The following is a 124,746-nucleotide window of genomic DNA, read 5'->3' on the forward strand; positions in this document are numbered from 1 at the left end:
GCCTAGGAAGATTCCACATGCCTCAGGGCAACTAAGCCCACGCACCACAACTACTGAGCCTGTATGCCATAATTTCTGAAACCCGAGTATCCTAGAGCCCATGCTCTGCAATGAGGGAAGCCACTGCAGTGAGAAACCGGTGCATCACAACTAGAGAATAGCCCCTGCTCTCTGTAGCTTGAGAAAGCCTGTGCACAGCAACCAAAACTCAGAGCCGCGATGAATAAATAAATACTTTAAAAAGTAGGCATTTGAAAAAATAGCCACCTCTCTCAGTCTATGAAGATTGGCTCTGTGTCATGGCAGTCCTTCACTGATTAGCTGGTTGTGCTCTGAGCCTAGGGTCTTCACAGCTTGCCCCTCTCAGCATGGAATCCCCACTCTCATGCTTACCAAGATTAAATAGATTTTTCTTAAATGAATGTTTCTCCATTTGTTGTGTACCCTGAGGACAATTTCTAGAAACTTTAAATAATTGGTTTTTCAAATAATTTTCTCCAATTAAACTGTGTTGTTGTTGGGGTGAGAGTGCTGAACTCTTTAGTCCACTTTGCCATAATTTTGTGCCCATACTTTTAATTTAACTTTTCTGTATCCTTAAAGTCTAGATATGTCTTTTTGTAAATAGCATTTTTTCCCTAGAGTAACAACCTTAGCTTTTAAACTTGAGCATCTAGTCTATCTGCATTCATTGTAGTTACTGGTGCATTGCTTTTATTATTTTTTCCATCTTGTTTTGTGCTTTCTATTTGTCTGCCTTTTAAATTTAACTGTGTTTGGCTTCTCTTCTTTCTTTATTTTGATTATTTTCTCTCACTGTATTTTTTCATTTTACTAGTTTAGAGGTTATCCTCTCTATTTCTATTTTCTTATCAGTTGCAATGTACTTCTTTAAATCTTTTTTTAAAATTTTTCATTTTTAAAAATTTATGTATTTTTTAGTTGAAGGATAATGGCATTACAGAATTTTGTTGTTTTCTGTCAAACCTCAACATGAATCAACCATAGTTGTACATACATCCCCTCCCTCTTAAACCTCCCTCCCATCTCCCTTCCCATCCCACCCCATAATAGCAAATCAAACAACCAACAAAGGATTAATTTCCAAAATACACATGCAATGCACTTTTAACATGTGTATTTAACTTATCAGGCTTCCCTGGTGGCTCAGACAGTAAAGAACCCGAACTTAACTTATCACAGTCTAAAGTTAATCAATATTGTTACTCTCTCGAGATAATATAAAAACTCTAGACAACAATAACTTTGATAAGCCCCAAACAACTTGGAAACTACTTTTGTTATAGATTTTGGTTCTGCTTCATGCTAATTTTTAACTCTACAAAAACTGTTATTATGTTTCATAGTGTCAGTGTTTATTTAGATTCCTTCCCCTAAATTTAATTTTCTTTAATCACCATTAGTTCTTTCACCTCTTTCTACTTTTTTCTGCCTGAAGTACATCCGTTAAGATTTCCTTTGTTGAAGATACATGGTGGAAGAATATGTGTTTTTATATACAGATGTCTTTATTTTCCTTCTATTTTAAAAAATGTTTGTATTGGGAACACTGTGTGTGTGTGTGTGTGTGTGTGTGTGCCGCTTCAGTTGTTTCTGACTCTTCAGTCGTGTCTGACTCCACGGACTGTAGTCCACCAGGCTCCTCTGTCCATGGGATTCTCCAGGCAAGAATACTGGAGTGGGTTGCTATTTCCTCCTCCAGGTAACACCATTATGGGTCAGCAGTTATTATTTCTTAGCACATATTTCCCAAAAGATATCCCCCTGTCTTTTGTTTTCTGGCTGCTATTGAGAAAACAGCTTCATTTCTTTGAAGATGTTTTCTCTGTCTTCTTTGGTTGCTTTTAATATGCCTTTGCCTTTCTATATGCAGAGAATAGATATTAAAATGAGTATGGTATGCATTTCTTTTTGTTTATATTACTTAGAACTTATTGCATAACCTGAACCTCAACATTTTGTCTTACTTCAATTCTTGAAATTTTTGGCTATTATCTTTTCCAATATTGTTCCTACTCTAGTCTCTCTCTCCTCTCCTGAAACTCCAATTGGATGTATAACCATAATGGATAACATTTGCATGATACTTACAGCTAATGGTTTCATTACTAAGTGCCGGGCATTATGGTAAAGCGTTACATTAAATCATTTAGTCCTCATGACAACCTCCTTAAGTAGATACTGTTATTTTACCCACCTGATGGATAATGACTATGAGGCAGAAAAGAGTTTATCACTTGTCAAAAATCACGGAAATACTAAGTGACAGAACTAAGACATGAACAGAAGTCATCTAACTCCAGAATCTCAGGCACAGTGTTCTGAAAGTGCTTTGTATTTTGCTACTCCTCTGAGTTCATTACTCTTCCTTTGATGTTTAAGGATTTCTTTGTTTTTGTTAAATTTTTTTGCTTTTTAGGGTTTTTTTTTTTTCCACACAGCTCTGGTTGTCAACTGAATTTGGCACCTTAGCAATCAGTTTGCAGTAGTTACAACAAAGTTTAAGAGAGCAGTTTTGATGTCGTTACCCAGGTGCTGCAACACACTCAGTAATCATTTTGTCAATGAGGATATAATCCTAATAAATTATAGACATTCGTTTCTCCAGTCCAGACCTTGGGCAGCTGAGGTCAAGATATTTGTGGACTATGATTCCTGTTTCAGGAATTCGTGTCCTGTTTTGTTTCTTTAAATAATGGATTTGTTGACCTTCAGAAGTGGTACACATGCTATATTTAATTTACTTATTTGACTTTCATGTTTTAAGTATTGTTTAAGAGGCTAGTCTTCAGACTAAAAAACCTCAGTTGTGATGTTTATTGAAATTAACTCAAACTTAAGTGGGAAACTCACGAATTTTTTTGTTTTGTTTTGTCTTTTAGTTTATCACTCTTTGTCTTATCTTAAAATTATTACATGCTTACTGGAGAAAATTGTAAAGAAAAATCATCCTGTTATATTACCTATAGTTCAGTTCAGTCGCTCAGTCGTGTCCGACTCTTTACGACCCCATGAATTGCAGCATGCCAGGCCTCTCTGTCCATCACCAACTCCCGGATTCTACCCAAACCCGTGTCCATCGAGTCAGTGATGCCATCCAACCATCTCATCCTCTGTCATCCCCATCTCCTCCCGCCCCCAATCCTACCCAGCATTAGGGTCTTTTCCAATGAGTCAACACTTCGCGTGAGGTGGCCAAAGTGTTGGAGTTTCAGCTTCAACATCAGACCTTCCAATGAACACCCAGGATTGATCTCTTTTAGGATGGATTGATTGGATCTCCTTGCAATCCAAGGGACTCTCAAGAGTCTTCTCCAACACCACAGTTCAAAAGCATCAATTCTTCGGCACTCAGCTTTCTTCACCGTCCAACTCTCACAATCATACATGACCACTGGAAAAACCATAGCCTTGACTAGACGGCCTTGACTAGACGGACTTTTGTTGGCAAAGTAATGTCTCTGCTTTTAAATATGCTATCTAGGTTGGCCATAACCTTCCTTCCAAGGAGTAAGTGTCTTTTAATTTCATGGCTGCAGTCACCATCAGCAGTGATTCTGGAGCCCAAAAAAATAAAGTCTGACACTGTTTCCACTGTTTCCCCATCTATTTCCCATGAAGTATAGAGGTAACCACTATTAACATCTTAAACTCTTACAATACTTTTTGAAATATTTATATTTAAGTATATATTGTATTCCATAACATTAACATTTTCTAATGTCACCATGTTTGTTTCTATAACATTTTAATGTTGCCTTATATTCATTTACTGGATATATTATAATTTATTAACTGTCTCTTTTCATTGACTTTCTTTCCAAACTTTCATAATGATAAAACAGCACCCTGATAAACAACCTTATAGCTGTACTTCTGTATTAATACATATTCATGAGTGTTTCCTTAGGATATATTTTTAAAAAGAGGAATAACTCAGATCAAAGAGTACGAATGTCTGAGATTTTAAAATCCATATTCGTAAATTGTCTTCCAAGAGATAGTAACAAATTGTACCTCCATTGACACAGTATAAGACTTTCCCTACCCTCACTCTTGTTATTAATACTGGACATAATTATTTTTAAAAGCATGCCAATTTGATGGATATAGCATTTTTTTGTTTCAATTTTCTTCCTTCCTTTTTTTGAGCACACCACACAGTATGAGGGATTTTAAGTCTAACCAGGGATCAAACCTTTGCCCCCTGCAGTGTAAATGTGGAGTCTTAACCACTGGACCACCAAGGAAGTCCTGAAACTATCATCTTAATGATTTCAATTAAATTATGATACTTCAGAGTGATCAAAAAGTAGAATCTAAAGAGTGGGTCGAAGAGACACTTTAGATGTGAATGGAAAGGAATGTTTTCTAGTTTGAATTAATACTAGTGAGAGAAGAATGTAATACAACAAACTGTAGCATAAAGGCAAATAAATCTAAAGTGAAAGTGAAGTGAAGTGAAGTCGCTCAGTCGTGTCTGACTCCTTGCGACCCCATGGACTGTAGCCTACCAGGATCCTCCGTCCATTGGATTTTCCAGGCAAGAGTACTAGAGTGGGTTGCTATTTCCTTCTCCAGGGGATCCTCCCGACCCAGGGATCGAACTTGGGTTTCCCGCATTGTAGGCAGACACTACCATCTGAGCCACAAGACTTCAGTCAATTGTCATTATATTTATAACCAAGAAAGCATGTGTTTATCCACTTAAATGGACAATAACTCCAGATAAAATGAATTGAAAGTTTTCAAGATTTATTTAAGCATATTTGGAGTCAGTACGTACCACTGCTAACTCATTTTTATCTTGGTAAATGACACCTTCATTCACAGAAGCCGGAAACTTGAATGTCATTATTGACTTCTCCCTTTCACTCACCCCTCAGGTCCTATCCGGTCTTGCTTGTTCTACATCTCAAATAGAGCTTGGAAGAAATTCTATTCATCTTCACTACTGCCACTCTTACTCAAGTTACTGTTATCTCTCACATGGAAATCTGTGAACACGTCTTAACCGGTTTTACAATGCAGCAGCTAAAGTGATCTTTTAAAACAAGAACACCATCATGCATCTCTCAATGTAGAACCTTTTCATGGATTCCCACTATATTTAGGATAAAATCCAAACTCTTTTACCTTCTCCTGCTTAACTCACTAGCCTCATCTCTTGAACTCTCCCACTTGCAGTCAATCACCCTGGACTTTTTTCAATTCTCCATGCTTGCTTTTCTCTATCTGGAAAGTTTGTCCTTGGCATTTTCAGGGCTGGTTCCATCCATTCTTGAGAACTCAGCTTAAATATCACCTTCCTAGATTCCTTGACTGCCATATTAGTCTCAATGATAGTACCCTGGCTATTTCTAGAACTTATCACAAATATGTCATTATGCTATTTATCTGCTCATTTATTTTAAATAGCTTATTTAGCTGTGTCTGGTCTTTGTTGTGGCATATAAACTCTTAGTTGTGGCTTGTGGGATCTTGTTCCCTGCCCAGGGATTGAACTCAGGCCCTCTGCATTGGGAGAACAAAGTCTTAGCCACTGGACCACCACCAGGGAGGTCCCTGTTCATTTATTTTTTTAAAGGGCAAATAAATGAAAGTGTAAATGAATGCAAAAACCAATTTAGAAACCACTTTTCACCCATAGGATGGCTATAACAAAAAAGACAATAGCAAGCGTTGACAAAGATGTAGAGGAATTAGAACCATCATAACACCACTCTCATTATTTAAAGGAAAATAGTGCCACTACTTTGGAAAACAGTCTGTCGATTTCTCAAATGGTTAAACATAGATGTACTATATGATTTAGCAGTTTTACTCCTAGGTATATAACCAAGAGAAATGGAAACTTATGTCCACACAAAAACTTGTTCACAAACATTTATAGCATCATTTTGCATAATAGCCAAAAGTGGAAATAGTCGAAATGTTTATCAGTTGATGAATGGATAAGTAAAGTTGGTATATCCATACAATGGAATATTATTTGGTAATAAAAAGAAATGAGTTAATGCTACAACATAGATGAATCTTGAAAATACTAAGAGAAAGAAACCAGTCACAAAAGAGTGCATATTATGATTCCATTTATGTGAAATATCCAGAATAGGGAAGTTTCTAGAGACAGGAAGTAGACTAGTGATTGCCTAGGGCTAGAGGGTGTAGGAGTTAGGGATGACAGCTAAAGAGTACAAGTTTTCCTTTTAGTGTAATGTTAATGTTCTAAAATTGAGCCAGACATCCTGGAATGTGAAGTCAAGTGGGCCTTAGGAAGCATCACTACGAACAAACCTAGTGGAGGTGATGAAATTCCAGTTGAGCTATTTCAAATCCTGAAAGATGATGCTGTGAAAGTGCCGCACTCAATATGCCAGCAAATTTGGAAAATTCAGCAGTGGCCACGGGACTGGGAAAGGTCCGTTTTGATCCCAATCCCAAAGAAAGGCAATACCAAAGAATGCTCAAACTACCGCACAATTGCACTCATCTCACAGGCTAGTAGAGTAATGCTCAAAGTTCTCCAAGCTAGACTTCAGCAATACGTGAACCATGAACTTCCAGATGTTCAAGCTAGTTTTAGAAAAGGCAGAGGAACCAGAGATCAAATTGCCAACATCCTCTGGATCATCGAAAAAGCAAGAGAGTTTCAGAAATCATCTATTTCTGCTTTATTGACTATGCCAAAGTCTTTGACTGTGTGGATCACAATAAACTGTGGAAAATTCTGAAAGAGATGGGAATACCAGACCACCTGACCTGTCTCTTGAGAAACCTGTATGCAGGTCAGGAAGCAACAGTTAGAACTGGACATGAAACAACATACTGGTTCCAAATAGGAAAAGGTGTACATCAAGGCTGTATATTGTCACCCTGCTTATTTAATTTATATGCAGAGTACATCATGAGAAATGCTGGGCTGGAGGAAGCACAAGCTGGAATCAAGATTGCTGCGAGAAATATCAATAACCTCAGATATGCAGATGACACCACCCTTATGGCAGAAAGTGAAGAAGAACTAAAAAGTGAGAGAGGAGAGTGAAAAAGTTGATTTAAAGCTCAACATTCAGAAAACTAAGATCATGGCATCTGGTCCCATCACTTCATGGCAAATCGATGGGGAAACAGTGGAAACAGTGTCAGACTTTATTTTGGCGGGCTCCAAAATCACTGCGGACGGTGACTGCAGCTATGAAATTAAAAGACGCTTACTCCTTGGAAGGAAAGTTATGACCAACCTAGACAGCATATTAAAGAGCAGAGATATTACTTTGCCAACAAAGCTCCGTCTAGTCAAGGCTATAGTTTTTCCGGTAGTCATGTATGGATGTGAGAATTGGACGGTGAAAAAGCTGAGCACCGAAGAATTGATGCTTTAGAACTGTGGTGTTGGAGAAGACTCTTGAGAGTCCCTTGGACTGCAAGGAGATCCAAGCAGTCCATCCTAAAGGAGATCAGTCCTGGGTGTTCACTGGAAGGACTGATGTTGAAGCTGAAACTCCAATACTTTGGCCACCTGATGTGAAGAGCTGACTCATTGGAAAAGACCCTGATGCTGGGAAGTACTGGGGGCAGGAGGAGAAGGGGACGACAGAGGATGAGATGGCTGGATGGCATCATCGCCTCGATGGACATGAGTTTGGGTAAACTCCGGGAGTTGGTGATGGACAGGGAGGCCTGGCGTGCTGCAGTCCATGGGGTTGCAAAGAGTCGGACACGACTGAGCGACTGAACTAAACTGACTGATGTTCCATAAATGGATACACAACATTAAGAATATACTAAAAGCTACTGAATTGTACACTTTAAATAAGCAAAGTGGAAAGTATTTGAATTATATCTCAATAAAAGCAGTTTAAAAAGGTAAGTGAATGACCTCGTGCAGAAAGTGAATAATATCCAATCTGTAGTTTATTTGTGTGTGTGTGTTAGTTGCTCAGTCATGTTCAACTCTTTTGCAACCACATAGACCCTAGTCTGCCAGGCTCCTCTGTCCGTGGAATTCTGCAGGCAAGAATACTAGAGTGGGTTGCCATTCCCTTCTCTAAGGTATTTTTCTGACCAGGAATTGAACCCAGGTCTCCTGCATTGTGGGCGGATTCTTTACCGTCTGAACCACCAGGGAAGCCCAGTTTATTTTAGCAGTTACTAAAAGATTGAACTTCAGTGTTAACATATTTCTGTTTAAATCTTATTCTGCCACTTATTGGTTCTATGACACTGGGGAGGTTACTCCTCTGTAAATTGAGGATGATAAGCATGTTGTAGGTGAGGGTTAAATGACGTAACCTGTATAAAACAATTAGCAGAGTGGCTGGCACTTAGTAAACATCAATATGTGTCATGATAAAAAATATTCAGCGAACTAGGAACAAAAGAGTAGCTCCTCATTCCGACAAAGGACATATGCGGTAGGCAGAATAATGCCCCCCCGAAGAAAGAGTCAGACATGACTTAGCGACCAAACAAGTAGCAACAACAAAGATGTCCACATTCTAATACCCAGAACCTGTGAACACATTATGTTATGTGGCCAAGGAAAGTTAAGACTGCAGATGGAATCTTTGCCATCTTGTGGTAACAAACTTAAATGTGACGGAAAAACACAAAGCATGAAAGAAACAAATGGTGAATTGAACTTCATAAAAATTAAAAATGGTTGAAGATTTTGTTACGTCAATGAAAAAACACACCACAAACTGGGAGAAAATATTCACAATCCACATATCTGACGAATGATTTGCCTCTAGAATAATTAAAAAATCGTTATAGCTTGTCCTTAAAAACATGGACAAAAGATTTGAACAGATGTTTTACCAAAGAAGATATTCTTTTGATCAATAAGCATATTAAAAGTACCCAACATTGTTAGTCACAATGGAAATGTAAACTATAACCGCAATGAGATGCTACTGCAGGCTCATTGAACAGCTACATTGAAAAAGACTGATATGGGACTTCCCTGGTGGTCCAGTGGTTAAGAATCTGCCTTCCAATGCAGGAGACACAGGTTCAATCCCTGGTTGGGGAACTATTGACAAAATCCCACATGCTGCAAGACAACAGAGCCCTCATGCCCAGGGATCGTGCATCGAAATTAGAGAAGCCTGCGTGCTGCTGTGAAGATTCTGTGTGCCACAACTAATAACACACAGCCAAATAAAAATAAATATTTTTTTAAAAAGAAAAAGACTGATAATACTAAGCACTGGAGAGGAGGTGTATGTGGAACTCTCATACACAAAAACAAACTTCAGTAGTTACTTATAAAGTTGAAAACATATAGTTAACATGGGATCCATGAATTCTAAGTACTTACCTTAAGAAAACCTATGTCTATGCAAAGATTTGTATGGAATGTTCATAGCAGATTTTTTAAATTAATTTTTTTGAAGGATGATTGCTTTACAGAATTTGTTGTTTTCTGTCAAACATCAACATGAATCAGCCATGGGTATACATATGTCCCCTCCTTCTTGAGCCTCCCTTCCATCTCCCTCCCCATCCCACCCCTCTATGTTAATCCAAAGCCCCTGTTTGAGTTCCCTGAGTCATACAGCAAATTCCCATTGGCATCTATTTTACATATGGTAATATAAGTTTCCATGTTGCCCTCTCCATACATCTCACCCTCTCCTCCCTGCCCCGCCTCCCGTGTCCATAAGTCTGTTCTCTATGTCCATTTCTCCATTGCTGCCCTGCAAATAAATTCATTGGTACCATCTTTCTAGATTCCATATATATATGTGTACGTGTATGATATTTATCTTTCTTTTTCTGACTTACTTCACTGTATAATAGGCTCTAGGTTCATTCACCTCATTAGAACTGACTCAAATGCTTTCCTTTTTATGGCTCATTAACATTTCATTGTATTTCATAGCACATTTATTTATAACAACCTAAAACTGGAAGCAACCCAAATGTCCACCAGTAGATTAGTAGATAAATGGATAAATTGTGATATAGCCATACAATGGGATAGTACTCAGCATTAGAAGGAATGATCTACTGATACACATAAGGATGTGGATGAATACCAAAACCTTATGCTGAGTGATAGAAAACAGACACAAAAATGTACGTACTTTATGATTCCATTCATATGAAATTCTAAATGAGAGAAATTATGATCTATAGTGACAAAATGCAGATTGGTGGTTGTCTGGGACCAAAGCTACAAAGAGGCTTGAGGGAAATTTTAGAGTGATAAAAAGGTTCTCGGTTATATTTGTGGTGGTCTTTATCAAAACTCATCAGCTGAAAAACTTTAAATGGGTACAATTTCATGTATGTAAACTGTAAACCAATAAAGTTGATTTGTAAAGAAGAGGCTATATCACACAGGGAACTCTATTCAACATCTCATAATAACCCTATAGTGAAAAATAATTATATACATATATGTATAAATAAGTCATTTTGCTGTACACCTAAAACCAATGCTGCTGCTGCTGCTGCTAAGTCACTTCAGTCGTGTCCAACTCTGTGCGACCCCATAGACGGCAGCCCACCAGGCTTCCCTGTCCATGGGACCAATACAATGCTGTAAATCAACTGTACTTCAATAAAAAACATAAAGAAAGAGGCAAAGGACTTGAACAGACAATTCATAAAATAAGGACTCAGAATTGTCAGCAAAGATGAAAAGAACTCAACTTGACTAATAATCTAAAGAAAAGCATAATCAAGCAATAGTGAGGTACCATTTTATACTAATCAGATTAGCAAAGATTAAGTGAATGATAATGCAATGCCCAATGTTATGGGTTATGAATGGTTCATCTCTCAATAGTTACATAGATACATCTTTTCTAAAAAACAATTTGACAAATTGTATATCATACATTCATATGTGTGAATGTATAATGTATCATTCGTATTTATTCATATAATATATCATACATATCATACATTCATATCATAAGAATGACTTTATTGCACCCAGACTCTTGCATCTCCCCATACATAGTGAAGTGCTGAAACTCATTAATTTGAGCTGTCTGATTTTTCTCTTGACAAATTTTATTTTAAAATCTTTAAAAAGTGTATTTTCTTTGACACCAAATTTCTGTTTTTTAGAATTTGTTCTGGGAATTCCCTGGAGGATCAGTGATTAGGACTTGGCACTTTCATTGCTAGAGTCTGGGTTCAATCGCTGGTTGGGGAACTAAGATCCCACAAGCCATGCAGTGCATCCAAAAAAGAAAAAAGAATTTATTTTTAAAAATGTGCACATTGAGGACATTTATTAAAGATTAAAAACTGGACACAATTTAAATATCCAGGAGAATGGGTAAGGAAATTGTGGGACATCCATTTAATAAAATGATACACTGAATCATCTTCATGAGTTATTTCATGATATGGAGGAAAATCTCAAAATTCTTTATGAAGTGAAAGAAATCTGTAAAACAATCTACCATGATCCCAATTTGCATATGGTCCTAATACTATATAGATACAGAGACATAAGAAAATATAACCGAAAGGATAACATCTCAAAGTGTCAAGTGATTATTATTGTGAGTGACGTCTGCATTTTTCTATATTAAGCTTTTCTGTGTTTTCCAAATTTTCTGAAATTAATATGTATTACTTTTTTAATTTAAAAATATTTTATAAGGATAAAAGCAGTTTACTTTCAAACAGTAAAAAATATATCTCATTCAGTTCAGTGCTTGCTGTATTTTCTTCATTGAACCAAAGGTAATCATCTTATTAATTACATACAAAAATGCATTTGCAGAATCAATTTTTTAAAAACACAAAAAAGTATGTTCACTTTTCAAACATAAAGAGCCTAATCTAGGACCACCCTCAATAAGATCTGATGGATGGATTATTTTAGATACTAGCCAGTTATGCCTGCTCATTTTTTCCTCTCAAGAACTTTCTCAGCGGTCCTGAGTCCGGTTGACCCAGAAATCTAGAGCATCCGTGGTTGGGAGGGGGAAGCCCCTCCCATCCAGCTCTGGAGGCTTTCCTACAGCATGCGGGAAGTCTGAAGTTCCCGGCCTTCTATGAGGAGGTGGGAGAAGCAGAGAGAAAGCCAGTGTATCAGGCAGGAGTGGAAAACATGCATTCAAAGGCTGAGATGTAAACTGCTGACTTGGAGCAATGGGAGGAAGGAACCACACTTTAGCAGTCTCCTGGCATCAGGCAACCAAATAGAAAGCACATCAGGAAATGAAACTGAAACACCCAGGAGCCCAGCACCGTGCTCCATCAGAGGAACCAAGTGGAGAAGAGGATTCTGATCCTCCTCACTGCTGTTAGAGGCAGAACTTAGAATCCCTCCCAGGAAGGAGAGAGAGAGGAAGAAATATCAACAGGAGCTTCAGGTTGGAATATGACTGAATTATGGATCTGGATAGATTGAGGGTTCATTGAACTGGAGAGGCTTACCTCAAATGAATAGAAGTCTGCCATCAACTGAAATGCAGGCTGTATCAGAGCAGCAGCTTGATTTATACAGAAACAAAGTTTGCATATGTTCACACCTGAATTTGTTAACTGTGAGATTCATCACTAAATCAAACAAAGGAAGTCATCATAGACTCGTTTCAAAATATTTCCATTGTAAACAAAGACTGAGTGGTCAGGGCTGTGCTTCACCTAAAGGAATTATTATAAGGGTGGACTACCAGTTAAGCCTTGGCCCAACTGTCTTCTGTACACTCTTGCTTCAATTTTTTAAGTCACCTGTCATGGAAAAGTAATTGCAAATTGTTTATGGGACACTGATCAAATGTATTTACCCAGATGTCCTGCTTCCTGTACCCTTACCACTCTAACACACAGAATCATAAATTAGATAGAGATCAGAACTAACTCAACTTCCCACATAAAGCAAATGCTAACCTCCTAGAGAATTGATGCCAATTAATTGCTAAGACAGTACTTTACATGACAAGTACAACAGAACCCACTTCAGCGAGTTTAAGTAGAAAAGGAATTTACTGAAGATATCAGATAGCTAATAGAATCTTTAGGAGGGTGCAGAGAACCAGGACTGGAAGGCTGTGTAGGCAAGAACAGGTAGTTTCAGGGCTGGGTCACTTGGAAATTCTGTGTCTACCTTTGGACTCAGGCTCTGCAGGACAGAGCTGGAGCAACTGTGCCACTGCTTTCACAAGATGGATGTCTCTCTGCTGTTTCACCAGGATGGCTTTCAGACTGTAACCCCTTGGTGCTCCAACTGTAGTCTTTTTTTTTTTTTTAATAAATTTATTTATTTTAGTTGGGGGCTTATTACTTTACAATATTGTAGTGGCTTTTGCCATACATTGACATGAATCAGCCATGGGTTTACATGTGCTCCCCATCCTGAACCCCCCTCCCACCTCCCTCCCCATCCCATCCCTCTGGGTCATCCCATTGCCCCAGCCCTGAGCATTTGTCTCATGCATGGAAACTGGAATTGTGTTCTGTTTCACATATGATAATATACATATTTCAATGCTATTCTCTCAGAACATCCCACCCTCACCTTCTCCCTCAGAGTCCATAAGACTGTTCTATGCATCTGTGTCTCTTATTCTGTCTCGCATATAGGGTTATCGTTACCATCTTTCAAATTCCATATATATGCATTAGTATACTGTATTGGTGTTTTTCTTTCTGGCTTACTTCACTCTGTATAATGGGCTCTAGTTTCATCCATCTCAATAGAACTGATTCAAATGTATTTTTTTAACGGTTGAGTAATATTCCATTGTGTCCACAGCTTCCTTATCCATTCGTCTGCTGATGGACATCTAGGTTGCTTCCAAAAATATGGAACGCTTCACGAATTTGCGTATCATCCTTGTGCAGGGGCCATGTTAATCTTCTCTGTATCGTTCCAATTTTAGTATATGTGCTGCCAAAGCGAGCACTCCAACTGTAGTCTTATGTTGGCTTCCAATCAGCAGAACCCTGAGGGTAGGTATGTACTCACTAACTTCAAGGAACGCTGTGAACAAGGATTTCTGCAAACATTGTGACACAGTGTGGGAAGGTGAGGGTGGGATGATTTGAGAGGATAGCATTGAAACATATACATTATCATATGTAAAAGAGATAGCCAGTGGGAGTTTGATGTATGACTCAAGGAACCCAAAGCCGGTGCTCTGCAACAACCTAGAGGGGTGGGAAGGCAAGGGAGGTGGGAAGGGGGTTCAAGAGGGAGGGGACATATGTACACCTAGTATCAATTCATATTGATGTATGGCAAAAACCATCACAATATTGAAGAGTAATTATCCTCTAATTGAAATAGATAAATAAATTTTTAAGGACGTCCCTGGTGGTCCAGTGTTTGGGAGTCTGCCTGCCAATGCAGGAGACATGAGTTCAACCCCTGGTCCGGGAAAATCCCACATGCCACAGAGCAACTAACCCTGAGTGCCACAACTACTGAGCTCGTGTTCTAGAGCCCATGTTCCACAACAAGAGAAGCCACTGCAATGAGAAGCCCCCGCTCACTGCAACTAGAGAAGACCTGCATGGAGCAGCGAAGACCCAGTACGGCCATAAATAAATAAATACATAAAATAAGTAGAATATTCAAAAAAAGAAAAAACTATTTAATAAATATTTTTGTTTGTTTGTTTAAGAAAAAAGGGTTTCTGGCTTCTGCTTTGTGAAAGTGAATGTCACTCAGATGTGTCTGACTCTTTGTGGCCCCATATACAGTCCATGGAATTCTCCAGGTGAGAACACTGGGATGGGTAGTCTTTCCCTCCTCCATGGGATCTTCCCAACTCAGGGATCGAACCTAGGTCTCCTGCATTGCAGGCAGATTCTTTACCAGCTGAGCCACCAGGGAAGGATTTAGGAATATGGATTTCATAATTTGGGAAACTCTCCAATTATTGGAAGGGTATTTTAAAATTCAAGGAGAGTAAAAGGTAATCACCAATTACCCTAAAGAAGTACACTACCCTAAAGAAGTATCTTTGGGCTTCTTGGCATTTTGAATGAGATTCTGATTCCTTGTAAACAGCATTTATTTGTCATAAACATCTGAGACCTGCTCTCTCTTCTCTAGGCCATGCCCCTGCAGGCATCTGAACACAGCTATCATACCTCCTTAAGGTGTTTTTTTCTTCTTGCCAAATATCTCTAGCTATTTCAAATGTTAATTATAGGAGAGGATTTCAGTTGTGTTGAAAATCAACAATCTGTCCTCCCACATTTAGTTTCTCTCACTAAAGCCTCTCTTATATTAGTGTATCTGAATTATTAGGCCAATTGTAAGGAGTAAGGATGGGGAATTATAGATTTTTTAAAAATATTTAATGTATATATAAAACAGAGAATAATAGACACAATATGCCCCTACTTCCTAAAGGAGTTAGTCAAGAAGTTTCGACTCTTGATTAAGGCATACTAGGAAGTTACCAAACATGAGTTGGCCCAGTAACTTCCCCTGCCACTGACTTTCTGGGAAAGAAGACTAGCAAAATTCTAGAACAATTAGAATTATGAGTTACAGGCCCCCAGGGAGAAAAGTACTGTGACTTTTCCTCTTCTTTTCCATTATATTGAGAGTAAAAGGCATGAGAATCTATAAATGTTTAAAGTCACAGAATAGCATGCAGGTGGTATTTTCAGATACAGTAGCTCAGATGATGTTCAAAAAATCCTGGAGCAAGCTGGCTAGCCACCATTTTACTGCTAAGAAGCTTAACTGACCTGTTTTAGAAGCAAAATGAAACCCACACTTAAATTTAAGTCTTAGCTCCAGATCCCTGGGCATTTCCATTTTGCCATACTCCCTGGAAGGCTTCCCTGGTGGCTCAGGTGGTAAAGCATCTGCCTACAATGTGGGAGACCCGGGTTTGATCCCTGGGTGGGGAAGATCCTCTGGAGAAGGCAATGGCAACCCAGCCCAGTACTCTTGCCTGGAAAATCCCATGGATGGACGAGCCTGGTAGGCTACAGTCTATGGGGTCGCAAAGAGTCGGACACGACTGAGTGATTTCACTTTCTTTCTTTCTGGAAGAGTAAAGGTTGGGAAGAGACTGGGAAGAAAAGTAAAAGGGCAAGGGACATAGCTCTTGGAACTTATTCAGGATGTCAAAATTTCTAGTGTATTATCCATTCTACAGCTGAGCTTCCCAGGTGGCACAATGGCAAAGAATTTACCTGCCAGTGTAGGAGATGCAAGAGATGTGGGTTTGATCTATGGGCTGGGAAGATCCCCTGGAATAGGAAATAGCAACCCACTCCAGTACTCTTGCCTGAAAAATTCCAAGGACAGAGGAGGCTGGCAGGCTACAGTCCATGGGGTCACAAAGAGTCGAACACAGCTGAGTGAGCACAGCAGGGCATCCATTCTAAATGTATTGAAAAGACCTGACTGCAAATCTGTTTGCAAAGGAAAGTTATGAGGCCATATGGAGGATGTGCTTGAATGCAGGTGGATATCATTGTGCTCATTTTACAGCATTAGTCTCCTGCAGCTGCTGTAACAAAATACCACATGCTGGGTGGCTCAAAACAACAGAAATTTACTCTCTCACACTCTGGAGGCCAGATGTCCCAAATCAGCATCACTGGGCTGATACCAAGTTGTCAGCAGGACCACACTCCCTCCAGAGGCTCGGGAGGAAAATTCATTTTTTTGCCTCTTCTAGCTTCAGGTGGCTGCCAGCATTCCTCGACTCACAGCCGGTCCAATCGCTGTCTCCATGGTCACATTGTCTTTTCCTTTCCTGTTTTGAATCTCCTTCTGCCTCTCTTTTATGTGGACACTTTTTTTTTATTGCATTTAGTGCTTACCCAGATAATCCAGGGTTATCCCCCCATCTCAAGAGCCTTAACCATATCTACAAAGATACAACATTTACAGATTCCAGGGACTAAGACTTGATACATTAATATTTGGATGGCCCACTACAATCACATTTCCACATTCCCTTTTTCTATCCTGTTTTACATCATTTGTTATTATAAAAGTAATAGGTGTTTGTTAAAGAAAATCAGAAAATATGGATAAACAAAAGAAGAAAATTTAAAATTATCCCCAAGAGATGAGTACTGTTAATATTTTTGGTGCCTATCTTTATAGTATTTCTCTGTGAACATACATTTACATATAGATTTCATTAAAAGTTCAAAAATCCAGGCTGATAGCACAGTCCCTGGTCTTACTTCAGAGAAACCCTTCTCACAAGTTGGGAAACACTGTTGTTAATCCCATAGAAAACCAAGAATGTTGAATTTATTTAGGGTAAAACTTCAATATCCCTCTATATCAGATAAGTTAATGTCAGAAAGCTCTTTTTGAAATAAGTTTTGTAACATAAAAAGTTCCTGATTGTGCCAAGGTAGGGGAAAAAGTATTCAAGAACGGCATTCAAAAACAAGTGCTGGGGGAAATGTCTCCATCCCTGAAGCCTGGTGTAAACCTGCTTCCTGGAGCTTGTGGTTACAAGCTCTTAATGTGTGTGTACAAGTGGGAGCCAGTGGCTCTTCAAAGTCAGGAGGATGCCCTGGATACCATCATGGGATGGATCAACAGTGGTGGTCCATTTGCTCTGTGTTAATCTTGCTCAGGACTCTGGTGACTAAGAGTATGCACTTGCTACAGTCTCCTGGAATCCAAGGGCTTCTCAGGTGGTGCTGGTGGTAAAGAAGCCACCTGCCAATGCAGGAGACATAAGAGACACGGGTTCGATCCCTGGGTCAGGAAGATCCCCTGGACGGGGGCACAGCAACCCATTCCAGTGTTCTTGCCTGGAGAATCCTATGGATAGAGGAGCCTGGCAGGCTGCTGTCCATGGGATCACACAGAGTTGGACACAACTGAAGCGACTTAGCACACACGCACTCTGGGACCCAAGGTATAGATGATAAGTATGACTTTGGCTGTGGTAGCAGTAAACTTTAACTAACCAGCTCATTTCATTTCTCTTGCTTTCTGTCTCGGTTAATAATAAAAATTAATATACATTAAATGTTCAAAACACATTGTTTTTTATTTTAAGCTATAGAATAATAAACTAACAGCAACAGGACTCACATTTTGTAAATAAACAAGGAAAAAATGAGTAATTCCTTTCCTGATGTGAATTTCCAGCTTTGCATCTTTTAAGCTCATTTCACTTGTACTTACACTCATCTTCTCTTTTTGAACTGGAAGTTCATACTGTGTCCAAACCATTCTTACTATGCTTTGAAGAAAAAGAGGAACTTGTCAGTGTTTGCCCTTCTCTTACAATCCCTTGCCAGAAATAGAGAGACTTCAGACCTACAAGAACACCGGATTTTGCTGTGAAACAGAAAGCAAACAAAAAGAAATTTTATTTTCATTTTTAGCCACAGGATGAGAAACTTTTATTTTTAAAGTGTCTTTTGATCCATCAAGAAGAGGGCAATGGGATTGCTCAGCCAGGTACTGTGGGGACAGAGAATGGGGTATTAAGTGGGTTTTGGAACAAAATATTGACATTTGGATTTACATTCATTTAAAGTTTGTTTCTGGTGGGTATGAAGCCTTAACTCTAAAGAGGGCAGTGTTGCATGACTGGTTGGATTTGCCAGCAGGGAGACTTTAGGAGTCATGAGTCTGGTCTGCTGGGGTTTCATCCAGTTTTTCAAAACTGAGGTTTAAACTAACATTAAGTCAGAGGGGTGCATTTGTGTTTACTGTGAGACAAAGTGAGGGGAAGGACTTTGAAAATACTTTGGAGCTTTATAGATATGAAACCTACTCTCATTCATGAGACTTCTGTTAGAGTTGCAAAAGTTCAGAGCTGCAAAGCTGTGGGGGCACTGCTCCGCCCATCCACTCCCCTGCATTAGGAGAAAGCTGCTATCTAGACAGAGAAGTGAAGGATGCTTAGAGGACCCCTGTTATTGATAGGATCTTCACAGACTTTGGGCTTCCCTGGTAGCTCAGATGGTAAAGCGTCTGCCTATGACGCAGGAGACTTGGGTTCAATCTCTGGGTGGGGAAGATCCCCTGGAGAAGGAAATGGCAACCCACTCCAGTATTCTTGCCTGGAAAATCCCATGCACTGAGGATCCTAGTAGCCTACAATCCATGGGGTCGCAAAGAGTCGGACACAACTGAGCGACTTCACTTCACTCACAGACTTTATCTCAGTTAATCCTTACGACCCTGAGGGGAGAGGTGGAAAATGCAGAGAGACATCAAGTGACTTGCTGCGGATTATGCAGTAATTGTCTAAAGAATTGTCTAAAGATGGGATAGAACCCCATCTTCTGTCACTGTTCTCTTAACAGTTCAGCAACCTTCTATAATACTAATTGTGTTAGCCTGCTCCGGCTGCCATAACAAAATACCACAGACTGGGTGTCTTAAACAACAGAAAGTTATTTTCTCACAATCCTGGAGGCCAGAAGTCCAAGGTAGACAGAATGTTGGCAGGTCTGGCTTCTAAGGCTGCTCTCTTAACTTGTAGATGGCTGCCTTCTCCCTGTGTCCTCCCACGATCTCTCCTTGGGGCAAGCATCTCTCAGGTCTCTCTTTGTGTGTCCACATCTACTCTTATAAGGACACCAAGAAGATTAGAGCTTCAACATATGGATTTCAGGGGGGTGGGGCGAACACAATTAAGCCCATAACATTAACAGTAACAATAATCTGTGAGATTGCTGGAGTCTATTGGAGATCTAAGTACATTCTAGACTAGAGCCTTTTTACTGGAAAGGGAGACAGATAATACCCACTGATCATCTCTGTCCCAACTGCTTTCCTGTTTAATTTTATTTATTTATGACTGTGCTGGGTCTTCGTTGCTGTGTGGGCTTTTCTCTATTTGTGGGGAGTGGGGGCTGCTCTCTAGTTGTGGTACACTGGCTTCTCATTGCTATGGCTTCTCCTGTTGTAGAGCACAGGCTTCAGTAGTTGCAGCCCTTGGGCTCAGTAGTTGTGGGTCCCGGGCTCTGGAGCACAGGCTCAATAGTTGTAGCTTAGTTGCTCTACGGCATGTGGAATCTTCCTGGGTCAGGGATCAAACCCATGTCTCCTGTATTAGCAGGCAGATTTCAATTCACTGTACCACCAGGGAAGTCCTAACAGCTTTTTTCTAATTTTGTCCATAAACTGTAGAATGCTCCATAGACATGAGTTTTATGGGTCCTGGGGAAATTCATTTCTCTAAGGAACTCATGTAACCATTCTAAAGAAAATACCTATTTTTAGAATTAGTCTAAATATTATTTTCCAAAGCACAAATATAGGAAAAGGACTTCTTCTGTGTAATTCAATTATTCTCTGGACATTTTGCTTCAGGGTGAGGGCTGGGGGTGTTCATAGCCATAGCCAGGGTCTAGGGGAGCAAGATGGTCACAGTCTTATTCTTTATGCCAGTGGGTAACAGAGTGGATGACCTGAGCTTTGGACTACAGGCAGAGTTTATTCTTGAGAGAAATAAGTAACAGGTCAACAGTCTCTGACTACGTTTTCTGATCTAGTCACAGACTTCTCTGTGGGTAGGAAGACTCTCCAGTATCCAAACTGAATATGAATTTTTAACATCTTCAAAATCAGCTGAGATTCCTGCCTGATGATCCATGTAAAGTTTTAATCACTTTTGCAGACAAGGTGACTGGATGGCTAACTTTGAATCTAGTTTATTCTGTTTATATGTGAATATAAAAAACTTCTTGGCTCCTTCCTCTATCTTCTTCCTCTTTTTTCTGTTCTCACTTAAACTCTGACCCATTCAACGGAGGGCTTGTTATAGCCATGCGTTCCGGGAAACAAGCTCACTCAGAAGGACGATGCAGATAGTGAAGTGCAGTTTATTACACCGGCGGGCCCGAGGCAGAGTATCCTCTTAGCCAAGGACCCCGACCAGCATTTGTGAAAATCTTTTATACCCCATGTGAACGTGTCTGAACCCACCACCCAACTTCCTTGTGACTTACATAAACAAAGGAAAGGTAAATACAATCACAATAACTCCATCATTCATGTGTTATGTGTTCAAACAGTCAATAATCAATAAGCCTGAGGTTACAGATAAGAATTTATGACCTGTCCAGAGGGGGTCTTATCTTTCTATTGTCGTTTCCACAGGCACTAAGCACAGAGTTCAGAGTCCATTAGAGAGGTGGCCGAGCATAATCAGCACGAACAGGCCTAAGATGGAGTCCAGGCCCTATGAATTCCTTCTTCAGGCTGACCCACACTTTCTTCCAAGGGGCGTGTAGGAAAGGAAGGAAGAAACTATAGCAGTTGTTATCCTTTCTGTGTGCCAGTCACTATCCCTTGACTGAGGATTCCCAGCCTGTCAGTGCTAGAGCTTGAATTTATCTCAATTCAGGCATCAAAATGCAAAATAGGCCCTTGCTCACACTCAGGAGTTGTCCCAATCCTTGTTTCCAGGCTCTTTCCCCTATAGCTCTTAACCTGTGCAGTTTCCTCTGCCTAGAAATGGCCTTTCCCCTTTACAGCCTGGTAACTTTGGTTTCCTTTAAGAACAATTCAAAACTTACCCCCTCAAGGCAGAAATAAATATCCCTCCATGGAAGCCCTACTGACCTTCAAACTTTTATTGACTTCAATTCACAATAAGTAAGACATCACTACCCAGTGCCAGGATATAACTGAAACAAAATAACTGAAACAAAACTTTCAGGAAAAAATACAGAATAGTTACAGCATTCTGATAGTTTTAATTTTATTTCACTTTTTAAATTATATTAATCGTAGGACACTTCAGTTGATATCAGTTCAGCACAGTCACTCAGTCATGTTCTACTCTTTGCGACCCCATGATCCGCAGCCTGCCAGGCTTCCCTGTCCATCACCAACTCCTGGAATTTACTCAAACTCATGGCCACTGAGTCGGTGATGCCATGCAACCATCTCATCCTCTGTCTTCCCCTTCTCCTCCCCGCTTCAATATTTCCCAGCATCAGAGTCTTTTCAAAAGAGTCAGCTCTTCCCATTAGGTGGCCAAAATGTTGGAGTTTCAGCTTCAACATCAGTCCTTCCAATGAATATTCAGGACTGATTTTCTTTAGGAAGGACTGGTTGGATCTCCTTGCAGTGCAAGGGTTTCTCAAGAGTCTTCTCCAACACTACAGTTCAAAACCATCAATTCTTCGGCGCTCAGCTTTCTTTATAGTCCAATTCTCACATCCATACATGACTACTGGAAAAACCATAGCCTTGACTAGACAGATCTTTGTGGCAAAGTAATGTCTCTGCTTTTTAATATTCTGTCTAGGTTGGTCAAAACTTTCCTTCCAAGGAGCAAGCGTCTTTTAATTTCATGGCTGCAATCACCATCTGCAGTGATTTTGGAGCCGAAGAAAATAAAGTTTGCCACTGTTTCCACTGTTTGCCTATTTATTTGCCATGAAGCGATAGGATCAGATGCCATGATCTTAGTTTTCTGAATGTTGAGCTTTAAGCCAACTTTTTCACTCTCCTCTTTCACTTTCATCAAGAGGCTCTTTAGTTCTTCACTTTCTGCCATAAAGGTGATGTCATTTGCATATCTGTGATTATTGATATTTCTCCCAGAAACCTTGATTCCAGCTTGTGCTTCCTCCAGCCTAGTGTTTCTCATGATGTACTCTACATATAAGTTAAATAAGCACAGTGACAATATACAGCCTTGACGTACTCCTTTTCCTATTTGAAACCAGTCTGTTGTTCCATGTCCAGTTCTAACTGTTGCTTCCTGACCTGCATACAGATTTCTCAAGAGTCAGGTCAGGTAGTCTGGTATTCCCATCTCTTTCAGAATTTTCCACAGTTTATTGTGATCCACACAGTCAAAGGCTTTGACATAGTCCATAAAGCAGAAGTAGATGTTTTTCTGGAACTCTCTTGCTTTTTCGATGATCCAATGAATGTTGGCAGTTTGATCTCTGGCTCCTCTGCCTTTTCTAAAACTAGCTTGAACATCTGAAGTTCACGGTTCATGTATTGTTGAAGCCTGGCTTGGAGAATTTTAAGCATTACTTTACTAGCATGTGAGATGAGTGCAATTGTGTGGTAGTTTGAGCATAATTTGGCATTGCCTTTCTTTGGGATTGGAATGAAAACTGACCTTTTCCAGTCCTGTGGCCACTGCTGAGTTTTGCAAATTTGCTGGCATATTGAGTGCAGCACTTTCACAGCATCATCTTTCAGGATTTGAAATACCTCAGCTGGAATTCCATCACCTCCACTAGCTTTGCTCCTAGTCATGCTTCCTAAGGCCCACTTGACTTTGCATTCCAGGATGTCTGGCTCTAGGTGAGTGATCACACCATCGTGGTTATCTGGGTTGTGAAGATCTTTTTTGTATAATTCTTCTGTGTATTCTTGCCACCTCTTCTTAATATCTTCTGCTTCTGCTAGTTCCATACCATTTCTGTCATTTATTGAGCCCATCTTTGCATGAAATATTCCCGTGATATCTCTAATTTTCATGAAGAGCTCTCTAGTCTTTCCCATTCTATTGTTTTCCTCTATTTCTTTGCATTGATCACTGAGGAAGGCTTTCTTATCTCTCCTTGCTATTCTTTGGAACTCTCCATTCAAATAGGTGTGTCTTTCCTTTTCTCCTTTGCTTTTCGCTTCTCTTCTTTTCACAGCTATTTGTAAGGCCTTCTCAGACAGCCATTTTGCTTTTTTGCATTTCTTTTTCTTGGGGATGATCTTGATCCCTGTGTCCTGTACAATGTCATGAACCTCTGTCCATAGTTCATCAGGCACTCTGTCTATCAGATCTAGTCCCTTATATCTGTTTCTCACTTCCACCATATAATCGTAAGGGATTTGATTGAGGTCATACCTGAATGGTCTAGTGGTTTTCCTTACTTTCTTCAATTTAAATCTGAATTTGGCAATAAGGAGTTCATGATTTGAGCCACAGTCAGCTCCTGGTCTTGTTTTTGCTGACTGTATGGAGCTTCTCCACCTTTGGCAGCAAAGAATATAATCAATCTGATTTCAGTGTCGACCATCTGGTGATGCCCATGTGTAGAGTCTTCTCTTGTGTTGTTAGAAGAGGGTGTTTGCTCTGATCAGTGCATTCTCTTGGCAGAACTCTATTAGCCTTTGCCCTGTTTCATTCTGTACTCCAAGGCCAAATCTGCCTGTTACTCCAGGTGTTTCTTGACTTCCTACTTTTGCATTCCAGTCCTCTATAAGGAAAAGGACATTTTTTGGGGGTGTTAGTTCTAGAAGGTCTTGTAGGTCTTCATAGAACTGTTCAACTTCAGCTTCTTCAGCATTACTGGTCAGGGCATAGACTTGGATTACCGTGATATTGAGAGGTTTGCCTTGGGAACGAACAGAGATCATTCTGTCATTTTTGAGACTGCATCCAAGTACTGCATTTCAGACTCTTTTGTTAACTATGATGGCCACTCCATTTCTTCTAAGGAATTCTTCCACAGTAGTAGATATAATGGTCATCTGAGTTAAATTCACCCATTCCAGTCCATTTTAATTTGCTGATTCCTAAAATGTCGACTTTCACTCTTGCCATCTCCTGTTTGAACACTTCCAATTTGCCTTGATTCATGGATCTAACATTCCAGGTTCCTATGCAATATTGCTCTTTCCAGCATCAGACCTTGCTTCCATCACCAGTCACATCCACAACTGGGTGTTGTTTTTGCTTTGGCTCCATCTCTTCATTCTTTCTGGAGTTAGTTCTCCACTGATCTCCAGTAGCATATTGGGCACCTACCGACCTGGGGAGTTCATCTTTCTGTGTCCTATATTTTTGCCTTTTCATACTGTTCATGGGGTTCTCATGGCAAGAGTAATGAAGTGGCTTGCCATTCCCTTCTCCAGTGGTACCATTATTTGTCAGAACTCTCCACCATGACCCGTCCATCTTGGGTGGCCCTACACAGCATGGCTCATAGTTTCATAGAGTTAGATAAGGCTGTGGTCCATGTGATTATATTGGTTAGTTTTCTGTGATTGTGGTTTTCAATCTGTCTGCCTGCCCTCAGTTGATATCATGACCTGCTAATGAGTTCAGCAGTTTGGACAATTGTCCTCAAGGACACTCTTTCATCCTTTGACAGCTTTTCTTGCTTCTCTCATCTCTGAAAGCCTCAGATGCTTGGCACCTCACACAGATGCACTGGGGTCCAGTTCTTTGGTGTCCTATACATTAGTCACCTAAGAAGTTCCATTTTAATCTCATTTATTTGTCCAGTGATGAAAAGTTTGGCCCTAAGAGCATGACTATTTGTATCTTAGATGGGTGTTCCTCACATATTTGACATTTAAACAAATCATTTCAGACACCTCCCTCCTTTACATAATTTAATTTTTAATAATAGTCATATGACAGGATTAATGATAGTAATGGCAAAAAGGAAACTCAGTGAGAATTTTCTTTTTCTTCAGTTTAATGTGGCAAAATACACGTAACATGATATTTACCATCTTAATCATTTTTTAAAAATAGACATTGGATTTTATTTTATTTGTTTATTTTTTGGCCACGCCACATGGATTGTAGGGTCTTAGTTCTTGGAACCAATGCCCCTGCAGTGGAAGCAGAGTCTTGACCACTGGACCACCAGGGAACTCCCCTATCTTAACCATTTTTAAGTGTACAGTTCAGTAGCAGTTATGTATATTCACACTGTGGTAGAATCTCCAGAACTTCTGCATATTGCAAAATTAAAATTGACATTAAGCAAGAATGCCCCATTTCCACCCTAGCAACAGCTCCTGGCAACCACCATTCTACTTCCTGTTTCTATGAATGTTTTGGCTACTCTAGACATTTCATGTAAGTTAAAGCACACAGTTTTCATCTTTTTATGACTAGTTTATTTCAGTTAGCATCATGTCCTCAAATCTCAGCAATATTGTAGGTTATAACAGCAGCTTGTTTTCTTTCCTTGGGACAGGATAATCTCTAAGTCCATCCATGTTGCTGCAAATGGCATAATTTCATTCTTTTTATGTCTGAGTAATATTCCATTGTATATATGTATTACAACTTCTCCATCCATTCCTCTGTTGATGGACATTTAGTTTGCTTAAACCTAGGAATATTATTCAGCCATAAAGAAGAATGAAATGATGCTATTTGAAGCAATGTGAATGGATCTAGAGATTATCAGAGTAAGTGAAATAAGTCAGACAGAGAAAGACAAATATCATAAGATCCCACTCATATGTGGAATCTAATTTTTTAAAAAGAGATACAAATGAACTTATTTACAAAACAGAAACAGACTTACAGATAATGACAACAAACTTATGGCTACCAAAAGGGAAATGTCGGGGTAGCATGGAGGGGTAATCAGGAGCTTGAGATGAACATACACACCAGAGGATCTTCCTAACGTAGGGGTCAAACCCAGGTCTCCCACATTACAGGCCAATTCTTCACTGTCTGAACCACCAGGGAAGTCCCAAACATTCACACATTACTCTATGTAAGATAGATAACCAACAAGGACCTACTGCATAGTGCAGGAGATTCTACTCGATATTCTATGATAACCTGTATGAGAAAAGAATCTAAAAAAGAATGACTATGTGTATATGTATAACTGAATCACTTATCTGTAGACATGAAATTAACACAACATTGAAAATGAACTATACTCCAATAAAATTATAATATTTAAGAATAAATAAATAAAATATGATTCCAGGTTTCGGGCATCAGTCCCAGTGTTCTGTGTCTTGCATAGCCCCTTCTGCCTTGAGAAACAGAAATTATATAATTTGTTTTCTACTATGCAGACTAGGAAGGATTCACAAGTCTGGTCTGGTGAGCTTCCAGGAAATAAATTTTAAGTGTTTATTATATAAAGTTTATTCACACTTTCTTGATCTAGAAGTTACACAGGAAACAGCAGAGAACTGAAATAAACCAGGTTCTGAAGAGAGGGAACTCTAAGTGTAGGCAGAAGGGTTGAACTGTGACACCCCGTAGCATCCACAACTTGGAAAACAGGAAGTTTGACTCTAGGACTTAGGTGATTTAGAAGCTGCATCACTATTAATGTTTGCCATCATTTCCTGTTTCTCTGTTCTGATTGCTTTTGCTATGTAATAAACTGCCCTAACTTGTCACAGTAAAAATGAAATAAAACAAAATAAAATAAATATTGGAATGCAAACAATTCTCAAAAAGAAAAAAATTGAAGAATTTACACTATCTGATTTCAAGACTTACTCTAAGGATACAATAATCAAGACAGAGTAACATTGGCATAAGGACAGACATAAATCAGTGGAACAGAATAGAGTCCAGAAATAGATTCACAAGTTCAATGGATAAAAGATATTCTTCTTAACCAATCATGATGGAAACATTGTATATCCCTATGGAAAAAAAGTGAAACTCAACTCCTTATCTCACATCATAACCAAAGAAATTATCTCAAAATGGATCAATGGGGATTTCCCTGGTGGTCTAGCAGTTAAGAGTCTGTCTGCCAGGGATTGAACCTGTGGTCCAGGAAATAAAATCACACATGCTGCGGAGCAATGAAGCCCATGTACCACAACTACTGAGCCCACAAGCTCTGTAGCCCATGTGCCGCAGTAAGAGAAGCCACTGCACCAAGAAGCCCACAGATCACAACTGGAGAGCAGCCTCCACTTGTTAAAACAAGGGAAAGCCCAGGTGCAGCAACGAAGACCCAATGCAGCCAAAAATAAGCAGACAAATAAATAAATGGGACCTAAATAAAATCTAAACTTACAAAACCTCTAGAAGAAAATAGATGAAAATCTTTGTAGCTCAAGATGAGAATGATTTTGTTGATAGGACACAAAAAGCATGAATCAAAGAAGAAAAAATTCGTAAGTTGAGCTTCATAAAAATAAAAATGTTTTTGCTCTTCAAAAGATGCAGAAGAATAAAAGGCAAACCGTTGTACTAATTGTATTTTTTATTTTCCAAATTTTATGGAAATAGAAACATATATCTATAATGATACTTGTCCATGAATGTTCATAGAAGCTTCATTCATGACAGCCAAAAACTGGAAACAAACCAAATGTCTATCAACAGAACTAATAGGTAAATGGATCTTTTCCAACAGTGAAATACCGCTCAGCCATTTAAAAGGACTGAACTATCAACACCTGCAAACAATAAGGCAAATTTTAACAGCACAATAATAAGTGAAACGAGCCAGACACAAGAGTAACACTACATTTGTCCATTTACACGAACTTCTAGAACAGGAGGTGGCTCAGTGGTAAAATAATCTGCCTGCCAATGCAGGAGACTCAGGAGACGTGGGTTCCAACCTTGGGTCAGGAAGATCCCCTGGAGGAGGAAATGGCCACCCATTCTAGTATTCTTGGCTGGAAATTCCTACAGACAGAGGATATCGGTGGGCTACAGTCCATAGGGTCGCAAAGAGTTGGACACAACTGAGCACGCATGTTGCCCTAATGGTCTGGTAGCGAGTGATGAGAATGAAGACAGAACATGAAATCTGGTGCAATGGGTCAAGGGACCTGCAGCCTCTGTTGGACTGAGGTGCAGAGTCCCTCTGAGTCCAGGTTTTATTCCTAATTGCAGACTACAAGACTTTCTTTGATCTTATCTTTCTCAAGACACTACACTGGCCTAGTCCAGATCTCCTTGTTTTTACCCCAGGCCTTTCCCTTCTGGGATAGTCTTGGGAACAATTAGCAAGTGTGTAGGCAGCGCTCATGCCTGACGCTGACCCGGTGTTCCAAGGTCCATGCTTTCATAATCCCAGTCATACTCCATTCTGGGTCTGGTCTTGGGGTTTGTAACAAGGTGATTACTCTAAGAAAAACATGAAAGATAATCATTAACACAGTTTCTTAATATATGCTGTTTTTCCAGGTGCAATTTCTGTGAAATTGCTCAAGGCTGTGAAAGTACATTATTAGGAATTCCCACTACACACACACACACACACACACATGCTAGAACAGGCAGAAGTAATTTATAGTTAAAGAAATCAGATCAGCGGTTGCTTTGATGGGGACTATAAAGAGGCACGGAGAAGGCAATGGCACCCCACTCCAGTACTCTTGGCTGGAGAATCCCATGGACAGAGGAGCCTGGTAGGCTGCAGTCCATGGGGTCGCTAGGAGTCGGACACGACTGAGCGACTTCACTTTCCCTTTTCACTTTTGAGCATTGGAGAAGGAAATGGCAACCCACTCCAGTGTTCTTGCCTGGAGAATCCCAGGGACGGGGGAGCCTGGTGGGCTGCCGTCTGTGGGGTCGCACAGAGTTGGACGTGACTGAAGCGACTTAGCAGCAGCAGCAGCAGCAGCATAAAGAGGCACAAGGGAACTTTCTGCACTGATGGGAATTTTCTAAAACTTGACTGGGGTAAAATTAACTTCAGTGTGTACATTTGTGAAAGTTCCTTGTATTTTATTCTGTGTGAAGTATAAGTCAATGAGATTGATTTTTAAAAGGAGGCAGTTTTGGGACTCCCCTGGTGATCCAGTGGTTAAGATTTTGCCTTCCAGTGCAGGGAGTGTGGGTTCAATCCCTGGTCAGGGAGCTAAGATCCCATATGCCTCATGGCCAAAGAACCAAACTGTGGCGGATTCATGTCAATGTATGGCAAAACTAATACAATATTGTAAAGTAAAAAATAGATAAATAAATAAATTTAAAAAAAAATGAACCAAAACATAAAACAGAAACAATGTTGTAACAAATTCAGTAAAGACTATAAAAATGGTCCACATCAAAAAATCTTTAAACAAAAAATAAAATGAAGCAATTTAATACTTAACTGGTACAGAAAGGTCTCAAAAACTTCAGTAAATGAAAAAAACAGATGTCAAACATTATGTAATCTGTGTTCTTCTTGGTGTGGAAAAAAAGAAAAGGAAAGTGACAATGGTTGCTTCCTGATAGTTTCTGTCTTGTTAGTTTTACAGAATGAGAAGTATCTTACAGAAAGAAGAGAAAAATATTGGAGTCATATTTGATTTCTCCATTTGGAAATAATATTGTCTTTTGAGATACAGAAAGCTGGGAAGTTTTTATTCAGAAAAAGTAAGTATACTAGAAATCAAATCTGCCTGATTACATAGTGTGCTTTCAAATATGGGTGGTATTGAATAGAAAAATCAATTTATGCCTTCCTTTGATCAGTTATATATGGAATTCCCATCATATATTCTTCTGTGATTTGGAGAATTCACTTATAAATATGGTGGCCCATGATAAATGGCAGAACCACAGATAAGCCACAAAGAGTGATGGTTTTAAAATATTGGTCCCCTGCCATCACCTGCTCGGGCTTACCCTCCTGGTCAGACAGCACAGAGACCTGTCAAGATTATTGTGAAGAAACATGGTATAGATCTAAGTGGCAACCAAAATGTAACTCTTTCCACCTTTATGACCAGGTCTAGAGTATGCTATCCAATGTAGTTAGTAGCAAGCAGCCATATGTGTCTATTTAAAATGTGAATTTAAATAAACAAAAATTAAGTAAAATTTAAAATTCAGTCACACAGTCACTTGAGCCACATGTGACTAACGGCTCCACTACTGGACAGAACAAATATAGAACATGTGTACCATCTCAGAAAATGTGGTGACATCCCAGCTGAGGTTAGCAGTAGGGATGAGCGACAGAAACAAGGGGGACCTGGGATGGGACTCTGGAGGTCTGAGCAGTTCAGATCAGAGAGGCCTCGGGGTCTTTGGGAGCAGATATCCACTTGGATTTGTCAAGAAAGATTTGAAAAGCAGGAGTAGCCTAGCCCGGGAGAAAAGTAATGCAGACAATGTCTGAGAGTATGACACCAGAGAGACATTTCTCAGAGCTGGCAGGGACTGCTTGGGAGAGTTAGATCTTGGCAAGTCAGACGTGAGACAGCTTTTCCAGGGAACCTCACCACGAGAGATGAGAGTTTTGCAGTGATACTCTTCAGAAAATACCAAACTTCACCACAGATAAAATGTGCTACTCCTTTGAGTGGTGGCAGCAGAATAATGGCTAACAATAGTAGCTAACATTTATTGAGCTATTACTTTCTATGAAATACTAGACATGAATTCTCATTACAACTTCATAAATAACTTCTCAACTCCATTGTACAGATGAGGAACCAATGGTATACTGGAGCTGGTTCTTACTGTTTTATGAGACCTGATTGCTGAATGTTTATGCTTTATGCTAGCCAGCTGACATACACTGTTAGCTTGAAATTGGTCACAGTGGAAATATTTATAATGTGCACATCGGTATGTGCTATGAATTTGGGCCTTTACCCTCAGAGAGGCAGTGTTTTCAACAGTTAGCAGCACAACACTGAAACAGGCTCAGAGAGGCTTAGCAACTTGCCAAGGCTTCCCTGTTGGCTCAGATGGTAAAGAATCTGTCTGCCAATCCAGGAAACCTGGGTTTGATCCCTGGGTTGGGAAGATTCCCTGGAGAAGGAAATGACTACCCACTCCATTATTCTTGCCTGGAGAATTCCATGGACAGAGGAGCCTGGCGGGCTACAGTCCATGGGGTCACAAAAAATCAGACTGACTGAGCAACTAACACCTTCATGTTTTCAAGGTTACACAGATGGTAGCAACTGGCAGATTGTATGCCAGTCTCCTTGTTTGAAAGCCCAACATCTTACCCTTCTGACTTTATTCTTGTACAGTGAGGACAAGATTACTCACTTTACTTTGTTATCAGAGAATAAAACATCTGTTCATCAAGGATTCTGATGTTAGGAATGAGGGGCTTTACAGAGCTCTTCTTGAAGGCCTGGAATTCAAGCATTTGGCATTCCCATAATTCCAAAGAGGTCCAAAGGAGGTGGTGGTGGGGGAACGAATGACTCTAATGCTCTGGCAACATGATGCTAGTACACATATTTTGTATAAATGAATAAATGTGTATATTTCCCCTCACTTCCTCAGTGAATTTCATAAAGGAGAACAGTCAAGTTCTCATTCAAAGGATGGGAATGACTGTGATAAAGCAAATTTTGGATGAGCTATTTGTATGGAATGTTATGAATCACGAAGAAATAAATGTCATTTGCTGTGAGAAGTTTGAGCAGGACGCTGCAAGAGGGGTCATTCACATGATTTTGAAGAAGGGTTCAGAAGCCTGTAACCTCTTTCTTAAATCCCTTGAAAAGTGGAACTATCCTCTGTTTCAGGAATTGCATGGACTAAGTAAGTATCAGTTTGCTTTTATATGTTCTACAAACAGAATAAACCACGAAGAAGATCCATAGTCCCCATGACAGAGCCTCTGCTCTCCTCCCTTTTCATATTCCTGGGCTGTGAGCTTTGGTCACATTCAGGAAAAGCTCAGACACTCTCAGGAAAAATAAAAACACTCCCACTAGATTACTTGATGGTGAAGCCAAATAAGAAACTCCAAGGTCAGGGAATAAATGATTTAGCATAGTCTGACTTCAGAATCAAACTGGACAATGAAGGTACTTAAGTAGTCAATGCAGGGACTCACCTGGCAGTTCAGTGGTTAAGACTCCACACTTCCACTGCAGGGGGCACAGGTTCAATCCCTGGTCAGGGAACTAAGATCCATCATGCCAAGTGCCCCCATCCCTAAAAAGAGATGTCAATGCAGTAGTAGTTTTCAACATTCCTCAATCTGATGAGAACCATCTTTGGACAAGTGGCCCCATGACTACCTACTCTGATCCAAGCACCCTGCTAAAGAGAGCCTGACTGACTAAAGAAGCATGATTCTGCTTTTCATGAAATAGTAATCAAGGTTAACTTTTGATTTGCCGAGCGTCACCCCAGACCATCATTCTCAGCCATTTCCCCACTAGTCTCATGTACTTTCCTTATCCCAAACGCTGGCTCCTCTCCTTTCCAATCAGCTGCTACAAAGTTTGGTGGTGGAAAGGAAGAAACAGAAGGGGAACGAGGGTAAAGGGTAACAGGGAAAAGCGGGAGTAAATATCTGGAACCCTTTCTGCCAGTTCAGAAATGGGGAAGGAAATTAAAGTCAGATTCTCAGCACCACTGCTCCATCCTCCTCCTGAACACTAGGTTCTGGGGAGACACAGAACTGGGTCCTTTTTAAGCTCTGCTCTTCTCCAACAGGTCTTTTTCATCAGATGTCAGAAGAAGACTTAGATGATTTGGCTCAGGAATTAAAGTACTTCTATCAGAGCCCATCTTTTCTCAACTTCTATCCCCTGGGTGAAGATATTGACATCATGTTTAATTTGAAAATCACCTTCACAGAACCGGTGCTATGGAAGAAGGACCAACACCATCACCGCCTGGAGCAGCTGACCCTGAGTGGCCTGCTGGACACTCTTCAGAGCCCCTGCATCATCGAAGGGGAATCAGGCAAAGGGAAGTCCACTCTGCTGCAGCGAATCGCCATGCTCTGGGCGTCCGGAGAGTGCCAGGCTCTCACCAAGTTCAAATTAGTCTTCTTTCTTCGTCTGAGCAGGGCCCAGGGTGGACTCTTTGAAACCCTGTGTGACCAACTCCTGGATATACCTGATGTGATCAGTAAGCAGACTTTCATGGCCAGGCTGCTGAAGTTACGGCAGAGGGTTCTTTTTCTTCTTGATGGCTACAATGAATTCAAGGCCCAGAACTGCCCAGAAATTGAAGCCCTGATAAAGGAAAACCACCGCTTCAAGAATATGGTTATCGTCACCACCACCACGGAGAGCCTGAGGCACATCCGGCAGTTTGGGGCACTGATTGCCGAGGTGGGAGACATGACTGAGAGTGGTGCCCAGGCTCTCGTCCAGGAAGTGCTGAGAAAGGAGTTCGCTGACGGCTTGTTGCTCCAAATTCAGAAATCCAGGTGCCTGAGGAATCTGATGAAGACCCCTCTCTTTGTGGTCATCACTTGTGCAATTCAGATGGGGAAAAGTGAGTTCCACTCTCACACACAAACCACGCTGTTCTGTGCCTTCTATGATCTGCTAATAAGTAAAAACAGGCACAAACGTAAAGGGGTGGCTCCAAGCGAAGTCACTCGGAGCTTGGAGCACTGTGGAGACCTAGCTCTGGAGGGTGTGTTCTCCTGCAGGTTTGATTTCGAACCAGATGACTTGTCCAATGTGAATGAGGATGTCCTGCTGACAACAGGACTCCTCTGTAAATACACAGCTCAACGGTTCAAGCCAAAGTATAAATTCTTTCATCAATCATTCCAGGAATACACAGCAGGACGCAGACTCAGCAGTTTACTGACATCTGGAGAACCAGCAGAGGTGACCAAGGGGAATGGTCACCTGCAGAAAATGGTTTCCATTTCAGACATTACATCCAAGTACAGCAACCTGCTGCTGTACACGTGCGGCTCATCTGCTGAAGCCACCCGGACTGTTCTGAAACACTTGTCATCAGTGTATCAACATGGCAGTCTCCTTGGACTTTCTGTCACCAAGAGGCCTCTCTGGAGGCAGGAATCTATACAAAATATGAAAAGCACCACTGTGCAAGAAATTCTGAAAGCCATAAACATCAATTCCTTTACAGAGTGTGGAATCAACTTATTCCGTGAGAGTATATCCACATCTAGCCTGAGCAAAGAATTTGAAGATTTCTTTCATGGTAAAAGCTTATATATCAATTCAGAGAATATCCCTGACTACTTATTTGACTTCTTTGAAGACTTGCCTAACTGTGCAAGTGCTCTGGACTTCGTTAAACTGGACTTCTATGGGGGAGGCTGTGGCTTCATGGGACAAGACATAAGCAGGACCCAGGATCAAGAGTTCTCAGGAACCTACATTCCCAGCAGGGCTGTGTCTTTGTTCTTCAACTGGAAGCAGGAGTTCAAGACCTTGGAAGTCACACTCCGGGATTTCTGCAAGTTGAGTAAGAAAGATATCAAATATCTGGAGAAAATATTCAGCTCAGCTACAAGCCTCAGGTTGCACATTAAGAGATGTGTCGGAATGGCTGGAAGCCTCAGTTCAGTGCTTAACATCTGTAAGAACATTCACTCCCTCATAGTGGAAGCCAGTCCCCTTACCCTAGAAGATGAGCAGCATATCACATCTGCGACAAACCTGCAGATCTTGAGTGTCCATGACCTACAGATTCAACGGCTGCCAGGTATTGTGAACACCAGCAGTTTAAGCTATAATCCAACCTGGTTATTTACTGCAGAAATATTAGCTATCATTTGTTTTGCTTGAAATTTTCCAATAGTTTCTATCAGGAGTCAGGACTTAGAAGGGAAGTGGGAGGGCTTGGGAGAGCGTTCCTTGCCAGGGGAAGGCTGTCAGATTGGGAGGCCCTAGGGTGGATTCCCAGAACTGAAGCCCTGTAGTCTGACTGCATAGCCATGTGGTAGTGTGTATGGTGGTGGTGGTGTGTGTGTGTGTGTGTGTATGTAGGTGTGTGTGTGCATGTGTATGTATACAGTAAGTTAAGCTTGTTTTCTGTGACCCCTCCATCTTTTCAGCATCTCTGTCTCAACCCAACACTCACTGCGTTCCTACCAAGTATCACCTGTCCTTCTTTGAAGTCTGGGAGGAAAACCACCCATTAAATGATCCCCTGCAGAAGCAGGTGGCCAGTCGTGTCACTAGACTCCTAACTAGGACACTGCAGCGCATACCCAGTCCCACGTTCACCCCAAGTATCATTCATTTTGAAAGAAAATTTGGCGAACAGGTTTTGTCTAACATGAAGAAATGCGAGACATCAGACACAATACATATGGGGTAAATCTTTCTGGGTAAAGGGCAGTTTTATGCTCACAATATGAAAATAACACTAAAGGTGAGGGTTACCTGTGTAGACCCTTACCTGTGTAGACCAGCCACACCTGTGTAGATCCCTCCTGTTGACCAGAGCAGGGACTGCTGAGTTCTGTGTAGTTATGAGGCGACAGGAGCCTTGCTTTATGTGACTGTAATCTGAGATTGGTTTTTATCCACAGATGATTTCCCTTTTGGCTTTGTCTCACTTGTCACCATGTAGGGGATATTTTCTATCATTTTGAGAACCTAGAATCTTTTGTACAGATAAGCTTTGCAACCTTCTACTCAATGCAAGAATCCCTTCTATGAGGTTCTGGATAGTTTCTCAGACTATTAGACTACCTTCTGTGTTAGAAGGCTTACCATCTCCTCTTGATGGCAATTCCTTCATGCCAATTTGGCAAACTGGTCACTTACAGGCTGAATTTGATCTACATATAATTAAAAATTTCCTTTTTAATGTTGGCCAATATTTTGTTCTTAATATTTTAAATTTATTTTTTGAGTAAGGTATTCACATGGTCCAAATTATAAAATAATCTATAATGAAAAGTCTCTGTCCTTTCCCTCTTCCCTCACAATGATTCTTTTCCTTGAAAGAGCTGTCACCATTTTGAAGTTGGGAGATGTCATATGGAAATACAGGATTCTCATTTCTCTTGAAAATTACAAAACTTCACAACTGCACTTGGTAACAACTGGCTAGAGCTTCATGATCTGATCCTATGCTCTTTGGACAAGACACATAATCTCCAGTAGGACACAGAGGTCACCTGTTCTACTTCTTGTGATAACATCATCTCCCTCACCCTCCCTGACATTTGAGTTTGTAATCAGCACTTATTTTTTCTTACAGCTAGGATCTAGTCACTACTGAAGGGCATGTAGGTTATTTTCAGCTTGGACAATTATAAGTAAAGCTACTATAAACATTATTATGCAAGCTTTTATGTGAAAATAAGTTTCCAATTCAGTTGGGTAAATAGCTAGTGCTGGATCTGCTGAGCCATATGACAAGTGCTTGTTTAACTTTGAAACTTCCCAGCTATTTTCCACTGTGTACCTTTTACATTTTCAGTAGCAATACATGAGAATTTTAGTTGCTCTGCATTCTCACTAGCACTTAGTATTCTTCCTATTTTTCTCTTTTTTTCATTTTATAATAATAAAAAAAAAAGGAAACAACAATACCAAGTGCTGCTGAGGATATGAAGAAACTGGAACTCTATGCATACTATTATCTCATCAGAGTTGGCTGGTAAAAGTTGAAAATTTTTCGTGCGCTTATTTGCCAACTTAGTGAAATGTCTGTTCACATTTTTACCCATTCTTAATTGGGTTAATTTGTTTTCTTAGTGTTGAGTTTAAAGTGTGTTTTTTAAATACACTCTGGATACAAGTCCTTTGTCAGATAAGTGAGTTGAAAATATTTTCTCCCAATCTGTAGTCTTTTCATTCTTTAGCAGTGTCTTTCATAGGACAAAAGTTTTATTGCAGTCCACTTTTTCTCCTTGTGAATCACACTTTAGGTGTCATATCTAAGAACTTTTTGCATAAGCCCAGGTCAACATGATTTTTTCCATATTTTCTTTTGAAGTTTTACGTTTTACATTTAGATCTGAGATGCACTTTGAGTTAACATTTGTGTAAAGTGTTAAGTTTAGATCAAGGTTCATTTTTCTTCCCTATGGATATTCAGTTACTCTGTTTATTGAAATGACCATTCTTTCATGTTTGAATCACGTTTTTATCTTTGCCCAAATTATTTGGCTATAGTTGTATGGATGTAATTCTGAATACTATTTTCCATTGCTCTTCCATTTGCCAATACCTATGCCTATTTCTTGTCAATACTCCATTGTCTAGGTAACTTTTGCTTTATAGTAAGTCATAAAATTGGGTAGTATTATTTCTCCAAATTACTTTTTCTTTTTCTAAAAAATTACGAAATATTCCAGTTCCTTTGTTCTTCCATATAAATTTTAGAATCACTTTTTTTTTAATTTTGGCTAGGCCTCATAGCCTGTGGGATCTAAGTTCCTCAACCAGGGACTGAATCTGAGCCCTGAATGTGATCACACCATCGTGATTATCTGGGTCATGGAGATCTTTTTTTTGTATAGTTCTTCTGTGTATTGATGGCACCTCTTCTTAATATCTTCTGCTTCTGTTAGGTCCATACCATTTCTGTCCTTTATTGTGCCCATCTTTGCATGAATTGGTCCCTTGGTATCTCTAATTTTCTTGAAGAGATCTCTAGTCTTTCCCATTCTATTGTTTTCCTCTATTTCTTTGCACTGATCACTGAGGAAGGCTTTATTATCTCTTCTTGCTATTCCTTGGAACTCTCCATTCAAATGGGTATGTCTTTCCTTTTCTCTTTTTCCTTTAGCTTCTCTTCTTTTCTCAACTATTTGTAAGGCTTCCTCAAACAACCATTTTGCCTTTTTGCATTTCTTTTTCTTGGGGATGATTTTGATCCCTGCCTCCTGTACAATGCCACGAACCTCCATCCATAGTTCTTCAGGCACTCTATCAGATATAATCCCTTGAGTCTATTTGTCACTTCCACTGTATAATCATAAGGGATTTGACTGAGGTCGTACCTGAATGGTCTGGTGATTTTCCCTACTTTCTTCAACTTAAGTCTGAATCTGGCAATAAGGAGTTCATGATCTGAGCCACAGTCAGCTCCCGGTCTTGTTTTTGCAGATTGTACAGAGCTTCTCCATCTTTGGCTGCAAAGAATGTAATCAATCTGATTTTGGTATTGACCATCTGGTGACGTCCATGTGTAGAGTCTTCTCTTGTGTTGTTGGAAGAGGGTATTTGCTATGACCAGTGTGTTCTATTTGCAAAACTCTGTTAGCCTTTGCCTGGCTTCATTTTGTCCTCCAAGGCCAAATTTGCCTGTTATTCCAGGTGTCTCTTGACTTCCTAGTTTTGCATTCCAGTCCCCTATAATGAAAAGGACATCTTTTTTGGGGTGTTAATTCTAGAAGGTCTTGTAGGTCTTCATAGAACCACTGTTCAACTTCAGCTTCTTCAGCATTACTGGTTGGGGCATAGACTTAGATCTTGTGATATTGAATGGTTTGCCTTGGAAACAAACAGAGATCATTCTGTCATTTTTGAGATTGCACCCAAGAACTGCATTTTAGACTCTTTTGTTGACTATGAGGGATACTCCATTTCTTCTAAGGGATTCTTGCCCACAGTAATAGATATAATGGCCATCTGAGTTAAATTTGCCCATTGCAGTCCATTTTAGTTCACTGATTCCTAAAATGTCAATGTTCACTCTTCCCATCTCCTGTTTGACCACTTCCAATTTACCCTGATTCATGGACTTAACATTCCAGGTTTCTATGCAATAATTGCTCTTACAGCATCGGACTTTACTTCCATCACCAGTCACATCCACAACTGGGTGTTATTTTTGCTTTGGCGCCGTCTCTTCATTCTTTCTGGAGTTAGTTCTCCACTGATCTCCAGTAGCATATTGGGCACCTACCGACCTGGGGAGTTCACCTTTCTGTGTCCTATATTTTTGCCTTTTCATACTGTTCATGGGGTTCTCAAGGCAAGAGTACTGAAGTGGCTTGCCATTCCCTCTCCAGTGGATCATGTTTTGTCAGAATCTTCACCACGACCCGGCCATATTGGGTGGCTCTAATGGCATGGCTCATAGTTTCATTTAGTTAGACAAGGCTGTGGTGCATGGGATCAGTTTGATTAGTTTTCTGTGATTGTGGTTTTCATTTTCTCTGCCTTCTGACAGATAAGGATAAGAGGCTTATGGAAGCTTCCTGATGGGAGAGACTGACTCTGGGGGAAACTGGATTTTGTTTACTGGGACCATGCTCAGTAAATCTTTAATCCAATTTTCTGTTGATGGGCAGGGCTGTGTTCCCTCCCTGTTGTTTAACCTGAGACCAAACTATTCTGGAGGTAATGAAGATAATGGGGACCTCCTGCAAAAGTTCCCATGCACACACTGCCACAGTCAGTGCCCCCCGACCCTGCCGCAGAAATACAATTGATTCTTTTGTGTGTTGATCTTGTACTCTGTATCTATGATAAACTTATTTCATGTCCCCTCTGAAAAGAATACTTTTATTTCTTCCATTCCAATTTGTATACTTTTATTTCATTGTCTTGCCTTATTGCATTGATTATGACTTGCAGTACATAGTGTTGAACAGAAGAGATGAGAGTGAACATTCTCCCTTGTTTCTGATCATAGGGAGAAAGCATTCAGACTTTCACTATTAAGTATGACATTAATTGTCATTTTTTGTTTTTTTTAAGATGGCTTTTATCAGGTTGAGGAAGTTTCCTTCTCCTAGGTGGCTGAGAGTTTTTCTCATGAATAGTTATTAGATTATGACAAATATTTTTGCTGTATCAATTTATATGATCATTTCATTTTTCTTCTCTATACTGTTAATATAGTGAATTACATGGATTGATTTTCAAATATCAAAACAATCCTGCATTCCTGTATGAAGCTCACTTGGTGGTAGTATAATATTCTTTTTATGTTTGTATGGACTCCTTAGTAATATTTTGTTGAGAATTTTGGCTTCTATGTTCATGAGTGATACTGCTTCAAAGTTTTCTTTTGTTTTATTTTCTTGGTCTGAGTTGGTTAATGGTAGCTTCATAAAATGAGTTGGGAAGTGTTGCCTGTGTTTCTGTTTCCTGATAGTTATTGTGTAGAATTGATGCTATTTCTTCTTTGAATGTCTGGTAGAATTTGCAAGTTAAATTATCTGTGCCTGAAGCTTTCTTTTTTGAGAAAATTTAAAACTACAAATTCAATGTCCTTAGTTACATAGGACTATTCAGGTTATTTATATAATGTTGGATAAATTTTAGTAGCTTGGGGTTTTCAAGAAATTGTGTAGTTTTCAGTGCAAGTTTGATGTATGAAGCAGGGTACTCAAAGTCGGTGCTCTGGGACAACCCAGAGGGATGAGGTGGGGAGGGAGGTAGGAGGCAGGTTCAGGACAGGGAGACACATGTGCATCCATGGGTGATTCGTATCGATGTATGGCAAAAACCACCACAATATTGTAAAGAAATTATCCTCCAATTAAAATAAATTAATTAATTAAAAAAAAGAAATTATGTAGTTTTATCTGTAAAAAAACCTATAGACCGAAGAGCATGATGGGCTACAGTCCATGAGGTCACAAGAGTCAGATACGACTGAGCAACTAAAACACACACATCTGTGTTGTCAATTTTTTTTCCTCTGTTCTTTTAACATCTGTGATTTCTGTATTGTTATCTTCCTTTTCATTTCTGATATTGGTAATTTGTTTTTCTTCATTTTTTATTTATCAGTCTTGCTAGATTTATTGATCTTTTCATGGATACAGCTTTTAATTTCCATTGATTTTGCCCTATTGTTTATCTGTTTGCAATTTTTTAATGATTTCTGCCCTTATCTTTATTATCATATTGCTTCTTCTTCCATCGGGTTTATGTTGCTCTTCTCTGTCTAGTTTCTCAAGTAAGCTTAGGTTACTGATTTGAAAAATGTCCTTATTTCTAATATAAGTATTCAATGCTCTAAATCTCCCTTTAAGCAACTGTAAACCTGTGACTTTGATATATTTTAGTTTTTTAATAATAATTTTTTCAAAATATTATCCAATTTTCCTTGAGACTTATTTGATGCTTGTATAGAAGTGTGTTGTTTAATTTCCACCTGTTTGGAGATGTCCCAGTTACTTTTCCAGTGTAATTCCATTATATTGGAAAGACATGCTTCTATCTCTGACCAAAAATTATATATTTGTTTCAATTTCGTGAACATTTCTTGCCCATGGTAGAACAAAAATCTTTTGATTGGTCATAGAAATCTAGTAAACGACAGCTGAACACCAATCCCTTTTCTTTTGGCAGGTGGTCTGACTGACAGCTTAGGTAATTTGAAGAATCTTATGAAGCTCATACTGGATAACATTAAGATGAATGAGGAAGACGCTTTAAAACTAGGTCAGATTTTTATTTTCTCTAATATTTTTATTAATATAAGTTTAATAATAAGAACAGTTAAGACTCTTTGACACTGACTGTGTTTACACAATGCAAGAAAGCCTTTATGTACTTGGTGTCCTAATGCATTTCCTTTCCGTTGATTTGCAGCTGAAGGTCTGACAAATCTGAAAAAGATGTGCTTACTTCGTTTGACCCACTTGTCTGATATAGGGGAAGGAATGGATTACATAGTCAAGTCTGTATCAGCCAAACCCTGTGACCTTAAGGAAATTCAATTAGTCTCCTGCTGCCTGTCGGGAAATGCTGTGAAAACCCTAGGTAACTGCTGCCTACATTAACTGAATGAAAACAGTATAAGAAAAGATGTGATATGTTTATACTAAGGCATGCTGAATTTCTCAAATGGAAATTTAGTCTTTAGAGAAATTAGAAAAGATAATAAAGGTTTCTAGGTAATATCTAACCTATTTTTATGATCTTCTCTGTGATTGGAATGAAAATTTATTATGGATGAATAATAGGAGAGAATTTTGGGATAATTGAAGATGTCATTTTAAGAGAGGGTGAGTGAAAGTGAAAGTCATTCAGTTGTGTCCTACTCTTTGTGACCCTGTGAACTATATAGTCCGTGGAATTCTCCAGGCCAGAATACTGGAGTGGGTAGCTGTTCCCTTCTCCAGGGGATCTTCCCAACCCAGGGATCGAACCCAGGTCTTCCATACTGAGGGTGGATTCTTTTCCAGCTGAGCCACTAGGGAAGCCCATGAGAGGGTAAAGAGGAAGAAAATAAGAAATGAGTGATTGAAACTTGGCATGTTCTGTTATATAATAACTGCTTAATAAAATTTTGGTTGAATGGATAAATAACAGATTGAAAAGCAGAGAGAGAAGGATTTTCTTCAATGTTCTTTGTCCTAATTCTTACCTATTGCCCTGTTAAGATGGAAGTAATATGCATCAATAGAAAAGCTGAGTCTTGAGTTCCTAAAGGGTGTATATACCAAATATGGAGAAACTTTTGCATATTTCTGGATAAACTAGATATGGTCAATTTAGATTTTTTTTTTTTAATTTAGGATTTGGGGAAAAAGATGGTCCAGCCCTTTAAAAAACAGAATACATAACCGCTAGGAATCTGTAAACTTTCCTAAGAAAATTATGTATATGCCAATGTAAACCAAAAGTTAGAGAAACCTAGGGATTAGAAAAGACCAGACAAACAATGAGAAGCATAAGAATGATGAGCACACTCCTTTACTTCTTCACTTGCCCTGGGGAGAGACAGGTTTAGAACTGAAAATACCAGCTGTACCCTTTTGAAGAGGAGCTCTGCTGGTTTTAAAAAATTATTTACTTATTTCGGCTCTGTTGGGTCTTTGTTGATGCTTGGGCTTTTCTCTATTTGACATGAGCAGGGGCTACTCTCTAGTTGCTTTCTTACTGAAGTGGCTTCTTTTGTTGAGGAGCACAGGCTCTAGGGAACACAGGTTTCAGTAGTTGTGGCTCCCAGGCCCCAGAGCACAGGCTCAGTAGCTGTGGTGCATGGGCTTAGTAGTTCTGTGGCATGTGGAATCAACCTGGACCAGGGATGGAAATCCATGTCTCTCGCATGGACAGGCAGATTCTTTACCACCGAGCCACAAGGGAAGTCCCAGGGTTTGTATTTTTAACCAAATCACAGAAGATACTTTACTCAAGAAAAGGGTTCATATGATTGATTAGAAATAATAATAGCTAATGTTATAACAAGAGTATGTATTCATTAAAAAACTGACTAATTTCTAAAGGGGATATTTCCAATCAGTCTTGATAGGGAAAATTACAACTAAATTAAACAACCATGATAAATATCTGAAAATGAAGAAGAGAATTAAGCAGTTCTTCACTAGAGTGATAGTGTTGGGAGAGTGTAATTTCGTCAGTTCTGTCTCGCCACAACAAAGATTTGAAACGGTGGACCAGCGTTACAGCTCGGTTACAGCTCAGAGTTTTATTCAGCAAACAAAGGATAGTACACTTTTGAGGCGTGAAGGCGGGCTGACCCCAAAGGAGAGGCCCCAACCTTCCTTGACTCTCTCTTTTTTATGTTTTTGTCTCCTTCCTTCTGAGCCTGCCATATGCAAATTAGGGCTAGCCAGGAAGGGGGCGTGTTTGTTTCACCTGAGGTTCTCACTCTAGTCCTCAAAATTTTCCTTTGTTTCCTTTTCACGGGCTTTTCCCTTTCTTTGTCTTTTAGCCACCGCCATTTTGGACTCCTTTTTCCTATTCTAACTGCCTAACAATGGCATTTACGATTAATGTTTACATGTAATATAGTTTCCCAAAATTTTAACCTCAATATATTTGTATTTTTGTTATTAAAATACATCTCCTATAGATAGCATGGAGTTGGGTCTTGTTTTAAAAAAGAAAATCTAGTTTTATTCATCTTTGTCTTTAATTGGAATGTTTAATCCAGTTAATATAATTATTTATATGAATAGATTTCCAGTTGCCATTTTGCTATTTGTTTTCTGTTTTTCTCATCTGTCTTTTTTTAATTTCTAGGTTTTTATTATTAGCATCACAACTATGACATTAACAAAATTATCTAAACTGAGTACAAAAAGAATAGCTCATCTTATCTGGTTTTTGTTCCTTTGTTTCTCCTGCATGATAGGGTATTTAGAATTGTAAGCAACCTCAGAGTTTATCCATTTCAACTTCCTCCTTCTAAAGATGAAGCTGCTGAAGGCTAGAAAAGCAGAGTGACTTTACTAAAGGAAAGGAAAGGAAAGGGAAGTCGCTCAGTCGTGTCCGACTCTTTGCGACCCCATGGACTGTAGCCTACCAGGCTCCTCCATCCGTGGGATTCTCCAGGCAAGAATACTGGAGTGGTTTGCCATTTCCTTCTCCAGGGGATCTTCCCGACCCAGGGATCGAACCCAGGTCTCTCGCATTGGAGGCAGACACTTTAACCTCTGAGCCAAAATGACATAAAAACTATCTTCCAGGCTGCATTAAGCTTTTGGTGAATTGAGTTTTTTAGTCAGAACTTAGGACCAGGAAATATATGTGCATCAATCATAGCTGTGGCACCTGGGGATTAAATCTTTCCAGAGACCTTTTTGGAATAATTATATTAATCAAGTGAAATAATGTTTTGTATGCTACCAACAAAGAAAACAAGAACTCAGAATTCTTCTAAGGATATTTTAAAATGCATTTATAGTTCCCTGAAAGTCTTGTTTTGTATTGAAATTCCTTTTTTCCAGCTCAGAATCTTCATAACTTGGCCAGACTGAGCATTCTTGATTTATCTGAAAATCATCTGGAGAAGGATGGAAAAGAAGCTCTTCACCAGCTAAGTAAGAATGACAATTTAGCCAAAACCAAATACTCAAAAGGTCAGAAAAGCAGAGCCTGACTCCTGCGGTTTCTTTTATCCACATATGCCTTACTAGATGGACCTTATCGAAAACAAAAGTCATTACATAAGTCAATGTAGCCCTTTTTTAAACTACTCTTGAAGAATACAGGCCAATGGTTTTTGAGTTATCAGTTTTCCCATATCATTGCACCTGAGATTCCCACTTGCTTGCCTCCTTCCAGGGAGCTAGTGTCTGAGAATGACATTCAAGACAAATTTGCTTAAGAAGTTAGTAATAAGATTTTTAAGCCTGTGATAACAATTCTGTGATTATGTTAAAATAAAATAACCAGGTACTTACTGTCTGAGATTTGCCTCAAAATAATATAGAAGGGAAGGAATTTGATGACAATGAGGCAAGATTATCCATGATTTGGTGTTTGTTGAAAGTTGGCATATTAGTACATGTAGTTTTATATATTTTTGTATATTCTTGAACGTTCCCATAAAAATATTAACAAAAAAGCAAGTAGATTCTTATTGCACACTGAGCAGGGTTCAGAGATAATAGTCATTCCTTCTCTCACATCCCTTCATCCTTTATCAATTTTGAGATGGATCCAATTTCTGAAACTGTTCCCTGGTTCTTCAAGTTGACAGGCTGCACGTCTTAGAACAGCTAACTGTTCTGATGCTGCCCTGGTGTGGTGACACACGAGTCAGTCTGGCCAGACTGTTGGAGCAACTGGAGAGCGTCCCACAGCTCGTCAAGCTTGGGCTGAAAAACTGGGGACTCACAGATGCAGAGATTAGAATTCTAGGTAGGTATACAGAGCTAAGAGAAAGGAAGTTAGCCCTCACAAAGTTCTTCAGTTGGCTTGTTCTATTTAGTTAGTTAGCTAGCATCTGATTTGTTTATTTATTTGACTCCTATTTTTATACAAACATATTGAAAGAGTGTTCACACATGTTAAAGAGTAAAATGATTGAAGACACTGGCCTGTCTTCAAGCATTTCACCTAAAGTGTTTAAAGGAAAAACATTCACATTATCTGATAAAGTATATTATGTTAGGAATTGCTCTTCCTGGGCTTAACTATCTGAAATTCAGCAAGGCCCCTCCAATCTTGGGAAATATGTTTAAGTCACTTGTTGAGTATTCAAAACAAGTAAGAAAAAGAAAGAAAGAACATGTTAGCCGTTCAGTCGTGTCCAAGTCTTTGTGACTGCATGGACTGGAACCCCAGTCTCCTTTGTCCATGAAATTCTCCAGGCGAGAATACTGGAGTGAATAGCCATTCCCTTCTCCAGGGGGTCTTTCCAACCCAGGGATTGAACCCACATCTCTTATGTCTCCTGCATTGCAGGTGGATTCTTTACTATCTGAGCCATCAGGGAAGCCCAAGTGTAATTTTAATGTAAATAGGATCATGGAATATATTTAAGTAGCTGCCAAATAATCCAGGAACAAATAAAGATACATAGATGACAGAAGACACAGCAGCCTCAGGCAGTTGATGTGTCCCCATGCTCTCTGTATTAGTTATCATGTCTGTGTAAGATGACTCCAAAACTTTGTGGCTTAAACCAACTATAAAACAAACAACTATTAACATTACCTCACATTCCTGTGGGTCAGGAATTTGGAAGCTGCTTAGCTAGGTGGTTCTGGCTTTGTGTCATGACGTTGCAGTAGAGATGTGGACTGGGGCTGCTAGAAACCTGCTTCCAAGGTGGCTCCTCACTTGGTTGGAAGGTTCATACTGGCTGTTGGAAGAGGCATTAGTTTCTCATCCCTGGACCTCTCCATACACTGCTTGCATGTCCTCACAACATGGCAGCTCACTCTCTCCAGAGCAAGAGATCCGAGAGAAAAATCAGTTAGATGTTGCAATACCCTTTATGACCTAGCCTGGGAAGATCATTTCTGGGGTCATCTCTGCTATGTCCTATGGTTACTCAAGTCAGCCCAACCCAATGTGGGAGGAGACAACACTAAAGAGTGGATACTAGGAGGTGAGGCTCATTGGAGCCAACTTGAAGGCTGACTACTATGTTACCTAAGGCAAAGGATTGTTGAAAACAGCCTTGACTGCCTTCATTTCCCTCACAGATTGTCTAGAAAGTATTTATAGGATATACATCATAAAACTTACCATTTTAGCCATTTTAAAATCTACAGTTTTGTGGAATTCACGTTCTTAAGCAATCATCAGCCTGTTGTTCCATGTCCAGTTCTACCTGTTGCTTCCTGACCTGCACACAGATTTCTCAAGAGGCAGGTCAGGAGGTCTGGTATTCCCATTTCTTTCAGAATTTTCCACAGTTTGTTGTCATCCACACAGTCAAAGACTTTGGCAAAGTCAATAAAGCAGAAATAGATGTTTTTCTGGACTCTCTTACTTTTTTGATGATCCAGAGGATGCTGGCAATTTGATCTCTGGGTCCTCTGCCTTTTCTAAAACCAGCTTGAACATCTGGAAGTTCACAGTTCACATATTGCTGAAGCCTGGCTTGGAGAACTTTGAGCACTACTTTACTAGCGTGTGAGATGAGTGCAATTGTGCGGTAGTTTGAGCACTCTTTGGCATTGCCTTTCTTTGGGATTGGAATGAAAACTGACCTTTTCCAGTTCTGTGGCCCTCCTGAGTTTTCCAGATTTGCTGACATATTGAGTGCAGCACTTTCAAAGCATCATCCTTTAGGATTTGAAATAGCTCAACTGGAATTCCATCACCTCCACTAGATTTGTTTGTAGTGATGCTTCCTAAGGCCCACTTGACTTTGCATTCCAGGATGTCTGGCTCTAGGTGAGTGATCACACCATCATGGTTATCTGAAGATCAGATCTTTTTTGTACAGTTCTTCTGTGGATTCTTGCCACCTCTTCTTAATATCTTCTGCTTCTGCTAGGTCCATATCATTTCTGTCCTTTATTGTGCCCATCTTTGCATGAAATGTTCCCTTGGTATCTCTAATTTTCTTGAAGAGATCTCTAGTCTTTCCCATTCTATTGTTTTCCTCTATTTCTTTGCATTGATCACTGAGGAAGGCTTTCTTATCTCTCCTTGCTATGTTTTGGAACTTTGCATTCAGATGCTTATATCTTTCCTTTTCTCCTTTGCTTTTCACTTCTCTTCTTTTCACAGCTATTTGTAAGGCCTCCTCAGACAGCCATTTTGCCTTTTTGCATTTCTTTTTCTTGGGGATGGTCTTGATCCCTGTCTCCTGTACAACGTCACAAACCTCCGTCCATAGTTCATCAGGCACTCTATCAGATCTAGTCCCTTAACTCTATTTCTCACTTCCACTGTATAATCATAGCGGATTTGATTTAGGTCATACCTGAATGGTCTAGGGGTGTTCTCCACTTTCTTCAATTTAAGTCTGAATTTGGCAATAAGGAGTTCATGATCTGAGCCACAGTCAGCTCCCAGTCTTGTGGAAGAAGCACAAGCTGGAATCAAGATTGCTGGGAGAAATATCAATAACCTCAGATATGCAGATAACACCACCTTTATGGCAGAAAGCAAAGAAGAACTAAAGAGCCTCTTGATGAAAGTGAAAGAGGAGAGTGAAAAAGTTGGCTGAAAGCTCAACATTCAGAAAACTAAGATCATGGCATCCAGTCCCATCACTTCATGGCACATAGATGGGGAAACAGTGGAAACAGTGGCTGACTTGATTTTGGGGGGCTCCAAAATCACTGCAGATGGTGATTGCAGCCATGAAATTAAAAGACGCTTACTCCTTGAAAGGAAATTTATGACCAACCTAGACAGCATATTAAAAAGCAGAGACATTACTTTGTCAACAAAGGCCTGTCTGGTCAAGGCTATGGTTTTTCCAGTGGTCATGTATGGATGTGAGAGTTGGACTATAAAGAAAGCTGAGCGCCGAAGAATTGATGCTTTTGAACTGCGGTGTTGGAGAAGACTCTTGAGAGTCCCTTGGACTGCAAGGAGATCCAACCAGTCCATCCTAAAGGAGATCAGTCCTAAAGGAGGTCATTGGAAGGACTGATGTTGAAGCTGAAACTCCAATACTTTGGCCACCTGATGCGAAGAGCTGACTCATTTGAAAAGACCCTGATGCTGGGAAAGATTGAGGGCAGGAGGAGAAGGGAACAACAGAAGATGAGATGGTTGGATGGCATCACCGACTCAATGGACACGGATTTGGGTGGACTCTGGGAGTTGGGATGAACAGGGAGGCCTGGTGTGCTGTGGTTCATAGGGTTGCAAAGAGTCGGACACGACTGAGCGACTGAACTGAACTGAACTGAAGCAACCACCATCACGATCCATCTCTAGAATTTCTTCATTTTCCCTGGCGGAAACTCTGTACTCGTTAAAGACTAACTCCCTCTTTGAAAAATTTCTCTTAGAGATGTGTATGTCTTTAAGTCCTTAGGCTGCCCAAAGGTTCTGCAATTCTTAGTGTGCTGAGATTCTGGGTCTTTCCTTCCCTTAATTTTTTAATTTAGTTTTGGTTGCACTGGGTCTCTGCTGCTGTGCTTGTACTTTGGGGCTACTCTTGGTTGCAGTGCATGGGTTTCTCATCATGGTGGCTTCTCTTGTTGTGGGACACAGGGTCTAGGGCACAGAGGCTTCAGTAGTTGCAGCTTGCAGGCTTAGTTGCTCTGCAGCATTTGGGATCTTCCTGGATCAGGGATTGAACTGTGTGCTCTGCATTGGTAGGCCGATTCTTAACCCCTGAACCACCAAGGAAGTCCTCTCCTTCCTTTAATTTCTAACTCCACTTCCATCTCCTCTACCTGCTCCCTTAACCATCAAATCATATCATCCTGGGTGTCATTCTTTTGGGACCTTCTGCTATTCTGGGTGATATTGGAAGCAGGTGGGGTTTCTGTGACAGGCTAATTAGCTAAAAAATAATCCTTCCCAGGTAACCTCATACCTAAAGCAAGTTGGAAAGGATATGTCTTTTCAATGAGGTTGTTGGGGAGTGTGTAGAATTAGAATTACAGGTGAGGGAAGGCATTTTTAGGTAGAGACACTTTATCATCTTTCAAACCTGTAAGTAGGTAGTTGCTTAACTTGCCTAATTCTGAGGCTGACTATTGAGACCAGAGAGGAGATGCTGTGGTGGGTTTATTAAGAACTAAGCTAAGGGAGTAATTTGCCATTTCACTTTAATAGCCTAGTGCCTAACAGCATCCATATGTAAATGAGAAATATAAATATAACAGAAGACAGCTGACTCTTGGGAATTTACCTGTAATGATGTACCCCAAGATGCAAGTGAAAAAATGACAAAATGAAGAAAGTGTTTTTAAAAAGCATTTTAAAAAGGATTTGTTGAATTACCATTATATACCTAATAAAACATAACTGTTATCCCTGTTTTATAAACAAACAGAGACATGGAATCTCCTTGGCAGTCCAGTGGTTAGGACTTTGCGCTTCCTCGCAGGGGCCACTGGTCCCATCCCTGCTCAAGGAACTAAGATAGCTCATGCCATGCAGCAAGGCCAAAAATTTTTTTTGAAAAAGAAGCAGAGACATAAGAAGGTTGTTAGACCAAAGCAGGGAGAGGGCTAGAGACAGAAGAGTTGATGAAAGGAGCGAGAGAGTGCAGGTGCTGGCATGGCTCTGCTCCAGCCATTTCCTGCACCCCCCAAAGATATAAGGTCTTCCCAGGTGGCTCAGTGGTAAAGAATCCGCCTGCCAATGAAGGACACCCAGGTTTGATCGCTGGATTGGGAAGATCCCCTGGAGTCGGAAATGGCAACTCACTCCAGATTCTTGCCTGGAAAATTCCATGGACAGAGGAGCCTTGAGGTCGCAAAGAGTCAGACACAACCGAGTGTGCACATGCATGCAGCTAGAAGTATAAAAAGCAGTCTGGTTGGATGTGAGGCACTAGCTGAAGAGTGAGAGCCAAGCATTCTCTGCCTTTGGTCTCTAGCCAGGTGATGAGACTGCTGTCTGTCAGTCCCCTCTAAAGGCTCCATCATTATGAAGTGGTTAAATGAATTAGTTTTAGAGTCAGACAGACCAACCTGTCCCCCCAACTTGATAGATGTATGGCCTGCAGCAACTTCAAGCTGCTGAACCTCGGTTTGCTCATCTGTCAAATGGGGATAATTACAAAGCCTACCATATGAGAGGTTATTATACTAATCCATAATTGAGCTAGTGAATAGTAAGAAGTTCAATATTGATTCATTGTATATGCTCAATAAATGGTACTGTGATCATTATTCTCTGGCAGCTTCAAGGGGAACCAGATGCTAGGGTCATCTTCCTTTAAAAAAGAACTTCTTCAGCCTGCTCACTTTTGATGTATAAGATCCTTCACAATAGAGCCCCAATCCACATTCCTCTCCACCTTCATCTTCTGCATGCCTCCCCACCTATGTGAGGCTTCATCTTCATGAACCTCTTGCTAGTTCTCCAAAATGCCTTTGTACATTCACTCCCTCTAGGAAGTCCTTCACCTCCTCCACAGTCCTTTAAGACCTAGCTGATGTATCTCTTTCTTAGTGAAATAGTCTCCTTTTTAAAAAAATTTATTTATTTTTAATTGGACAATAATTGCTTTATAATGTTGTGTTGGTTTCTGCCGAACATCAACATAAATCATCCATAGGTATACATATGTCCCCTCCTTCTTGGACCTCCCTCCCACTCCATCTCACCCCTCTAGGTTGTCAGAGAGCACCAGGGTGAGTTTCCTGTGCTATACAGCAGCTTCCCACTAGCTGCTGCTGCTGCTAAGTCGCTTCAGTCGTGTCCGACTCTGTGCGACCCCATAGACAGCAGCCCACCAGGCTCCACCATCCCTGGGATTCTCCAGGCAAGAATACTGGAGTGGGTTGCCATTTCCTTCTCCGGTGCATGAAAGGGAAAAGTGAAAGTGAAGTCGCTCAGTCGTGTCTGACTCTTAGCAACCCCAAGGACTGCAGCCTACCAGGCTCCTCCGTCCATGGGATTTTCCAGGCAAGAGTACTGGAGTGGGGTGCCATTGCCTTCTCCGACCCACTAGCTACTCCTCGTGAAATAGTCTCCTTATGCTCTCTCTTTTGCACCCCTAAGAGTAACCTAGATGGTTGTTTTAAGCCTCTCGTCCAGAGTCTTTCAAATTTTTTTGACTATCCACATTTTAAAAGCACATTTTATCTTGTTATCCAATGCACACATACACATACATTTTTATAGTATTTACATATACTTTAAAGTCTTCTTAAAACAACTAAAAAAAAAGATGTGGTACATACATACAATGGAATACTAGCCATAAAGAAGCAAGAAATGCCATTTTTAGCTACATGGAGGGACCTAGAGATGATCAGGTGAAGTGAAGTAAGTCATACAAAGAAAGACAAATATTATATGACATCACTTATGAGTGGAATCTATAAAAATGATGCAAATACTTATTTACAGACTCTCAGACATAGAAAAAAATCTTACAGTTACCAAAGAGAACAGCAGGATTGGGGGCAAGTGGAGAATTAAATTGGAAGTTTGGGATTAACATATACACACTACTATATATAAAATAGATGGGCAACAGGACCTACTGTACAACACAGGGAACTTTCAATATCTTATAATAACCTATAATGGAAAGGAATCTGAACAGGAAAAATATATATACAGAACTAAATTACTTTGGTGTACACCTGAAACTAACATATTATAAATTAACTATACTTCAGTTTAAAAAATGATTTAAAAAACCTGCTCTAATCCATATGCTCGATCCAGGGCTTCTGTTTCCATGGTCCCTCCTGGCTCTGCATTTCTGTTTTTGCGTGACTCTGTATCCGTGTCAACTTACCCCTTGCGGTGTTCCTTTCCCTATTCTCCAAGTTACTCAGATGGGGAGAATCCACTTATCCTTAACATCTATAAGAAGGTCCCAGTATAATTACAGATGTAGCAGATTTACTGAATGCTTATAAGTATTTGTAAAGGGTGGGCTTACATAATAGCTCTGAATAGCACTTAATTTTAATATTGGCACCTCCCCTTTCTCAAATAGATGCAAGACCATTTCTGCCAATTCAGGCTCCAGGTGCCTGTCAATTGCCCTGTCCTATTTCATCACCATCTCTTACAATCCCCAAACAATTAAAAAAAAAAAAATCCTTCTATGTTATTATGAAGAGTAATTCAATTACATCTAGCCCCCTAATACCAAACTCAGTTCAGGGCCTTCCTTCACATTCAGTCGCTAAGTTGTGTCCAATCTTTTACCATACCATGGACTGTAGCCTGCCAAGCTCCTCTGTCCATGGGATTTCCCGGGCAAGAATACTGGAGAGGGTTGCTAGTTTCTTCTCCAGGGGATCTTCCTGACCCAGGGATTGAACGTGGGTCTCCTGCATTGACAGGAGGATTCCTTACCACTGAGCCACCAGGGAAGCCCTTCCTTCACATAGCCAGACTAATGTGCTCTATGAATAACAGGCTTCACGTTCAGGTCTCTCCTCTTACGCTCTACTACTGGGCTCTATTAACAGCAGAGAGAAGAATAGATTTATTTCCTCCATAATATGAATCATGTTAAAAGGCAGAAGAAGCCAAAATCAAGGTTCATTTTGGTCTTGTGTTTTTTAATTGAAGTGTAGCATACCCACAGAAAAGTGTACAAATCCTAAGTAGATAGTACAATGAATTTTCATAAGGTTCGTATACCCATGTAACTAATACCCAGATCAAGACATGGAAGATTAAAAAAAAAAAAGAAACAGAAGGTTGTCAGCTTTGTAGCTCCCTTCTCCCAGCTTCCTGACTTCTAACATCATAGATTAGCCTTGGCTGCTTTTTAATTTTACATAAATGGAATCATATACTGTATATTCTTTTGAGTTTTCTTTGGTTCAATATCATGTGTGTGAAATTCATCCATATTATTATGTGTAGTCAAGATACATTCATTCTCATTGCTGTAAAATCTATTGTGTGAACATACTTCAATTGGTTTTTCCCATTCTACTGTTGATATTTGAGTAATTTTAGCTTTTGAATACTATAAATAGTGCTGCTATGAACATCCTTGTGTACATCTTTTGGTGAACATATGGGCATATTTCTGCTGGGTGTCTACATAGGAGTGGGTTTGGGTTACAGGTAAAGCATATGGTAAGCTTCGGGCTTCACTGGTGGCTCAGATGGTAGAGTCTGCCTGCAGTGTAGGAGACCCAGGTTTGATCCCTGGGTTGGGAAGATCCCCTGGAGAAGGAAATGGCTACCTACTCCAGTATTCTTGCCTGGAGAGTACCATGGACAGAGGAACCTAGTGGGCTACAGTTCATGGGATCACAAAGTGTTGGATCCAACTAACTTTCACTTTTCATATGTTCAGCTTTAATATACATGTCAGTCTTCCAATTATATTCAATTCAGGTTCAAAAAAAACTGTGGTTTTCATTATTACACACAGATAGCCATTTATTTTTGTTAGAGCACTTACCATTTGAACTTAGAGAATGTATTCATATATCTATCTGCCCCACTAAACTGTGAGATCTTAGAGAACAGGGCTCAGCCCATTAGACTTGGTATTGAGTGTATATCTCACACTCAGTAAATATGCTGTATAAAAGAACAAAAGAACTTATAGCACCGCCACAATTTGCCATGAGATATAGGCTAGCTTGGGTTCTTAGAAAACCCATTATAGTAAATGCTATTTTCTTATATATAAAATCATTCCCAAATTCTAAAATACATTTGTATGATTTCACAAACTCTTTATGATATCTGAACCAACCAATTCTTCAAGCCTCTAGCATAAGTTTCTTGACTCTGGTCCATAATACTTCTCCTGGTTCAGACCTGGCTTTGGGATTCCCATCCCTATTTAGTGATGGTATATGTGATGGATGAGACACGGTATGTCTTGAGATGGGATAATAAAATGCAGGCTGGTAATAAGAGATGGGGAGTCTAATGAAATAGGCTACATAGGAAGAAGCAGGGAGGAAATATGTCATAGGAAGTGTTTAATGAAATATGTGGTAGATAAGATGCACTGGAGACATAGAGTGTATTTTCAGAAAAGTACCTTTTTACCAAGGGTTTTAGACACCTCCTGGTCCTAAATGAAACCTGGGCTCCCCTACAGCTCTCTTAATTAGTCACTTTTTATTCTCTTGATCTTTATGCCTCTCAGAGTCCAAAAGGCAAGGTCAATTTCTCCTTGATTTTCACTGTCCTTCCAGTCCACTCCTCCAACCTCATGAAGGATTCCTACTTCCATGTGGCTTAGGCCATTTAACTGAACTATGGCTTGTCCTTATTGCTATGAACTCTGAATTTATTGTCATCTTTTCTTATGCACTGAAGCCTTTGACAACTGTCTTACAGAATTCCTCACCCTCTAATTCTGGTCATCAACTGAGAAGACTTCACTTCTTATGTGAAACTACTCAGCCAACACTCAGGAACCTCCTCTTTGGTGCTTCCCTTCTATTATCCTTCACCCATCTGTGAGCATGGAATTATCACATTATGATAACTCCACTTAAAGCTGTTCTACCTCTAAGATATTAAATTCAGACAATTCTTTCTCAGCCTTCTATATTTCCATCTTAGTTACTTAGTGACTCATCACCAGTTCATTTTATTTCATTGGGACATCCAGTCAATTGAGCCCACTACCACTTACCTACTAAATAGCTCCTGTTTATTTTGACTTTTCTTCCCACCTAGTTTAAATTCCATCCTTCATCCTGCAAACGTTCTTGTCAAAATAGCTGAAACTCTTATGAGAGTCAAAATAGCTGAAACTCACAGTATGACAAGTCAATTTAGGCAATGACATTTAGTGATCGCCTGTGTGAGTGACAGATGCAAAAGTGAAATGAAGAAAGTGTAATGAGAGATGGAGTTTCTAAATAAAGACTACTTAATGAGATGCAGGGAGAAAATGAGATGTGGAGGTGAGGTGTGAAATTAGATACAGTGGTTAGGGTGTATGTGCTGGCAAAAATCAAAGCCTGGATTGTCCTCAATTTTCCACTATGTTCTGTACCTATACTCAGACCACTGGGAAAAATCACACAGTTTGGCAGATAGGTACACTTCAGGTTAATAGTGACAAGTTTAAATGAAAATACTTAGAGAAAATGGTAAGAAAGAATTATATATTGAAACATAGTGTGCAGCAAGAGCAGGGCTTGAATAAAATGCTTGTAGTCTTAAATACTTATATCAGAAGAGATGAAAGGCTGAAAATTATTGTTTCTAATTTAAGAAGCCAGAAAAAGAGTAAACTCAAGATAATAAACATAAGAATATAAATCAATGAAATAGAAGACAAAAATAAATTTAAAGAAAGATTAATAAAGGTTAAAATGGTTCTTTAAAGAGTAACAAAGGAATGGAGATAAAAATTTAGCAAAATTGATCAAGAAAAAGCAGAGCAACATAAATAAGTTCATTAATCAAAGTGGAGACATAGGCACATGAGTGTTTGTAGTGGCTTTATTCATATCACATATCAGATAAAGGACTACTATCTAGAATATATAAAGAACCCCTACAACTCATTGATAAAAAGACAACTCGATAGAGTTTAGAGAAGACAAAGTTTCTAAATAGGCATTTCTCCAAAGAAGATATATAAATGGCTAATAAACATCAGAAAAGATGCTCAGTATCAACAGCCATCAGGGAAATGAAAACCAAAGCCACAGTGAAATGTCTCTTACCATTCACTAGGATGTTTACAATAAAAAAAGGGCAGGTAATAAAAAGTGTTGAAGGACATAGAAAAATTGGAGCCCTCATATGCTGGTGATTGGACTATTTCCTACTTAGGAAAACATTCTGGCACCTCTTCAAAAGGTTAAACATAGACTTACCAATTCCACCCTGAGGAATCCAAGAGAAATGAAAATATATGTCCATACAAAAACATGTACATGCAAAAAAAAAAAAAAAAAACATGTACAGCAATGTTCATCGCATATTTTATAATACCAAAGTGGAAACAACCCAAGTATCCATAACTTCTAAATGGATAAACACAAAAGAGTATTCAGTTCAGTTCAGTCGCTCAGTCGTGTCCGACTCTTTGCAACCCCATGAATTGCAGCACGCCAGGCCTCTCTGTCCATGACCAACTCCCGGAGTCTACCCAAACCCATGTCCATCGAGTCGGTGATGCCATCCAACCATCTCATCCTCTGTCGTCCCCTTCATCTCCCGCCCCCGATCCTATCCAGCATTAGGGTCTTTTCCAATGAGTCAACTCTTCGCATGAGGTGGCCAAAGTATTGGAGTTTCAGCTTCAACATCAGACCTTCCAATGAACACCCAGGATTGATCTCTTTTAGGATGGATTGATTGGATCTCCTTGCAGTCCAAGGGACTCTCAAGAGTCTTCTCCAACACCACAGTTCAAAAGCATCAATTCTTCAGCGCTCAGCTTTCTTCACCATCCAACTCTCACAACCATACATGACCACTGGAAAAACCATAGCCTTGACTAGACGGACTTTTGTTGGCAAAGTAATGTCTCTGCTTTTAAATATGCTATCTAGGTTGGCCATAACCTTCCTTCCAAGGAGTAAGCGTCTTTTAATTTCATGGCTGCAGTCACCATCAGCAGTGATTCTGGAGCCCAAAAAAATAAAGTCTAACACTGTTTCCACTGTTTCCCCATCTATTTCCCATGAAGTGATGGGACCAGATGTCATGATCTTAGTTTTCTGAATGTTGAGCTTTAAGCCAACTTTTTCACTCTCCTCTTTCACCTTCATCAAGAGGCTCTTTAGTTCTTCTTCACTTTCTGCCATAAGGGTGGTGTCATCCGCATATCTGAGGTTATTGATATTTCTCCTGGCAATCTTGATTCCAGCTTGTGCTTCTTCCAGCCCAGCATTTCTCATGATGTACTCTGCATATAAGTTAAATAAGCAGGGGGACAATATACAGCCTTGACGTACTCCTTTTCCTATTTGGAACCAGTCTGTTGTTCCATGTCCAGTTCGAACTGTTGCTTCCTGACCTGCACACAGGTTTCTCAAGAGACAGGTCAGATGGTCTGGTATTCCCATCTCTTTCAGAATTTTCCACAGTTTATTGTGGTCCACACAGTCAAAGGCTTTGGCATAGTCAATAAAGCAGAAATAGATGTTTTTTGGAACTCTCTTGCTTTTTCGATGATCCAGCGGATGTTGGCAATTTGATCTCTGGTTCCTCTGCCTTTTCTAAAACCAGCTTGAACATCTGGAAGTTCACGGTTCACGTATTGCTGAAGCCTGGCTTGGAGAATTTTGAGCATTACTTTACTAGCATGTGAGATGAGTGCAATTGTGCGGTAGTTTGAGCATTCTTTGGCATTGCCTTTCTTTGGGATTGGAACGAAAACTGACCTTTTCCAGTCCTGTGGCCACTGCTGAGTTTTCCAAATTTGCTGGCATATCGAGTGCAGCACTTTCACAGCATCACCTTTGAGGATTTGAAATAGCTCAACTGGAATTCCATCACCTCCACTAGCTTTGTTCGTAGTGATGCTTTCTAACACCCACTTGACTTCACATTCCAGGATGTCTGGCTCTAGGTGAGTGATCACACCATCGTGATTATCTGGGTCGTGAAGATTTTTTTTATACAGTTCTTCTGTGTATTCTTGCCACCTCTTCTTAATATCTTTTGTTTCTGTTAGGTCCATACCATTTCTGTCCTTTATCGAGCCTATCTTTGCATGAAATGTTCCTTTGGTATCTAACTGCTTATTGCCAAATTCAGACTTAAATTGAAGAAAGCAGGGAAACCAGTAGTCCATTTAGGTATGACCTAGATCAAATCCCTTATGAGTATACAGTGGAAGTGACAAATAGATTTAAGGGACTAGACCTGATAGACAGAGTGCCTGATGAACTATGGACAGAGGTTCGTGACATTGTACAGGAGACAGGGATCAAGAAAATCTCCATGGAAAAGAAATGCAAAAAAGCAAAATGGCTGTCTAAGGAGGCCTTACAGATAGCTGGGAAGAGAAGAGAAGCGAAAAGCAAAGGAGAAAAGGAAAGACATTCCCATCTGAATGCAGAGTTCCAAAGAATAGCAAGGAGAGATAAGAAAGCCTTCCTCAGTGATCAGTGCAAAGAAAAAGAGGAAAACAACAGATTGGGAAAGACTAGAGATCTCTTCAAAAGAGTATTAGTCAGCCATAAAAAGGAATGAAGTATTAGAACCTATTATAGCATGGATGAACCTTGAAAATATCATACTAAGTGAAAGAAGCCAGTCACAAAAGACCATATATTGTATGATTACATTTATATGAAATGTCCAAAACGGGCAAATCTATAGTGATGAAAAGTGGATTAATGGTTGCCAATGTTGGGGGATGGGGTGAGAATGACTGCTAATGCTGTGGAGTTCAGTTTTGGGGGTGATGAAGACGTCATGGAATTAGACAGTGGTGTACAACTTTGTGGGTATACTAAAACCCACTATGTTGTTGCTGTTGCTGTTTAGTTGCCCAGTCATGTCTCTGTTGAGACCCCAATCCCATGGATTGAGATTTTTCAGGCAATAATACTGGAGTGGGGTGCCATTTCCTTTCTCCAGGGAATCTTCCCAACCCAGGAACTGAACCCGAGTCTCCTGCCCACATCTCCTGCATTGCAGGTGGATTCTTTACTGCTGAGCCCCTGGGGAAGCCCAAAACCCACTATAGTTATACTTTAAAAGGTTGAATGTTACAGTATGTATATTATATATCAAAAAGACCCTGAAAGTATATCCTAAGCAACTGTATTTTTACAGTACTTGCCAAAACTGTATTTTTAAAAATACAAAAGAATGACAAACTCTAAATCGGAACAGTAGTTTCTGTGGGTCAGGGGGGACAGATGTGTACAACAGGAGGATATCACATAATAGATCCAAGTTTTTATCCATGTTCTTATTCTCAGGTTAAGTGATAGATTCATGAGTGAACAGGTGAAATTAGTGACCTATCCACTTCTGAATCAGTTCAGTTCAGTCACTCAGTCGTGCCTGACTCTTTGCGACCCCATGAACCGCAGCACGCCAGGCCTCCCTGTCCATCACCAACTCCTATGACTATTATCCTCTCCCTCCTTCCCTTCAAGGCCAAAATTTATGTACCCTCAACACATCTCCACTATCTGACCATCTTCTGCTTCCTACTTATTCCAGCTGACTCTACATACTTGCATATGACTCAATGGATATTTTCCCAAAGTGTTTGACTTACCTATGTAAAAGTTGACGCTGAGCACTCTCTCCTTTTCAAAATGTTCTCTTGATTTCCATGCTACCTTGGTTACTTCTCAGTCTCTTTTGCCATGGCAGTTCCTTCACACAGGTGTTAAATGCTCCCAATTTTTCTTAGAACCTGGTCCTAGGTTCTCCACTCTTCTTCCTTAGAAATTACACTTCATCTTAAAGCTTGAATTGCCATGTTTAAATTTTGACTCCCCAAATTTTGTTTCTTCCTGATCAGCAATCTGGGACTATTGAATAGGAATCATTGTGAGCTCAGGGATCTACTGCACCTGTTCTCACTTACTTTTTTAGATGACATAGTTTGATTAAATGTTTGAGGCTGAACTCATAATCTAGCATGTTCTCAAAAAGACAGCCATCACATCTGAACTCCATTATCCAATTTTTTTCTCAAAAAAAGAACCACCACAGACCATACTTATGTTCTAGCTCAGTGGTAAGTTCTGGGCCAAATCACTCTGCCACATGGATCCTCAGAATTTTCCAAGTGCTCGGTTTTGCTTTCTACTTGTAATTTTTTTAATAGCATCTTATTTTTATTGTGTTAGAGATGGTAACTTATGGGGGGTCTCTGAAAAAAACTAAATTTATGAAGTTTGTTTTTCCTGTTCCTTATGTTGCCTCATTTCTTGGGAGCTTTTTGTTCAGCTTTTTGTCTCTTTAGTTCCTTGTTGGTGGAGAAGGCACTGGCGACCCACTCCAGTACTCTTGCCTGGAAAATCCCAGGGACGGCGGAGCCTGGTGGGCTGCCATCTACGGGGTCGCACAGAGTCGGACACGACTGACACGACTAGCAGCAGCAGCAGCAGCAGTTCCTTGTTGGAGGCTGTTCTCAACTGTCTGGTGTTCCTGAACTGTTCTCTTCACATCTTAGAGTGAGGCACAAGTTGGTAGGAAGCTCCCTGCACCTGAGGGAGGGGCTTAGGTTCACAGTGGGTGGTCAGGAAAGAAAAATAGCTTTTCCTGTGTAGGGCCTTTCCTTGGAGGCAGTTCAATTTTCCCTGAGAAGGATCCTTGTCTTTCTCCTGGAGTATATAAGCCCAGTTGCCACTGCTCTGCAAAGTGGGGCTGGAAGGTCTATTGCCTTTGTGTGTTACCAAGACACCCTGACCTACCACAGCATCTATCTTCCATCTAGTTACTTCATTACGTATGTTTTCACACTACATGTAAGCCCAAGGAGACAGAGACCATATGTCCTTTTATGTTATCCCCAGCACCTAGCACAATCCAGGGTACATGGTAGGCACTCAAAAATGTTCGTTAAATGAATAAATGGTAAGAGCTCTGGCTCAGGGGAACTACACGGTGGTCTCTGCCACAGTAGGGCTTTGTTTAGGTTTTAGGAACCCTTCAAGGATCAGACTCCTTCTACCCAGAGAATCTGAGATTCTGCCTGGAATTAGGATCAAGCCACTTGCATTCTCCACAACCCACATACAGTCTACAGAGCTAAATGTCACTGATTCCTCTTCTCTCAGAAGTAGTTTGCTCCTCATGACGACAAAAACACCAGATTCAATGAATAAAATGCATGCCCTCATGGATTACATTGCTTGTTCTTGGTTTGTGTGCTTGTGCACATTTTGGTAATTATCCAAAAATCTAATTGATACCGTTCTTTAAGCCTGGCAGGTAGCCTGTATAAATAGCTTACCCCTTGAGGGTGGGATGGGCTTGAAATTCTTCTTTAAAGTTCCTTTCAGGTGGTGCAATCTTTTCTGGTAACTGAGGAGAAATGAAGTTGCTTTTTGTAGGAGAAGGAGCTTTATATACAGACATGCTAACTGGCACCAGTATTTTGACTGAGCACATACTTTGCTGGGAAGAACCTGGGAAAGAAGCAGAGGAAGAAAGGACTTGAGAATGAGGTTTAAGAAGAGAAAGGAGAAAGCTACGTATGAGGAAGAAAGAAGGGCTCATTATGGGAAGGAGGAAGAAAGGAGAAAGTGAGGCCCTATGTATGAGTGAGGCTGGGCACAGGCTAAGCTGGTGTAAGGAGACCCAGCCACACCTTGGCTTACAGAGCACAGAGCTATATTCCCCTCTCCTGTAACATTCAGGAGTGCTCAGTCCAGGCAGGTGGAGTGGCTTTGCTCTGTGCAGTCTTTCAGACCCAGAAACCTACGTGTTCTCTACTCCTCCGTTTCTTAGGGTGTTACCTTTGACTTCATGGTAATGGCTAGGATATTTACCTTTCCATTGTAGGAGTACTTTTTTTATATATAATTTTAAACATTTATTTGTTTATGGTTGTGCTGGGTCTTTGTTGCTACATAGGCTTTTCTCCAATTGCAGAGAGTGGGGCTACTCTCTAGTTGCAGTAAGCATGCTTCTTCTTGCAGTGGCTTCTCTTGTTGTGGAGAACAGACTATAGGTGTGTGGACTCAGTATTTGTAGCTGGCAGGCTCTTGAGCACAGGCTCAACAGTGGTGGCGTATGGGCTTAGCTGCTCCGAGGCATGTGGGATCTGCCTGGACCAGGGATTGAAACCCTGTCTCTTGCATTGGCAGGCGGATTCTGATCCACTGAGCCACCAGGGCAGCCCTGTTCAGTTCAATTCAGTTCAGTCACTCCGTCGTGTCCGACTCTTCACAACCCCATGGACTCTAGCACGCCAGGTCTCCCTGTCCATCACCAATTCCCAGAGTTTACTCATGTCCATTGAGTCAGTGATGCCCTCCAACCATCTCATCCTGTCATCTCCTTCTCCTCCTGCCTTCCAGCTTTGCCAGCATCAGGGTCTTATCAAATGAGTCAGTTCTTCTCATCAGGTGGCCAAAGTATTGGAGTTTCAACTTCAGCATCAGTCCTTCCAATGAATATTCAGGACTGATTTCCTTTAGGATAGACTGGTTGGATCTCCTTGCAGTCCAAGGGATTCTCAAGAGTCTTATCTAACACCACAGTTCAAAAGCATCAGTTCTTTGGTGCTCAGCTTTCTTTATAGTCCAACTCTCACATCCATGCATGACTATAGGAAAAACCATAGCTTTGACTAGATGGACCTTTGTTGCCAAGTAATGTCTCTACTTTTTAATATGCTGTCTAGGTTGGTCATAACTTTTCTTCCAAGGAGCAAGCATCTTTTAATTTCATGGCTGCAGTCACCATCTGTAGTGATTTTGGAGCCCCCCAAAATAAAGTCTCTCATTGTTTCCATTGTTTCCCCATCTATTTGCCATGAACTGATGGGACCAGATGCCATGATCTGTTTTCTGAATGTTGAGTTTTAAGCCATCTTTTTCACTCTCCTCTTTCACTTTCATCAAGAGGCTCTTTAGTTTTTATTTGCTTTCTGCCATAAGGATGGTGCCATAAGGGCAGTCCCTGGAGGAGGTAGAGTGCCCTATTCTGTAAGGAAATCCCTTAAGAGTTTAAAGAGGGTTAAAAATAACAACCCCAGAACTCTTTATCTTGAGATACTGAAGGAGTTTACTTACTCATGTTTACAGTTTGGAACATTTTATATCCAAAGAAACAATCGTTAGGTAGTGTATGCTTCTCCAGAAGAGGAAATGACCTAATGTTGCCAAAGTCTGACTCCAGTTTTGAAAACAGGTACTGAATATTTCAATTGTATCTCCCACATCTCAATTTTTATACAATCTCCCATTTCTTGGAAAAGTCATGAAAAGAGAAAAAGTATATAATTCATTTATATTGGTTTGCTATAATTGCTATTTATCAGATTCCCTTACACTTTAGGAAAAATATAATTTTTAATTATAATGAACCAGATTTATAATCACTTTTCTAACTACACAGAAAATTCTAATTTCTTTCTTAAGCAAAGCACTGGTCCAAACATATCCATTTCTCTTAAATAAAATTTAAAAAAACCATCTTTTTTTCCAGTTAATGGATTTATTTCTATGTTTTTATTCAGGTGTATTTTTTGAAAAGAATCCTCTGGAAAACTTCCAGCAGTTGGATTTGGCAGGAAATTGTGTGAGCAACGATGGATGGCTTGCCTTCATGAGTGGATTTGAGAATCTTAAGCAACTGGTGTTTTTTGACTTCAGTACGAAAGGACTCTTACCTGATGCATCATTAGTCAGAAAACTTAGCCACGTGTTATCCAAACTAACTTTTCTGCAAGAGGTTCAGCTTGTTGGGTGGCAACTTGATGACGATGATGTCAGTGTTCTTAAAGGTGCTTTTAAACTAGTAACTGCTTAAAGGGTACCCTAAGCCTCTGAATGCTCTGGGGACCCCATTTCTTTCAGCCTGGTGATTTAAAAATCTTTGCTCAAAAGAACTGCCCCAGGTGCCCTGCAGACTTATAAGTAAGAAATGTATGCTTATTGTTGTAAGTTACTGAGATGTTTGGATTCTTTAAATTGTATGATTGCAATAAAGGCCTGGCTAATAAAAAAACGAAACAAAAAACGTTGCTCATATACCTGAAGAGTCTGAAAGTAAACAGCAATCCACTATATATCTAAAAATTATCCTTCTCAACAGCGTATGCCTAACTCACCCCTTCTAAATGTTTTCTTCTTTTACTGATATCAGGATGATGCAGGGAATCATTGCCTTCTTAGCTGTCCTCTTCCATGGAAATCAACTTTCTTAATTTCATCACTCAAATAAAAAGGAGACAGAAAAGAGGAGGATGCCAGGAAAATGAGGCCAAAGAAGAGGAGTAAGTGGGAGGGAGTTTAATTTGATGTCATGTATAAACGGGTGAATTTAACTCAGATGACCATTATATCTACTACTGTGGGCAAGAATCCCTTAGAAGAAATTGAGTAGCCATCACAGTCAAGAGTCTGAAATGCAGTACTTGGATGCCATCTCAAAAATGACAGAATGATCTCTGTCCATTCCCAAGGCAAACCATTCAATACCACAGTAATCCAAGTCTATGCCCCGACCAGTAATGCTGAAGAAGCTGAACAGTTCTATGAAGACATACAAGATATTCTAGAACTAACGCCCAAAAATGATGTCCTTTCCATTATAGCAGACTGGAATGCAAAAGTAGGAAGTCAAGAAACACCTGGAGTAACAGGCAAATTTGGCCTTGGAGTACAGAATGAAGCAGGGCAAAGGCTAATCAAGTTTTGTGAAGAGAACACACTGGTCATAGCAAACACCCTCTTCCAACAACACAAGAGAAGACTCTACACATGGACATCACCAGACAGTCTATACCAAAATCAGATTGATTATATTCTCTGCAGCCAAAGATGGAGCTCTATACAGTCAGCAAAAACAAGACCAGGAGCTGACTGTGGCTCAAATCATGAACTCCTTATTGCCAAATTCAGATTTAAATTGAAGAAAGTAGGGAAAACCACTAGACCATTCAGGTATGACCTAAATCAAATCCCTTATGATTATACAGTGGGAGTGTCAATTAGATTCAAAGGATTATATCTGATAGAGTGCCTGAAGAACTATGGATGGAGGTTTGTGACATTGTACAGGAAGCAGTGATTAAGACTAAGAAAAAGAAATGCAAAAAGGCAAAATGGTTGTCTGAGGAGGCCTTACAAATAGTTGAGAAAAGAAGAGATGCTAAAGGCAAAGGAGAAAAGGAAATATATATCTATTTGAATGGAGAGTTCCAAAGAATAGCAAGGAGAGATAAGAAAGCCTTCCTCAGTGATCAATGCAAAGAAACAGAGGAAAACAATAGAACGGGAAAGACTAGAGATCTCTTCAAGAAAATTAGATATACCAAGGCAACATTTCATGCAAAGATGGGCTCAATAAATGACAGAAATGGTATGGACCTAACAGAAGCAGAAGATATTAAGAAGAGGTGGCAAGAATACACAGAACTGTACCAAAAAATCTTCACAACCCAGATAATCATGATGGGTGATAACTCACCTAGAGCCAGACATCCTGGAATGTGAAGTCAAGTGGGCCTTAGGAAGCATCACTACGAACAAAGCTACTGGAGGTGATGGAATTCCAGTTGAGCTATTTCAAATCCTCAAGGATGATGCTGTGAAAGTGCTGCACTCAATATGCCAGCAAATTTGGAAAACTCAGCAGTGGCCACAGGACTGAAAAAGGTCAGTTTTCATTCCATTCCCAAAGAAAGGCAATGCCAAAGAATGCTCAAACTACTGCACAATTGCACTCATGTCACACACTAAGAAAGTAATGCTCAAAATTCTCCAAGCCAGGCTTCAACAGTACATGAACTGTGAACTTTCAGATGTTCAAGCTGGATTTAGAAAAGGCAGAGGAACCAGAGATCAAATTGCCAACATCCATTGGATCATCAAAAAAGTGAGAGAGGTCCAGAAAAACATCTACTTCTGCATTACTGACTATGCCAAAGCCTCTGACTCTATGGATCACAACAAACTGTGGAAAATTCTTAAGAGATGGGAACTCCAGACCACCTAACCTGCCTCCTGAGAAACCTGTATGCAGGCCAAGAAGCAAGTTAGAACAACTGGACATGGAACAACAGACTGGTTCCAAATCAGGAAACATACTGGTTCCAGTATGTGAAGGCTGTATATTGTCACCCTGCTTATTTAACTTATATGCAGAGTACATCATGAGAAATGTTAGACTGGATGAAGCACAAGCTGGAATCAAGATTGCCAGGAGAAAACCTCAGACACGCAGATGACACCACACTTATGGCATAAAGTGAAGAAGAACTAAAGAGTCTCTTGATGAAAGTGAAAGAGGAGTGAAAAGTTGGCTTAAAACTCAACATGCAGAAAACTAAGATCATGGCATCAGGTCCCATCACTTCATGGCAAAAGATGGGGAAATAATGGAAACAGTGAGAGACTTTATTTTGGGGGGTCCAAAATCACTGCAGATGGTGACTGCAGCCATGAAATTAAAAGACGCTTGCTCCTTGGAAGAAAAGTTATGACCAACCTAGACAGCATATTAAAAAGCAGAGACATTACTTTGCCAACAAAGGTCTGTCTAGTCAAAGCTATGGTTTTTCCTATAGTTACGCATGGATGTGAGAGTTGGACTATAAACAAAGCTGAGCGCTGAAGAATTGATGCTTTTCAACTGTGGTGTTGGAGAAGACTCTTGAGAGTCCCTTGGACTACAAAGAGATCCAACGAGTTCATCCTAAAGGAAATCAGTCCTGAATATTCATTGCAAGGACTGATGCTGAAGTTGAAACTCCAATACTTTGGCCATTTGATGTGAAGAACTGACTCATTTGAAAAGACTCTGATGCTGGGAAAGATGGAAGGTGGGAGAAGACAGAGGATGAGATGGCTGGATGGCTTCACCAACTCAATGGACATGAGTTTGAGTAAACTCCGGGAGTTGGTGCTGGAGAGGGAGACCTGGTGTGCTGCTGTCCATGGGGTTGCAAAGAGTCAGACTCTACTGAGCAACTGAACTGAATTGATAAATAGTTCTGGTATCTGGTCATTTCTATCAGATACTTGAAGGGGGACTCCTGTTTTTCCTTGTATTCCCTTCAGTCTCAAGAATAGCAGGTGACCAAAATTTATATACTATATGCACATTTACTTAGTACAGTGCAAGGCATGTACTATACTCCTGACAAGCATTTGCTGAATGTGAGATAAAGTTACCAATAAATAGCTATTGAAAGAAACAGGCCAAAATTATTTAAAAGCAGAGAGCAAAGTCCATGTATGTTCTTTATTCAAATAGTTTAATTCAAACAATTTGGAATGTAAAAGTATTTTCTTGTATAAAAAGCAGATCACGCTTCCCCCCCCCGCCACAAAATCAGCAATCTTTAGTTAAGCAAAAAATTGGCAGTTTATGAGTAGCTCAATCAGATGCTTGAATGAGTAGCTAAACCAGTTGCTGATACATGTATGCAATTCCATCTGTAACTTCAGAGATTAAAGAAGAAAAAATGGACCCCATTCTTTTGTACCCTGTGAAAGGTAAGAGTACCTTGTCCTAATCTTTTCCCCAACATTTCCAAAAATAATCCTTCCTCACAGAGAAAGAAGTCTAAGAAAAATCTGTTTAAGCCAAACAGATTTAAGTCGAGGCAACTCTGAAATACACAAAAACCAAATATCAGCCTGTAGTTTACCCTCTGTTCTCATGGCACCTCAAATTAATGGCTTGGGTGTTGGCATAGGTAACACTTGGCCTGTATGTTGAGGTAGTGACTAAAAAGAAATTCTGGGTACAATATTCTATTTCACAAGTGGAGATATTTTCTGCAGATTTAGTAATACAGTTTTAGAGCTGAAAGTTTACAGATCAACTACTTCATTCCCCACCCTAACTTTACAGATGAGAAACCTCAGAGGAGTTAAATGACTTACCCATGGTTATAAAACTACTTAAACAGTGGCAGCATCAGGACTGGAATCCAAATCTGTTGTCTTCCAGCCCAGTGTTTTCTCCCATTATAATACAGTAATTTCTCAAACAAGATTAATCACACTCCATGGGACTTGCTCTTAATCACAAACCATGGGTCAAGTTTTCAACTCAAACTTGCTTCTCAGTCTAGCTTCATGTAACTCCATGGCAAGATTTACCAGTCAGGCTACTAAATCTAGGCTTACGCTGGCCAAGTTTCTTATTTTCATATCCAGAACCTGGCCAAAGGTTGACAAATAAGACTTCTTTATATAATAATGCCTGGAGCGATGCCACCTGCAGCAGTTGGCATTCAAATTTCAGCAAGTAGAGCCAACCCTTTGAGAACCCATATGCAACTTCTCAAGTAGTATAGTCGGGTATCAAAGCACCTTTGGAAGGACAACAGAACAGATGTAACCTCTGAATGAGTGTTGAGGAAACAGGCATGGAAACCTTGCACAGAACTGTGTTTAGTACTCGAGCACTTTAAAAATCCCCTGGAGATGGAGAAGACATGCATAGCGTGGCAGCACATACCTCTTAATCATCATTCAGTACAAGGCAGTTCTTCAGATTTCACACATGACCCAAATTCACATTTAGATGAGATCAATGGAGGAAAAATCACCCTGTAACAGTAGACCAATAATAGGTATAGTAATAGTTGGAGGATGCAAGACAAATGTCAAGGAACAGGTTGCCTTATCATATTTATGTTTCACTTTCCCCAGCAGTTAAGGTGGCGTGAGCTTTATTTGTTCAGCAGGTCAAATGCCTGAACAGGGCCGCAAATGTCAAAGACAATGATCAACTCCTCATCAAGCAAAAATTACTCGGGACATGGTCACTTACTATCACAGCGTGACTACAATTCTACTTGACAGAGATGGCTTCTTAGATGTTTATTACTCCACTGTAAAGAAACAGGAATTTAGGAGGGTTGCTTATATTTAAAAGAGGATGAGTTGATTGAAGAAAGTTGCAAACTTAAAAAAAAAAAAAAACTTCTCTAGATAGTTGCTGATGGGTGGAAATGTCACAAATCTCCAGAAGTACTGGATTTTAGAAAAGCTGAATCCACTCTCAAAATCCATTTTTAAAACCTAAGTATAAAATGCATGATAAAACGAGAAAAAAAAATCATAGGTAATTTGTGACTGTTGCTTGTTATAATTTTTATAAGTAATACTGGCCATGTTGGAAAGTCCTTAACATTTGCATTTGGAAAATAATTTAAAAATAAAATAATCTACATGATTCTCACACTTCATTATAAATGTTAATAATTCACTATTTTCAATAAAGCAAAACAAAATAAGTTAGAAACTACCTACTGCAGATCTAACCAATACTATAGTCTATAAACCTAAGGTGCACTAGGTTTTGGCAAAATTATATAATTTAAATTCAAATTGTTCATGCAACTTTGAAAAAAGGATCAAAAAGTACTACTATGTATAGAATTCCACATATTTTGGTAATGTATGTGATACTTTGTTAATAAAATGAAAAATTAAAGTCAACCAATAAAAAGGTTACAAATAGGATAAAAATCTATCATTATGTCAGTATTTAATTAAATGTAAGACTGAAAACTGGGATTCCTTCACTGCGTATCACTTGAGGATAAGATGTTTATTTAACCAAAATAAGACATTGTGAGAATGATGGGTCACTTACAAATGTATTGAAATTTTTTAACGAGAAAAACTATTAAAAAACTGATAATTAAAAATTTTTAACTGTGCCAGAGAGTAAAATATGTTTCAAACTTTCTGATAAAAATGTTTGCTTTTATTTTGCATACTGCAGGAGGACCTCAAAGAAAAATGTAGCAATTAAGTTTGGAAAATCTATAAAAGAGACTTTTACTTTTAGAATAGACATTTTTTTCCTTTCCTAAAATGTGTACTCAAGAAGCATGTTTATAAATTTCACTGAAGAAAGCATTATATTTTTAATAATGTGACAAATCTACTCCATCAAGTGGTTCTCTTATAAAGGTAATGTTATATCACACTGCAGTCCACTACAAAACCAAAGATAGCAAAATTCAAATTTAGAGAACACGCTTTTTAAAGGAAGCCTATTTAAAGTCTATAACATTTAGAAGGTTCTCACTGCCCCAAATATGTTTTACAAAAATATAGTTTCATTGGTTTCATGAAATGTGAACAAGCCTACTACTCTCTAACATTTAGAGTAAATGATTGAACAGTCGATGCAAAGTGGATTACTAAATAAACTGAAACTCAAGGAGTCAATAGTCCTCATAAAAATAAATTAAATTACAGTACATCATGGTCTTGGTTGTCCAATTCTATTGTTAGTTCCATATCTACTTGGGATATTTGTAAAACCAGTCCTGAATCCCTGGGCTGCTCCAATGCCTGGAACTCCAAGTCCTTGATTAAGCACGCTGCTATAAGGTGTGTGTCCATGATTAAGACCCAAACCATAAGGTCTTGTTTGCGTATTTAGAAGAATAACCGGGCTCACATTTTTTCCAGGGGTGTTAAATGAAAATTCTGGAGGTGGACTACTAGGTTTAGCTGGAGTTGATGTGACAGGGTTTGAATCATCAGTACCCTTCAGAGGAGGCATTGGGATTACGTGATGATCTGAAAAGTTTAGGACATTGGCTGCAACAGGCCCAGACAGTAAGGCAGGCCTGATCCAATCATCCTTGAAAATCTGAACAGTCAGAGTAGATACAAGTGTGTACAGCCTGTTGGTCACATGAGCAAGAACCATTTGTTCATTGGCATCTCGTCGAATTCTCACGTGAACTGATCCAGCCTAAAAGGGACAAAATCACAAGAAAAAGACTCCTTAGAATTATACTACTGAAAATTCCATTAGAAACATTTTATTGATATTCCTTAAAAACTACTTTAGTAGTAATTGTTGATGCAAAGAGTTAATAAAATAATTTATGACTCTAAATAAAATATAATATTAAAATATTAAAAAAAAGAAATCCATGTAGGAGGAAGGCAGGTATGTAGCAATAGGAGGCAGAACACAAATGAAGTATATGGAAAAATGCACTGAAAGGGCAGAGAAGGTAGCTATTATTCCAGTTGAGGAAGACTTCAAAAGAAGATCTGATCTACGGCTGGGGATTAAGTGAAATCTCAAAAGATAGAGACAGGCATTCTAAGCTGGGGCAATAGCAGTTGAAAACATGGCATGTTTGGGCAAGAATAAGCAACATTTCTATATAAAAGAAGTACAGTATTTCAGGGGGCAGAAAAAGAATGAAAGAGAAAAGACAGGAAGAAAAGGAGGAGGAAAGGAGGAAGCAAATAAGGAAAGGAAGAATGTAAAGAAGAAAGAAAGTTCAGGTAATAAAGTTAAAAAGAAAGGCTATCTGTGGGGTTCTAAAAATCATGAATAAGGAGTTTTAGTTGCAGCAATCCAACAGAAGTAAGATAATCAGAGTTCAGAAAAATTACAGTTATGGATAACTGCTAATTATTTAGGAACTGACTAAAACAGTCTAGGTTAGGAATGGAGAGGCCAAGATAGGACAGATATAGTGGGACTACAGAGGGACAAATGATTTCGTGATATTCCAGGGGTTAGAAGTAGGAGACTTCGATTTTCAACTGGATATAATAATGAATGAGGGAGATGAACTTATCAAAAGACAATCTCAAGGTTTCTAGCCTAGGTTACCAGGAGGATAGAGAGCCCAGGCATTAGAATGACAGAAATATGTTTACTAACTTGATAAAATGGTCATTACACATCTTGTTTTCAAAAGATAATAAAATAGTAGGTACAATAATGATCATATTTTGATTAAAACAAACAAAAATATCAAGAATGGTATTATATGATCATCTCAATAGATGCAGAAAAAGCATTTGACAAAATTCAACATCCATTCATGATAAAAACTCTCAACAAAGTCGGTATAGAGGGAACATACATCAACACAATAAAGGCCATTTATGACAAACATAAGGGCTTCCCAGGTGGTTTAATGGTAAAGAATCCACCTGCCAATGCAGGAGACACAGGAGATGTGGGTTCAATCCTTGGGTCCACAAGATCCCCTGGAGAAGGAAATGGACATCCACTCCAATATTCTTGCCTGTGAAATTCCATGAATAGAGGAGCCTGGTGAGCTATTATTCTCAGGGTTGTAAAGAGTTTGGCATGACTGAGTGACTGAGTATGCACACATGCATGACAAACACACAACATCATACTCAATGATGAAAAGCTAAAAGCTTTTCCTCTAAGATCAGGAACAAGATGAGGATGTCCACTCTTGCCACTTGTATTTAACATAGTACTGTAAGTTCTAGCCACAGCAATCAGAGAATAAGAATAAGAGGCATCCAAAATGGAAGAGAAGAAGTAAAATCATTACTGTTTGCTGAAGACATGATAACATACATAGAAAATCCTAAAGAGTACACAAAAAACTATTAGAACTAATACATGAATTCAAAGTTTCATGATATAAAACTAACATATAGAAATCTGTTGCATTTCTATATACTAAAATGAACTATCAAAAACAAATCAGAAAATCGTATTTACAATTGAATCAAAAAGAGTAAATTATCTAGGAATAAATTTAACCAAGAAGGCAAAAGACACATACTCTGAAACTACAAGGCTGATGAAAGAAACTAAAGATGATACTAACAAAATGGAAAGATAGTTTATGTTCATGGACTGGATGAATTAATATTGCTAAAATGTCCACACTACCCAAAGCACATTCAGCCATGACATTTTTCACAGAACTAGAATAATCTCATATTTTATGTGGAACCACAAAAGACCCCAAATAGCCAAAGCAATCTTGAGAAAGAAGAACAAAGGTATTATGCCCCCTGCCTTCAAACTGTTAGGTAGCTAGAATAGGAAAAAGGAGTCCAAAATACTGGTGGCCAAAAAACAAAGAAAGGAAAAAGCCCACAAAAATAGAACAAAGGAAAGTCCAAGGACCAGAGTGAGAACCTCAGGTGAAACAAACAGCCCTCCTGGCTAGCCCAGTTTACATAGGGCAGGCTCAGGGGGAGGAGAAAAAACATAAAAAGAGGAGCCAAAATTGAGCCCCTCTCTTGTTTTGGGTCAGCCTGCTCTCACACCTCAAGGATGTGTTTTCCTTTGCTTGCCAAATAAAACTGAGCTGTAACCAAGCTGCAACACTGGTCTGCCATTTAAATTGAGCTGTAACTGAGCTGAAACACTGGTCCGCCGCTTCAAATTGCTGTGGCGAGACAGAAATGAGGAAATTATACACTCCCCCCCAACATATCTGGCTCCGTGACTTGGATTTAACTTGGCTTAAACAATCTTTGCTCGGCCACCACAAGGCAGAGGCCAAGCACAGCTGAAGCCCAACTTGGCGAAAGCTCACGTGATGGAAGCTGAACACAAAGAAAACCCAGCGCAATGGCAGTGACAAGAAGCCTAGCGTGATGGAAACCGGAACAGCAAAAACAAACTTGGCAGAAAGATCATGCAGCTCAGTCTCAGATTTCAGACCTCCGGTTAAGGTAGGAGGTCTTTGCTCCGGTGGCTGGAAGGACATATGGCTAATAAATCTAAATTTCTTTACAATCTCTAATTTGTTTCCCCAAACCCCCTGAATGGCAGTGGGTGCAATTGAGGGACTCTGGAAGGGGCTACTCCCCAGTGTATCCCGAAGGCTCTGCTATCTGCTGCACCTTAGTACCTGTTGCCTAAGCGGGTGGGGGTTCTTCTGTCCTTAATCTTTTTTGTGCCAAGGATCAGGCCAATGAAAACTGTGAACACAGGTCAGGTATTTAGCAGATTTTCCAGCAGGTTATGAAGGGGATTCCTCGGCATATTTTCCCCACTGCTTTTTCCTCCCGTCCTTCAGCTCCTCTCTCCATCTATGCCAGTGCTTACAAATTATTGGGCAGATCATCATCTTTCCATTTCTGAAAGTTGTGTTTGAAACTGTTTACCTAAGATTGGGACTCAAACCCACATGGCAGGGACTCTGTGCTATGCTTAGTCACTCAGTCATATCCGACTGGGACTTAAGCCCAGCCAAAACCCAGGGTGCCTGGTTTCAGGACCTAATGAAGCTCAGGCTCCTGATGTCTCATTGCAAAAAATTCAGTGAGAGACACAGCAATAGGTAAGAGGTAGATTTGTTAGGATTCAGAGAGATGCACAGTCCAGAGTGTGTGATTTCTTATGCTAAAGAAATTCCAACAATTGGAGAACCACACACTCCTTGGTCTTTTGATAGTGCCTTGGAACTGTCCTGGTGCCTCTGGGTGTGTCATTAAGCTTGCAGATTGAGAATCAAGGTTTAGTTAAATTTGACCCATTTAATTTTAACTGGTTTATGTTATGCCCTTGGGCTACGGCATTCTTTCAAAAGTTGTACCCTGCCCCCTTCAATCCTGTTTCATATTCTTTACCTGAGCCCTGTCTGCGCCCACAATGTTGCCTCCACTATCTTCTGCAGAGACAACCAGAAAATAGCTGGCCCTTGGGAGGGAAATACTAAATAATATCCAATCCCTCTAGATAATCAGGCCTTCATCTTCCATGTTTACTACAAAATGTGCAACAGCATCTCTCAGTGAACCCGCTAGGGCAGGTGACAGGCACACAATGCCTGCTGGAAGTCCATCTGTTGGTGGTATCCCTTCAAGGGTAACTGGGCTTCCAGGGATAATGTTTGCCACTTTGGGAGTTAGCCCTGCAGGCCATGTGGGCCCAAATCCTTACCACCCTTGTCCTGAAGTTACAAACATACCCCCAAATCAAATCTACACTCCACTTTTATGGAACATCTAGTCTATTGCCTCTTATCAATTTGTTCTTAAACCACTTACTAACTCCTACAGCCAGGACTCTGCCCCCTTGCAGGCAACATAGCTCCACTCATTATTAAAATACTCTTAATGCCCCCCTAACAGGCCAGGATTTGGTCCTTGGGAGGTTGTCACACCTCAACCTGCTTGGGGATCCACCAGTTCAGGGGTCCCAGGAGGTTGACATGCCTTGACCTGCCCAGGGACCCAATTCTCGGGAGGCCAACCTGCCTCAACCTGCCCAGGAATTCAATCTCCAGGAGGCTGTTACGACTCAGCCTGCAGGGGATCTGCACCCTGACCTGGGGACACCCAGCTCTCAGGTTGCAACAATACTGAGCAGGATAGGCTTCAGAAAGACTCACCCCTAAAGAAGTCCACCCATAAAAATAGGAGGATGCTTATTAGTTTTTTGTTTTTCTTTTCCTCTCTGTCATCTCTATCTTTCAGATGGCAAATAACCAATCCACTTCCCAACAGACACCCTTGAGATGCATTCCTGATAACTGGAAGCTGTTGCAATCCTCAAACTCTAAGGAGAAGTCGCTTAAAATTCTTTTGTGTCACTGAGTGGCCATGGTATCCGCTGGGGGATAAGGAACACTGGCCTGAGGATGGGAGTTTAAATTACAACACCATCCTGCAGCTAGATTTATTCTGCAAAAGATAAGGGAAATGGACAGAGATCCCATATGTCCAAATTTTCTTCTGACTAAGAGATATGAAGGAACTCTGTGTTAAGTATGGGATTGTTGTATGGCCTAAAAGTGAGCCTACCAGGCAAATGGTGTTAGGCACAGACAACCAAGAGAAGGAAGCCCCCTGTGAAGGCTCACCTCCCATGGCTCCGGAGTTGCCTGGTGCTCCTTCCTTCTATTCAAACATGCCCCTATATCCGGAAGCACCCCCTCTACAAAAGCCAACTTGAGTATGTCCCTTAGTTGAAACTGTAGAATTCGGACCAGTCCAGGTCCATAAATCCTTCTCCTTCTTACAACTAAGACAGCTCAAACAAGACCTGGGAAGCTATACAGATGACCCAGCAAATATATAGATATATTGGAATGTTGTACATTCCAACACATTACCTTGGCCTTTGATTTGACGTGGAAGGACATCACGGTCATATTTAGTCAAACTTTATCTGACCCTGAGTATGCTAGGGTCTTAAAGGAAGCCTGAAGGTATGCTACGGGGCTTCACATGTCAAGTGATAAATACCCAGTGGGGCAAACTGTGGTTCCCTCTTCAGATCCTAATTGGAATCATAATGACCCTGAGCACATCTGGAAAGGGATCCTTTTCTGATCTGTGTAAAGGCAGGACTAAAAGCAGCCCAGAAAAACATAATCAGCTATGCCCGGGGGTCAGCAATAACTCAGGAGCCCAACAAGAACCCCACTTACCAATTTGGACTTAGACTCTTATGAGGGACAGGTGATTTTAAAGGACAAATTCCTGTCCCAGTGTGCATGAGACATCAGGATAAAGTTACAACAGCTTACAGCAGCAGAACGCTGCTGCTTCTTTAGATGAGATGGTCCAGACTCCAGCCACTAGACTCCAGCCACCAATACCTTTTATAAGAGAACAACAGGAGAGGGAGGCCAAGGCCCAGGAAAGGGAGAAAAGGAAAGAGATAAGGCATGCCCAGATGCTGGCTGCCCTCCAGGGAAGCCCTATGGCAAACCTTGAGTCCTTAAAGGACAAGGCATTAGGCAAATGCCTAATCTGTAGACAGGTGGGACATTGGGCCAACGAGTGTACAAATCTTGACAAATCTCCTAAAATGGCTTGCTACAAATGCCATCAATCGGGACACTGGGCGGCATACTGCCCTTGGGACCCAAGAGCCTGAAGGTCAAGTGACAAGCCTTCCCTCACGAGGACTGAAGGGGCCACCCCAGCCAGCCCACCTGTCACAGATAACCATCACGGGGCTGGAGCCAAGGGTGCAACTGGATGTGGCAGGTAGGTCCGAAAATTTCTTGGCTGACACAGGGGCTACCTACTCTGTCCTGACCTCCTACTCTGGAGCCTTCTCCTCCCAAACCTGTACCATTTTGGGTGCTACAGGAAAAACAATTACAAAAAGATTCACCTGAGCACTGCTTTGTTGCTGGGATGGACAAATATTTTCCCACCAGTTTCTGGTGGTCCCTGAGTGCCTAACCCCTTATTGGGAAGAGATACACTCACTAAACTGGGGACCACCCTTGTGATGGGAAGCTTTTCAGCCCCTAGAGCCCTACAGCTTCTGGTTACTACTGAGGAACCCATTACACCCTCTCCAACAGGGAGAGACCAAAAACTATGGGAGGACAAAATGAACCACCAGGTGTGGGACCAGAGGACTCCTGGATGAGCCCACCAAGCTGAACTGGTCATCATTGTCCTCCAAGATCCCACTCAGTTTCCAAACCAGAAACAATACCCTCTCAGAAGAGAAGCTCGGGAAGGACTACAGCCTCTAATAAATAAATTCCTTGCCTCTGGGCTATTGGTTCCCCACCAATTCACCATGTAACACCCCAATCCTCCCTGTAAAGAAAAAGGATGGAACCTGACAAATGGTTCAAGATCTCCAGATCATAAATGAAGCTCTAGTCCCCCTCCATCCCACAGTACCCAACCCTGATGTAATCTTGGGAGACATCCCACCCAGTGCCAAGTGGTTTCCAGTCTTGGATCTCAAGGATGAATTCTTTTGCATACCACTGCCTAAAGAATTCCAGTATCTTTTTGCCTTCAAGTGGGAATCTCCAGGAGAAAAACACCAACAGATGACTTGGACAGTATTACCTCAGGGGTTCAGAGACAGCCCCTACCTGTTTGGGCAGGCTCTTAGCTGGGATCTCCTAGATCTGGACCTGGGACCTAATGGGAAAATACTACAATATGTAGATGACCTACTAATATGCTCTCCAGATGAGAAAAATGCCCAACAACATGCAATTCAGGTTCTAAACTTTTTGGCAGAGAGGGGATATAAAGTCTCCTGTGCTAAGGCACAGATGATTGAGACAAAGGTCACTTACCTGGGAGTTCAGATTACACATGGGTCCAGGAGGCTGTCCTCCGATCAAGTACAAGGAATCCTCCAGTTGCCCTCCCCCACAACTTGTGAGCTTTCCCGGGGCTAACTGGGTATTGTAGAATCTGGATACTCAACTATGGTCTAATTGCCCAGCCCTTATATGAAAGCTTGAAGGGACAGGATGATTCAATCCCACTGATATGGGGAACTCCTCAAAAGAAGGCAGAGGCTACACTAAAACAAGTCTTAACTCAAGCACCCACCTTGAGGTTGCCAGAGCTAGAAAAAGCATTCCAACTTTATGTCCACGAAAAGGAAGGAAGAGCCTTGGGAGTGTTAACTCAAAGGCTGGGACCTGAGCCCCAGCCTGTAGTTTGCTTATCCAAGAGGCTTGAACCAACTGCCCGAGGCTGGCCTCCCTGCCTTCGAAATTTTGCAGCTATTGCAGTCCTGATAGAAGATGCTTTAAAACTCTCTTCTGAAAAAAAAAAAAAAAAAACTCTCTTCTGGGGGAAAATTAACTATTTTTACCAGCCACCAAGTGAAACAACTCCTGAATGGGAGAGGCCATTTATGGATGTCCGATCAAAGGATCCTCAGATATCAAGTAGTGCTGATGGAAAATCCAGGCCTGACTATATCCCCTTGTGAGGTTCTTAACTCAGCTACCCTCCTGCCTACCCCCGAGGGCTCTCTCGCCTTTCACTCTTGCCTGGAAACCTTGGACCACAGGACAAAACCCTGAGAGGGATTGTCAGAAGATCTTCTGACCAATCCTGAGGAAATCTGGTACACTGATGGAAGCAGCTTTGTCTTGGATGGAAAAAGAAGAGCCAGATATGCAGTAGTCTCCAATCAAGACCATAGAGGCCAAACCTTTGCTACCAGGTACTTCAGTCCAATTAGCTGAGCTCACAGCCCTGACTCAAGCTTAGAGCTGGGAAAAGGAAAAAGAGTAGCCATTTACAGACTCCAAGTATGCCTTTCTGGTGCTACATGCACATGCTGCTGTTTAGAAAGAAAGAGGCCACTTGCTCACCCAAGGGTCCCCAATCAAATATGGTGATCAAATCCTTAGGCTCTTGGAGGCAGTCCATCTGCCCACTGAGGTTTCGGTCTCCCACTGTAAAGGACACCAAAAAGGGAGCACAGAAGTGGCACGAGGGAACCAAGCAGCTGATGAGGCAGCTAAGACAGCAGCGTTACAGAACAATGAATTAATAGGGGTTGCTATCCTAGTTCCACAGATTAATTTGCCAGAAACTCCTTCATATACTGAAGGTAAGACTATTAAAGCTAAGAGTGAGGGCTTTCAAGAAGATCATATGGGGTGGTTCCAAAAGGAGGGACTCCTTTTTCTGCCTGGGAACCTCCAATGGAAGTTGGTTAACTCCTTACATGCCACCACTCATTTAGGGGAGAAGGCCCTCCAAAGATTACTAGAAAGGTCCTTCAGAGGAATAGGCCTCCAAACAACTATAAGGCAAATGGTCTTCTCTTGTTCCACTTGCCAATTAAACAACCCCCAAGGAGCTCGAAGACCCCAACTGGTCCAGCCTGTCCAACAGTGTGGGACCTACCCAGGAAAGGACTGGCAGATGGACTTCACCCAGATGCCAATTTCTCAAGGGTATAAATATCTACTAGTCATGATAGATACAGTCACAGGTTGGATTGAAGGCTGAGGAAGTGGCAAAAAAAACTGCTCCATGAAATCATTCTGAGATTTGGCCTGCCTGGGTCATTACAAAGTGACAATGGGACATCATTTACCTCTAAGGTCACCCAAGGGGTCTCTAAAACATTGGGCATTACTTATTATATCCATTGTGCCTGGAAGCCTCAGTCTTCAAGAAAAGCAGAAAGAGCCAACCAATTCTTAACATCAGTGATAAAAAAGATAACCAAGGAGACCTCCCTGGGATGGAAGGAGGCTTTACCAATAGCTCTCCTCCACACCTGTATTGCCCCTAAGGAACAGGTTGGTCTTAGTCCTTATGAGATGCTATATGGGAGACCTTTTGTTTATGTCAGTGACCTCTTCCTAGATTCAGAGGCTCAAACCCTCCAGTCTTATACCATGGCCATTGGGCAATTCCAACAAGATTTACGCTTTGTGGGGTGTCAACCAGGACCCAGAAGATTCTAAAGAGTCACCACTAAATGCTCCAGGGACTCAAGTCCTAATTAAAGTCTGGAAAGATGGGTCCCCAAAGGCTCAACTCCAGCCCACATGGAAGGGCCCCTACCCTGTAATACTTTCTACCCGCACAGCAGTCAAGGTACCAGGACATGACTCCTGGATTCACTACTCATGAGTCAAGCAGTGGAAGAAAACAGAAGAGGACACTCAATACACTTGTGAGCCCCTGGGAGATCTCAGATATCTATTTGGGACTACAAATGAGGGTCATTCTAATAAACACCCCCAAAATCAAGTTTCTGGGGATAAGATTTCTCAAGATAGCTCTAAAGAGCCAACACAGCTTGGCAGAAGTTGTACTCCAAAACAGACAGGAAATAGATCTCCTGATCCCTGGACAAGGAGGGACTTGAGCCATCTTGAAGGAGACATATCGTTTCTGGGTAAATACCTCCAGCTAAGTTAAAGAAAGTCTCACAGTCCTAAAGAAAAACACAGTCCTCAAAAAAACATCTCCTACAGGATCTCAAAGAATGAGCTAGAGAGTTCTCGGGGTGGCTCCAATCTCTCTTTGGGGGATCCTTCTCCTAACGAGGGGGAATTTGGAGTTGGCTAATGAGCCTACTAATCCCTGTTATCACCATATTGATGCTGCTTATGATTGCTCCATGTATTATCAATTGTTTAACCCATTTTTGTCTCTGCCCAGGTCAACAAGCTACAACATGCGGTGCCAGTTCAACAAGGATATATAAAACTACATCCAACCATGGAAAATATCACTCACCCTTAGATGGATACTGCTATAAGGACTCTGAGGCTTGAGATTAGCAAGAGGGGAGGCCCAATGCCCCTCACTGTCCCAGCTCAGCAGGAAGTAGCCAGAGAGACCTTGATGCCCCTATTCCCAAAGAACTGGGCCTCCCATCTCTTGAGGGGGGAATGTTAGATAGCTAGAATAGGAAAAAGGAGTCCAAAATAGTGGTGGCTAAAAGACAAAGAAAGGAAAAAGCCCACAAAAATAGAACAAAGGAAGGTCCAAGGACCAGAGTGAGAACCTAGGGTGAAACAAACAGCCCTCCTGGCTAGCCCAATTTACATAGGGCAGGTTCAGGAGGAGGAGAAAGAAGATAAAAAAGGAGCCAAAATTGAGCCCCTCTCTTCTTTTGGGTTGGCCCATCCTCCTACCTCAAGGATGTATATTCCTTTGCTTGCCAAATAAAACTGAGCTGTACCCAAGCTGTAACACTAGTCCACTGCTTCAAATTTTTGCCGTGGCGAGACAGAACCGAGGAAATTACACACTCCCCCAACAAAACTATACTACAAAAATTACAGTAATCAAAATAGCACTGTACTGGCACAAAACCAGACACACCAGATCAATGGAACAGAACAGAGAATTCAGAAATAAATCCACACACATATGGTCAATTAATCTACAATGAAGGAGGTAGAAAATACAAAGGGGAAAAGACAGTTCCTTCAATAAGTGGCAATGGGAAAACTGGATAGCTATATGCAAAAGAACAAAACTAGAACATTTTCTCATACCATGTACATGAATAAACTTAAGAAAACACAAGCAGTAATAAACTCCTTGACATCAGCCTTTGCAATATTTTTTTGATCTGTCTCCTCAGGCAAGGGCCACAGAAGCAAAAATAAGCAAATGGGACCTCATCAAACTAAAAAGCTTTTGCAGTGAAGGAAACCATTAAAGGCAACCTACTGAATGGGACAAGATATTTGTAAACAGTATGTCTGATGAAGACATAAAGGAACTCATTCAACTCAACATCAAAACCCCCAATCCCCAATTAAAAAATGGCCTTGATCCTGCATGCTGTATAGCACAGCTAAGAAAAAAAAAAAAAACTTATATATTAGAGGACTGATTAAATAAAATATGGTATATTCATATATTGTAAAATTCTGCAGTCATTATGAATTATGCTGGGATTCTTGAAAGACAGAAGCATTGGTAGCATTTTTTGAAATGCCCTGAATATTCCCATAAAAACAGAAAGTAAGATAGCAAATTCAAAAACCTATGGACAACACCTACCCAAAAAAAAAAAGATAACACAACACCCTAAGAAAACCCAAATACAAACTGTAAGACCTGTAAGGTATCAGCATCTGTGGAGGAGGATACAATAGGGCATCTGATTGACCTAAAAACCTCACAATAGGTAACTAGCTCTTCATGGAAATCTGGGACAGTGAATTTGAGAAAGGAAGCTGGGAACTGGAAGGTGTTTCGCACATTTCAATACCAGGTGAATACACTGGGTCTGCAATAAGATATGAAGAACTGGAGTAGTATGACCCTGTGAGCTCTCAAAAGTAACCAAGCAAAGCTCCCTTCCACCACAAAGCCCCACATTAAGAAGAAACAGCTGGGAAGAGAATCTAAATTGAGCTGCTGCTGCTGCTAACGGAGAAGACAATGGCACCCCACTCCAGTACTCTTGCCTGGAGAATCCCATGGACAGAGGAGCCTGGTAGGCTACAGTCCATGGGGTCGCTAAGACTCGGACACGACTGAGCGACTTCACTTTCACTTTTCCCTTTCATCCACTGGAGAAGGAAATGGCAACCCACTCCAGTGTTCTTGCCTGGAGAATCCCAGGGACGGCGGAGCCCGGTGGGCTGCCGTCTCCAGGGTCGCACGGGGTCGGACACGACTGAAGCGACTGAGCATGCTGCTAAGTCGCTTCAGTCGTGTCCGACCCCGTGCGACCCTGGAGACGGCAGCCCACCGGGCTCCCCAGTCCCTGGGATTTTCCAGGCAAGAGTACTGGAGTGGGGTGCCATTGCCTTCTCCCTAAATTGAGCAGCAGAGTAGAAACAGAAGATAAAGAAGGTTCAGATACAAATGGGAGAGGAACAGAACCAGGAGGAAAAAAAACTTTCACTTCACAGACTTATCAGAAGAGGGAGCTCTAGAACCATGAATTTAGACACACTACCTTAAACCATTTTTTATTTTAAAATTCAGGAAAACGAATTTCACATAAAAAGGAGCAAAAGAAAAGAACTGAATCCAAATCCCACACATAGTTATTATAAGAAAAAAGGAGAATACATAATAGATTATAAAAGATTGGCAAGATTTACCTACAAAACTGATGAGAACTATGACTTTCTTTTTCAAATCAATTTTTGAATTGATTAAGAAGAATATAAATCAAAATAGAAAACCTAGAAATGGAGTGGCAACTAGAAATACATGAAAAAAAATTTTTTTTCAGGGAATTCCCTAGTGGTCCAGTGGTTAGGACTTGGCCCTTTCACTGCTGTGGGTGTGGGTTCAATCTCTGGTCAGGGAACTAAGATCTGGCAAGTCAGGCAGCATGCCCACTCCCCAAATTTCTGAAACAAAGATTAAGCTAGAAAAGCAATAAACATACAGGTATATTATGAAAAAAAAAAAGATAAAAAGAGAAGTTTTAAAAATCAAAGGAAATTGAGATAACAAGTAACTGAAAGAAAATAACAAATATGAAAGAAAGGTAAAGTTCCACCATGCTTATAGTAGGCATTTCCAAAGAAGAAAATCAAAGGACGAGAAGAGAATATTAAGAACTTTAATTAAAGCAAACTTTCCTGAAAATTCTAAAGAACTGTTTTTGAAATACCATTATAGAAAGGTACACTGCATCCCTGAAATAACTGACCATCAACACCAAGACCCATTCTAATAAAATTACTGGACTTAAAAAGTATTTTAGGCATAGAGGTAAAAAGATCAAGTCACATATAAAGGGGAAAAAAATTAGACTATGAGTCATCAGGGTTTATCACAGTAATGCCTTATGCCAGAGGTAAGAAACTCCAGAAAATAAAATATCTGCTCAGGATGTTACATCCAGCCAAATGATTTTCAATAATGTTCACAATTGTTTTCAACATGCAAAAAATTAAGGAATATTGTTTGCAAGGGTCTTTTTCCTGAAGAATTTACTAGAGAATGAGTTTTAGATATCCAAAATAATGAGTGAGAGAGGGCAAGAGAAGGGGAGGGGAGAGATGAAGTAGCCACTTTTCCATTAAAAGAGTGTAAGTCTGAACTAAAGACTGCAAAGTAGTGACATCATTGAGCTGTTGGACCAACCCTAATCTGCCTCTAAAATCTATGTTACAAAAGTCAAATCCTATTTGTTTTTTTTTTTTCAAACTGGTACTGTAGAAGACTAGTATTTAATAACATGGAGAACTGTTTATGATATATTAAGTGAAAAGAACAAATTATAAAACAGCATGACCTCATTTTCTAAAGAGTTTAAGTATGTAAGTATTAACACCAAAAAATCAATGGCAGTTTTCTTTGAATGATAGGATTATGGTTGTTTCAATTTTTTTTTCTGGGTACTTTCCTGTATTTTCTTCATCATTCCTGACATAGGAATAAAATCATGCCATAACAAAATCTCTTTGGTAATGAGGTCGAAACTGGATTAGAAAAGATGGGATTTTATGCTGAAGCAGCTATTATTATAACTCTTTAACATATTTAGCAAAAATCTCCAGAATCAGAATGCAATAAAAAAGAAAATAATTGCACATTTTACTTTTGCAACATTTTCATATTTAGGAATGTCTGACTATATGGATTTTTCTCTTTTGAACAGCCCAGTATTAAGATCCTTTAGTTTGAAAGGAAAAAAATGAAGAAAAACATCCCTTAATTAATCTCAATAAGGTTACTGAATCCATATACATATTTTACTTTATTGAACAGAAATGGGAATCAAAGGATCTATAAAAATTTTAAAGAAACACTTTTTTCAGTTTTAAAAATTACAAACTGTGTTTTAAATGATAACTAAAGTAATATATATAGTCCATGGAATTCTCCAGGCCAGAATACCAGAGTGGGTAGCCTTTCCCTTCTCCAGGGGATCTTCCCAACCCAGGGATCAAACCCAGGTCTCCCACATTCCAGACAGATTCTTTACCAGCTGAGCCATGAGGGAGCTGGTAAAGAGACTAAAAATTATAAACTATGTTTTAAAACATAACTAAAGTAATACATAGAAAGCATACCAATGAGCCAAAACCTAGGGTCCAAAAATGTTCATTTCGGACTTCCAAAACTCCATCCAAGGTAGATACCTAATCAAAAACATAGAAATAGAGTTTTTGTATTAGACATATCCAACACAACTCAGTCAAATTATGGACTTGTTCTACATCTAGGGATGACATGGTCAAACCCTGCATGAAGACACTCATTAGCCAAAAGAAGTGCCAGATCATTCACTCAAAATGATTTACTATCATACTATCATTTCTTCTTATTCCATACTGAGCCAGGGTCTTTTTTTTTTTTTCCCCAGTTTCTTATCTGCACCAATCTCTCTATAATTAGGTATTTACCTCCCTCACCCACACCTTGTTCAATAGTGTGTAGTTCTTCTCATCTTATTAGCACAGTATATGTTTATATCCAGTACTTGAGGTATCAGAATTTTTGTCTTCTCAATCATTTCTTTCTCTGGATTCTCTTTTAACACATTTCTGTACAACACAGGATGTTATTTGGATTTGAGCCAAAGGGAAATTCCAAGGACAGTGTGTAGCCCACTGGTAGAGTGGCATAGACTCAGTAGCTGAGACAAGTGGTCAGCTACATTGATCAAAGCGGCCTCTGTGATAGTGACAATCAATAGTTTTAATTACTCTCAACATTCAAATAATTTGATTACCTTATTCCTTCATTAGTTAACAGGTGGAATTTTACAACAATACAAAATCAAAACCTACTATGTGGTAAAGCAATCACCATGTAAAAGTGGCCTCTGACTTAATCAAAATCCTAAGTTTGAATATGCTTTGTGTGTGTGCGTGCTCAGTCTTGTCCGACTCTTTGAGACCCCATGGGCTATAGCCTCCTCTGTCAATGGAATTTCCCCAGCAAGAATGGGGTGGGTTGCCATTTCCTCCTCCAGGGGATCTTCCCAACCCAGGGATCAAACCTGCATCTCCTGTGTCTCCTGCATTGGCAGCTGGATTCTTTACCACTGAGTCACCTGGGAAGCTCAAGTTTGAATACAGAATCATGCAATTCACAGCTCTTCATGACAAATAGTGTGGTCTTTAGACAATTACCTTCTACATTTATTTCAAGTGAATCTGGCTTCAGACTGAGCAAATGGTCAAATTTTTCTATTTTTGTCACTATGTTACATAAACTTCCCTAAAATTCTAGAAAGAGCATGAAATTATTTGCACCCACTCTTTGTATTCTCTAATCATAAATTAAAATGATTTTATTTATTATTCCATCTTACCTCTCTGATAAGTTTGTCCAACTGACCAATAACATGGGGTGGTGTTGTCTGGGAGAAAAAAAATAAAATAGAACATGAATCTAGAGAGATAAAAAATTTTTGCAACAGTGGTCCTGACAGTAAAAAAAAAACACATGCATTTTATACCAGCCTTGGCTTTGTTTCACATGTGCCTTCACATGGTTTAGCAAAGAGAGGTTTCAACTGACTCACTCATAAAGTAACATCAGGAATCCACCCACGCTTATTTCTTATCTTGCAAAGAAGCTGCTATTTCTGTAACCAAATAAGCCTTAAGGAACCAACAAATCAACAAAAAAATCTTTAAGAAAGTAAAATTTTGTATAAGACATAGCACTAGTAAACTAATACCTTATTGTTATTGTTGCTTCTGGAGAGAGAGATAAAACCCATATGTTTTAGAAAAGACGTGTGGGAAAGGCATTAGGAGAAGTAGTGCCTATATATTCATCTAGTCCTGGGAAACCATCTTTCTAGTCAGGTGCTTGTCTACAGGTGTTCCTATTGTTTCAGTAAGGAGTGATTTCTCGTTTTTAAGTTTGAAATTTAGAAGTCTCACTAATTCAAGGATAGGAAATAAGAAAACAATCATAACTGGATTATACAATAGCCAAAATACATTTATTAGGGGAAAATAAGTATCTAAAGAGATTTTAACTAATATGGTTTTTACTTGAAATATTATTAGAGGCAAAGTTTCTCATTTATGCTTTTGTCTTATATATAAATATATGAAGACTCATTTGTGCCTGTTTTGTATATCAATATAATTTCATCTGGTTTCAGAGGTTATTGTTTGGCTTCATCTCCAACAGGACCCTCCAGTAGCTAAAATTTCATAATCTGGCAGAAGAACACAAGAACACATTTATTTTTATAATCTGGTAAAAGAACATAGCTAATTTTAAGCATGCATACTGAAAGATGACCATTACCTGGAGTAATACTTTCCCACTGTACACGCTCATGGGATACATAGTGCCAAATGTCATCAGAGCAATGGCAATGGCTGACGCAGTGTCTACAGCAAAATAATTACTAAAAAGAAAAAACAATTCTAAATCTTAAATGTATCCTTCACTAGGCTTCTTGCAATTTAATCCACCAAACTTTAATTATCTCAAGCAACAGGACTATTTTACCACAGCTGGCCACTACTGCAATGAGAGCATCTCAAAGGAAAAAAGAAAGTTTTCAGAATCCTTTCTTGCCAAAGCTTAAGGGAAAATAACCAATAATTATGTTAATTACTGTGAAGAGAGATGATGAAGAAAAAAAAATATTTCCTCACAATGTACTTTTAATCTACTTGTCAACTGTAAATATGTCGTATATATTTATTTGCTGCAACAAATAAAAACCTTTAACTAGTAATTTCTGACAAAGACCAATGGCATTCATCTGTGATTCTATCAATTTGCTGTAAACAGCAACTTTTCAATAATTAGTATTAAAAAATTTCAAATTCCCCAGGAATTTCATAAGATGAGATTATTAAGAATTTGTTACAGTAAATACTGTGACTGAAGTACAATAGCTCATCAGTAGTTCACAACTCTATTAACAAGAGAGACCGAAAATGCCAAAGGTTACAAGCTAATCGTGTACTCTTTTTCACTTCCTCCTATAAGCTGGGAATAGAAACACGAGTAAAGACATAGTTCCTGCCTTTGAAATGGCAGGAAACACCCAGGTGAAAAATACAAGAAATGACTTTGAGTACAAAGGAGAAGTCCTACAGGGTATCATGGCTGCACAAAGGAGTGAGTGGTGAGCCTACAGGGGTAGGATAATCCAGAAAGGCTAAATAAAAAAGAGGTAACATCTGAGCTGAGCCTTCAAAGATGGCCAAGATGGGGGCAAGATACTGTAGACAGTGAAAGCAGCATATGCAAGGGCATGAAAACCCTAATGCAGTGAAGAAACTATGAACAGTTAAGTATAGGCAGATGGATGGCTAGTTAAGGTTGGTAGAGGCTTCATCATACCAACAACTTTTAATTTTGTTAAGTATACAAAGGAGAGGATTTTGAAACAGGAAAATATTAGTCTAGATTTGCAACTTTTAATGATCACTTCAGTAGCAAAATAGCTGGTAACCAAAGATGTGTGAGAAGAAAAATCTTGAGATCAGAAGACTATTCCAATTAGGTCAAGGAAATGATGATAAAGGCCTCAATTTAGGGAACAGAATGGGAAGAAGGGAAAGATAAAAATTAGAGGAAAGATTAAACAAGAGTAGGAGACAAGACTATCATTTACAACAGCCAAGACATGGAAACAACCTACGTGCTTGTTGACAGATAAATGGATAAAGAAAATGTGGCATATAGAAAGTGAAAGTGCAAGTCACTCAGTCATGTCTGACTCTGCAACGCCATGGGCTATACAGTCCATGTAATTCTCCAGGCCAGAATACTGGACTGGGTAGCCTTTCCTTTCTCCAGGGGATCTTCCCAACCCAGGGATCGAACCTAGGTCTCCTGCATTGCGGGCGGATCCTTTACCAGCTGAGCCACAAGGGAAGCCCAAGAATAATGGAGTGGGTAGCCTATCCCTTCTCCAGCAGATCTTCCCGACCCAGGAATTGAGTTGGGGTCTCCTGCATTGCAGGTGGATTCTTTACCAACTGAGCTATCAAGGAGGTCCCATGTGGCATATATCTATACATAAATATGTACACTAATGGAATATTATTCAGTCATAAGAAGGAAATCCTGCCATTTCTGACATGGATGGACCTTGAGGACACATTATGCTAAGTGAAATAAGCCAGACACAAAATGACAAATATGTATGCTTTCATTTAAATCAAATACTCAGAATACTTCATAGAGACAGAAAGTGGAATAGAGGTTGCCAGGGTATGGAAGGAGGCTGAATAGGTAGAAGTTATTTAATGGGTACAGGTTCAGCTGGGGAAGATGAAAAAGTTCTGTAGATGAATCATGACGATGGTTGTACAACAAAGTGAATGTACCAAACGCCTGTGAAAATACTAAACTATATGCTTGAAAATGGCTAAAATGGTAAATTTTATTTTATGTATTTTTTTACACAATTTAAAAGTGGAGCAGGGCTTCCCTAGTGGTTCAGGGGTAAAGAACCTACCTGCCAATGCAGGAGATATGGGTTTGATTCCGGATCCAGGAAGATCCCACATGCTGCAGAAGAACTAAGACCATGCACCACAACTACTGAGCCTATGTGCCGCAACTACTGAAGCCTGTGCACCCCAGAGCCCATGCTCCACAACACGAGATGCCACTACAATGAGAAGCCTGAGCACCACAACTAGCCCCCCTGCTCACCACAATCAGCGAAAAGCCTACGAAGCAATAAAGACCCAGTGCAGCCATACATAAATAAATAAAATTAAAACAAACAAAAAAAAAGTAGAATGCATAGTAGCAAGTGAATGGTAGTAGTATTCACTCTCACAGGGAATACAAATAAAAGCAGTTTAGGGGATGGGGAAAACAGGTTCAGTCAAGGTGGACATGAATAGAAGATACGCTTTTTGGAATTCAACAGAGATCTGGGCTAGAAATAAAGTGAAGGAAACACACAAAGGTAGAAAACACAAACAATGGTATGTGATGTCCTAGGAGAGTAGGCAAAAGGATAGGGAGTCAAAGAATAATGTCACAGCATTAAACTTAAGCTTGCTATAGACTATTTCTTAATAGGCTTGCTTTTTTTAAAAAAATGTTTCACATCTACTCCTCTTTCCTCATTCAGCAACAATAGCTGTGATTTATGTGTCTCTTACTCTCCTCTTCTCTGTTTCATTCATCTGGTCAGCAGAAGGGAATTTAAATAGCTTTCCCATCTGCATTATAAACTGTAGTGAAGATTTCTTATTGAATCCAACCCCCTTAATTTTTCAGATGAGGACTAGACTTGACCAAAGTTGCACAGGTCATAAACATGCTATAAACTTAATCCACATGCATCCTGATGCCCTTAAAAATCAGGCCCCAGGAATGGAAATCCACTTGAGAGCAATAAAAAATACTTACTTAATTTCAATTAGCATATAAGTAATACAAAGAGCAAATGCTCCAGCAAGATCAATCAAAACAAATGGATTCATTCGGGGAAGGAAGATACTGCTAAGTCCTGGAATAATTCCACACAAGCTATGAAAAAACAAACAAAAAGAGTACTCATTAGCAAAACTTATGTAATAATAATGAAAACTGTATAAAAGATGACTTGTATTTTAGTATCATAAATCATTTAACAAAGAGGATTTGAGAACAAATCTCTCACTTGTAAAGTTCTCTTTTGCGTCATTAATTAAAAAATAAGAAAAAGTGAAGGGAAAAGAAGAATCTGATCTCTGAGATTCATATAGTAACCTCAGCAATGAATAATGTTAAGTTCCCATAATAGATGCGTTTCCTGTGCATTCCTTTAACAATATGTATTTTATGAAACCCCAAACATCTTACCTTCGACTAAGATCTGCAACATGCTCTTGAAGCCAACTCGTACTAGCAGCTTTAAAAAGAAAATACTTAAATTATTAAAATTACCAGAAATAACTATTAGAGTAGCAGAAATACTTGATTCTTAAATTTAAAAAATAAATTTCATCATGACTATGTAACCCTACAAAGGGATACGTTATATCTAGAACTTTTTTTTTTATGCCTTTAGGATACTAAATGAAAAGTAGTTTCAACTACAGTACATAGCTGATCTGATGGAATCAGTGAACTTACAAATGTCATCGTTACTATTAATTTGAAGTTTTAAAGGCTTATTATATTGCAAAGCAAAGCTTCCTAACCAGTGTGCTGAGAATAAGTTGCAGGTCCACCAATTACCAACTCTCTTAGCTCTCAGAGGCCAGTTATCTGGCTATATGCAGATGCCAGTCAGTGACTGACCCTGGACATGCAGCCTCCAGGTGCAAGCATACTCTTACTTTCACCCCAGGATGCTACAGAAATTCTTATTTATGTGTACCATGATGTAGAAAAGATCGGCAATCCATATAAAAAGTGGCCTAGAGCAGCAGTTAAAGCAGACTCTGATGCCAGAATACCTGGCTTCAACCTCAACCCTGACCTTGACTAGATATATAGCCTGAGACAAGTGACTTAATCTCTCAGTGCCTCAGTGTAAAGTGAGGAGAATAAAATGATTTACCTTACATGGTTATAGAAAGAATTAAGTGGGTTTTGTGTAAAGCATTGAGCACAGTGCCTGGCAGAAAGTGCTTTAATATTATTTTTCACTCAAATTTCAACTCATGTCATAAATCTTGATGTTTCTGCAAAATTTCATTTCCAGCTAATACAAATACAAACTAGATGATTTTTCTGGAAATAAACTTGGCAATATATATCAAACATTTAAAAAAATACTGTATCTTTAATCCATTTATAATTTTTTCTCTGAGAAGATTAGAAATGCATACAAGAAATTTGATAGAAAAAAGGTGGTTGCCGTTAAAAGGAAAAGTTGAAAATGTACAATAGACTAATTTTTTAAAATATTCATGACAAAATGTTATGCAAGCATTCAAAAATTATTTTTCAAAGATTATTTAATGACAGGCAACATTTAAGAGATAAAGTTAAGTGAAAAAAGCCAAACATAAAATTTTTAACTGATACAATTCTAAGTATGTAAAAAAATATACATATGTGCACAGAAAAAAAAAAAAGGAACAAAACAGAAATATTAATAGATGTTATCCTCTGGCTCATGAGATTATCAATACTGTTTTCTTCTTGTATCTTTCTGCTCTTCAGGGAAATATAGTTTCTAAATCTTTGTACCTTCTTAAAATTTCAAGAATGAGTATAATAGCATTTTAATAAAGTTTTTTTCAAAATAATTCTGATCATCATAAATATCACTATTTAATTTTCTAGTTTATGCAGAAATTCTTAAACTCTAATTCATACAAATACAACTCATACTTCATGATACTTAGGAGGTTGTTTAAGCTTGAATGGGTATTTCAGAAAGCTTTCTTCCACTGATTATCTTGGTATTCAAGTTAGTGATACTTAAAAAGACCTTCACCTATTTTTTCTTCAAAGTGTAGGTGTGTGTACACAGCCCACTTTTGTTTTTACCTCAGTATAAAGTGAGGTAAAACTTCTCCAGCCATCCAACAGTGATTAACCTGGTGTGGGGGAGTAGGATTCTGAAACACTGAAATTAGTGAAAAATGTCAATAATTTAGCCCACTAAAATGAAAAATTCTATCTGAATTTTTAAAGACTTGAAAGTAAAAGAATTTATCCAAAGGAACAAAATTTGGCTACTTTCAAATATATGCCCACCCATCATCGTCCCAGAGAGTTCCTGGGAACAAAGTTAATTAACAAAATACAATTATTTGCAATGAGCACATCAACTAGTCTACGTACACTGATGCTTCTAAAATGCATTCTTAGGTAGTTTATACATTTAAAATTTCATTCATGTTATCTGGTAAATGTAATTTTTTATCTCATGTAATTTAATATGTCAGTTCTCCTTGTTTTTAAGGAATATGTCATATTAAAACTTAAAAAGTTAGATTCTATTTCATAATTTTCTGCTTCATAATTTTCTGAAGACTTTAGAACCTTAGGGGTAGTCCTCTCTTTTCCTCAGGATACACTTTCTCATTGATTTATGAATCAATGAAACAAACAAAAGACTTGTTGTTATGAAAAATTAATTGGATTTTTATTAATGGTAAACAAAAACATACCTTCAGAAACATAAGCAAAAGGTTTATTCCGAATTGAAAGCATTGTGAACAGGTTGAAGGTAAGAGCCACAAAAGTACCAACTAATAATCTTCCCCTAAAAAGAATAACACCCATTGTTATTTTTTTCTTGGTAATATTAATATGTAATTTCAGCATGTAGCGAGAATAGGAGATGAGGAAGCAGAGTGGTCCGCTTCAGTATTTGCAGAGTCAGAATTTGAACTTGGTTTCTAGCTCCATGACCCATGTTCTGCATGTGGTTGCTCCACCTTATATGGAATCCCCACCCCTCCAAAAAAGATCCTTAGCATTAACAGTATCTTCTTACAGGTAACTGCTATTATAAATTTTTAGAAATGCTAGATATTTGGTTTATAGTCTGATCAGAATAGATCCACACAGTTAGCAACTATGTTGTAGCTAATAACAATTTCATCTGTTCTAGAGATACTACTAAAAGATTTGGGGGATCCAAACTATAGAAGACAAGACAGGGCTGGTTTAGCATGTTCACCTGGGTTTGGAAGTACTGAGGGGCCCGACATCACAGCAGGGAGGCCTTTCTGTTCAGTATAAAAATGTAGGGGCTTGGGAACAGTTAAAGGTGAAAAGAAAGAGTCTTGGGATTTGGGGATTTTGCTTGTGAAATATATATTACCACACTCTGAACTCTAGTATGGGCCAAAGTAATCACTATTTCATAATATACCAATTAATCACTGGGAATCAAACTTAATAGTATATTATATGTCAAAAGTAGAATCTTACGTGTGTATCTCAGGCTGCTCCAAAAAGCGTTCTGCGCTAAAAGAAAGAAATAATGTTAATGTATTAAAGAATCAAGTTAAAATACTTTATTAAATACATAATTAATCTAATAGATTCACAAAACTTTTAAATATGACCTGTTGATTACTAGTAGTGATGAGACAAGCAGACCCACAAATTATCCTCAAGGTGCAATGTCCAATCTTTCTCTAACAAACCTGCTTCAATGGATTTATACTAAGCATTAAAACATGTCTGACCATCAAAAGAGACACGGATAAATAGAAAAGTATTATGGACTCTATGGGAGAGGGCGAGGGCGAGGGCGGGATGATATGGGAGAATGGCATGGAAGCATGTAAATTATCATATGTGAAACAAATCTCCAGTCCAGGTTCAACGCACGATACAGGGTGCTCGGGGCTGGTGCACCGGGATGACCCAGAGGGATGGGATGGGGAGGGAGGTGGGAGGAGGGTTCTGGAAGAGGAACACATGTACTCCCATGGTGGATTCATGTCAATGCATGGCAAAACAAATACAATATTGTAAAGTTAAAAAATAGAAAATAAACTAATTAAAAAAATAAAAATAAAAAAATAATAAAAGACCCCAAAAGCAAAAAAAAAAAGTCTGACTGAATCCCTTCCTTTTATTCACATCTACTTATGACTGGATTTAGTAGTATCAAAGGTAATAAAAGAAGGGTATAAAGAGAGAGAAAAGTCTGAAACATGAAGAAATTGTACTATCAAATCTCCAGCATTGCTCATATTAATTTGTATACCCTTTTAACCAGAATGTCTCACTCAATTCTTTCATATTTCCAAAGGTGGCAAAGGTAGAACTTGCAGTGACAGTAACATCGTATACAAATGTACCTTTCTTTTAAAATAAAGAGAGCTCCTAACTGTGCCAAGACTGTGGAGGCAAATACAGCCAGGACTTCTAATCTTTCAAATCTGAAATTGAAAAATTAATTAAATTAGCATAATTTTTTCAATTCACAAACTAGCATCTCTAAAACACATTCATTCACTCACTACACATGTAACTACAGTAAGCCAAACACTGTTTAAAAAGCCTAGTTTCTAGAATGATAATAAACGATGAATATCTTAGATTTTATTTATTTTTTTATCTTAGATTTTAGAAAGTGTCTTTATACAACATATATTCTCTATGGCTTTTATTCTCTAGAAATATTATCATAATAACAGCTAACACTTAACTGACCCATCTTATGTTAGACACTAGTCAAAGTACTTAAGACATTACCTCATCTAAATCCTTATGAGGGTTATTCTATCCACTTTAAAAAAATAAATAAGTAAGAGATAAGGAACTTGAAGCCCAAGAGGAAGAGTGACTGTTTAGAGTCATATAGCTAGCAAGTGGAGGAGTCAGATTTTCAAACTCAGACACTCTGGCTCTAGCATTCACCACTTTAACTGCTACTATACTGCTGTCACATCTATATATAATTGCAGTTAATTGAATATGTCTTATTATCCCTAACCTATCAGTTGGAAGCCATGGACCGCGGTCTTATTTATCTTGGTTTTTCCCACTATACATAGTTTAATGGCATTCAACACTTGTAGTACGCACCTACACTAAAATTTCTCAAGGAAATAATTATGTTCAGAAAAGATAATAAATAATTAAGGATGTTCATCACATCGCTTTTTCTCCTCAAATCAGCTGGTTTAATTCCAGGAGGTGCAAAATTCAGGAAATAATAAAATTAAGGACATTCATCACATTGCTATTGGTAATGGAGAAATGTTGGAATCAACAAAAGACCATTATGTATTACTAAAAATATAACAAATGTATTTACTGACAAGAAAGGAAGTAAATGAAAAAAAGTGGGTTATAGGAGAGTATGAAAAAAACAGTATGTAAATGCAGCAACGTTATCTGTAGATATTGATAAGGTGATACTAAAGTGCACATGGAAATGCAAAAGGTGAAGGAAAGCAAAGGTCTAAAGAACAAAGTAGGAAGTATTCCACTACAAGATTTCAAACTACAGTAATTAACACAGTATAGAACAATGCAAAGACAGACAAATACACCTTGAAGAGAAAGGAGAACCCAGAAACAGACCAACATATACACAGTCACTTGATTAATGAAGCACATAAAAGCAATAAAGAAAAAACTTGATTCAATTAATGTTTTATCAAATTGAATAGCTGTATAGAAACCAATGTGCCTTGATCTCTACTTCAAACCATATACAAAAACCAATTCTAGTTTGATTGTTAGGCCTATATGTGAAAGGTCAAATTGTAAAACTTCTAATGACAGGGAAGAATATCTCATGATCTTGGGCCAAGATTTCTTGACAAGTACACAAAAAGTACTAACCATAAAGGAAAAGACTGATAAACTGAATTTATCATTGAAATTAAAAACTTTTCATGCATCAGAAGATAGCTTTAAGAGAATGAAAGAGAAAGAACTCCTATGGATCGATAAGAAAAAATAAGCAACCCAATCTAAGTCGCTTCAGTCGTGTCCGACTCTGTGCGACCCTACAGATGGCAGCCCACCAGGCTCCGCCATCCCTGGGATTCTCCAGGCAAGAACACTGGATAAAACACTTTTACAAGCACTTCAGAAAAGAGGTAATCTGAATGGCTAATAAACATAAGAAAAAGTGTTCAAATACTCATCAAGAAAATAACTTAAACCTACAATGAGATACCACTGCATATCCTAGAATAGCTTTTAAAAAAAAGGCAATACCAACAGCTGGTAAGGACATGAAGCAACTCAAACTCAGATATATTGCCAGAGGAAATGTATACTGCCAGTAGAAATGCAAAACCCCTCTGGAAAACTGCTTGGTATTATCCTATCTTCTAATGATGAATATATGCAAGTCCTACGACAGTAATTTCACTCAAAGACATATGCCCAACATAAATGAGCACCCATGTATACCAAAAGAAAAGTACAAAATGAGCATATATAGTTTTATTGATAATAACAAAAAGCTAAAAATTACCTAAATTTCTTTCAATAGTTGAACATATAAATGTATGTTGGCAATTTGGAATATTAGAGCAAAGAATAAGAATGAATTACTGCTATATGATGATACATATTACAATCTCATTTATATGATTTCAAAACTGGCTACAATAATCTTCAATGACAGCAATCAGAATACTGGTTACTTTTGTCAGTGTTTGACTCTGACTCAACATTAAGTCATTAATGGAGGCTTTGGGGGAACTTATAATGGTTTATATCATGATCCAGATAGTAGTTACACAAGTATATTTATCTGTTAAAATTCATCAAACTGTACAAGGATATAAGAAAAGAATAAGATAACAATCCATGCTACCAAGAAATTTATATTTTAAAGGGGGAGACAAAAAAACAAATAACTGATAAGTTCTATACAGAGAATTATAGTAGTCTGATGTGTAGTGTTAGTCACTCAGTCGTGTCCGACTCTTTGCAACCCCACGGACTGCAGCCTGCCAGGCTCCTCTGTCCATGGAATTCTCTAGGCAGGAAGACTTGGAGTGGGTTGCCATTCCCTTTTCTAAGGGATCTTCCCAACCTAGGGATTGAACCTGGGTCTCCTGCATTGCAGGCAGAGTCTTTACCATCTGAACCACCAGGGAAGTCCAGTCTGATGTGACAAGAGACTAACTAGGTGATCTACTTTAGAATTCATTTTAGATTGGGCCCAGTCACTTAATGATATTAGCACTTGGTAATATTAAGACTGGAATAACAAAACTGAGCTTATCTTCAAAGAATCAGGGGAAGAGCATCTCAAGGAGAGAGAATAGTCTGTATAAACATCCTAAAGCAAGAACAAGTTATATTCAAATTATAGACACAAAGACTGTGGGACAGAGGGCATGACAGTGTAACTTGAAAAGAAGCAGGCTGGGTCTAAATCATACAAGGCCTTTATAAACAAAGGAAAGGAGTCAGGATTTTATTCTCAGTATGATAGGAAACAACTGGATGGTTTTAAGGAGTAGAATGATAGCATGACTTAGGCTTAAAAAAAAAAAACACTGGTTGCTACACAGTGAATGGACTATAACGGTTGGTAAAAGCAGAAGTATGCGAACTAGTTAGGATTAGGATGCAGGATATTGATGAAGGCAAGAAATGAAGGTAGCTTGGTTAGGATGGTAATACTGGAGATAGAAATGGGGGTGGAGGCAGATTCTGGATGTGTTTGTAAGTTATCCTGACATAATCTCCTGATGGATAAACGTGGGTGATGAGAGAATAAACGAAGATTTTGCCTGAGCAACTAAGTGGCTGTGTATTTACTAAGATGCGAAAAACTGCAGAGGAACAGATTTTGGGGAAAGAAAACAAAACAGGAAATTTAGCTTGAATTTAAGACATCAATTAGACATCCATGTGAAGCTGGCATGAAGGGAACATTGACATGAGATAAATCCAGTGTGCAGAACTGAATTTTGGAATTATCAGATACAGATGATACTTCAAGCTATGTAACTGACTGTAATTATATTTAATTGCTCTCTCATTTCCTATTCTCTAAGCAATGAGACCAAAATGGGAGCTGTCATGTCTTTATTAAACCTTGTATCCTGGCCACAGGAGTTGAACTAAAAAGACTAATATCTATACCAAGGTGAACAAATCAACAGCTCTTTCTCATAATTTTCAGAACTAGAGCTGGGGAAGAGTCCTGTCCTCTCTAGCAGGAAGGTGAGAAGGTTCCAAGTCTTGCTAGAAGTTATCATTCTAGGAGAGTGGAGAAAAGTGGTCTGAGAAACTGAACCTGACATGCAGAGAAAAGCAGGCCACTGAGGTAAGAGAAAGACGATGTCCTGAGTGTCCCTATGCCAGCTTACCTCAGTATTCCCACACTTTGAAAAAGTACATTATCATTCCCCTCCCAAATTAGTTTGAGTTGGATTTCTGTCACCACCAAAAGCCTTGACTCAAGAGTTAAGATTTCCATATATAGATATCTATTCTTTACAAATGATTATCATAGTAACAGTCCAACTCTGTCAAATTTCAGTGACACATAAATATCTTCATTTTGCATTAAAATTTCATGTTCACTCTGTCCTATTATTTAAGTAAATAAAATCTGATTTTGTTCAAAATAATATAATCCCAATGAATGATATGGAAAAGGGTTAAGTTTGGTTCAAGAGTTTCTTCACCAAGGTTAGATTTTTCTTTCTAGTTCTTTCCTTGAATCTCAAAGGAATTCATTTCTTTTCCTAATATAATGAAAAAATCCAGGACTTCCCTGGATTTCCCTGGTGGTTCAGTGGCTAAGACTCCGCACTCCCAGTGCAGGTGCCCTGAGTTCAATCCCTGGTCAGGGAACTAGATCCCACATACTGCAACTAAGACTTGGCACAGCTAAATAAATGAATAAATATTAAAAAAAAAAAAAATCCTCTGATATAAAAGATTATTTCCCAGCTTTCAGCAATTTCTAAACTATAGACACAGAAATCTCACAAATTTGCTGTCACAAATGTAGTCTTATGATAAAAATACATCTCTACCACTGCATTAATGTTAAAATGTATCCCACTTACTTTAACATCTAGAAGATACATACATGAAAATCCTTTGTACTTTCTCTAACTGAAATAAGAAATTACCAAAGTATCAAAGACCTTAAAATGAACATTTTATGTTAAGATTTGTTTTGTAAAATAGCAAAGAACCTAATGTGAACATTTGACTTTAATATGATTTAAATTTAAACATCTGTTTCTTACCTAGAATCCTCTTAGAAACTTTTTAAAATCTACTCTTACTATTCATCACTTACACATTAAACAGGCAATACTTATTTTCTAGAAATATTCAAGCTAGCTCTTAAGTAGTTTAACTACTAAGTTTAATAGCAATAAGTTAGCAGAAAATAAAGTAAATTGAACTTACCCAAATGAATAGGCAGGGCTAGGTTTCCTCATCATTACCCAGTAACTTATTAAACAAGTTATCAAACTAAGTAAAAAGGCAAATAAATTCAGCATTAGAACAAGAGCTAGAGGACATACAGAAAGAAATTTAGCTTTCAAAATACTTAAGTTGCTAAAAGTTAACAGTGTTCACAGACTAATAACAAATTATTCTAATAATTTATAATCTAATCACAATAAACAACCTAACATGAGTTTTAACATGGGGAGAAACAGAAGAAGTTATGATATACCATTAAGACAGTTAAATAGAATACTTTAAACTCATACTTTCTCTACTCAGTAAGTTATCCACCCTAAATGGTTTCCATAACTGAGCCTGCAAAAAATAACACAGTAATAATATTTACTTGACTCTAGGCATTAAACATTTCAACTTTGATAAACTTTATTTAATCTATGTTAGAAGTTAAACTAAATATTAATAACACCTTGACAATATTCTAGATGAGGTAAAGTTATGGTTGCTTTTCAAGTATAGTGGAGATTCACTCTAAAACAATTTACTACAGTGTGAAATTCAGGTAACAACTATCTGTTTTAGATCCATCAAGAAGATTTAGTTATGTGACTCCTGAAAAGACATCCTTATAACACACCTCTGGCACAGATATTGGAGATCTCATTGTCCAAGCACTTTGCAATCTTGATGGGAAACATGGGGCTTCCCTGGTGGCTCAGATGGTAAAGAATCTGCCTACAATGCGGGAGACCTGGGTTTGATCTCTGGGTTGGGAAGATCCTCTGGAGGAGGGCATGGCAACCCACTCCAGTATTTTTGCCTGGAGAATCCCCATGGACAGAGGAGCCTGGCAGGCTACAGTCCATGGGGTCTCAAAGAGTCAGATATGACTTAGCGACTAAGTACACACACACTGGAAATATGAAAGGTCGCCAAAAGCAGGAGCCGACAGGTTGTCTCTCGATCTCACAATCATATACATGGTTTGCAGTTATTAATACCCCTCATTTCTTTTCCCATCTACACAGTTCCAGTGGGAATTGGTATGCTCTTAACATGTTCCTGCTCCCTGGTCACAGCTGACTCATCTATAGGTAGGCAACTGACCTAATGTCTGGGTTTGTTCTGTTGCTATGTAAATGGGATATCTTCTTCCAACATATCTTGTAATTGTTTTTATTTGTATACATGATCCATGTTGATAATTTTACTTATTTCACAGATTACTTTCCTTTAAGTAAAGAAAATTTCATAAATTCAGTGCAATAAACTCCTCTTTTACTTTTATTGTTTTATTCAAAATAGGACATTTATACAGAAATGTGCATAAAGCACATATGTACATTTTAACAAACAGAAAAAAAAAAAACACCCATGTAGCCACAAATTAAGGTCAGGAGTAAAACAACGGGGAAGTCTTCCAGACGTCTCTTTCTTTTTTTAAATGAAATATAGTTGATGACAAATTCTATATAAGCTTCAAAACATTAGGAAGAGTTTTTAAAACTTACCTAAAAAGATCAAAAATGGTCAGGTAAGTATAGGCAGTTAAAGCTGCAAAACAACAGAAAGACTGATTAAAATGTTACTGAATCTACAGCTAGGAAATACAACAAATAATGGTACACAAAAATATAAGAGGTTTTTAAAAACACAAGAAAGATATTAAGAGGTTTTACTTTTTAAGGAAAACTCAACAAACCTCAAAATCTTATTTATACACTACATAAACTGAAGAACAAATCTATCACACTAACAATACCTCACAAAAAGATACATGCGCCCAATGTTCACAGCAGCACTATTTACAGTAGCCAAGATACGGAAGCGACCCAAGTGTCCATCAACAGACACATATGTAGGAAGGAATAGCACTCATCCATAACAAAGAATGAATTCTGCCATTTGTAGCAACATGGATGAACCCTAGAGTATATTCTGCTTGGGGAAATAAGTCAGAGAAAGACAAATACTATATGGTATCACTTGGGGAAATAAGTCAGAGAAAGACAAATACTATATGGTATCACTTATATATGAAATCTAAAAAATAAAACAAACAAATGTATTAATATATAGCTTCCTCACCAAGGAAAGTCCTTATAGTAATTCTTAGTGGAGTATAATCTATAAAACTACTGAATCACTATGATGTACACCTGAAACTAATATAATAACATAAATCAACTATATCTCAATTAAAAAATAAAAAGAAATCTCAGTTTTTCAAATAGATTAAAATTTTTTGAAAAAGCTCATTTTATTATTTTTTATTTATTTATTTATTTTTTAAATAAATTTATTTATTTTAGTTGGGGGCTAATTACTTTACAATATTGTAGTGGTTTTTGCCACACACTGACAAGAATTAGCCATGGGTTTACATGTGTTCCCCTTCCTGGACCCCCCTCCCACCTCCCTCCCCATCCCATCCCTCTGGGTCATCCCATTGCCCCAGCCCCGAGCATTTGTCTCATGCATCGAACATGGAATGGTGTTCCATTTCACATATGATAATATACATATTTCAATGCTATTGTCCCAGAACGTCCCACCCTCACCTTCTCCCTCAGAGTCCATAAGACTGTTCTATGCATCTGTGTCTTTTATTCTGTCTCGCATATAGGGTTATCATTACCATCTTTCAAATTCCATATATATGCATTAGAATACTGTATTTGTGTTTTTCTTTCTGGCTTACTTCACTCTGTATAATGAGCTCCAGTTTCATCCATCTCAACAGAACCGATTCAAATGTACTTTTTTTAATGGCTGAGTAATATTCCATTGTATATATGTACCACAGCTTCCTTTTCCATTCGTCTGCTGATGGACATCTAGGTTGCTTCCATGTCCTGGCTATTGTAAACAGTGCTGCGATGAACATTGGGGTACACGTATCTCTTTCAATTCTGGTTTCCTCGGTGTGTATGCCCAGCAGTGGGATTGCTGGGTCATATGGCAGTTCTATTTCCAGTTTTTTAAGGAATCTCCACATTGTTCTCCATAGTGGCTGTACTAGTTTGCATTCCCACCAACAGTGTAAGAGGGTTCCCTTTTCTCCACACCCTCTCCGGCATTTATTGCTTGTAGACTTTTGGATAGCAGCCATTCTGACTGGTGTGAAATGGTACCTCATTGTGGTTTTGATTTGCATTTCTCTAGTAATGAGTGATGTTGAGCATCTTTTCATGTGTTTGTTAGCCATCTGTATGTCTTCTTTGGAGAAATGTCTGTTTAGTTCTTTGGCCCATTTTTTGATTGGGTCGTTTATTTTTCTGGAATTCAGCTGCAGGAGTTGCTTGTATATTTGTGAGATTAATTGTTTGTCTGTTGCTTCGTTTGCTATTATTTTCTCCCATTCTGAAGGCTGTCTTTTCACCTTGCTTATAGCTTCTTTTGTTGTGCAAAAGCTTTTAAGTTTAATTAGGTCCCATTTGTTTATTTTTGCTTTTATTTCCAATATTCTGGGAGGTGGGTCATGGAGGATCCTGCTGTGATTTATGTCAGAGAGTGTTTTGCCAATGTTTTCCTCTAGGAGTTTTATAGTTTCTGGTCTTACGTTTAGATCTTTAATTCATTTTGAGTTTATTTTTGTGTATGGTGTTAGAAAGTGTTCTAGTTTCATTCTTTTACAAGTGGTTGACCAGTTTTCCCAGCACCACTTGTTAAAGAGATTGTCTTTTCTCCATTGTATATTCTTGCCTCCTTTGTAGAAGATAAGCTGTCCATAGGTGCGTGGGTTTATCTCTGGGCTTTCTATTTTGTTTCATTAATCTATATTTCTGTCTTTGTGCCAGTACCATACTGTCTTGATGACTGTGGCTTTGTAGTAGAGCCTGAAGTCAGGCAGGTTGATTCCTCCAGTTCCATTCTTCTTCCTCAAGATGGCTTTGGCTATTCGAGGTTTCTTATATTTCTATACAAATTGTGAAATGACTTGTTCTAGTTCTGTGAAAAATACCATTGGTAGCTTGATAGGGATTGCATTGAATCTATAGATTGCTTTGGGTAGTATACTCATTTTCTCTATATTAATTCTTCCAATCCATGAACACGGTATATTTCTCCATCTGTTTGTGTCCTCTTTGATTTCTTTCATCAGTGTCTTATAGTTTTCTATATATAAGTCTTTTGTTTCTTTAGGTAGATATATTCCTAAGTATTTCATTCTTTTTGTTGCAGTGGTGAATGGTATTGTTTCCTTAATTTCTCTCTCTGTTTTCTCATTATTGGTGTATAGGAATGCAAGGGATTTCTGTGTGTTAATTTTATATCCTGCAAATTTAGTATATTCATTGATCAGCTCTAGTAATTTTCTGGTAGAATCTTTAGGGTTTTCTATGTAGAGGATCATGTCATCTGCAAACAGTGAGAGTTTTCCTTCCTCTTTTCCTATCTGTATTCCTTTTATTTCTTTTTCAGCTCTGATTGCTGTGGCCAAAACTTCCAAAACTATGTTGAATAGTAGTGGTGAAAGTGGGCATCCTTGCCTTGTTCCTGACTTTAGGGGAAATGCTTTCAATTTTTCACCATTGAGGATAATGTTTGCTGTGGGTTTGTCATATATAGCTTTTATTATGTTGAGGTATGTTCCTTCTATTCCTGCTTTCTGGAGGGTTTTTATCATAAATGGATGTTGTATTTTGTCAAAGGCTTTTTCTGCATCTATTGAGATAATCATATGGTTTTTATCTTTCAATTTGTTAATGTGGTGTATTACATTGATTGATTTGCAGATGTTAAAGAAACCTTGCATTCCTGGGATAAAGCCCACTTGGTCATGATGTATGATCTTTTTAATATGATGTCGGATTCTGTTTGCTAGAATTTTATTAAGGATTTTTGCATCTATGTTCATCAGTGATATTGGCCTGTAGTTTTCTTTTTTTGTGACATCTTTGTCTGGTTTTGGAATTAGGGTGATGGTGGCCTCATAGAATGAGTTTGGAAGTTTACCATCTTCTGCAATTTTCTGGAAGAGTTTGAGTAGGATAGGTGTTAGCTCTTCCCTAAATTTTTGGTAGAATTCCGCTGTGAAGCCGTCTGGTCCTGGGCTTTTGTTTGCTGGAAGATTTCTGATTACAGTTTCGATTTCCGTGCTTGTGATGGGTCTGTTAAGATCTTCTATTTCTTCCTGGTTCAGTTTTGGAAAGTTATACTTTTCTAAGAATTTGTCCATTTCTTCCAAGTTGTCCATTTTATCGGCATATAGCTGTTGGTAGCAGTCTCTTATGATCCTTTGTATTTCTGTGTAGTCTGTTGTGATCTCTCCATTTTCATTTCTAATTTTGTTGATCTGATTCTTCTCCCTTTGTTTCTTGATGAGTCTGGCTAATGGCTTGTCAATTTTGTTTATCTTCTCGAAAAACCAGCTTTTAGTTTTGTTGATTTTTGCTATGGTCTCTTTTGTTTTTTTTGCATGTATTTCTGCCCTAATTTTTAAGATTTCTTTCCTTCTACTAACCCTGGGGTTCTTCATTTCTTCCTTCTCTAGTTGCTTTAGGTGTAGAGTTAGTTGATTTATTTGATTTTTTTCTTGTTTCTTGAGGTACGCCTGTATTGTTATGAACCTTCCCCTTAGCATTGCTGAAAAAGCTCATTTTAAATAATGCCTAGCAATTGAACCAAATTTTATAGTTTACAAGGTACTTTGGGGGGACCTCCCTGGCAGTCTAGTGGTTAAGACTCCACACTGCCACTGTAGGGAGCAGGCGATCAATCCCTAGTTGGGGAATTAATACTCCACATGCCAAGCGACAGGGCCAAAACAGAACATAACAAGATACTTTTGGAATAGATTCCCTCATTTAAATCTTTCAAGTTATATTTCAGAATAATATAATCCATGTTAAGGAAGACATACCTTTATTTAAAGTGAGAACAATAATAGTGAAATTAATAATTAACTGTATAAAAATAAGAACAGTGACATACCTATACTGTTAGTGGAACTGCACCACATTAGCAGGAAGCCAGTACATGTTAAGTTTATTGCACCAAAGAGCAGTATCTTCCAGGACTGTGAAAAGGAAAATCATTCTTATTTGTACAACACCGAGTCCTTGGGTCCACTCAAGTTTTGTGATTCATACTCTAATAGTCAAAGCAATAAGCACAACCTGTTTTAAAAAACTGAATGGTTACAGTTTCTAAAACTTCCAAAAAAAATCATCAACCAAGTTATTATTTAATATATAAATCTAAAAGGATAATTTGAGAAGGGGAATTATTCAAGAGAAAATAAATTCTGACATATAAATTCTCAAATAGTTGAGAAAATACGATGACATTTGAATATAATTTTGACTCTATAAACATGTATATGGAGACAGCGGTAAAACAAATGGGGCAAAATACAAAGCAATTGATGAATCTGAATAAAGGGTATAAGGGAATTCCTTATATTCATCTTACAACTTTTCTGTAAGCTTGCAATTACATCAAAATTACATCAAAATAAAGTTACCCTGCCCATCCACCCACCAAAGACAGAACAATGCTTGGTTATTTACCAAATAAGTCATAAGAAACAGGACTGCTAAAGAAGGAGATTACCACAGTTTAGAAGTTCACAGAAAAGGGAGGATTTGAGATACACCTTGAAACAGCTAGGATTTAGTCAGAGGAAGGAAGGATAGCATTCTAAAAATAAAGGAAGACAAGATCAAGTGAAGTGTTTTTTACTTTGTTCTGCTCCAATCCCTACATAGGGAGACCAACACTTGTTTCAAAGTAGAGATGAAATAGTGGAAAGGTTGTTATTTGGAGATGTTAAGTTTAAATATATAATTGCTAAGGTCAAGTAAGGTATGGGATAGGATGGTTTTAGAATACAGATGAAAGCTGTAGGTCTAGAAAGGAAGAACAACACCAGAAGTGAGAAGGATAAGAAAGTAACTCAAGAGAAAGGAATCATAAGGCAGAAAGAAGTGACAGTGATGGAGCACAGAGGTAATAGGCTATAAATCTAAGGAAGAAACAAGGCCATTTCCTAAAACTAAGGGATATGGTGAAGTAGGACAGGAAACTTAAAATACAGAAAAAATCTTCAGAATAGCTGTTATGGTGAATACGTTACTGAATCATCAAAAAGAAGAACAACAATTATCAGCATGAATTTATGGGAGACACCATTCTCAAACTTCCTCCTCAAGGAGGGGCAAAACCAGAAGAGCAGGTGACATGAGGATATTAGAAACTTGAGAACTGATATGACAGGTTAACAGGACGAGGGACTGTATGCCTAGTGAGAACACGACTGGACATAGGGCCTAGTCAGGATAGGGATTCAGTAACAGTCAGAAAAGGCAGATAAAGCATGTAATACATGCTATTCTAATGCCGAATCAAGCTGTTAATCAACAAACATTTGAGTATCTATTTTGTAACAGATACTATTTGAGGCACTGGAGATACAGCAGTGAATGAAACATGGACCTTATAATCCAGGTGGGGTGACAGACAAGAAGCAAATATATAAAGTCAGGTGGTGATAAGTGCTAGGAAGAAAAAATAAAGCCTGGTAAGACACAGTAATGGAAGATATTAAAGCGCTGCTCTTCTAGATATAGTGGTCAGAAAAGAACTCTCTGATAAGGTGACATGTGACCAGAAATCTGAAAGAGGTGAAGATGCTAAGCATCCAAACATCTCAGAGAGAAAACGGGAACCATGGTGCAAATACTTTGAGATAAAAGAGGGGCTGAGGACAGCTAGACAAGAGAGGTGAGAGGAAGTCTGGGGCTACATTAAGCAGTGTCATGTATGCCAGGAAAAGAACTGGGACGTATTCCAGATGAGATGGAAAAGTGACTTAGCTTTCATTTTAAAAAGCTCATTCAGCTTCTCAACCTAGAATATACTACACAGGGGGAAGGATGAAAGTAGGAAGACCATTTAGAATGTGCTTGCAATAAACCATGTGGGGAATGATGGTAGCTTTGACGGTGGGTGTTAGAAGGGTCAGATTCTGGGTATTATGAGGACAGAGCTGGCAAGAATTACTTATAAAACAGCTGTGAGGAGTGAAGGAAAGAGAAGGGTAAAGGTGACTCCAAGGTTTCTGGCCTGAGCCATGTAGTGAAAAAGTGACAGAAAATCAAAGTTCAGGTTTGATCTTACTAAATTTGAGATGGCTATTAGATATTTGGGTGAAAATGTTGAGAAGGCCATTATATATAGGAATTGGAGGTAGGGAAGAAGGTAGAGGCTGAGATATTAATACAGGGTCATCAGCATATGGTAGTGAAAGTGTCACTAAGATGGAATAAGGCAAACAAGAGAGGCCCGAGTTCTGTAAGTCCTGGGACACTCCAAACTCAGAAGTCAGAAAGATGGGAGGAGAGTAATAAAGGAGACTAAAAAATAAAGACTGAGAAGTAAGTGGGTCCCCCCGCCCCAGTGGCACTAGTGGTAAAGAACCCGCCTGTCAATGCAGGAGACATAATAAGAGATGTGGGTTTGATCCCTGGGTCAGGAAGATCCCCTGGAGGAGGAGACAGCAACCCAGTCCAGTATTCTTGCTTAGAGAATCCCATAGACAGAGGAGCCTAGCAGGCTACAGTCCATGGGGTCACAAAGAGTCGGCCATGACTGAGTGACTAATACTTTGACACTTTCAAGAAGTTAAGTAGGATGAAAATCAAGGGTGGCAGTTCAGAGTCCAAGTGAATAAAATGCTTTAAGGAGGAAGACTGATTCAAATGCCATTCAAGGCCAAATAAGATGGGAAATGAGGATGACCATGGCTTTTGGCAACACAGAGGTTATTAGGTACTTGTAAAAGCAGTATCTGTGGATAAGTGGGACTAGAGTTAGACTGGTTTTGCTTAACAGATACAGGGAGAAGAGAAACAGAACAAAGAGAGTAAAGACAATTCTCAACAGTTTTGCTTCAAAAGCAAGCAGAGAAAGGAAGCAGCAACTGAGAGTGGTATTTATGGCATGTAATTATGATGAGAGGAGAAAGATTAAAGAAGGAACAACAATGCAAGAGAAGAAGGAATGGTTCTAGGAACACTGGCTCTGAGTAAGGCGATAACGGAGGGACTGGCCTTATGGAGCAGACCAGACAGTTCATTCAAAGAAACGGGAGGGAAGGCAGAGTGTTGGCAGATGTGCTAATGAAAGGATGTACAAGTTTTCTCCTGATTGCTTCTTTTCCTTCAGAGAAACAGGAAGCAAGATCCAACAGGTTACAGTGAGGATGAACAAGGTTTGGGGAGTTTGAAGATAGAAGTGAAAGAAAATGGTATGAAACTGTCACTTAAGAGTATGGGAAACCGAATAAACTAGGAAGATACAGGATGGGCAGCACTAATGGCATACTTGATCATGAATTTAAAGTGAGACCAGGGGCTTCCCTGGTGGACCACTGGTTAAGACTCTGTGCTTCCACTGCAGGGGGCACAGGTTCAATCTCTGGTTGGGGAACTAAGATCCCACATGTGGCATGGCATGGCCAAAAAAATTGAAAAAAAAAAACCAAAAAACAAAAAACAAAGTAAGACCAGTCAGTACGGTTTTGTGTTTAAGGCTACACACAGTTGCTTGCATGAGGTAGAGTAGAAAGTGGACTTAATGAAGTTAAGGATTTGCCAATAAAGTATGATAGACAGAAGACGGGAACAAAGGAGTTGAAGGCGTGTGCAAGAAAATAAAAATGATGGACCAGAGAATCTAAATTGATAAGCAAGCAATTGACGACAAGAGAAGTGAAAAACAGTGGAAACATAGCAGAGTCAATGAACTGGAGGTCCCAGTAAGAGAAGGGAACTGGAAAGACAAGAGACGGTGACTGATGAGTAAAATGCTTATAACTGAGACAACGGGAGGATAGTTATTGTGAATGATAAAGTGTATGGCATGATCTGGCTTCCTTGGTGGCTCAGTGGTAAAGAATCTGCCTGCCAAGCAGGAGTCACAGGTTTGATCCCTCAATCAGGAAGATTCCCTGGAGAAGAAAATGGCAATCCACTCCAGTATTTTTGCCTGGGAAATTTCTTGGACATAGGCATACAGTGGGCTTCACAGGGTCACAAAAGTGTCAGATATGACTTAGTGGCTGAACAGCAGCAGCAGCATGGTATGATCATAGGAGTGGACAGTTGAGAGGGATACGGGGCAAGATTTGCGGTGAGGAACTGAGAGGTAAGGATCTTTCACATAAAATATGAAATCACTAAGAACTAAGACAGGCTGCTGCTGCTGCTAAGTCACTTCAGTCATGCCCGACTCTGTGCGACCCCATTGACGGCAGCCCACCAGGCTCCCCCGTCCCTGGGATGCTCCAGGCAAGAACACTGGAGTGGGTTGCCATTTCCTTCTCCAATGCATTAAAGTGAAAAGCAAAAGTGAAGTCACTCAGTTGTGTCTGACTCTTAGTGACCCCTGCAGCCTACCAGGCTACCCTGTCCATGGGATTTTCCAGGCAAGAGTACTGGAGTGGGGTGCCATTGCCTTCTCCGACTAAGACAGGAGAAGTAATGAAAGCAATGAGCCAGGTGTATCTCTTCAGATTTAAATTATGATAAAGGTTATCTGTATAATTCAGGTGTTCCTATATCAATTTTGTTCCTACTACCTATTATGTGGTATACTGTGCTTCACTGAAGTGTATTTAAAGAACTTCCTGCTTACTTCTGCAATAGAGTTGTTTTCCATCAACATCATAACTATCTGTTCTCAAGAGAGCATCCTAAATGGACTAGATACATAAGAAGTAGGTGAGTTAGTTCCCTACCCTTGGCTCTTGAAGTTTAACATCTAGAGGTGAGAATATTTCCAAATACTAGAATTACTGACTTCTGATTATATCCCAAGGTTTTATAAACAGAAGATAAAAGGGTGAAAAACAAAGAAAAGAAGTCTTTAGTTTAGTATAACAAGACATGGTCAATATCATTGCTTCTGCTTATTATGTTACATAAAGCTAGCATTATTTAAAACTTTATTTTATACTTTTATTAAAAATGTGAGCAAGAGACACATAGTCACTACCCTCAAGGAACTTAAAGTATAAATGAGACAGTAATGAGAACAATGAAAACAGAATGATAACTAGAAAGTCTACATCGGTGACCAAAATGGGTACCAATTGTTTATTTATAGTCTCAAAGTTTAATTTAATGAGAAAACTTGTTTCCTGCCTTACGTTCAAAATGAGAAAACGTGGCTTCAGACCACATCCACTTAATTTGTTAAAAAACTAACAACATAAGGCAATCACCAAACAATTTTTCTTCAAAACTCTTTAAAAAACTAATCGAAGCCGAGTTTCCTCCCAGGCATAACAACTGTATACTAAAGTGCTGTGATTTTACATTAACAAATTACTTATCCAACAAAAAAAAAATGAAAACACTGTGATGAATTGAGAGTGATTTATATTTGTCTTAAAAATTACCTTTTTCAACTTTATAATATTTTTGATACAATAATTAAAATTAGGATTAAGAAATAAAAATAACTTACCCTTCGATCAGCTGCTACAAGTCTAAATTCCTGTAATAACTTGCCAAAAAAAGATCTTTGTGGTTTTCTAAAGAGATGAATTGTCCCCTTTAAAGTAAACAAAAAGTATACAAATCAGCATTTAAGTACCTAAGCTTCTGCACTCCTGTGATATAGTAAACCACAATTAACATTTCTTGAATGCTTGATACATGCCAAGCAATTATTCTAGACACCTTACATGCATTATCTATTTAAGATTCACAATAACCTATTGGTGGAAACAATTTCTAGTAAACTAAGTACACAGTGCTAGTAACAGCTGAGCAGGAATTCAAACCTAGGAGTTTTAACTCAGGACCAAAAACCCTGCTTTAAAATAGATTGCCTAGGCAATTTTGAACTGGAAAAGCAGTTTCCAAGTAGCTCTAATTTCCAAGAAATTATACCATTTACCTAATTAAAGCTTTAAATATGAAAGGTTAGGCAACTATTATTAGAGTCAAACCTCTGAGTTTCTCTCTTAGGCATTCAAAGCATGTGACATCCTAGCTAGCTTCCATGGTCCCTGCTAGTATGCAGTAGGGTACAAGCAGAGAAAGGACATAGCAGTGGTGACCACAGAGGGGTTTGCCACTCAGGTTCAGGAAACAATGTAAGAAAGCCTTAACATAAAGGAGAGCTCAACCACATATAGGAAATTAGCCTGAAATTAAGGTAGGATCCAACATCAGTAGGAGAAAGCATGGGTTACTCAATAAATGGTATTTGGAAAAAGGCAAAGATGGGTCCTTACTATACTTCTCAATCTACATTTTCAAATTTAAAACAATAGAACATTTGAAGAAACTCATGGATGTATAATTTTATAATCTTGGATGTGGAGAAGACTTTTGTTAATAGTACATAAAATCAAGAAGCTGTAAAGGAAAAAAACTGATACATTTTCTATACTTTCAAGATGGAAATAATCTACAAAAAAAAAAAAAAAGAAAGAAAACCCTAGAAAAATAAACTGAAAATCTTTGTTATTACAAAGGTAAAGTAATTGTTTCTAGAGAAAAAATATCCTTCATAATTTTCAATGGGTAATACACAATAACTTGACTACTAAGTGCTATGCACTTAAATATTTGGATTTCAACTTTAACAAAACATTTTCCTAGATGGTAAAGGCCACAATCACTATACCACACGGCATTTCTATCTCATTAAAGTTGGCCAATTTGACTCAAACACTGACTTTTCAGACAGCAGAGGAAATAGGAGTTATCATTAAAAATGTGAAAAAGTTTCAGATCCAATTCAAGCAGAAGTATGATTTGCCTACAGTTAGCATTTAGAAACATCTCAGTAGCCATAAAATGATATATTCCATTTCTTTAAGTTTGACATGTCATTAGTTGCATTATGTTGAGACTCAGCAAAGGCAGAAAATAGGCTGAGTGCTAGAAATGTGGCATAACAAAAACAGCAAATATTGGTAATTGTGGAGGCCAAGTTACGGCTACATGGGGACTTTATGATATTCTCTCTACTTTTCTGCATGTTTGAAAGTTTACACAATAAAAAGTTAAAGATATACTTTAAAATGTAAAAATAAAGCATCAAGAAAAAGGTATTACCAATTTTGATACCCTAATAAAGATCAGTGTATGTGAATAACTTAAGGCTCTGCTAAGCCAATTCAGTTGAAAAGGAACAATATGCTATTTTTATCTGAGATGTTAATAAATGTTAATGTTAACAAACATACTTTATTCTTAAAGAATTATGTGTGGGATATTTTGGTCCCAAAGATAAATTCTGCTTACTACTGGTATCCTTGAATATCTTCTAACTTCTAGCTCATTTAAAATTATTTCAGTTACTTTTAAGTTTCAGGTTAAGACAATCAATAAGGTTTCTAAAAGGCAGACGTCCATTTCTGATGCCATTCTGATAGTGGAGAACAATTACAAATACCCTAATCTTAATGTCCTCCTTTCTAAAATTATATTGGCTCTCCACTGCTATCAGAATAAACACCAAATTTTATAACCTGGAACTCAATGTGTTCAGTGAGTTACCCTGTTTCTTTTCATTTTTTCTTTTGCTCAATTTCCACTATTGAGGAAATGCTCTCCTCAATTTCCACTATATTGGTGTACTCCTTGTTTCATGATCATATCGATTATTCTAGAGTGAAAAGGTCAGACTGGTCTAACCCAGGCACTAATAGCCCTGTAGTACTTAGCAAGTTATCTGACCTGTTTCCTCACCCAGAAGAGAGTAATGAATAGTAGACTAAGAGACTGGAATAAAGGGACAAAGTACTCAGTTCTCTGGTTCACTTCCTGCAAGAAGCCATATTAGGTTATTTAAACAACAATTTTTTTTTTAATGCCACTTGCTTTGTAATTCACCACAGGCTAGCCTTCATCTTGTCACCTTGCATGGTAAGTTCATTTTCATTAACTTCACCAATGACAAGGGCTATATTTTCCCAACATTTTCTAAGATAGCACTATGCTTTGCACATAGTATATGTTATTAATAATAAATAATGGGCAATTTTAAAAATAAAACTTAAATGCTAATATTTCCCTTATTACTAATGTTTCAAATATAAAAATTTACTGCCAAGGTTACTTATTCATCATTCTCTGAAACAGATAATTATTGAAAACTTCCTCTGGGCCAGGCACTGTACTAAAGACTCTGGGAATATGACAGTGAATACATAGGTTCTGCTCTTAAAGAGCTTATAGCCTAGGAAGTGAGAAAGACAAGCAAGTAAACACACAATTTTAACACAGTCTGGTAAGGGCTACAGATGTTACTGGTAAAAAGCAGCCTCATAAGAGCGTAAAGGAGGCACTTAATAGGACATTGAGACATGACAGAAAGGCTCAGGAAAGAGACTAAAGGACACATAAGGGATGGAGAACGATTCTGACAGACAGAACAGCATATATTAATTCAGTGCAAACGTCTAATTCTTAGAGCATAATCCGCAAGCTGTTCCCAGTAGCTGGAATATGGATATATGTATGTATGAGTGAAAAAAACCTGCAAAGGTAAGAAGCTAGACTACAGATGTCTTTGCTTGCCATACTAAACAGGTCTTTAGCTTGTGGGCTAAAGAAAAAAAAAGGAAGAATTTTAAGCAAGGGACTGGTATGGTCAAGTTTTAGAAACTTAACTCTGCTACACAGTGGTGAATGTTCTGATGTTGAACACAGAGGCTAGTTGGTCAGCCAAAGGAAAGATTATAGGAAATTTAGAAAATATTTAAGTAGATAAATAAGACATTTTCCCCACCATATCCACTCAGGAAAAAACGGAATGACAACGCTTAGACACAGAAACATGGTCGCTCTGTCATATACAGGCTATCAATAAGAGATCCATAAATTTTTCTGATAAAATGGTGTACCTCTTTTGACACTGAAATCACAGTCCACTGCTTACCCTTAGATAAAATTCAGAGAGCTATATACTTGATTTATGAAAGAATAAAATAACTAACTTGTCTAACAAAATTTAAACACATTCCTAAAGCCCTAAGGTATACTGGGATCTACAAACGCACCAAAAAAGCTGCAATAAGACGACCGACACCTTGACTTTCGCCAATCTTTCGCCTTCTGAAAGTTGTGCTAACTATACTCAATAAAACCAATTTGGAGAGTGGGGCGTCAGCTTCAATAGCCTATTAATCATGCTGTTCATTAATGCAACGTTACCATCACTGCTGTAAACATCACTAATACGGTCGTTGCTGCTGTGGACTTGTTTTCAGATCTTTTGTCGGTGTTGTGATTACTGACATCAGCAAAGACTTTTATTTCTATATCAAGGATATCACGGCAGAGAGGAGTCATACACTCATCAGATCCGAAAAGTCGGTCTGGAGCGATGCCGGGGTCCCGAGAGGCAAAGGAACCGGGTGAGGAAGCGGGACGGCATCAGAGCTCTGAGGGCACTCTCTCGGACGCTAGTGGCTCCTTCCGAGGGCCTCGAGCATAATTCTGACGACCCCTCGTCTGGGCAGCTGAAGCATTTCTAGGCCGCTTCGGAACCAGAGAGGATAAGAAGAATTAAAAAAGAAACCCTCATCCCCCTGGCCAACTCACCATGATAAGGAGCTGCACGGCTCCCACCGGAAGACGCTCTGGGAGCTGGTAGTTCCCTGGAGCGGAAGGGGCGTGGACATCAGAGGCCGATTGGTTGCGAGCGACGCTGGGGGCGGAAGTGCGTGCACTGGCCTCCTGGTCCTGCGCCCCACTTCCCGGCTGCCTCTGCGTTCTATAGAGGCGAAGGCGGCGGCTAGAACGACTTTTCCAAGCTGGCGGCGGTCTGGGTGTAGAATTACCAGCTGAGGTCTTTAGGTTTAAGGAGCAATTTGTAACCAGAGAAATTTCTTTGAGTCCTGAAGCGCTTTGACCTATGTTGTGTTTTTTAATTTTTGCAATACCTTATGAAATAGGTAACATTCTCATTTTTCAAGTGAGGAAACAGGATTGAGGAACTTACCCAGACACATACCTAGTTTGCCATAGTAGCTGTTGCTCAGACCGACTAATGACAGAGTATTATGTGGTAATTCCTAAAATACTACTTAAATTTTATAAGATTGATTTTACTTTAAAAAGGAAAATAAAACACATTTAAATATAACTCATTCACAAAAAATTGAATATGGAACACGTGTGTATCAGGTACCGCTCTCATGAAAAGCATACTCATGTGGTCGTGGTTAAGTAGCTAAGTCGTGTCCAACTCTTGCGACCCCATGGACTGTAGCCCGCCAGGCTCCTCTGTCCATGTGATTTTCCAGGCAAGAATTACTGGAGTGGGTTGCCATTTCCTTCTCCAGATACTCTAGTAAGAAGAGGCTAAACAATTAGGGAGGAGGAGATTCTTTAACTATATTGGTAAGTAGTGCCATTTAGAAAATGGGTAATAGAGAGTAACTGAGTCGCTGATTTAAAGAGGTAATCACAGAAAGCTCTAAGAAGATTAAATTTGACTTTCAAATAACAAGTCTTTTTTGTGAAGATTTTTGCAGGCAGCATAAGTAGTGCAAAATTCAAGTAAGTATATTTTAAGATCTGAAAGAAGGTAGTGTGTCTGGAGCGTTGTCCTTAAGGGGAAGAAATGAAGAGAATACCGAAGTGGTAAATAGAGGCCAGATCAAGCAGAAATTTCCAATCAGGGTTAAAGAGCTTGCTCCCCCCCCCCCCCCCGAGTGAGACAGGAAGCCAGGGGACAGTTTTTACAACGGAGTGACCTGCTACATTTTGGCTGTAGTATGCAGAATTGATTGTAGTTGGAAGATAATGGCTAATTAATTAAAGCACTTACGTAGTAGGCACTAAGGACTTAAAGTGTATTAGTTCATTTAATCCTTATATTATTCTTTCGGGCTTCCCCAGTAGCTCAGTTGGTAAACAAACCGTCTGCAAATACAAGGGAGCCCCGTTTGGTTCCTGGGTGGGCAAGTTCCGCTGGAAAAGGGATAGGCTACCGACTCCAGAATTCTTGGGCTCCCCTGGTGGCTCAGACGGTAAAGAATCTGCTGCAATGTGGGAGACCTGGGTTCAATTCCCGGGTTGGGAAGATTTCCCTGGAGGAGGGCATGGCAACCCACTCAGTATTCTTGCCTGGAGAATCCCCATAGACAGAGGAGCCTGGTGGGCTACAGTCCATGGGGTCACAAAGAGTCCAAGAGGACTGAACCGCTAAGCACAACACAGCATCCCTTTGATACAGGTATTGTTGTTAGCTCCTGCTAGGAAAATTGTGTGTCAGGGTCAAACAACTAGTCGGGGGTGGAGCTGGAATTCTGTGCTGCTGCTGCTGCTGCTGCTGCTAAGTCGCTCCAGTCGTGTCCGACTCTATGCGACCCCACAGACGGCAGCCCACCAGCCTCCGCCGTCCCTGGGATTCTCCAGGCAAGAACACTGGAGTGGGTTGCCATTTCCTTCTCCAATGCATGAAAGTGAAAAGAGAAAGTGAAATCACTCAGTCGTGTCCGACTCTGAGCGACCCCATGGACCGCAGCCCACCAGGCTCCTCCGTCCATGGGATTTTCCAGGCAAGAGTACTGGAGTGGGGTGCCATACAACCTACTTTTAAAGCCTTACCAACTATCCTGTACTTGCTACTCTTTTATAAGATTAGCATGGAGAAGGCAAATTAGAATATTATTGTTTCACTTACACTGAGTAAATCATTTTTGATTCTTGAAGTTTCTTTCCAGTCTTTTGTATTTTAACAAAACTGAAATCAGACAGTACGTATTCTTTATAGTTTTCCTACTTCATGTAAGGATGTACTGTGACTTTTTCTCATGTCTTAATTTTTCTAGATTATAGTTTTAGTGCCTTAGAGAATTCAGTCATAGGCATGTGCCTTAATATCAATTGTGTGTATGTGTTGTGCACGTGTGTGGATGTGCACAGTCACTGTCAAGTTTGACTCTGCAAACCCATGACTGTAGCCCACCAAGCTCCTCTCTCCATGGAATTTTCCAGGCAAGAATACTGGAGCAGGTTTGCCATTTCCTCCTCCAGGGGATATTCCCAACCCAGAGATCAAACCCATGTCTCCTGCATTGGCAGGTGGACTCTTTATCACTGTGCTACCTAGGTAGCAATATAGTTAACTAATTCCTTATTGATGAGTGTAACATGGTTTAGAGGTAGTAAAAAGAAATCTCTCAAGCTATTTTAAAAAGGAGAAAAGAAGACTCTAATACAGGGAATTGAGTAATTGGTATAAAATCATAGGAAGCAACTACACAAAAGATCACAGTGAAACTGAAGACTTGAACAACTCTATATACCGAGTAGATCTAACACAGGTCTAGAAAACATCATCCAATTTCCATCTGGTGGAAATTTAAAAAAGCATATTCTTAGTCAATGGGACAAAGAAGAAATCACAAGAGAACTTAGAAAATACATTGAGATGAATGAAAATTAAAACAACATACTGAAACTTACTGGATGCAGCAGAAACAGTCCTTGGAGGGAAATTTATAGCTGTGAATGCTTATATTGAAAAAATAAGAAAAATCTCAATAACCTAACCTTCCACTTTAAGAAACTAGAGAAAGAAGAGCAAACTAAACTAAAAGCAAGCACAAAGAAGGAAATAAAGGGACTTTCCTGGCAGTCCAGTTGTTAAGACTCTATGCTGTCTCTGAAGGGGGTGCAGGTTTGATCCCTGCTCAGAGGAACTAAGATCCCACATGCCATGTACCAAAGAAAACACAAAAAAAGCAGCCACCTAAAAATATGGCAGGTTGAACAGACTAAGACAGTGGAGAATTTAGAAGACAGGAGTGATATGTGTGCTTATTGCTCTTGGGGTGTAATTATTCCAAGGCTTTCTCAATGCAAAGAACTAGAGAATATGTGTACACACACAGACACATATTTACATCAACATTTCTTCATCCACTTTTATATGTCTTAAATTATGAATTCATATTCTTAAATCCAATTCCAACCCAACCATGCAAGTTTCATTCATTTGTATTCATAACTCCTTTCTGCAACAGTGAGAAACATGGTTCCAATAGGGTTAATGTACAGTGACTTGTTTGATCAAGTCTCCCGTACATAAGCAGTTTGTCATCTGTGCTGACACTGTTCCTCCATACATACATCTCTCTGTTCTTGAGAATGTATTCCTTATTCCAGATTGCCCCCACCCATATGAATAACTTCCTCAGACTAAGTGTCCATTATTGTACACACCCTCCTCATCCCACTTGGTCTATGACACCCCACATATGTTGCTTTTCCTCATTGCAAAGCCTGCCCTGAAGCACGGTGCAGAAAAGAACTAAAATAGCAAGGCTGGGATCACTATCCTTTGAAAGGCCTTGCCAGTTTGGCCCTTATTTGGCATCTGGGAGCTTGGATTTGGGGGAGAGTTCCCACTATTCCCTAAGTGATAATGGTTCACTGTGCCTAACGGGGATAGGCCTAATGTTTTCACAGATGTCATAACAATGCTGGAGGAATTAAGTACATCCTGTGTAACTCCATTGGGAGAGGACTGTTCAGAGCCAGTCTTTGGTTTCCCCTGGACTTTGCCCCATACCCTGTTCCCTTTGCTGGGTGAGAGATGCACCATCATCAGTCTGCCTTAATACTATACAACTTTATGTACAATAACCTTCTTTCAACGTAATTCCATTTACTGTCCTCTCCCATCCTTTGTGCTATTACTGTTATATACTTTACATATATTATAAATACCACACACTGTAAAGTTTTTTTAAAAAATAGCTGATAGGTATTTAGAAACATAAAGGAAAAAGTATCTTTGTATTTACTGACAGATATATCATTTCCAGGTATGACCTAAATCAAATCTATTAAGATTGTACAGTGGAAGTGACAAATAGATTCAAGAGGTTAGAACTGACAGAGTGTGTGAACTATGGATGGAGGTTCATATTATTCTACAGCAGTGAAAGTGAAGTGAAAGTGAAAGTCACTTAGTTGGGTCTGACTCTTTGTGACTCCATGGACTATACGGTCCATGAAATTCTCTAGGCCAGAATACTGGAGTGGGTAGCCTTTCCCTTCTTCAGGGGATCTTCCCAACCCAGATATCAAACCCAGGCCACAAGGGAAAACCCCATTGTATAGGAGGCAGTGATCAAAACCATCCCCAAGAAAAAGAAATGCAAAAACACAAACTGTTTGTCTGAGGAGGCCTTAAAAATAGCTGAGGAAAGAAGAGAAGCAAAAGGCAAAGGAGAAAAGGAAAGATATATCCATCTGAATGCCGAGTTCCAAAGAATAGCAAGGAGAGATGAGAAAGCCTTCCTAAGTGATCAGTGTGAAGAAATAGAGAAAAACAATAGAATGGGAAAGAAGATCTCTTCAAGAATACTAAGAGATAGCAAGGGAACATTTCATGCAAAGATGAGCACAAAAAAAGGACAGAAATGGTATGAACCTAACAGAAGTAGAAGATATTAAGAAATACACAGAAGAACTATACAAGAGATAATGACCCAGATAACCACAGTGGTGTGATCACTCATCTAGAACCAGACATCCTGAAGTGCAAATTCAAGTGGGCCTTAGGAAGCATCACTATGAACAAGTTAGTGGAGGTGATAGAATTCCAGCTGAGCTATTTCAAATCCTAAAAGACGATGCTGTGAAAGTGCTGCACTCAGTATGCCAGCAAATTTGGAAAACTCAGCAGTGGCCACAGGACTGGAAAAGGTCAGTTTTCATTCTAATCTCAAAGAAAGGCAATGCCAAAGAATGTTCAAACTACCACACAATTTCAATCATTTCACATGCTAGCAAAGTAGTGCTCAAAATTCTCCAACTGAAGCTTCAATGTACATGAACCAAGAATTTCTCAATGTTCGAACTGGATTTAGAAAAGGCAGAGGAGCCAGAGATCAAATTCCCAACAGCCATTGGATCACAGAAAGAGCCAGCAAATTCCAGAAAAACATCTACTTCTGTTTCAATGACCATGCTATAAAGCCTTTGACTGAGTGGATCACAATAAACTGTGGAAAATTCTTAAAGAGATGGGAATATCAGACCACCTTACCTGCCTCCTGAGAAATCTGTACACAGGTCAAGAAGCAACAGTTAGAACTGGACATGGAACAATGGACTGGTTCCAAACTGGGAAAGGAGTATGTCAAGGCTGTATATCATCACACTGCGTATTTAACATATATGCAGAGTGCATCATGCGAAATGCCAGGCTGGATGAAGCACAAGCTGGAATCAAGATTGCCAGGAGAAATATCAATAACCTCAGATACGCAGATGACACCACCCTTATGGCAGAAAGTGAAGAAGAACTAAAGAGTCTCTTGATGAAGGTGAAAGAGGAGAGTGAAAAAGCTGGTTTAAAACAACATTCAAAAAACTAAGATCATGGCATCTGGTCCCATCACTTCATGGCAAATAGATGGGGAAACAATGGAAACAGTGACAGACTTTATTTTCTTTGGTCCCCAAATCACTGCAGATGGTGACTGCAGCCATGAAATTAAGACGCTTGCTTCTTGGAAGAAAAGCTATGACCAATCTAGACAGCATATTAAAAAGCAGAGACATCACTTTGCCAACAAAGGTCTGTATAGTCAAAGATAGGTTTTTCCAGTAGCAATGTACGGATGTGAGAGTTGGACCATAAAGAAGGCTGAGCGCCGGAGAATTGATGCTTTTGAACTGTGGTGTTGGAGAAGACTCTTGAGAGTCACTTAGACTGCAAGGAGATACAACCAGTCCATCCTAAAGGAAATCAATCGTGAATATTCATGGGAAGGCCTGATGCTGAAGCTCCAATACTTTGGCCACCTGATAGGAAGAACTGACTCATTGGAAAAGACCCTGATGCTAGTAAAGACTGAAGGCAGGAGGAAGGGGATGACAGTGGTCGAGATGGGTGGATGGCATCACTGACTCAATGGATATGAGTTTGAGCAAGCTCTGGGAGATGGTGATGGACAGGGAAGCGTGGTGTGCCGCAGTCCAGGGGTGGCAAATAGTGGGACAAGACTGCGCAACTGAACAATATCATTTCCAAAGTCCTTAAATCCTTCTCGGAGACATGGATTCCTTTGGAGGATTCCTTTTCATCAGCCCAAAGAATTTCTTAGATACTTCCCCTGGTGGTTCAGTGGTTAAGACTCTGAGATCCCAATTCAGGGGGCCCAGGTTTGATCCCTGGTCAGGGAACTAGATTGGATGCCACAATGAAGATCAAAGATCCCGAGTGCCACAACTAAGACCTGATGCAGCCAAATAAATAAAATAACTATTTTTAAAACAGGCTATTTTAAAGAATTTCCTATGTCAGCCTGCTAAGAACAAATTCTCTTATTACTTTTTGTACAACTGGAATGACTTTTATGTATTTTGAACATTCTAAGTAAACACAAAATGTTAGGTTAACTTTTATTTTTGCACTTATTTTTTAAATTGATGTATAGTTGAGTTCCAGTGTTGTTGATGAGATGGTTGGATGGCATCACCAACTCAATGGACATGAGTTTGACCAAACTCTGGGAGATGGTGAAGTACAGGGAAGCCTATCGTGCTGCAATCCATGGGGTCGCAATGAATCAGACACGATTAAACGACTGAACAACGTATGTTTCAGGTGTATAGTCAAGTGATTTCAGTTATATATTCTCTTTCAGATTCTTTTTGATGATACGTTATTGTAAGATATTGAATATAGTTTCCTATGCTACACAGTAGGTCCGTTGTTCACCTTTTTTTTACATAGTATTGTATAATTTTTACACTTTAAAAGTGTCACTCCATCGTTTCCTGGATTTGTTTCAAATAAAGTTACGCACCATTTTTGCTTTATTCAAGTGTAATGTCATTTCCCTTTGCTGGCTGCTTTTGATATTTAATTGATTTGGTTTTGTGCATGTGTGTGTGTTTTGCAAAGGATGTACTCAGATGTGATCTTTGTTGAATTTATTCTGCTTGGAGTTCACTGAACTTCTTGGACCTGTAAGTTGATGTCTTCCAACAATTTTGGGAAATTCCAGGCATTATTGCTTCAGATATGTCTGTTGCCCCATTCTCTCCCTGTCCTCTCCTTCTGGACCTCAAAGTACATGTACATTAGACTGATTCTGTCCCACAGGTCTGAAATCTGTTTCTTTCTTTCTCTGTGCTTCACTTTGATAATTATATTAACTGCCTTCCTGTTTTCTTATCTCTGATGCAACCAGTTTACTGTTAAGCCCACCCAGTGATTTTTAAAATTTCAGACACTGTCATTCATTTCATAGTTTATAATCACAGACTTTCTATTTGGTTTTCAGTTTCTATTTTTCTGCTAAGAATCCTAATCTATTAGTCCATCATTTTCCCTTGTAAATTTTTTAATGTATTTTAAAGCTGTTAAGAAATAATTTTCTGTTAATTCCAAGACAGTCATCTGTGTTTCTGCTTCTATAGATTTTCTGTTGATTATGGATCATATAATTTTTCTTTGTATGCTTATTACATTTGCTGGGCTTTGTGAATTGATATGTTGTAAAGGCTCTGGATTCTGTTTTAACAATGTTTTATCCTGGCTAGCTGTTAAATTACTAATGGATAATCTTGATGTTGTGAAAGCCTGATTTTAAGCTTTGTTTCAGTGAGTTTCTTCCAGTTGTGCCCAGAGTTCTGAAGTACAGCCCTTAGTTCTAGGATTGTCCTTCCTCCTGAGCCATGGCCCTTTCGGGTGTCAATGGAAAACCAGAAGTGTTTACTAAACCCCTCTTACTGGAATTTGAATTTCAAATTCTATTTGTCCAGCAATTGCTACAACTACTCTTTGGATTTCAACTATTGCTTTCTTCTGGATTCTTTTGACTGTCACACTGCACAGGTATAATTTCAGAATCCAACAAGCATTTGAAAAGAATTTGCAGGCAGACTTTGGGACTTAGATCTCTCCTTTTCAAAATTTCCCTCCCAATTTCAAACTGTTCTAGAAGCACTAAATGACTCCTCAGCCCATTAAGACTGTCACATTCTCCTTGAATTCTATTTCCAAGCACACTGCAGATGCTGCAAGTTGCTCTCATGGTGAAACCTAGTTAATGTGGATCTCCTCTAGTATATGATTTTGTACTGTTTTTGCCCATTTTTGACTGCTCTCTAGTCTTCTAATCACAGCTTTTTATATTTTGTTCAGAGTTTGTAATTGTTATTGGCAAGAGTCAGTTCGATACAAGCTACTCCTTCAATACCTGACTACAACCTCTGAAATCTCAAAAAGTTTCAAATAAATTAAAGGCAAAATAAAGTTTATAATTTATTTCCAATCCATTAGGATAAAAACCCACTTATGCAGCTGAATCTTTTAATTCATTTCTTCTGAAGAAAAGTACAAAAGACCAGAGTAAAACTGAGACAAGCATTTAAAGGAAAATCCTTTGACTCAAAGTCCAAA

General features: G+C 39.2%; 2 protein-coding genes and 1 non-coding gene across 9 annotated transcripts; 1 reads left to right on the forward strand and 2 right to left on the reverse strand.

The window, feature by feature from the left end:
* Nucleotides 1-13,797: 13,797 nt before the first annotated feature.
* Nucleotides 13,798-13,904, reverse strand: LOC145504002 (U6 spliceosomal RNA). Its single transcript, XR_014051996.1, has one exon. It is a non-coding gene; the product is annotated as a U6 spliceosomal RNA (small nuclear RNA).
* Nucleotides 13,905-18,244: 4,340 nt separating this feature from the next.
* NLRC4 (NLR family CARD domain containing 4) lies at nt 18,245-65,863 on the forward strand. 2 transcript variants are annotated; one of them, XM_081590299.1, is made up of 9 exons: nt 18,245-18,409; nt 29,862-29,987; nt 31,863-32,123; nt 33,030-35,015; nt 41,585-41,677; nt 41,828-41,998; nt 44,935-45,027; nt 45,683-45,850; nt 64,164-65,863. In XM_081590299.1, coding segments are annotated over exons 2-9 (3,066 nt in total). In that variant the 5' UTR covers nt 18,245-18,409; nt 29,862-29,986; the 3' UTR covers nt 64,457-65,863. The 2 variants fall into 2 exon arrangements, with proteins under 2 accessions (XP_081446425.1, XP_081446426.1); XM_081590300.1 differs by lacking the exon at nt 45,683-45,850 and having other exon boundaries at nt 64,164-65,066.
* Nucleotides 65,864-67,860: 1,997 nt separating this feature from the next.
* On the reverse strand, nt 67,861-115,950 carry SLC30A6 (solute carrier family 30 member 6). Of its 6 annotated transcripts, none has more exons than XM_081590304.1 (14): nt 115,911-115,950; nt 111,814-111,900; nt 106,276-106,360; nt 101,850-101,892; nt 100,336-100,401; nt 95,283-95,363; nt 94,402-94,437; nt 93,633-93,727; nt 91,366-91,414; nt 90,931-91,050; nt 87,844-87,946; nt 86,888-86,935; nt 85,641-85,709; nt 67,861-71,383 (listed from the first exon to the last, which is right to left on the reverse strand). In XM_081590304.1, exons 1-14 carry the CDS (start codon nt 115,911-115,913, stop codon nt 70,883-70,885), a joined length of 1,386 nt encoding a protein of 461 aa, XP_081446430.1. In that variant the 5' UTR covers nt 115,914-115,950; the 3' UTR covers nt 67,861-70,882. The 6 variants fall into 6 exon arrangements, with proteins under 6 accessions (XP_081446430.1, XP_081446428.1, XP_081446432.1 ...); XM_081590302.1 differs by having other exon boundaries at nt 115,521-115,950; XM_081590306.1 differs by lacking the exon at nt 101,850-101,892.
* Nucleotides 115,951-124,746: the final 8,796 nt, after the last annotated feature.

Source organism: Giraffa tippelskirchi, chromosome 4 (genome assembly GCF_054371585.1).
Source record: "Giraffa tippelskirchi isolate mGirTip1 chromosome 4, T2T-mGirTip1v1.2.pri, whole genome shotgun sequence".
NCBI lineage: Eukaryota > Metazoa > Chordata > Mammalia > Artiodactyla > Giraffidae > Giraffa > Giraffa tippelskirchi.

What these genes read in the sequence shown, in the direction of transcription:
- NLRC4 (XM_081590299.1), top strand. An exon ending in TCAGGAATTGCATGGACTAA is followed by an intron (nt 32,124 to 33,029) that starts GTAAGTATCAGT and finishes CTTCTCCAACAG; the next exon opens with GTCTTTTTCATCAGATGTCA. An exon ending in TGCAGAGATTAGAATTCTAG is followed by an intron (nt 45,851 to 64,163) that starts GTAGGTATACAG and finishes GTTTTTATTCAG; the next exon opens with GTGTATTTTTTGAAAAGAAT.
- SLC30A6 (XM_081590302.1), bottom strand. Translation starts at nt 115,658, where the DNA reads ATGACTCCTCTCTGCCGTGATATCCTTGATATAGAAATAAAAGTCTTT. An exon ending in ACCATTTTTGATCTTTTTAG is followed by an intron (nt 100,402 to 101,849) that starts GTAAGTTTTAAA and finishes CTTTTTACTTAG; the next exon opens with TTTGATAACTTGTTTAATAA. An exon ending in TGGACAAACTTATCAGAGAG is followed by an intron (nt 85,710 to 86,887) that starts GTAAGATGGAAT and finishes GTTTTTGATTAG; the next exon opens with GTATCTACCTTGGATGGAGT.